This window comes from Schistocerca cancellata, chromosome 6 (genome assembly GCF_023864275.1).
Source record: "Schistocerca cancellata isolate TAMUIC-IGC-003103 chromosome 6, iqSchCanc2.1, whole genome shotgun sequence".
Taxonomy (NCBI): domain Eukaryota; kingdom Metazoa; phylum Arthropoda; class Insecta; order Orthoptera; family Acrididae; genus Schistocerca; species Schistocerca cancellata.
In genome coordinates, this window is record NC_064631.1 from 388,416,762 (window position 1) to 388,560,940 (window position 144,179).

Below are 144,179 nucleotides of genomic sequence, written 5' to 3' on the forward strand. Positions count from 1 at the left end.
AAAATGTTCAACGAACGAGCGGACATCGACGAGAACGTATGATGTTCACCAAATAATATTTCTTACAAGGGAACCTCCCCATCGCACACCCCTCAGATTTAGTTATAAGTTGGCACAGTGGCTAGGCCTTGAAAAACTGAACACAGGTCAATCGGAAAAACAGGAAGACGTTGTGTGGAACTAAAAAAAAAAATAAGCAAAATATACAAACTGAGTAGTCCATGTGCAAGATACGCAAAATCAAGGAAAGTGTGAACTGCGGAGCCCCGTGGTCCGTGGTTAGCGTGAGCAGCTGCGGTACGAGAGGTATTTGGTTCAGTTCCTCCCTCGAGTGAAAAGTTTAATTTCTTTATTTTCGCAAAGTTATGATCTGTCCGTTCGTTCATTGACGACTCTGTTCACAGTAATAAGTTTTTTAGTCTGTGTTTTGCGACCGCATCGCAAAACCGTGCGATTAGCAGACGAAAGAACGTGCCTCTCCAATCGCAACCGAAAACATTTGATCGCAAGGTCATAGGTCAACCGATTCAAAAAGATGGTTCAAATGGCTCTGAGCACTGTGGGACTTAACATCTGTGGTCATCAGTCCCGTAGAACTTAGAACTACTTAAACCTAACTAACCTAAGGACATCACACACATCCAAGCCCGAGGCAGGATTCGAACCTGCGACCGTAGCAGTCCCGCGGTTCCGGACTGAGCGCCTAGAACCGCTAGACCACCGCGGCCGGCGCAACCTAATCCTCCACAGGAAAACAGGTCTGATATATTCTATACGACACTGGTGACGGCATGTGCGTTACCTGACAGGGATATGTTGTCGACCCACCTAACTTGTACACTTGGCGAATGGGTGAAAAGATTCTTCTACCTTTCGCGATTTAGGTTTTCTTGTGGATGTGATAATCACTCACAAAAATGTGATGAAAACATAAGAGTTTGTCATACAAACTGCAACAAATGAATGCAACAGTTTCACAGTCGCACAGTTTTCCCTGTGCTCTGTCAAAACATATGTTTTTAACGTTTTCAAATTTTTCCGTGTGTAGACTGTCAAATCCTGCATATGTGCAAGCAAATCTGAACATGTCCTGGAAATTTGGAGAGCGAAGTTGATTATGTCTGAGTACCTGAACTTTCATAATTGACACACGATCACGTAAACAATACTGCTCTGTGTACCTGTGCAACTTCGCAAAATAATTGTCTGAAAATAAAAAATTAAATTTTTGACTAAAGGGAAGACTTGAACCAAGGACCTTTCGCTCCGCAGCTGATCACGCTAACCACGGGACCACGGGGCGCCTGATATCATACTCTCCTTGATATTGCACATGGATTACTCAGTTTATGTATTTTGCTCATTTTTTCATAGTTCCACACAACTTCTTCCTGTTTTCTCAATTGATCAGTGTTCAGTTTTTCAAGACCTATCCACTGTGCCAACTTATAACTAAATCTGAGGGGGGTGCGATGGGGAGGTTCCCTTGTTAGCGAGTAAAATGTTAAAGTTTTCGGTAAAAAATTTATTATTTTAAATGGAAATCGAATTATTTATTCCGTTTGTCTTACAAATTCTGTGTCATTTACACATCAGTAAAACATCTTAAGTTAAAATAATACATGAAACAAATGAAACTAATGATTAAGAAGAAAAGACAATGAAACATTATTAAGCTACCGTCACATATTTCTCTGTGAATTTTAAAGAGTATGTTCAAAGGAAGAATGATATGCATCGTGACACTTCGGTATACGCTGCATCACAAATTAATTCACTCACTCACGCAGAAGTTCTTCATTGTCTCATGTCCTCCACATTCGTAGGCACCTCTTTATACGACCTCATAAGAAAAAGTCTAATGGCGTCAGATCAGACGATGAATACTGTGAATAAAACTGCTTCTTCTCACCCACCAGTTTGGATACAGGCGGTTTATTGCGTCTCCTGTCACTGAACATTTATAGGAGGCAGGACACCTATCACATTGAAACCACATCATTTGTCGACATCATAATGGTATATTTTATTACAAGGAGGATAAAACATTTAACAAAAAATGTGTGTACCTTAACTCGTTCAACGTATCTAAAATGCTATAACAATTTTGTCACAGCTGTGGGCCAAGAAGCATTATGAGCTACTGAAATAGGCTACTAAGTCGTAACCGGTACAGACAATGAATAAAATTGGTACGAGTGTTGGCTATAGCACTTATAGTTAAGTTCAATAGGCCAAAGACACGGCAAACATGAACACATAAATGTTGCTCATAAAACGAAATCAAAGGACATTCAAAGCAGTGGTGTTTGTGACTAAGCACCAAGTCTGACTCATATTCGACGCCTCGAGTATTTCCACCCTCTTTCATCAGCAGAGACTGGCAGTGTACCGAACTGGTATGAAGGACGCCTCGCAGTACTCCTCGCCCTGCTGCGCCTGCCTCTACCATTGTGCTCTTGAGCTGTCGACATCACAGAAAAGCGTCTGTAGCTTCCGTGTGCCGGAGGGAAATGCCAGTAGCTGTGTGCACGTGAACCGTAATTCACCTAACCATCAGGTAATGTTAGTGTTTCTAGTGCGCAGTCGTGGCAGTCATAATTCTCCCAGCCGTGTGACGTGCGGTGAACAGAGATGGAGGACGAAGGTGACTGTGAACGGTATGGCCGTTCGTATGTCCATTACTAGCAACGAAGCTGCGGATTAGTGCACCATACATTAGCTTGTACATACAGGTATGTACGCTTCTGGAGCCCGCCATCCACACCTTGGGCAATACGGAATTTGACCCTGGCGTCTGCGGGGTTACACGAGGTACTCCGGATAATCCAACGAGGCAATAGCCTGAGATTCTCCTAGTGCTTGCATGGCTTTCTAAAGAAGTTCCCTGTGTCTAGTTGACGCATTCTCGCAGGTCAGCAAATAAATGCTCGGACGCCTTGGGTCTTGCCGAGACAACTTTTGACAAGGCGGGTAGCGCATGAGTTAACGCTACGGAATGAACATTCCTTCACATTTATCACAGAGTCCACATCCATCTCAGCTGCATTTATGTTTCTTATGATATCATTATCGATGTTCTAAACTCTTTTCTTGGAACTTATTATATCTCGTTTTCTTTCCTTCTGTGTGTTTGTGTAAGTACCGATTTCCGAATAACGGTGTGAACTCCGTTTTGTATTGTCCCATCGAATCAAGAAAACGTTCACTGCCAAAAGAATGAAGTAATTACATCCCAATGATACATTTACAATTTGCAATGTGTTGTCATTAACCTTACCCAAAACCATGTATGAATCGTAACTCGGTCCGCAAAGAACAGTATGAAGTTTCTAGCCTTAACTATGTTAATTTAAGAGTTGTTATATACATTCTCTCAACACATTCAACCGTAGAACACTCCTGCTACTACAATCAACGACTTGGAAGAGACACGTTTAAAAATGTATTACTCTTATAAACCTAATAATATAAGGGAAACTAAAGGGAGCCTGTTATAAGTCGTAGAATTTCTTCCTTCCCAACGGACTCATTTTTCACGAAAATGGAAAACAATCTACAGCATGATACGTTTGTAAATTAAGACGAGTTACTGATGAGTATAACGCTCTGACTGTTTTGAAAATTTACTATGTGTGTGTGTGTGTGTGTGTGTGTGTGTGTGTGTGTGTGTGTGTACACATAAGGATATGCCACATCTCCACCTAAACCACTGGACCGAATTCAGACGAACTTGATACCGTCAGGTAACAATTGCTCTCGGGATAGGAAGCACATACATATTATATAGTTCAGGAGATATGACGTCATACACAAAGAGATGTGTTGAAACTGCCGTATCATGCTGAACTTTCAAATTTATTGCTTCTGTGCTGCTGACTCGATTGGCATAAATTTCGCAGACGGTATCCATATACGCCGCTAGATGCACCTACAAAATTATGTCATGCTACAACACAGCTTTCATGAGTTATGACGTCATAAATACTGAGCTGCTTGAAAACTACCGCATTGTAGATGGTTTTAAATGCATTACTTCTTTGCTGCTAACTCTACTCGCAACACCTATCGCAGACTATATCCATGGATGTCGTTGGATGTACCTAATCATATACATCATCGTACAACACGTACGAGTAGTACAAGAGATATAACGTCATAAAACGACGGCCGTCTATATAGTTATGAAGGAGCGTTTCCACAAGTGACGTTTACAAAATCGCATTGTAAACACTCGAAGCAGCTGTGATTATACGTTCGTATATTATTCACATTTCCTTGTACACATGTTTCATACTTTCAAAGGTATTTTCACAAACAAGTGGAAATGCAATTTTTCCGACATTAGCTACGAACACAGTGCATTTATTGTTACTGTTTGTAGCAGAAAATTGGCAAAATGAATACCCGCGCCATGTCCTGTATGTCATCTACTTATAGATAAATGCTATGTTGGAGAGATGGAATCATTTGGAGTAGAGAATGAAAGTACCTCGTCAGACTTTGCACTGGCTAACATAGTGATAGGATTCTAGAGCATATTATCATGGGAAGAAACTTGTAGGGCCAACTTCATCGCATACATCGTTCCTTATTGTTTTTTCTTTTTTATGGTGCGAAATCCACATTTATCTAGAAGTACTTCAGTTTAGTCTAAATTCTGATCATCTGTTACGTATGATGTCGTGTACTTTTTTACAACTGAGAATAAATACTTCAACATTACAGTCATTACGATCTCTTCCATATGTCATGAACTTCATCTGTGTTGCCTGTATACACGATTTGCTTTGTTACTGTCCATGACTCGGAACCACATACAAGATTAGCTACACCCAGAAGTTTATAGAATCCCTTTTTGTTTTCCCTTTCAGATTTTTTTATCAAAATTCATCCAATTGTTCTGCAGACGGCTAGATACTTATTAACCTTCTTCTCAATCTCCTTGTCATAGTTAAAACTGATGTAACATCCTAAATATTTGAAGTGGAATAGTTCTTCTAAAGATATCTCAAGACATTGATCAAATGGCTCTGAGCACTATGGGACTTAACATCTGTGGTCATCAGTCCCCTAGAACTTAGAACTACTTAAACCTAACTAACCTAAGGACATCACACACATCAATGCCCGAGGCAGGATTCGAAACTGCGACCGTAGCGGTCGTGCGGTTCCAGACTGTAGCGCTTTTAACCGCTCGGCCACTCCGGCCGGCAAAGATTTCTCATTTATTATTATAATTTTCGATCTGAGTGAGTTGCTCCCTTTGAAAGCTATTATCTTTGTTTTATTTACATATGCAGTTCAGTTGTAGTGTACTGGTTTTGGCCCAGTCTACGTTTTGCTCTTTGTCATTATCTTCTATATTCTGCACAAATATTTGGTCATCAGCGTAAAACAGAGTATTTATTTGGACCCAGTTTTACTAACTGTATTTCATCTTTTCATTTCCAAACTAGATCGACAATATACAAGTTAGAGTGCACGATGGGCTACATCCTTGTCGAACTCCTTGACCTACTAAAGTTTCATCCGACTTTTTCGGAGAACTGATAACTATAATCCGCACGACCGCTAAGGTCGCAGGTTCGAATCCTGCCTCGGGCATGGATGTGTGTGATATCCTTAGGTTAGTTAGGTTTAAGTACTTCTAAGTTCTAGGGGACTGATGACCTCAGATGTTAAGTCCCATAGTGCTCAGAGCCATTTGAACCACTTGATAAGTATAATCATATACACATACAGATTCCTTAAGGTATTAATAATGTGTTCAGAAAAATATTTTATTTGCAATATTTTCGACAACAGGGGCCTTCTTACATTACGGAAGTTCTTCTCGTAGTCAGAAAATCCTAAACGCTTCTCTAAGCTGAATTCGGACGTTTTTCAATAATTTGTCTTATTCTATATTATCGTTACACGAAAGTCCGTTTCCGAAGTCTGTGTGTTAGTCTCTCGTACCTAGAGAATGCAACATAGCTGAACTTACTTCTGTATTAAAACGACTCTCAAAAGGACAATCAGGTTTCTAACAAAGTTTATACACAATTTCAAAGCATTTATAAACTGGTCAAGAAGGCTTTCGCGAAGTCCTTCGATAAAAAGTTCTCGATAAACTTGTCGGGTCAAATTCCGATAAAAAGGACGCTTTGGATGACTACCTCCATCATCGTCGTCAGGACCCCTGTCAGTCGTCTAATTGGTGAGGCCCCCACTTTCATGCCCGAGCAACGACATCTGATTGGCTGATATACGTCATAGTGAATGGCGCGGACTGAAGCGGCGCCCTCTACGTGCATACATAGGATGTCCTAGGAGGAGAGATCAATAATCAGGTGTGACAGGAACGATCACTCAAAGCGAAAACGTCCAGTAAACATGGTTTCTAAAAGACATACCTTAAGAGCTAGGAGCTTTTATTTATTAGATAGCGCAGATGACCAAGTGATCGTATCTCTTTAGGTACATCTTTTGGAACGAATGTGTACTGGACATTTTTCCTTGTTTCGGTCCATACCACCAGTTCTTAAAATATAGACCGCAAATTTCTTGAAGCGTTTTGTTTTACAGTATCGAAGATGATGAAGTAGTCTTAGCTCTTAGTGTGGATTTTATAGTCAATATGTCACTATAGGGCATTCCTGCTGGCACACCTTGTATAACGTTTGCACGCTCTGTCCTGCGTCGCTAGCAGCAGCGTCAACGATTTTATTGGACGGTAACCTTCGTCAAGTGTTGTTTGTACTGTTGTCAGGTCTCCAGCCGGGTGCAGTCGTTTCGTAGTAAGATATTTCGACATCATACCTGCTGTCATCTTCAGGTAATATCAGTAGAATGTATATCTTTGCTACATCTTGCCTGTTTTACACTCCAATGCTCCCCCACCCCTTCCTCCACCGCTGGTCGCACGCGGCGATGGGCGGAGTGGGAGGGGGCGTGGTGGGCGGCGTCGCCGGATGCTGGGCGCGAACTCTGGTCCCTCAATACTCCTGTGGCCTGCTTGGGGCGCGGAAGTCGTTCTCGGCCGACTCTGTGATTTTAGCTGTTAGTGACATTCGGGTAAGGGGTGAGAAAGAAGAGAAAGTGGGAGAATATAAGGTCTACCTGTCAGGAGTCAAAGCAGGAATAGCACAATGGGGTGTAGGGCTTTACATCAGGAAAGAAATGGAACCCAGCATAGTTGCAATAAGGTATGTAAACGAAGGACTGATGTGGATAGATTTGACAGTGTCTAGCAAGAAAATTAGAATTGTGTCAGTATATTCGCATTGTGAAGGGACAGATCAAGATAAGATGGATAGTTTCTATGAGGCACTCAGTGAAGTAGTTGTTAGAGTAAAGGACAAGGACAGTGTTCTGCTCATGGGTGATTTTAACGCCAGGATTGGAAATCGAACAGAAGGGTATGAAAAGGTTATGGGTAAATTTGGAGAGGATATGGAGGCCAACAGGAACGGGAAACAACTCTTGGATTTCTGTGCCAGTATGGGCTTACTAATCACAAACTCCTTTTTTAAACATAAGAACATTCACCGGTATAGTTGGGAAGGCAGGGGAGCCAGATCTGTCATTGACTATATAATAACAGATCAGGAATTCAGGAAGGCTGTGAGGGACACACGTGTATTCAGGGGATTCTTTGATGACACTGATCATTATTTAATCTGCAGTGAAATTGGGATTGTGAGCCGAAAGTGCAGGAGGTCAGGTCCATTTGTGGGAGGATAAGAGTGGAGAAACTTCAGGATAAGGAAATCAGGCACAAGTACATAACAGCGATCTCAGAAAGGTACCAGTTAGTTGAATTCAGTCAATTACAGTCATTGGAAAAGGAATGGACAAGGTACAGGGACACAGTACTAGAAGTGGCTGAAGAATGTCTTGGAACAGTAGTGTGTAAAAGTAGGATGAAGCAAACAGCTTGGTGGAATGATACAGTCAAGGCAGCCTGTAAAAGGAAAAAGAAGGCGTATCAAAAATGGCTACATACCAGAACCCAGGTAGACAGAGAAAGTTATGTTGAAGAAAGAAACAAAGCCAAACAGATAATTGCAGCATCCAAGAAGAAATCGTGGGAAGACTTTGGAAACAGGTTGGAGACTATGGGTCAAGCTGCTGGAAAACCATTCTGGAGTGTAATTCACAGTCTTCGAAAGGGAGTTAAGAAGGAAATGACAAGTATTTTGGACAGGTCAGGAAAACTGCTGGTGAATCCTGTGGATGCCTTGGGCAGATGGAGGGAATATTTTGAAGAGTTGCTCAATGTAGGTGAAAATGCGATCTGTAATGTTTCAGATTTCGAGGTAGAATGGGATAGGAATGATGATGGAAATAGGATCACATTTGAGGAAGTGGAAAAAATGGTCAATAGAGTGCAGTGCAATAAAGCGGCTGGGGTGGATGAAATTAAGTCGCAACTCATCAAATACAGTGGAATGTCAGGTCTTAAATGGCTACAAAGGATAATTGAAATGGCCTGGGAGTCGGGACAGGTTCCATCAGACTGGACAAAAGCAGTAATCACACCAATCTTTAAACATGGAAACAGAAAAGATTGTAACAACTACAGAGGTATCTCTTTAATCAGCATTGTGGATAAAATCTTCTCAGGTATTGTTGAAAGGAAAGTGCGAGTATTAGTTGAGGACCAATTGGATGAAAATCAGTGTGGGTTTAGGCCTCTTAGAGGTTGTCAGGACCAGAGCTTTAGCTTACGGCAAATAATGGAGAAGTGTTATGAGTGAAACAGGGAACTATGTCTATGCTTTATAGATCTAGAAAAGGCATATGACCGGGTTCCTAGGAGGAAGTTATTGTCTGTTCTACAAGATTATGGAATAGGAGGCAAACTTTTGCAAGCAATTAAAGGTATTTACATGGATAGTCAGGCAGCAGTTAGAGTTGACGGTAAATTGAGTTCATGGTTCAGAGTAGTTTCAGGAGTAAGACAAGGCTGCAACCTGTCTCCACTGTTGATCATATTATTTATGGATCATATGTTGAAAACAATAGACTGGCTGGGTGAGATTAAGATATGTGAACACAAAATAAGCAGTCTTGCATATGCGGATGACTTAGTTGTGATGGCAGATTCGATTGAAAGTTTGCAAAGTAATATTTCAGAGCTAGATCAGAAATGTAAGGACTATGGTATGAAGATTAGCATCTCCAAAACGAAAGTAATGTCAGTGGGAAAGAAATATAAACGGATTGAATGCCAAGTAGGAGGAACAAAGTTAGAACAGGTGGACGGTTTCAAGTACTTAGTATGCATATTCTCACAGGATGGCAACATAGTGAAAGAACTGGAAGCGAGGTGTAGCAAAGCTAATGCAGTGAGCGCTCAGCTACGATCTACTCTCTTCTGCAAGAAGGAAGTCAGTACCAAGGCTAAGTTATCTGTGCACCGTTCAATCTTTCGACCAACTTTGTTGTATGGGAGCGAAAGCTGGGTGGATTCAGGTTACCTTATCAACAAGGTTGAGGTTACGGATATGAAGGTAGCTAGGATGATTGCAGGTACTAGTAGATGGGAACAATGGCAGGAGGGTGTCCACAATGAGGAAATCAAAGAAAAACTGGGAATGAACTCTATAGATGTAGCAGTCAGGGCGAACAGGCTTAGATGGTGGGGTCATGTTACACGCATGGGAGAAGCAAGGTTACCCAAGAGGCTCATGGATTCAGCAGTAGAGGGTAGGAGGAGTCGGGGCAGACCGAGGAGGAGGTACCTGGATTCGGTTAAGAATGATTTTGAAGTAATAGGTTTAACATCAGAAGAGGCACCAATGTTAGCACTGAATAGGGGATCATGGAGGAACTGTATAAGGGGGCTATGCTCCAGACTGAACGCTGAAAGGCATAATCAGTCCTAAATGATGATGATGATGATGATGAGTGCTGGGTAACAGGTCTTGCTGATTTATATCTCCATGCTACCAGATGCCATCATCCTTCACAGCGTGAGGCTGTGCTATGTACACTGGTACACAAGACCCAGCCTTAACAGATGAAGAAAGCCTAACAAGGAATTTAACCATTTTAAGCATATTTTTAAAGAGAAACGGATATGACGAGAGACAAATCCGACTTGCATTCTGACAGAAAGTACAAGCCTATCAGACAGAAAACGACGAGAAGTATAAGACAGTGGGATATCTGCCATACCCCAGCAATCGAGCAAAATTGGTTAACATTTTATGCATTTACCGTCCACCTCTGAAAATGCGTGGCCTATGAGATACGGTGAAAGATGACTTGTGCCCCAGTAAACCAGGTGTTTAGGATGTTCCATGTAAATATGGCGTATATTGGGGAGACTGTACGAAAGAAAGATGCAAAGAGCACTCGAAACACACCGAAGTTAAGGAACCAACAAAATCTGTGGTTGGAGTACATTGTATGACTGCAGCAGACAACATGAAATATGAAGAAATGGAAGTGTTAAGACAGACCTTGTCGTTTTCGAACTGTGTTCTGAAGGAGGCTATTGAAACACGAGTGGCTGATAAATAAACACTGGGTTTACTTTAAGCAAAGCTTGGGACCCAGCGCTTAGCCAACTAAAATCACATCGTTTATAGGGAGCGACTTCTGCGTCTGACGCAGGCCACAGGAATACTGACCGACCAGGGGTTGCGCCCAGTATCCGGCGGCGGTGTCCCGCCCCAGCAATACATCCGTCGCGACGTTCGATTGGCGGTGGAGGAAGGGCTGAAGGGCAATATGAGTATAAAGGGGGTAGGACGTAACAAAGACGCTCATTCTACAGGCTTCACCTGAAAGTGACGGTGAGGTACGCTGTGGAAATATCGTGTTACGAAAACGGTTGCGCCTGGCTGGACATCCGATAACGGTGCAGTGAGTTTCTTCGCCGGGAAAGCCAAAGTCACATACGATAAATCTTCCTCTATGGACTTCCTTTATCAAGAAAGGCAACTTTCCAGCCATCTCTATCTCCACCGTATATTTTAAGTTTGGATGCATGCCGTTAATACGATCAATGCCTCACTGCCAGGTGGCCAAATTAAATACGTATCGCCAACGTGTCTGAAAAAGCAGTATGTACGGAGGGGGTCACTATTCAGCTCTCACCGAGCGAGGTGGCGCAGTGGTTAGCACACTGCACTCGCATTCGGGAGGACGACGGTTCAATCCCGTCTCCGGCCATCCTGATTTAGGTTTTCCGTGATTTCCCTAAATAGCTTCAGGCAAATGCCGGGATGGTTCCTTTGAAAGGGCACGGCCGATTTCCTTCCCCATCCTTCCCTCCCCCGAGCTTGCGCTCCGTCTCTAATGACCTCGTTGTCGACGGGACGTTAAACACTAATATCCTCCTCCTCCTCCACTATTCAGCTCTCGTTCTCAAAATTCTCCACGAAAAAATTCGTTATGGCAGATGATAATGGCGAACCCATGGCTGTACCTTGAGTCATTTACTAATAACTCACTTCCCAATAAAAGGTGGTCATCAGGGTGTATCAGAATACTTCTAAGATTTCAAGAAAGAAATGAGAGGACAGTAGTCTTAACGTTTATACTACTGGTGCTTTTGTAAAAAATGGAGACAACATCGACCATTATTTCACTTGGGCCTGTCCTTATCCGTTTTCTGACATCCACAAGTATTTGAAAATTTTAAAGTACATGCCATTATCGTGATATCATCATCAAGCAATCCACCCAATGAGATGCGTCTCTTGGATTTACTACTGGTAGCCTCGCCAGTTCCACGACAGTCGGACAACCCCTCACGACGACGGTAGTCATCGAAAGCTTGGAACTATATCCGAATTTGATGCGGCAAGTTTACCGAGAATTTTATATCCTTTTCGTAACCTCACATACTTAACGTCAAACACTGGATTCACTAATTTAGTTTAACCAGCAGCTTGTAGCTGATTTATTCATGGGTGCTCGATTCCTTAAAGAATCGGGTTGCATTTTCCAGCTAAGGGGATGTCGCAAGAAGAGCAGCGACGTAGGGGAGGCGCGGTGCCTGGAACGACTAAGTACTAATCGCCGAGAACAACCTTCTGACTGATGCACTGGCCGCATCCCACTAGAGCTCCTTTTCTCTACGAGCCAAGAGAGGCGTCTCTCTACATTTCATGAGACGTCTTGGCCAGCAAGCCAGTTTCACGACTAGTACAACGGAATGTGAGGATCCACATCATCGAGCACCATCTCCTTCATGTGCGCAACCAAATTACAGGCGCAACTCTGAATACTGAGAGTAGGTCTAGTGCTAGAATACCGTTATTTGACACATCGACGCTTAAAAGAGTGTTTCATACACTGACACGTAGCCCTACAACCTCACGTGCGAATACAGAAGAACTATCCCTCACTGTATAGTTATGGCCGATAGAGCTGTGACAGGAATGATTACCCAGTGTGAAATGGTATTTCTGCTACTCTTTTCATTATTCCTCAGAGTTCATCTACAGAAAGCTGCTTGGAAACATAACGCACTTGTATGTTCTGCTTCAGTAAAACAGTTTCATAGTAGATTCCTGAACATTCCACAAGTTTCATTAACATTGATTGGACTGCAGTGTCAATTGGCCTTAACCAAATGCAAGGGATTATTGTTCTGTCTATAGTAATGTGGATAGTAATGTGTCCTCTCTCGACCCTTTACCGGCCAGTGTGGCACGAGCTGTGACTGGCTGCTGAGTGATCTTTATAAGAGTGATTGCCTGTACTTCCAGCATGCTACAATGTGAAGGAATCAAGTGGCGTACCGGTTAAGTCACTGCACTCGTAACCGAGGAGTATGGTAATCAAAACCCCATCTGGATATCCTAATGTAGATTTCTTGGGGGTTTGATAAAGCAGTTCACGTAACCGTTGAATGTTTCCAAAGGCGTGGTTGCCTTGTTGCGTGTAATTTTCGACTCCCGTCGCTTGCCAAGTAACTTCCACAATTCAGCATGACTGGCGCACGACATATCGTTAACGACATGCCTGATATACTTCTTGCGAAGCCTGCCCCTGCAGTTCTTTCTTTCCACCCTCCATTCAGTAAAACCTGTCAACACCAGTCGTGTAATATTTAACCAACCAAATGTATCTTGCACGACGTCTTCATTCCTTAGTCGATCAGTCCGTCTGATCTTCAACCGTACAATACATCACCACATTTTGAAAGGTTTTAAGAGTTTTACTTCCATCTTACTCACTGCCTACGTTTCGCAGACACACAGCACTATTATCCAAATACATTTCCATCATGGTCCAATTCGAGCTCGTCCCGCGCCTCCTGACGTGAATGTCGAAAGATCGTCTGCATGTCCAACTTCTCCACTTTACCTTGTAGTGTTCTTGTCATGATGATCTGCAACCAGTGCAAAATAAAGCGCTAAGTAATATATTTTAGAGAGCTCCGCGGTACTAAGTAAGTCGTCACTAGAAGTCGTGCAATGATAGGAATGCCCTCAGGAGGCCATAGTACGAGGTGCCAACCAATCGACTATCAACCACCTCTAGGATGATGAAATAGCAGCCTTCGTATTCCTACTGCGATCTCAATAAGCATATGTGATATTTTTGTAAGGGTAAAACTGATTTTTATGCTTCTTACAATAATTTGGAGAATTGGTTTGTGGTGAACACAGCTGTCTATCTTAACTTTGATGTCGAAGTTGGCGACTGCATTAAAATTACGTATTTTAGATATGAGCCTGATTTGATGTGTTATGACACTTAAGTGGCTTAAAACTCATTTTACCAAATGTAATACATTAGTAATTTTAATGATAATTAATTTTGAGGGTTTCCAAGAAAAGCTCGAAGGGTAGTACGAAGAGTGTTCAAGTTGAAGTATTCAGATTTGGACATTTCCCCAGCAATGGAGCAGATAGAAATATATCGTTCGGGCAGAGAAATTAGAGGCATTGGCTGCGAGTGGGCGTTGATTTGAATCAGTGGGGAAAGTTGAAAATTTGTTCTGAGCCAGGATTCAGACACAGGTCTCCTGGTTACTAGGTAGATTCTCTGATCACTGACAGTGAGCCATCCAGACCCAGTGGTCATAGTAACTTCACGGACTACCCAGTCACTCCTATCGTTGAACCCAAATTCTCAGCACATCCACACACCAATTATGTAGGCCCCTTGCACATTATCCATATTATTCGTGCCATTTCTTCGGTTCCCGTAAGAGTTCAAGCCTGGTGTGCATAATGCCTGAAGAGATCATTAGCCGTCTCATAGATGTATGTGATGTCTGTCCGAAAGAACATATATATAGTTTGGCTTAAAATAATCAGGCGCTCTATTTGCATGCGTTACGTAAATGTCAACACTGTATGGCACACTAATCTGTAATGGTTGTAACGACAGCGAGGAGTGTTTTGATACTAGAAATGGCAACGTTTTCATTACAAGACCAGCGAACAGTTAGTCGTTTTTTGCACTTGAGTGGTGCGTAATACATTGACATTCACTACTAGCTGAGACCAACGTATTGTATGGCATCAAGAATGTCAAGAATGTGCCTTCGTGGCCAGAACAGATTAAATAAGCCCGAACATCTTGACAAAAAATCGAAACCACTTTGACCTCGTACGAGCCGATCTGACGTGGTGACACAAGTGGAGACAATCACTTAGGAGGATCTCACATTGACATTACTTCAGCAGTTCAGTTGGACGTGTCCATACAGTCCTGCACGATAAGCTGACAACGCGGGAATTGTCCTCCATGTGAGCAACACGACTGGTGACGGACGGTGTCAAGGTTGTACGCTTGCCAGTTTGCAGGCGATGTTGACACGTGACGACGTCGTCAATGGGAATTTATTGCGACAATGGATATTTGGCTTTTTAAAACTTCGAAAGACACAAAACATGGACAGACATTCTCCAGTCGTGCTGCTACTACAAAAGCAGTTTTCCCGTGGTCGAAACAGACTAACAAAGAGGTCTTCATAGCGGCCATGGAATCAGAAGCGTGGACGGCTTTAGAAAGACAGTGTTGGGTAACTACTGAAGCGACAAAATTGAGACTATTTTGTGAGAAAGTAAATCGGTTTTCTAAAACGTTAACTAACCCCGTAATTCCATTAAGTGCCTTACGTATGAAACATATTGGACACACCGTTCACATCTGCGAGAAACACATGTGTAGCGTCGCAACTGCGACGAGTGGGATTTGAGATGGGAGTTGTGCAGTCATGGGACTCCGTACATCTTCTTTAGCATCACAAATTTCAACGAAATTGAAACAAATTATAATAAAATAGACATAATTTTCTTTAGTCAGCAAGGAAGATTAAGATAACCAAGAAAAACATATTCTTACAACATCAACAGAACAATCTCAAATATAGCAGAAATTCTGTCAGGCTATACAACGGGCCATCAGGAACATACTTTTCAAATGTTTGACACTCCGCCACAAAAAAAAAAAAAAAAAAAAAAAAAAATGACAGTGAAACTGGAGCACATTTACACAGGATCAGAAATATACCGAGGTCACAAAAGTCATGGGATATCGATATGTATACTTACATACCGATAGCGGCAGTATCTCAAACAGAAAATATAAAAGGGCTGTGCTTTGGCGGATCTCCTATTTGTAATCATGAGATTCATTTAAATAATTTTCAGGCGTGATTACGGTATCACGACGGAAATTAACAGACCCTGAACGCGGAATGGTAGTTGAGGTAGACTCTTGGGACATTCCGTTTTGGAAATTGTTAACAAGTTCAATTTTTCGAGATCCACAGTTCAAGAGTGCGCCAAGAATACCAAATTTCAGGCTTTATCTCTCAACATGGGCAGCGCAGTGGCCGACGACCTCCAGTTAACAATCGAGAGCAGCTGCATTTCCGTAAAGTTTTCAGTGCTAACAGACCAGCAACATTGCGTGAAATAACTGCATAAATTAATATGGGATGTAAGGCGAACGTGTTCTTTACGACAGTCCCGCGAAATCTGCCGTTAATCGATTACAGCAGCAAACGACAGACGCGAGTTCCTTTGCTAACAGCACGGCATCGCTTGCAGTGCCTGTCCTGGGCTCGTGACTGTATCTGTTGGATCCCAGAGGACTGGAAATCTGCGGCCTGGTATTATAAGTCTTTATTTCAGTTGGTGAGTGCTGATGGTAGGAATCGAATGGGGCGCAGACTCCACGAAGCCGTGGGCCCAAGTTGTCAACAAGGCATTGTCCAAACTGGAGCTGCCTTCATGGTGGTGTGGGCTGTGTGTACATGGAATGCACTGGGTCCTCTGGTCAAACCGATCCGATCATCGACTGGAAATGATTATGTCCGGCTACTCTGAGACCATTTGTAGCCATTATTGGAATTCTTGTTCCCAAACATCGATGCAGTTTTTGGACATGACAATGTGCCGTGCCACAAGTATTGACGATTGGTTTGACGAATACGCTGAACAACTCAAGCGCTTGATTTCGCCACCCAGATCACCCTACATGAATCCCACGAACATTTATGGGACGAAATCGGGAGGTCAATTCGTGCACAAAATCCTGCTCTGGCAACATTTTCGTCATTATGGACGGCTGTAAAGGCAGCATAGCTCTGTATTTCTGCAGGGGACTTCCAGCGACTTGTTGAGCCCGTGTGCCACGTCGAATTCTGCATTACTCCAAGTAAAATGAGCTCCGACAGAATATTAGGAGGTCTCCCATAACCTTTGTCACTTCACTGTATAGCCCCTAACTATTGCTTTTTCTGCTATTACTACTGACACCCGAGGAATAAGACACCAGTTACCAACTACACTACCACCTCACCCACATTTATATAAGAAATGGATTCGCAGTTGCGAACATGGAAAAGCATCAGATGTCTCGTGGAATGAGAACAATGAATATCTGTGCCGGATCGGGACTCGAACTCGGTTTTCATGCTAATCGAGAGCTGTCACCTCACCATTTCGCTATCCGAGCGCGACTTACGTCCAGACCCCAACTTCCATTCGTTGCCAACCATGTGTCTACAACCTGTACTCCTACTTCGATTATGTAGGTTCACGTACAGTAGTGACATTTTACGTGAAAGTCTTTCGCCCGCATGTCCGAAAGAAGAAACGCAGGCACTACAATATCATATTTATCCGTCGACACCGGGCAAGCGATTTTCAATTAAAATATTTCCCCTTTACCGGAATATAAATAGTGAATGTACGAGTACAGGTTGCAGACAAATGGTTGGTGGCATATGAAATTTGTGTCTGGCCGTGAGCTGTTCTCGGATAGCCAAATGGTAACCGGGTCGAAGTCCCAACCAGAGAGAGATTTTCATTGTTGTCATTCCACCATACAGCTGATGTTTCTCCATATTCGCTACTGCGAATACATCGCTCGTATTTCATAACGGCTGTAGTCGCCGCAGTGCTTCTTCCTTCGGACATGCATGCATGTCCAAAGATACATTACATCGTAATTCGGACCAACACAGGCATTGCGATATCGTATCGTATCACAATTACCCAAATTTATGCCTGAACAGCTTCTGATGCAATACGTATATGACGGATTATTAGATACATGACAAATCATTTGTGAGGTATCGGTTCAGCTGTTTAGCATACCCGGAAAACGCTGCGCATCCGATCGCTGGAGACCTACAGGGAACGGAAGATCCCCACATCATGCAAATTTTAGAGAAACACTATTGTGGAATGGAAAACTTCTTGTTAAATGAAAATACTGTGGGTGTAGCATTTCTGCGTGAAAGTGTGGGTACGACACCTAACACGGGTACGTTAATAACGGGAGCCATCAAATTACAAAAGGAAACTAGGGTCACTATAAAGATTTGGTTTGTTGCTGTAACACATCGAAGAAAATGACTACCTACTATTTGGAACATATAAACATGCAATAAGTGCAAAACACATTGCAAATACCAACTACAGCCTTGGTACAGATGGATGATCACATAAAAGGAAAGTATGAGACTGTACCACAGATTCAGAAAAGGACAGCAGAAATAGTCGTTGATTTAAACAAAGATTTCCGGAAGAGGAAGAACGAACATCAATGTTTTCACCAAGTTGCATGGTGCACGCAAGTAGCAGACTGTAAATGTCACATATGCAATGAGACCGAGATAAAAATTAAGTAGCATCCCATTCCACTTGCCTTGATGGCAACATTGGTGGCTAATGTACAACACTCTTAAGCGGTGCTGCAGTACCGGCTGGAAATTCTTCAGTCACGCCATAGATGTTCCTGTAATAGGTGCGACGGCGCACCGCCGCCTGCGCCCGTCCACAGCTCGGTAGCGGCCGCGCTCGCTTCTGTCACGTTACCCTGCCCGCCCCCCCCCCCCCCGCCGCCCCCCCCCGCCGCCCACTCCCTCTATCTCGGCACGAGCGCGATATAAGAGGCGAGGAATGGACCGTGACGTTCGACACAGCACACACGCGATCTTGTCTTTTAGCCCCACCGATTATTTGCTGTTCTACTCTTACAAGGCCTCTGCACCACTTGACACAGGAAGTATAAGGTATCGTGAGACTCAGATGTTGGCGTTTGAACAATGACAAGACACGGATTTAGGGAAGTGGACCTTACTGGATGTTTACTGAAAGTCAAGGGCAACTTTTAAAAACGTTTATTTGACGTCAATGGCTAAACGTGAATCAAACATTACTGCACAGTTGTACGGAGTTTTATCATATTACCAGGTTCTTAGCCAAACCAATAGTTGTCGAAAGATCTTCTACACAGGTAAATTCTCATTTCAATTTTATGTAGAATACCAGTTAATAAAAATTATAACTTCGTAAAATAAAATCTTCATATACTCTTAACTGTCTTACTAGACTTTTACAAATCACACTGTGTTTTGAGGAACTACGCTCAAACACACTAGATTTACAATTAGGCAGAAAAATTATAAGGCTTTTCTTGTCATTATCCAGCATATACATGGATTTAAAAACTATTTAAAATATACATTCAACCTTTAACTTAAACCTGATAATTCAAAGCAATTTACTTCTTGATCACTACCCACTCATTTCACCGGTCTGTTTCTCAAAACTTCAGACAACGTCTCTCTTTCACTCTGACATTACATGAGGAGAACAGTAATGTTGAACACAATTTATCAAATTACCAATCGTCAGTTTCAGTAGAACAAGAGTGCTACTTCCTTGACAGTAGTTCCACCTGTATAAAATACATGTTTGACCACCAGTTGCTTTTATTTTAAACCCTAGTATCTACCGGTTTCAATCACAGACTATCTTCACAGATTAGGATTAAAACAATAAGAGCCACAACATCGCACCTGTCATTATCTGAATAATGGCCAAGTCTCATGTGTAGAGAGAGTCACGAATTCAAGTATGAGACACAGGAGTTTTGGGAGCAAACATACTAATAACAAGGATAAACAGAGCAGTGACACGGTTGTTCTTATCAGAATCGACAGCAAACCAACACCGACAACGATAGTTCAGGTATACATGCCGACGTCGTAAGCTGTACAGGTAAAGAAAGTGTATGCGGATATAGAAAGGGTAATGCAGTATGCGAAGGGGGACGAATAACTAATAATCATGGGGGGGACTGTGATGCAGTTGCAGGGGAAGGAGTAGAAGAAAAGGTTACAGGAGAATATGGGCTTGGGACAAGGAATGAGAGAGCAGAAAGACTAATTGAGTACTGTTACAAGTTTCAGCTAGTAATAGAGAATACTCTGTTCAAGGATCACAAGAGGACGAGGTATACTTGGAAAAGACCGAGTGCTTAGGGAAGATTTCAGTTAGATTACATCATGCTCAGACTGATATTCCGAAATCAAATACTGGATTGTAAGGCGTACCCAGGAGCAGATATAGACTCAGATCACAATATAGCAGTGATGAAGAGTAGGCTGAAGCTTAAGACATTAGTCAGGTAGAATTAGTATACAAAAAAGTGGGTTACTGAAGGTACGACCAGACACGGTTGAAATTCTCTACTGGTATAGATACAGCAATAACGAATAGCTCAATAGGCAGTACAGTTGAAGAGGAATGTACATCTCTAAAAAGGGCCTTCACAGAAGTTGGAAAGGAAAACATAGGTACAAGAAGGTAACTGCAAAGAAAAAAGAATAACAGAAGAAATACTTCAATTGATCGATGAAAGGAGGGAGTACAAAAACGTTCTGGGAAACTCAGCAATAGAGAAATACAAGTCGCTGAGGAATGAAATAAATAGGAAGTGCAGGGAAGCTAATACGAAAACGTTTGCAGAAAAAATGTGAAGACATCAGAAAAGAAATGATTGTCGAAAGGACAGATTCAGCATACCGAATATTCAGAACAACCTTCGGTAACATTAAAAGCAGGGGTGATAACATTAAGAGTGCAACGGGACTTGCAATGTTAAATGCAGAGGAGAGAGCGCATAGGTGGAAAGAATACATTGAAAGCCTCTATGAGGGGGAAGATTTGTCTGATGTGATAGAAGAAGAAACAGGAGTCGATTTAGAAGAGATAGGGGATCCAGTAATCAGAATTTAAAACAGCTTTGGAGGACTTAAGATCAAATAAGGCAGAAGGGATAGATAACACTCCATCAGAATTTCTAAAATCATTGGGGGAAGTGGCAACAGAACGAGTATTCACGTTGATGTGTAGACTGTATGAGTCTGGCAACATACCATGTGACTTTCGGAAAAGCATCATCCACACAATTTCGAATACGGCAAGAGCTGACAAGTGCGAGAATTATTGTACAATCAGTTTAACAGCTCATTCATCCACGTTACTTACAAGAATAATATACAGAAGAATGGAAAGGAAAATAGAGGATGCGCTAGATGACGATCAGTTTGTCTTTAGGAAAGGTAAAGGCGCGAGAGGGGCAATTCTGACGTTGCTGTTAATAATGGAAGTAAGACTAAAGAAACATCAGGGCAAGTTCATAGGATTTGTCGACCTGGAAAAAGCATTCGACGATGTAAAATGATGCAACGTGTTCGAAATTCTGAAAAAAGTTTGGGTAAGCTATAGGGAGAAACGGGTCAGGTACAATATGTACAACAGCCAAGACGGAATAATAAAAGTAGACGGCCAAGAAGGAATTGCTCGTATCAAAAAGGGTGTAAGAGAAGGCTATTCCCTTTCGCCTTTACTTTGCAATCTGTACATCGAGGAAGCAATGATGGAAATAAAAGAATGGCTCAGGAGTGGAATTAAAATTCAAGGTAAAAGGATATCAATGATACGATTCGCTGATGACTTTGCTGTGTTGAGTGAAGACGAATTACATGATCTAATAAACGGAATGAACAGTCTAATGAGTTCAAAAAATGGTTCAGATGGCTCTGAGCACTATGGGGCTTAACTTCTGAGGTCATCAGTCCCCTAGAACTTAGAACTACTTAAACCTAACTAACCTAAGGACATGACACACATCCAAGCCCGAGGCAGGATTCGAACCTGCGACCGTGGCGATCACGCGGTTCCGTACTCTAGCGCCTAGAAACGCTCGGCCGACTAGGCCGGCATCTAATGAGTGAAAAGTATGAACTGAGAGTAAATAGAAGAAAGACGAAGGTAATGAGATGTAGTAGAACATCGAGAAACTTAACATCAGGATTGATAGTCACGAAGTAGATGAAGTTAACGAATTCTGCTACCTAGGCAGTAAAATAACCAATGACGAAAGGAGCAAGAAGGACATCAAAAGCAGACTATCAATGGCAAAAAATGCATTCCTGAACAATAGAAGTCTACTAATATCAGATATCGGCGTTAATTTGGGGAAGAAATTTCTGATAATGTACGTCTGGAGTACAGCATTGTTTGGTAGTGAAACGTGGACTGTGGGAAAACCGGAATATAAGAGAATCGAAGCATTAGAGATCTGCTACTGACGAATGTTGAAAATTAGGTGGACCGGTAAGGTGAGAAATGAGGAGGTTCTGCGCAGAATCGGAGAGGAAAGGAACATGTGGAAAACACTGATAAGGAGGAGGGACAGGATGATAGGACTTCAATTAAGACAGCCGGCCGTGGTGGCCGAGCTGTTCTAGGTGCTTCAGTCTTGAACCGCGCGACTGCTACGGTCGCAGGTTCGAATCCTGCCTCGGGTATGGATGTGTGTGATGTCCTTAGTTAGGTTTAAGTAGTTCTAAGTTCTAGGGGACTGATGACCTCAGATGTTAAGTCCCATAGTGCTGAGAGCCATTTGAACCATTTTTGAATGACAGCATTTAATGTATGCAACAATGTTTCACTGTTTGTCGGAGATAGGTCGTTTCAGGAAGCAGGAAATCATGAAGGATGTACGTGAAATGTTTGGACAGCGGATTTGGAGAAAAATGTGATTAACAATGTGGAAGGTGATCGCCGTGGTAGTACCAGGCAGTTGGTCCGCCAGTACAGGGTGCGTCAGACAGCCAGAACTGTTACAACCGTTACTATTTATAGCGTGTGCAAGGCTTACTAGCGACAGACTTTTCGCATCGGGAGCAGTTTTGTCACTGGTTTCTTCACCAGGCAGTCACGATTCCTAGATTAGTGTCATCCACGACATTCACAGATGAGGCCATCTTCACGTGGAGTGGTATCTTCGACTTCCATAACACTCAGCTGTGGGATAGTATGCAGAGCCCCATGGTATGGTTACAGCGAATCATCAGTATTGGTGCAGCCGGAATGTGTGGGCCGTGATAATTGATGACCGTATTTTGGGACCGATGATCCTCTCACGTCGCCTACAGGCCGGAAAAATCTTCGTTTCATGCGAGTGCTGGAAGAAGTGCTATTAATGTTCGAAGGGTTATGTGGCTGCTACATGATGGTGCTCCAGCCCACTTCGCCATTAACGTCAGGACGTATCCCAATCGTGTCTTACCTGGTCGATGGATCGGACGGAGTTGCATGGCCCGCTCGTTCACCGCCTGCGATTTATGGTTATGGGGCCATCTCAAAAGTATCATGTATGCAGAGCCCATTCCAGACGTGGAGAAACTGGAGCAGCTTATTCATACTGCCTTTGACATTGTTCGGTTTCAGCCTGGCCGACGTGAACATGTGAGACAGAAAATTCGTTGAGGCACATGGAAACTATTTTCAACACGTACTGTAACTGTGGCTGCATGGTACGGCACGTATTATACAGCAGTCTCTGTAATAAAATATGATTGAATAAATTGTCTCTAGCATGCAAAACAGCATTTTCGGATGTAAGTTCTTCCGACCTTTTTTTGTTCTGTATCCTCACATCGATCAATCTTTAGAACTGTACACAGTGGAAAAATCACCCTAAATAGACCAGCTGCCTAGCTTTTGTTTCTGAAACCCAGCCGAAGAACTACGGCTCGACCCCGACGTAGGGAGGTCCGTAACTCGACACGGCTCAGCGTTTATGTATCAGAAGTAGACCTTAGTGTAAACTAAGTTATCAGTTTGTGAACACTGCCTCAGTGATATTGTTGTTGTCGTGGTCTTCAGTCCTGAGACTGGTTTGATGCAGCTCTCCATGCTACTCTATCCTGTGCAAGCATCTTTATCTCCCAGTACCTACTGCAACCTACATCCTTCTGAATCTGCTTAGTGTATTCATTTCTTGGTCTCTCTCTTCGATTTGTTCCCTCCCCCCCCCCCCCAGCTGCCCTCCAGTACTAAATTGGTGATCCCTTGATGCCTCAGGACATGTCCTACCAACCGATCCCTTCTTCTGGTCAAGTTGTGCCACAAACTCCTCTTCTCTCTAATTCAATTCAATACCTCCTCATTAGTTATGTTATCTACCCATCTAATCTTCAGCATTCTTCTGTAGCACCACATTTCGATATCTTCTATTCTCTTCTTGTCTAAACTATTTATCGTCAATGTTTCACTTCCATACATGATTACACTCCATTAAGTGATATTACATCAAACGAAATTAATGTACAAGGTGTTACAAAATATTCCCGACAAAATTCGTAGGAATACAGAGGTTGTCATTAACAAATTGAGGATAAAACCACGTCTCTGGAAGCAAGGACGCCACAGAGCATCGCATTCAAAGGAGACTAGGTGTGCCTACGCGGCAGCTAGCTCCGTCTCCTCCACTAGTGATCGTGACGATCAGTCGTAATCAATGAATAACAAATAACATTACGGGACCTTTCGCCAATGGTTCGTCAGTGGAGAAAGTCACGTGTGCTGCCATGGGAGTGGCATAGCGGCAGGCGCCAGCGCATATAACTTCCCATGTTGGATGACGTTTCCGGACAGAGGTTTATATCCTCCATTTCTTTCTCACGGTACTCTCTAAACCCCCTAGAAGATTCAGTAGAAAGCACCAACCAAGTGTGAAGAGAAGAAAGAAAATCTACAGAGGGCATATTGACAACGGACCTTCAGTATTAGAAGGCAAAATTTCCCGAACGTCCTTTCGTGGTGCGGTGGATGAGAGTCGTTTGAAAGAGACGACACGCTACTGTGTTAGCAGCCCGACAATTAGTCTGCGGTGGGTGCACGCTTGGCGCGGCACGGCGCTGCCCCCCGAACAGCAGACAAACGGCGCGATTTAATTTGAGCAGCGGCGCGCCGCGCCGGCAGCCGGCAGCCGGGCTCGCGGCCGGCGTTTTATCTGCGAAATTGCGCGGCTGCGCGCCGTACAAAGGGCGTGCAGCGGTGCCGGCACCAGCGGCGGCGGCGGCGGCGGCAGCGGTAGCGGGCCAAGCAGGCGCGTAGGCGGAGGAGCCGCGCCGCGCGCCGCGCGCCGGGATATTAAACCCGGCAGGGCGAGGCACCGCTGCACCCAGCCGGTGCGGCGCGGGGGCGGCGGCGGCGGCGCGCCTAATGAAAACCCTGCCGGCGCGTCCTCGCAGCCAGCAGGCAGCAGTCAGCCTCACACGTGACTCCCGTGATTAGCGTAATGTTCGACCTACTTTCCAAACGGAATAAATTTCAGGAGTTCGGCATTGCTGGTTAGATGTATGGTTCAGTTGCCTTACGGGAAATTTCCATCTGATCAAAACTATCTAGAAATTTAATAGTGGCCCTCTTCCTTAAGCCAACTCTCCCTCAACAGCGAAAACCAGTTAAGGTAGTCGCCGGCCGCGGTGGTCCAGCGGTTCTGGCGCTGCAGTCCGGAACCGCGGGTCTGCTGCGGTCGCAGGTTCGAATCCTGCCTCGGGCATGGGTGTTTGTGGTGTCCTTAGGTTAGTTAGGTTTAAGTAGTTCTAAGTTCTAGGGGACTTATGACCTAAGATGTTGAGTCCCATAGTGCTCAGAGCCATTTGAAGCCAGTTAAGGTAGTCATGATAAACACTGGGAAGTGGAATGAAATCGACACTCTCATTCATCTAAGCGGTTCCGTTCTGCTAAGGTCGGAACTCCAGGCAGGCCAGCCCACTTTAGCAGTGTGATTCTCTATAAATCACTGTATTACAGATGCCGCTGTATCGCGGGGATCATTGTCATCCTGATAAAAACATCGTCTCCGAAATGCTTCTCTATTGTACATTGCATAAAGGTAAAAAATGTGTTCATGTTTCTCTCCTGCCGCGCGGGATTAGCCGAGCGGTCTAAGGTGCTGCAGTCATGGACTGTGCGGCTAGTCCCGGCGGAGGTTCGAGTCCTCCCTCGGGCATGGATGTGCGTGTTTCTCCTTAGGATAATTTAGGTTAAGTAGTGTGTAAGCTTAGGGACTGGTGACCTTAGCAGTTAAGTCCCATAAGATCTCACACCCATTTGAAAATTTTTTTGTTCTTCTCCATTTATTGTTTTCCTAACCACAATAAGATGACGTGACCAGACATCCCCCTTTGACAGGGACAGTTTCGCTTTTTGAGTCCAATACCCTTGACCCCATCCGGTTCTACCGAGATGCCTAAATGTTCAAGTTCCTATAAATCGAATTAAATTCTCGGTTATGTGAGGTTCACCATATAATTTTTTATACCTCTAACATGTATCTGCACTTTATTTCAATATCGTCTCTCTAAACTCACATACCGTGATTACAACATGTGTTCACATGGCTGGAGTGGCCGAGCGGTTCTAGGCGATACAGTCTGGAACCGCGCGACCGCTACTGTCGCAGGTTCGAATCCTGCCTCGGGCATGGATGTATGTGATGTCCTTAGGTTAGCTACGTTTAAGTAGTTGTACGTTCTAGGGGACTGATGACCTCAGCAGTTAAGTTCCAAAGTGCTCAGAGCCATTTGAACCGTTTTTCACTTGTGCACAAGTTGGTATTAGTGAGCTGGATTAGTTTAGCTGTAATGCTAACGGTTTCACGTGTATCTCTTTTGTGTGAGTATCGTATGTGGCAGTATTAAAGGCACAAGCACAGCAAGTTCCAGTTTTAGAGGCTGGAGAAATACTTCATGATTTAAATAAGAATGTAGCACAAAAATCAAAAACCAGATTCATTTCACACGTTAAAAGAAGTGCTTTAACGATACTTGAATCCAAAGGATATGTCAACGTTATTAATTTTACTGAAACCGTGTGTGAATTTTATGGTAGCACTGTACAATGCATTGAACACTAGACGGAGCATTCAGTGCCTCTTCAGATACTAACAGCATCTTTTACTCTATATACCTGCATGAGCTGCGGTTTGAAATGATATGAGTCTTTTGCAAATGTTTTACCAAACTACAAAATTTCCTAGAGAATATTAATTTGCTGCTGTTTGTCACACTTCAGCAAATAGAGAAAGAACACATGGACAATACTCTCACTGATCTGCTTGATATAAAAATTTTGTAGCACTTCACATTCAAACATGAAATTGTATGCCTGTCGTCATTTGCGAAATCACTTATACACTCATTGATAATAGTTTTGCATCACCTAGGTTCCCACAACTTCTGAATATAAACATCGACTGTGAGTATTGTAACACAGACACAGTTCCCTTGACTATTCAGGGGTGTCACTAAACCGGGACAAAGATGTAAACAACCATGCATGAGCAGTGCCTATTAGACGGAGGGTTCCAACATCCGATCAGTTCCAGTCATTGCACCAGGAAAGAGGTACTCGGCTCTTGTTGTCTGTAGTTCAACCATGCCTAGACAGTCAATACTGCGGTTCGATCGCGTCCGCATTGTTACTTTGTGCCAGGAAGGGCTCTCAACAAGGGAAGTGTACAGGTGTCGCGGAGTGAACCAAAGCCATGTTGTTAGGGCATGGAGGAGATACAGAGAGACAGGAACTGTCGATGAAATGCCTCTCTCAGGCCGCGCAAGGGCTACTGCTGCAGTGGATGACCGCTACCTACGTATTATGCCTTAGAGTAACCCTGACAGCAATTCAACGATGTTGAATAATGCTTTTCGTGGAGCCGCAGGACGTCGTGTTACAACTCAAACTGTGCGCAATAGGCTGCCTGACACGCAACTTCACTCCCAACGTCCATGGCAAGGTTCACCTTTGCAACTACGACACCGTGCAGCGCGCTATAGACGGGCCCAACAACATGCCGAATGGACCACTCAGTATTGGCATCACGTTATTTCACCGACAAGTGTCGTATATGCCTTCAACGAAACAAACGTTGAAGACGTGTTTGGAGGCAACCGGTCAGGCTTAACGCTTTAGACACACTGTCCAACGAGTGCAGCAAAGTGGAGGTTCCTTGCTGTTTTGGGGGAGCATTATGTGGGGCTGACGTATGCCACTGGTGGTAGTGGAAGGTGCCATAACCTCCGACAGATAGTGCAACCATATCGGCAGCAAATTGGCGAGGCATTCGTCTTCATAAACGACAATTCGTGCCCCCATCGTACACATCTTGTGAATGGCTTCCTTCACGATAAGGACATCACTCGAAAAGAGTGGCCAGCATGTTCTCCAAACATGAACCCTACCGAACATACCTCGCACAAGTTGAAAAGGGATTTTTATGGACGACGTGACCTACCAACCACTCTGTGGGATCTACGCCGAATCGCCGTTGAGGAGTGGGACAAACGGTTCAAATGGCTGTGAGCACTATGGGACTTAACTGCTGAGGTCATCAGTCCCCCAGAACTTAGAACTACTTAAACCTAACTAACCTAAAGACATCATACACATCCATGCCCGAGGCAGGATTCGCAACCTGCGACCGTAGCGGTAGCGCGGTTCCAAACTGTAGCGCCTAAAACCGCTGGGCCACACCGGTCGGCAGGAGTGGGACAATCTGGAACAAGAGTGCCTTGATGCACTTGAGCATAGTATACCACGAGGAACACAGGTGTGCTTCAGTACAAGAGGTCGTGCTACTGGGTATTGGATGATGATAATGATTTTTGGTTTGTGGGGTGCTCAACTGGGCGATTACCAGCGCCCGTACAAATTCGCAACCTTTGCTCAGTCTAAACTCGTCACTTTCATGACTGATGATGGAATGATGATTACAACACAAACACTCAGTCACCTCGAGGCAGGTGAAAATCCCTGAGCCCAGTGGGAATCGAACCCAGGACCCAGCGCTCGGGAAGCGAGAAGGCGACCGCGAGATCACGAGCTGCGGACTGGATATTAGAGGTATCGGCGTGTACAGCAATCTGGACCACCATCCCTGAAGGTCTTGCTGTATGGTGGTACAACATGCAATGTGTGGTTTTCAAGAGCAATGTAAAGTGCGGAAATTACGTTTATGTTTATCTCTATTCCAATTTTCTGTACACGTTCCGAAGTCTCGGAACCGAGGTGATGCAAAACATTTCTGATGTGCGTATATCTTCCTTTGTGTTTTCCACGATCAACAGTTCAGTTGGGCTGCTTGAGAGAGATTTGTATGTCCCTCATGCGTTTGTTACTCGGGTAACATCCAGTGACTAGACGAAATTCGAAGTCACTGAGCACTCCTAACTAACTCGCATTGGTATTACTGCTTATCTATTGACAACACAACACCCCATGGGTGAATCTAGTTGTGAAATCAGCTTTGCATAATTGTGTCTGGATACATTGGAACCTACATTGTAAGTCCAAAATGTAACGACAAGCAGGTAGGAGAGGTCGACAAGTTTAAATTCTTGGGATTACAACTTCACAATAAATTCCTTTGGCAGGTTATGCCACATAACTGCAGAAGCGACTAAGCACAATTTCACTGCAGTGTGTATGCTTTCAGCAATAGGTGATATGAAAATCGAAAATAACTTGCCTACTTGGTTTAAATTCATCCCATAATGTCATATGATATTATAATCTGTCTTTGTTTCACGATCTGCTGTGGGATTCGAAATATGTCATGAACTTTTAGATATACGAGTATAATTGCTCTGATTTTTCCGTCTGTGCTTAGACACCAGTGTGCTTTGAGAAGTGCGGAAAATAACAACTCTGTCTTAAGTAGCAAATATAAACTAAACCTAATCAGCGTTCAAAAAGTAATGAACACGTCGGCAGTTGTAGGAATCAGGAATTTTTCTCTCTCTGGCAGTGACTTAAAAAAGCTTTTAAATTTCGAAAAGTTGTGAGCTTCATGTTTAGAGTTATAGAGACATTTACTTAGTTTTTCAAATAGGACATTTCACGTGTAAAATGGGATATTGCAGCTGATATCAGTTTCGGTATCTATTCCTCACAAAAGCGTGTGGCGCGTCTCAGGGATGTTTCGCAAATGTGCAGCGATCTTCTAAGAGTCTGTGTTCAAGTGTGGTGGTATAGACAGCAAAATTAAATCATACCACTCTGCAGCGATCTTTTTGAAAGAATATTTAAAGACACATCAAACTGGTTTTACTTCTCCTGAAGCAGCTCATGTTCAATGAGAAGGGAAGGATGTAATATATTCCACAAAAGTGTCTTAGAGATGATTTCACAAGTCTGCCGCGATCTTTTATTTAGACTCCAGGTTCGAGTGTGGTCGTGGTGGTATTCCTTGCAATGAAACTTGTATACACTTCGCAAATTGTTTAAATATTATTGTCCCATCAGCAAAGCCCTCTCTTTCTCTCTATGTCTCTCCATCTCTATCTCTCTCTCTCTCTCTTTGTGAGTTGTACATTCAGTTCCTGTGGCATCTTCCAGATATATATGTGACCGGTGACAATATTCCGAAAGGGACCGATGGCCCTAGTAGTCTGGTCCCTTCTATCACACAAACCAACCAATATTCCGCATATTCTTTAGACACGAGATATAATAACTCCTGAAGCAGTCTGTTTTCAACGAGAACGGGTTCCGTGTGCTGGAATAGCAAGGAGGAAGGCTGTCGATATTTTCAAAGTGGTAGGAGGTGCTAGTGTTGCAGCTTTGCGGGTACCACTTGCCCGTCGATGCAAGCCCAGCATTTGGCCTCTTCCATGGACGCAGAAACTCTGGGTCAGGGAGTGCGTGCGCCAGAGTTGATAAACGTCTTGCCTCATGCACTTCAGAAGTTTTACTGGACTTTTATTGAATGATCTACTACACTTACAGCACACGCGTTTATCAGCGTGAATTGCAAAGTGTATCTTAGTGCCATCCTGCTGCATCTTTATTATTTGATGAATTGTATTCGTCTTCTTCATACATTCTCGAAATATGATGGTTTTCCCAGAATCGTACAGATGGCTATGGACATAGTCTTCAGTTGGATGATTACAGCTAATATACCAGTTAAACTCCTCCTTCTCCAACACAGATATCTCATCAATTGAACACACAGTACACATAGTAAACAATTACGTCCATCCTCCTATTCAGCAGCCCAGCACAGACTGAGTCATATTCCCACTAATTTCCAGATGTGGTAAGGGAGGAAAGGGGGGGGGGGAGCAGAGGAGGGAGGATGGGAGAGTTGCTAAGGTGGAGTTGAGTTATTGGGGGTAACCCTATTGACCTGTTTTCTCGCCAAAATTGTCAGTGGGGAGTTTCTGTATATATGGCCGCCATCTTGGATCCGCCATACTGAATAAATTTGGCAACATAGATGGGGCCATAGTGGGCTTGTTCCACTAGTTTTATCAGCTCAATAGCTTTTCATCTATACTATCCAGGGTGGCGGTGTTGATGTGGTGGAGTTGCCCACATAGACCGACAGATCTCATCTGGAATAGTCCGGGAGCAGTATATCGGAAGTCTATGTGACTTACTTCCACCAACATGACAAGGCAACCGACAGACAGAAATTAATTATGGTTCGATATCTTCGTCTATCTGCCAACAGTACCACCCTGTTTGGTATCAGAGGAAGTGACTGCCTAGCCTGTGTGAAGCCCCTAGGGATGTCACAGATGCCTCTGTAACGGTTACTTGGTGAGTGTAATGTGATTGCAGGAAAAAAATTGTCCACTATGGTAAATTTAATTGAATAGTGAATCAGTTTGATATCAATGACATCCCGCCGTGCAGTTGTGAGCGAAGGCGAGAGTACCACAGATATGATTGGCGAGATTGAGCAGTAATGAGGCATTTTTTCTTTGCAGCGAGATGTTTCAACTATATACCAATCTTCCACCTAAACAGGGTAAGATAACCTTTGTAATAAAACCTGCTGTATTTCCAAATTTATATCGTGATTTTTGTGTTAACCTGATATTTACAACTTCTTTGCTGCTACTGGCCTATATTGAGATACCTCATTAGTAGGAATCTGACTCGTAACAGAGTTCGAAGGAGAGAAGGCATCCTGTGACAGAGACCGAGCATGATTTTAGCCCTCCATCATGAGCCAAAAATGATTTTGATATTGTAGGTTTCTGATGTATGATGTGACAGATATTAAAGTGAAAACAACAGGTTTTTTTACCTGATGAGGCAACACTTACAGGAACTACCCTATGCCATACTATTGTACAGGATCTTCCCGACAAGTTGCGATACTTTAGCATGTGAAAATGCATGTATGCCACAGTTTCCTCTGATTACGAAAATAACTAGCATAAAACGGAGGAAACTACCGTCCATGTGAGAAATTCGAGATACATGGATAACAAAATCTCGAACTAGGTAAAGTGTTTTTTTTAAATGGGGGAGAGTCTGTGTCAGGTGTGGAGCTGCAGTTAGAACTACACTTCCAAACAGCACGTGCTTGTTTCATGGTATGCCGCAGCCAGGGGCAGGAATTTTCATGATGCTTCGCCTACTGGAAGCCGCAGCTTAGTTGCAATATAAAGGCTCCGGATGGTTGTCACTTGCCTGTAGCCATGGGGAAAGTCCCAGCGGAAGAGCTCGCAGTGTCCTCTCGGTGGCTGCATAGGGAATTATCCAGTATGCTGGTTGAGCAGCAACAAAAGCGGATGTGAGTGTTTCATGTATTTTATTCATGGAAATTTGAGAAGATTCAATATGATGCCTGTTTGTGCTGGTTGATGGTTGGGTGGTCAAGGTGACATTCTCTCTGGCCTCTGAGCATCTGGTACAGCTGGCATGTGAATACCGGGAGATGGGCGCCGAACTGCCAGTGTGGCTGACGCGGGTGTGGGCCTCTAGTCCTCTCCTGGGCAGCGCTGCTTCTAGTTCCACCTACGCTGGGGTCGGAGGACAGTATTCACTCCATGATCACGAATGTGGTTTCCTTTTTTGCCAGATATGTTCAGTGGAATCATTACAGTGAAGGACGTGCCTGTGTTCTCAAGTTTCGGTGGTTATGAGATGTCGGATATATTTAGCACGAGAATCTATTTGAAGTGAAAATTTAATTACTTGATTTCGAAAATGTATGCTTGTTATTTGCTAACTTCATTATAAGGTGATGGCGAGTGTTTTAAGCAATCAGTTTCAGCTAGATCTTCCAGAATGTTTTTTCCTAACTTGTCTCCTGTAAATTGTTTAACAATTAATCTGTTAGGGTAATGTAAATGGACTGTTTCCCGCCATTTGTATCATTGTAAGAGTGGGCTGTTTTTCCCATCAAAATAAAGAGAACCACTGCTTAATATCCCCCCCCCCCCCAACTGACTAATTAATTAAATTTATGTTTAAATAAATATATCGCTTGAATTATACCGCGCACTTTATGTAATGAGATATTAAAGTGTGGCGTCGTTCTGCCACCAGTTCCAGATAGGGAAGGGGAATGGGAAAGTGAAGGAGGGGAGGAGAGGAACCCTCTCTCCCACAACCTCATTAAATAAAGACTACCCAAATAGAATTGAAGAATATATTGTTATATATATTGACACGTATCTGAATTTCGTGTTTTGAGATTCTTCTCCATTAACAGGTCAGCAAAGACTTGTTCTAGTGACATTGGTTTGAATTTCATGTTGTGGGATCTTTCTATGCATACAACGAGGGTTACTATCGTCTTTCTTCGAATGACCCTCAATCTATATTCTGTATTCATCACATTGTTCAATTCATTCGACAGCTGTAATTCATTTTCACTTTCACTAACGATAGCAGTATCACCATTGAAACACATTAACGATATTTTTAAGCGACTAATCTTCCTTTATTTCCGTCATTTCTTGTTTCATGTTCAGGGAGAGCAGTAATGGGGAAAGACTGCATCTCCCCCTTACAATTTTCATAATCCGAGCACTTTGTTTTTGGTCTTTTATTCTTACTGTTTCTTCTTGATTGTCATTCATATCGTGCAATACCACTATTTACCTGAAGCTTGGTCTTACTTTTTTATAGCATCTTGCAATTTTTAAATTGTTGAGTGCTTTCTCCAGGACGACAAATCCTATCAAAGTATTTTCACTTGTTGTCAGCTTTGCGTCCATTATCAGCAGCAGCATCAGTCTTGCCTCTAAGGTGCCCTTACCTTTCCTAAAGCCAAACTGATAATCTTCTAATACTTCTTCTTCTTCTTCTCCATTCTTCGTATATTCTTCTTGTTAGTAAACTGGTTGTTGCATTGGAGGCTAAAGTGGTTGTACGGTAGTTTTCGCATTATCTGTCCTTGCTATCTTCGCGTCTGTGCGAATAATATTATTACATCAATTCGTGTGTCTCTTGATTCGGGAATGACGCTATTATTTGATCGTATATCTTTAACAACTACTTCTGTCTGTGATTCTGATAGTTGATCCCTTCTGTCTTTCATATGGACTCTCATTTCCCCTTTTATTACTTCGTTAGGCAGTTCCTCCTCTTCATAGTGGCCTTTGATGTTTTTTTTGCACCTGGCCATCGTCTCTTCTGAATATGTTATCTTGCTTGCTTTTAATTTGACGGATAGTTGGGGTCAGCTTGAGCGTCGCCTTTAAGCTGTGACATGTCACTGTCGTCATTTGTTAAGGAGCTCTGAGATTTCAGGGATTAAACCATATTTTAAGTTGTCTTAAAAATGAGTGAAAATAGTGATTGCAATTTATATGAACTCTGAAATATAAACAAATTTTCATTTGGATATAAATTTTTTACCCAGTGTGCTAATTTCTTCCACTGTTCAAATATGATTTTGTGACTTGCACTCGTTTAAAACATTTGTCCTTTGTTTTATTTTCTTGTTTTATTCCTTTGTTCCATTGTTTTATTTTATTTGTTCATGATCTTTCGGTGTAATTTTTACAAAATGATACCTAAGTTAATATTTAGTAGTCGTATATTGTGGAGTACAATGAAATAGCTACAAAATGTAACAATCATTTGTTGTCTAAAAAAAATTACTTTCGCTGATGTATATGTGATATTAAAATGAATTTGGTAATGTTTCATCTCAACGTTCTTCCAGCGGTATCGTCGAGATTATATATGATGATCCTTCATGCCCGGTACGTTATTTCAGACGTTGAGATTCAGTCTCCATGTTATTGTTATGTCGTATTATTTTTGTCAGCAGTCCTCTTTCGAATACGTCATAAATGGAACTGGAGTTCATGAATGGGCAGTAATGGAACGTTTTCATTCTTTAGAGAGGTATGTGGTGAATTCATTACATGTAGGGTTTCTGTATGAGAGGGGCTTGTGGTGATAGGGGAAGATGACGAATCTTATTTTGGTAGCGAGACGAGTGGAAGGGGCTACGATGTTGTTGGTATTTGGGTTTTCAGGTCTGTTATTTTGGGTGGGAATTGAGCTGATACTTTATTATGTGTGGTTGCCGATTACAGTAAGTATGCTTCTGTTTTACTCATAGAGGAGGGTTCCGCTAAACGGTCTACTGTTATGTCAGGTGGATTCGCTCCCTATAACCTGTAGGGCAGTAAGGACTACAATCACCTAATTGTGAACCACCACCTTGAATTTAAAGTCTCTGAGACTGGAGCCTGTACTAATACTACTTAACCTGCACGTAAAGGTTTAGTATTTGCGCCTGTTATGTCTTCACTTTTCAATGCCACCTCGTTCTGTCTTCCTAGGACATTTCTTCCTCTTGGCTAGTACAGTATGGTCTGATGAGCAATCCTCTCAACAATTATCCATCGTATGTGATGTTTCCATTACGTTTTATTTTCGTTAGTCTTTTCATCGGTTTTATAATATCTGGTTCGTTCCTAATATCTTAATTTCTGAAACGTCCCCTTAGAAAAATTTATGAATTACAGTGCTGATAAACCTCTTGAGTCATTTGATTTTCAAACAGCTGAGCAGAACTGAACGTACTCACACATTTCTCTCTTTACTTATTCTGATCAACACTAAACTGAAAAACAATATTTTTAGCGCAACGCAATACGACTTTCAATAATCTCTACAAAAGAATGGCCCTGACTAACAATAACTTATACCTTTCATGAATCACTTACCTTACAAAAATCTTCGTTACTCGAACTACTGCAATAGAGAGCGCCAATACTGCCATCTAAATAAAAGATTCTAACTACTGAAGGTACTAACTACTGATAGGCATAGTTAGCAAATGAAAGATTTTGTTAGAGAACAAACAATGTATTTACCTTAATAATGTTCAAAAGTCATCATATATATATGAATTCATGAAATCCAGTAGTACAAATTTACCCTTTCTGATGGACACACGTCCAGATCCTCCACTCTCAAAATTCTGCCATCTCTCTCCCTACATCCACACCGCTGGCGGCTCACCTCCAACTGCGCAACGCTATGCACTGTTCACTGCCCAACACTATAATCATAAATATTCCAACAATGCAAACCAGCTACAGACTTCACACAGCACAGTCAGTGATTTTCATATAGAACGCTACGTGGCGTTACCAACATAAAAACCTAAACAGCCTACTTTCATAACCCCCATGCTGCCCACAAACATTTAACAAATTGTTTTGGCCAGTGGCCAATAATGATTTGATAAAATTTTTCATAATCACAATAACAAAGATATCAAATGCATACACTTATTGATACACTGTTGGTCAAATGCAAAAATTGTTCTCATAAAGAAAGCACTGATCATTCATCACAGTAGAAACTGCATTGCACAAAGTCTGATCAGAAAAAGAAAATGCACATCGAAGTATTGGATTTCCATGCAGTCTTGAAGAAGTAGTGTTGTCCTTCCAATGGAAAGACAATGCTGACTCTCGACATGTAGACAGGTAATGGGCCACAACAGAGCAAACCCACAGCAGAATCATCGAAGTTTTGAAGAATATTGGTAGGTAGGTCATCAGAGAGCAGACCCACTGTAGACTGATGACCTTAGATGTTAAGTCCCATAGTGCTCAGAGCCAGACTCACTGTAGTCCTGTTAGAGGTTATGTTTTTGGTGGGCCACCAGAGGTGCGGACCCACTGCAGTCCTTGTAGAAATAATTGTATTGGTGGGCCATCATATGTGCAGACCCACTGCAGTCCTTGTACAAATGGCCAGCAGCCATCTGTTGCGACTGTGCAGGTACACAATCACCATCAAAGAGTCTTGTGGACAATATAGCAAGCCCATAAACCGCCACTTGTGCACTCACAAAGTTTTTGGAATTGTCCTTAGAACTAGCAATGTTGTTAACCAGTCCCTTGCTGAATTATTAATACATGTGCAAACACTAACAGTCCCAACTTCTCACATATTGTGTATATACGATGACCAACAGAAATGTGTACTCTGAAATGAATGCTTACAAATTACTTAATTTGATGAACTGGTGTCAATTAAAATTTTATAATATGAGAATGCAATTACGAAGGTACAGAAAACATCATCAAAACCATAATAGCACAGATAACATTTGTAGTAATACAAGCTTTACAAAAGAATAAAAATAAACATGTACATCAGTTTTACAGGAATTATGACTTAAGTAAATAAATAAAGTAATGAGAATAGTTTTCGAAACATTAATTTCACACATGAGCATTAAAACAGAACAGTATAAATAATGTCTAAACATCTTTACAAAGAAAAAAACATATTATTAGAAAAATTCTACAACATAACTCTTATCAGATAAACACATAAAGACAGGAAGAACACAAATACACAAGAGTACACAAAAACATAGTGGAATAACACAAAAGGAGAGGGCAGGGTTTGTTTTACTGCAGTATTTTGCGAAAAAAACTGTCTTTACCTCTTGGAGATCTCCTTTCATTCATCATTATTCCCAAAAAGTCCTACCTAGACCTGCTTTCTGTATTCTATTCATATCCTCTTCCAAAATAATTATTCTTCATTGTACAGTACCTTTTTTTACAAACTTTTATCTTATAACTTCTCAATGCATTTCTTCCAATTCATTGCAATTCATTCTCTTATATAGCCTACCCCTCTTAAGCTAACTGAAATCTACTAAGCTCAGATGCATAAGCTAAGCGATGAGGCAATGATGCAGCACACAACAATTAACACAAACAGCAATGACAAAAAAATGCCAGTTGCCAAAGCAAACAGCAGTATATCTAAATTAGCAATCAAATTCAACATAAGAACTAATATGAGCCATGTGCATCCAGAAGAAAAATAAATCAGTGGTAAAACTGGCTTAACAGAGTAATACAAAGTGAAATTCAGTAGTACTACGCCTGGCAAACAGCAGCAGCAAATACAATAACTTAATCTAAACATGACAAACCGACAAAAAGAAAAAATAGTACACTAAAAACAACAATGCAGATAAGGGATATGTCTATTCACATCTTAATGACCATGTCATTAAAGTGGTGCACCACAACAAGTTATTCTACAAAAAAAATTACCAAGTACTTGAAAAGAAAATTATGTATGCAGTTACTGTTATTAGTCCCTTCTTATTGTTCTTTCCTTTCCAAGTGCTCCTTTTTCGAAGAATGTGGATCATAAAATTATTATTTAATAGATATGTTGACAGAAAGTGTTCACATTAGCCAATGGATTTAATTTTATTTTATAAAACCAATGCTGCAACACAGCTGGAAACCAGATATCGAATGAAATAAGCAACTATGTACAAAGCAAAGCATAAAAACATCATTCAATAGCCATGTGGTATTCCATAAGTCAGTAGAAATTCTCTCTCAACTCACGTAGAAAGACACTTGTCATAATAACGTGTGCAGATGTAAGAATATTTCCCATCAATTCATAAGCATTTCAGTAAGTAGCTCAAAGTAGGAGCTCCACAGTATAAACAGTTTCCAAGTAATAGCGTGTCATATTTGCGATGCTTTCTGCTACAGAATGTCAATAGCGAGGTTAACGGCCTTTTTTTTTCTCCACCAAAAGGCTTTCTCTCCAGGCGACTGGCGCAGCTGGGCATCCACAACACATTACGTCAAGGTCACTTAATTTCCTTACCAAAACATTAATGATAGCAGTCGCCGCAACAGTGACAGTTTGATACCAATAAAATTTCACAGGTCGAAAAATTACAGTAAAAATGTGTAGAAATGAAATCTCATGAATAACAATGTTGTGATACATTCACACATGGACACACAAAACATAGCTCTTAAAGTATGATTCTTTGTTTCCAACATCCTTTTTCACAAACCAGTGTCCCTAACTTCTATTCATTATTCATATACATATAAACACGTAATCACATTTCTCATATATGGTAGCATCAGATAATTGATCTTATACATACCTCAACAGCATAATACTCATTGTCATCATAATAATAACATCGTAAAACCTCACCCAAATCTCAAAAACGCCGTAGCTTTCTGCAATAATTTCAAAACCTAAAAAAATTCTCTGCTCATTTCAGTATTGTCATGTACCTCAAATGTACTTTAAAAATCATGATCCCATAACAAATACATCATTCAAAGCTCTCATAGTATCACAATGGTTCCAAAAAAAATGAACAGTTCACAAAGTACACACAAAAAACAATTTCATCGGTCTGAAGTTATCCAACTGTGTAATTACATAAACATGTGTCACTGATGTGGTAAAAAAATGTTTGTTTCTCTCAGTTAAATGATCAGATTGCAGTATAATTATGTGTTAGAGAAATATGGTAACGATGTGCAAAGTTGTACAACCAAATGCCATGTTAGCTAGGGCCCCTAGTGCTTCCCACACATATGGCACACAAAGTGTACCCCCCTGAGGACTAGTGTAATTATATCCTCAGGTGTTACAGATTACAAAAATGGAATGAAATGTATCACGGAAATCCTTTGTGTCTTTGGATTTCAAAAATCTTTAAAAATAAATGTTGTAAGTACAAAATTAATCACTCAAATACGTGTACTGCAGCGCTAAACTGTGCGTCTTGTTGTAAGACAATCTCTGTCATTACTTAAGGGTAAAGAATCTGCCATGTGTCGTAATTAAGCAAAGTTCTTTAGAAGTCAATGTACTTACATCGTAATAAACAAAAGCGAAATGCTATGCGTATTGATATCATAATTATTACGTACAATAGCATGATCAAGAAAGTACTATACCGTAACATATTGCTGTGCTACGAAAAAGGCTGACTCATAGTAGCAATACCACAAAAGTTACTACTAAAACATGTTTTACTTTCCAGAAGAATTCAGAAAAACTGTGCAGATATAAAACAGATACAGAAAACAATAATATAAATTGTGTCAATCATTAGTAGCGTCGTGATATAATCATGTAGCTGTCAAATAAACTAACCACTGTGTCATCTGTTATCTCTCAGAAAGTACTTTAAATCCAGAATGTATTTTTAAGTAAATCAAAACGTTTCATTAAAATCTCATTAGCAGTAGCGGTATATGATCGATGTCTGTGAGCCTTATAGTCGTTTCGTAAGCATGCAACTGACAAGCAAGAATGTACACACACAATAAAACTGTGTCCTCCGTTCACTATAACAACTCATTCGTAATTACTGTCTAACTTTGATCCCTAGATTCGAAACTGGACAGTTAACGGCAAGACATTGTTAGATGTTAACAGTTTCTTAGTGTGACAAAGCGTACTAGTAATGTGAAGTAAAAAACGTTATAGCAAAGAGCAAAGACGAAGTTAAAAAGCCGATTATCTTTCAATAAACAGTTTTACATGTGAAATGTGGTGCAAACCTTTACTCTTCCCAGTACGCAGAGTTTCACTTTAGCACAGTTATCATATTGTGTACATCGGTAAGGAATGCTAAAATTTTTCTCAAGGTTAGTGTCTATGTTATTTTTCTCTGAGCCAGCTGGCGCACGTCGCTGCTGCGGTGCGAGTCATTGTCTGTCTCCTTGTTGGCGCGCGTCGGTATTAGGAGACCTAACTTCTACAATTTCACCTTGTCGAGAGGGCCCTGCCCTGTTTGAATCCCGCCAGTTCTGATGAAATTCAGGTGTGTCGTAACGATTATATTGTCTGTCGTCATGTCAGTAGATTCCATAGTTTCTTCCTTGTCGGTCACATGGTGGAGAATTTCTTCCTGAATTGTAACTGCATGCTGAACTGTTGCGTCTGAAATTATTCTGCCTCCCTTGATAATTATTGTTTTGGTTCCCATATTTTCTGTTTCTATGGTTATCTCTGTCATACTCATTACTATGACAACGCAATCTTTCTCTGTAACTATTATTCTGCCAACAGTTGTCGTACGGGTGGTGTCTCTTTTGGTCACGATTTACGTTGTAAGAATAGCATTGTTGTGTCCAGTTTTTATATATTTCATTGTGGAATTGTGACGGATGTGACCTGTAATTATTGTGTTCCTGTTTTCGCGTCCTGCGATTGTCAGTGTCAATTTACAATTCTTGTAACATTCCCAGAAAAGCTTCAATGTCGTCTTTGCAACTTCCTGCCAAAATAATATGTTGTAAATGTGTATGCGATTGGATTAAGTAAATGCGGATGAGATCTGAGGGGCTGTATGGGTTTGACAGATACTGATTCTTGTGCCACATGTCTTCAAAATATTCGACGAGACTGGAAAATTCAGATTGTTCGCAATGTTTCATCATTATGATGCTATGTTTTACTCGGTCTTTGTAGCTTAGGACCAAATGCTGAGAGGAAGGCATGATAAAATTCTATTTCACTGTGACAATCGTGAATGACCGATCGCATTCTTACAGCTGGTTCATTCTCTAAGTAGCCATACATTAAGTCTAATCTGTGCTCCAATGACCAGTTGGGAGGAAAACAATGAGATAATTGATGAAGCCACGCTTGTGGATGAATGTCGTTGCCAGAGTTCTTAAGTGTTTTGAATTTACATATAATAATGAACAGCTTATATTCAAAGTCATCATGTCGGCGAGTCGCATATCGGTGATTGTAACGTCGTGTCGGCGGTTCTATCTCAAAATTCGGTGCACCTTGCCAATTTCTTTCATAATTTCCGAAATGGCCTGTATTATTATTTTCTGGCTTTTCCGTATTTATACGTCCCTCTTCTCGTGATGGAGGGCAAGTGTCCTCTGAAATATATGCTTGTATTACTTGTGTCAAATGATTTTGTACTTCCGAGATTTCTCTTTTGAGTTGCGTATTAATTTGATTTTTATTTTGTTTAAATTTTTTAATTTTTTCATACTATTCTGTGTCAGTGATGGCTACAGGTCTTGTGTCATTCAGATCATCATCTACCTTTGCAGGTAAGTTAGTGAACTGATCCGAAAGTTCAGCTACTTTCTCCGATAATGAACTGATTTCCTCAGTGTGTTTTTCTGAACCAAGTTTCAAAGCGTCCATTTTTTTTTAAAACGTATGTACTGTGTCCTTCTAGTTTTCTTGAGTTATTGCAAGTTTCGTAACCGAATCGGTTGATGCAATTGAGTCAATTTTAGCTTGCAAGGTGTCGTGATTTTCATGAACAATAGTTTGCAGTTCTTTTATTGCTGCTTCATGATTGTGTAATGCATATTCATGACGCAAAAGAATAGGTTGGAAATGCTCACAAATTTGTGTTTTTACGTCATTACAGACTTTTTGACATTTCGATTCGATTTTAAGTAGCTCAGCAGTTAAATCTTCACGTATTTGTTCAAGCGTGGTGTCTAACTTTTGAAGGTTTTGTTCCGTTCTGTCTAGCTTTTGAAGATTTTGTTCCATTGTGTCTAACTTTTGAAGCTTTTGTCCCATTTGTTTCTGACTTTGTTCAAGCATTGTGTCTAACTTTTCAAGCCTTTGTCCCATTTGTTGTATTAACTATAGTAGCAATGCACTGGTGTCTGAAACATGTTACTAAGTGCTATTCGGCAGTGCATTAGAACTGGCAATATTCGCATTTTGAAAAGCAGAAAATGTGTCTCGACTTAATTGAGAAAACGGTGAGGATGCAAAACTTGATTCTAAAGCATTTGCAAGATTGTGTCTTGTCATTTCGGATTCCTGAGGTGAGCTGTTGCCGACCGATCGATCGATAATGCTTCCCTGTTCATTAACTGCTTCACTGTCTGCACCATTATTTGCCGCCTGGTCCATTTCTCTATGCACAACTACCAAATTACTGCTTTGTATGACTGTTAATTCACTACAGACTGTTGCTTATAAGCTATGCTCGTCGTCACTACCATTTCTCAGTTTACTTTAGAGCCTAGTATTAAGTTTCTCACACGTCATAATTATCACGTATTTCACACGATAACAAGAAAAGCACAGTTTGAAGAGCAAAAATAAGAAAACACATTAACATAGCACTGAAAATAATATCTAATTAATTGCAAGCGCAGCTGTGAAACACGTGATGTAAATACGTATACATGCATGCCACAACTGTTTTACTGTACAACAATGAAAAACTGCAACTACAAATTAAATTCTCCCTGCAATTACGCTCTAGCAATAAACAATAGCTACACTAATTACACAAACTACAAGAAAAAATCAGAAGATTCCAGTTAGTTATCCTCGGCTAAGGGTCAACATATGAAACATCCCCTTAGGATAATTTATATTTTACTGTGCTGGAAAACCTCTACATTATTTTGTTTTCAAACAGCTGAGCAGAACTGAACTTACTCACACATTTCTCTCTTTACTTATTCTGATCAACAGTAAACTGCCACACAATATTTTTAGTGCAACATAGTCTGACTTTCAATAATCCCTACAAAAGAATGGCCCTGACTAACAATAACCTATATCTTTCATGAATCACTTACCTCACAAAAATCTTCGTTACTCGAACTACTGCAATACAGAGGGCGCCAATACTGCCAGCTAAATAAAAGATTCTAACTACTGAAGGTACAAACTACTGACAGGCATAGTTAGCAAATGAAAGATTTTGAGAGATAACAAACAATGTATTTACCTTAATAAGGTTCAAAAGTCATCATATATATATATATATATATATATATATATATATATATATATATATATATATATATATATTGTTCATGATATCCAGTATTACAAACTTACTCTTTCTGATGGATACCCGTCCAGATCCTCTGCTGTCAAAATTCTGCCATATCTCTCCCCACATCCACCACAGCTGGCAGCTCACCTCCAACTGCGCAACGCTATGCACTGTTCACATCCAACTGCCCAACACTACAATAGCAAATATTCCAACAATGCAAACCAGCCACAGACTTCACACAGCACAGTCAGTGATTTTCATATAGAGCCCTACGTGCCTTGTAGTTCCCCTTTGTAGCATTTTCTAGGGATCCCTGAGTCACTTCTGTATAGCAGACATGTAGCCTGCATTTTACAAAGTTTTAATTATGTTTCCTTTTGGTTTTATTTGTTGATCATTTCACAGAGTGATTGATATTTGTTAATCTTTCTTTGTATGTTATTTTCCGTATCTTAGCTTATGTGACATCCCAAAAACATTGAAACTGTAGACTTGCTGAAGTGGTGTATTATTTATTATTATTTTTGTGACTGGGTGGGGTATTTCCCATGATGAACCATGATTTATTTCCTTTTGTTTTCTAAGAGTACATCCTATTTTCCCTAACTGATGTAGTTTGTACACTGACTTCTGTTGCCCAACTTCACCTTCTTTCAAAATCGTTACATCATCTGCATGCATAAGGATATTCTAGTTCATAATTAAATCAATTAGAAAACATTAATTCAAATTTATTCTACTTTAGTACAGCCAGCTTTCAAGCCTTATTCACAGTAAATTGCATAACGTTTACATCACTGGGTTTGGTGAAGCTCAGTCACCAGTAACAAATAAGCAAGTGTGAAATAAGTCTGGTATTAATTGTGAGAACCTGCAATATAAGTAACATCGAACCACAACACCTAGACATCGGAAACAATACTGAGACTTTATCACATTAAATTAAATTTTGCTATGTAATAATACCAAAGAAGAAACATCGATGCAATTTATCACTGCGAAGCCTTTATCTATACAGAACATTAAAATCTTAATGTCGTATATGTTGTATTAGGACTGGCACTGTCCAAATACTTGCATAATCAAACATCTACTACTTTAAGACTTTAATGTTCTGCATAGATAAATACTTCGCGGCGTTCAATTCCAACGATGTAGCTTCTTTGCCATTGATGCCTTACGAGATTTAATTTAGTATGATAAATTCACGGTATTGTTTCCTATGACAAAGGCGCTGTTCTTAGATGTTACTTGTACTTTAGATTCTCACAACTGATAGCAAACTTATTTCATACTTGTTACATTTTATACTGGTGACAGTGCTTCACCGAAACTAGTCATGTAAACTTTTTGTAATTTACCATAACTGTGGGTTGACTGTTATACTGAAGTCAAATAAATTTGAAAAAAAGCATTTAGTGGCACTCCTAAAAACAGTCATGTATAATTACAGTTACATAAACACTAAATAAGGCTGGAGACAGAAAACGGCTCTGTTTAAATCTCTTAACGGAACTGACACCTTCCGTTTTATTATTACCAACCTTTATTACTCTTTGTCTACCCATGTATAAGGTTTTTATAGCTTCAGAAACATGTCTCGCATATTCAGCTTTACTAATTATGTCCCACAGTTTCTTTCTGTTCATACTGTCGTAAGCTTTCCTGAAGTTAATAAAAGCTGTATTTGTCTCTAAACCGAATTCTCATCGTTTGTCTAAATTTTTTATCGTAAATTTCACTGCATGAAAGGCGTTCTCGGAATCCTCTTTGTGCTTCTAATAGGAGAGTTCTGTTATGTTGCTCATGCGATTAGTGATTATTTTTGCAAATATGTATTGAGTTGAGTTTGGGCGGCTGATTCCACAACAGTTTTATATCACTTCCTATATTTACCAAGCATTTAGGATTTTACTAGTGCTAGTATCCATTAAACATTTACAGAAGGATATAACCATTATTTGACTGTATGATATGCTTCCTAACACGATCTAGATCTCAGCCTTACGCCATCTTCCAGTGGTACAAAATCATCTGATTTGTGTGGAACACAAGTTATCTCTAAAGTAAGTAACTACTGTTATGTAAGCATGATCTTTCGTAAGTAAAACTGGGAGCATTAATATTTTAATTGGCTGGCGACTTGCATAAGTTATTAACACGATAAGGCTGTGAAATTAATTATTAAATTGATGTTTGAAACAACTGAAACTCCATCATTGGTCACATAAATTTGGAACTATCTTTTTACTATTATTGTATATCGCTTTCAATCACAGAGTGATCTTCTGAGTGCAAAACTAAGCCGTGTGGACTCATACAAGTATGAACAAAATACAACTTCTAACGCAAATATTTATATTAAGAACACTTAAAAGTTCCATGTTAATACTAGTAGGTCCACATGATTTCCTGTTTTTCGTAGTTTTCAAAAATAGTTGCAGTTCTATTGTGATTGAATACACAGCATTGTTCGGTAATGTTATCTCTTCCTCCTTCAACTTCGATCCTGTTTCCTCCGAACGTCGCTAATTGTATTTAGTTCTGCTGTACCATTCCATGCACTATTTAAAGGTTTCACTAGATTATGGACAAAAGTTTGCCTGCTCTGCTTCAGTTATACAACAATCCCAGACTCTTGCTATGCTAACCTCTGTATGTTGCTTGGCAAGCTTCCGTTTTTGCTTATACTCCTCTTCAGCTTCAGGTGTTTTGTTCTGTAGAAGTTTTTTGTAGGTTCTATCTTTCTCTTCGACGGCCTCTGCGACAATTTCATTCAAAGTTCATTATCTCTTCTTTTTCCTTAAGTTCATATTATCGCCAGTGTCTCATATGCCGCTATTTCTATGCATTCTTTAATACTTTGCCGTTTTTTCTTCTTTATCCAAAACAGTTAGAGCGTAACAGAAATCTCTGTAGGTGACTTTGATACAATTTCCTAAAACTCACCTTAAAGACATCCTCAAGCTTTGGTCATGTTCTTCCACTTAACTGTCATTGTAAGTGTTGTGGTGACTGAACAGTGATCGGAACATGCACACACCAAAAAAAGTTTTGCATCACCTCGGTTCCGAGATTTCCGGTACCTGTACAGTAAATTGGAACAGAGACCAACACAAACATCATTCTCCCCTTTTCATTGCTCATGAAAACAACACATTGCATGTTGTACCACAATACAGCGGGACCTTCAGAGGTGCTGGTCCAGATTGCAGTACACACCGGTACTTCTAAAACCCAGTAGCACATCCTCTTGCATTGATCCATGCCTGTATTCGTCGTGGCATGCTATCCAAATGTTCATCAAGGTTCTCTTGGTTCAGATTGTCCCACTTCTCAACAGCGACTAGGCGTGACTGGTAGGTCACGTCGTCCATAAACAGACCTTTTCTCCCACTTCTCAACAGCGACTCGGCGTGACTGGTAGGTCACGTCGTCCATAAACAGCCCTTTTCAATCTATATCAGGCATGTTCGGTAGGGTTCATGTCTGTAGAACATGCTGGGCACTCTAGTTGAGCGATGTCGTTATCCTGAAGGAAGTCATTCACAAGATTTGCAGGAATAGGGCACGAATGTCTTCCATGAAGACGAATCCCTCGCCAATATGCTGCCGATATGGTTGCACTATCGGTCGGAGGATGGCATTCATGTATCGTACAGCCGTTACTGCACCTTCCACGACCACCAGTGGCGTACGTCAGCCCCACATAATGCTACCGCAAAACAACAAGAGACCTTCACTTTCAATAATTCATAAACAGTCTTAATCGCGTTTATTATTATTATTATACCTCCAACTGGTTTCAACCCGATGTAGGGGTCATGTTCTGGGCGTTTACACCATTGGTCGACTGCTGGTGGCGTCACTCCTGTCTACATGACGGCAGCACCAACAGTCGACCAATGGTGTAAACGTCCAGAACATGACCCCTACGTCGTGTTGAAACCGGTTGACGGTGTAATAATTATAATAAATGCGATTAAGACCTTTTTTGAATTATTGATTAATCATACTAATCGCTGCGTCTCTCCACAACCATGTTGTCCAAAAAAAACCTCCACTTTGCTGCACTCGGTGGACAGTGTGTCTAAGGCGTTCAGCCTGACCGGGTTGCCCCCAAACACGTCTTCGACGATTGTCTGGTTGACGGCATATGCAACACTCATCGGTGAAGAGAACGTAATGCCAGTCACGTGAGGTCCATTCGGCATGTTATTCGGCACATCTGTATCGTGCTGCATGGTGTTGTGGTTGTAAAGATGGACCTCGCCAAGGAACGTCGGGAGTGAAACTGCTTTCATGCAGCCTATTGCGCACAGTTTGAGTCGCAACACGACATCCTGTGGCTGCACAGAAAGCATTATTCAACATGATGGCGTTGCTGTCAGGATTCCTCTGAGCCATAATCCGTATGTAGCGGTCATCCACTGCAGGAGTATCCCCTGGGCGGCCTGAGCGAGGCTAGTCATCGACAGTTCCTGTCTCTCTGTATCTCCTCCACGTCCGAACAACATCGTTGTGGTTCACTAGGAGACGCCTGGACACCTTGCTTGTTGAGAGCCCTTTCTGGCACAAAGTAATAACGCGGACGCGATCGAACCGCGGAATTGACCTTCTAGGCATGTTTGAACTATAGACAACACGAGCCATGTACTTCCTTTGTGGTTGAATGACTGGAACTGATCGGCTGTCGGACCCTATCCGTCTAATAGGCGCTGTTCATTGTATGGTTGATCTTTGGACGGGTTTGTCGACCTCTCTGAACAGTCAAAGGTTCTGTGTCTGTGATACAAAATCCACAGTCAACGTTTATTTTCAGGACTTCTGGGAGCTGGGGTGATACAAAACTTTTTTTGATGTGTGTATATCACTTGCTCGATGTATGTGTACGTCTTGAACATCCTTATATATCCTGTCATTTGCGATTATAATGTCTATTAAGGATCAGAAACCCCACTACATATAATATTACGTATCTCCGAAAATGTGTTAGTGATCTTAAGATGGTCGAAAATTGTAAACAGTCTCAGTTCTTCGCCATTTTTGTTGATATATTGTTCTCAAACTTTGCTCACAGCTCATGAGATATGTATGTTTCCTACTCTTAAATCTCCATAGCTGAGAACCTGATATCTCTTATTTATTTCAATTAGAGCTGTCTTCAGACCATTATAGAAAAGGAGTATTTCTCTTTTCTTCCCTTCTTCAAGTGCATATACACTTCCAAAGTGTAAACATCCTCAGTCAGTTTTCAATTTTAACTAAACAACTTTAAATTAATAAAGGACTAATTGTTTTGCGTTGATGTCTACCTACCTCGACTCCTGGTCTCCGGTCTGTGGGAAAATAAATGTTAATAACTTGCTCTTGCCACATGTTCTTGGAGATACTAACCAACCTAAAATCATGGTGTATTTAATAAGTCTAATGATTAGTCTGCAAAAGAAGTAATGCAATGTTACTCAGTTCACTGTTCTCAGTCACCAATAAAAATATTTAGACTTTCACCTCTAACAGCCTGTTTACCATTGAATTGAAATCAAATCAAGATCTGCTATGTACTTTAAGCTATTTTTGTCTCTGGTACAACAGCTATATCAGTTTGTTTACCTTTAATCTGTGATCTAACTCCATTTATTTATTCCCATTCCCTCATACTTTTCATTTAGTTATTTTTATCCTTCTGTCATACCTAATCATTTACTCTTGACACTGTATCCATGATTCATCCCTTTTTATCGAATGCTGTGATTTACAATGAGATCCTGTGAGGATAAAATCCACTACCTGCGTTAAGAGCACTGCACCAGTTAAGCCTTGTGATGGGACACCGTTTCACAGCTTCCAAGCCAGATGAGCAATATTTCGAATTATCATTTCTATGGAAATATGTAGTCCCCTTCTTACCGCTTTGGTGTTATTTTAAACTCTTTTTCTGTCGCCTGAGCTGTTGGAATCCACTTAAATTCAGGTAGAAAATGTAAGGCACCTTCCTGCCTAACAATCAAACACTGTTGGAATAAAAAAAGCAAGAGTTGGCCAACATAGGCAATGGGAAAGGAAAGAGAAGATGCCTGACATAAGTAAGTGAAAGGAATGTCAGACATGGGTAAAGGCTCGTGTGATCGTCGCCAGGATGCTACTTTTTACCAGAAGACCAATCTCAAATGTGGTGACCCTACCAGGAGCATAGGTCTTTGGATTATTGGAACACACAAACATGCTCACCAATGTTAAGGAGGAAATCCACGAAGAGGGTTGCTGTTGTTACTGAGGGATATTGGGTGGCTGTCAAATCTCTTGCTGGGTAGGGCTGTTTTGTCTTGCAAGCACATCTTGATGTCTTCTCTTCTGCTGTGGAAGAGTACTTGTCAGGACTGTTGTATTTTCCAAGCGTTTATGGGGTAATGGGAAGAATGCATAGGTTGCATTTCGTTAGTAAAATGGGAGTGGGTGATACTTTTTGTGTGGTCTTGAGGTGATTTGGTTTGGGTTGAGAGGTTGAGTCAGTGTTTTTTTTATGTGGAAGACGTTTGGGTTGCGTTTATTTGGTATATGGTATCATTTTGTGAGTTTTAAACTGGTTGTCTGATGCGTATGAACCTTCTTTTGTTAAAGATGTTTTTATTGTGTAAGGTTTAAGATTTCATAATCGGTACTTGTTTTAAAACTGAGCTGTATAGGTCACCTGATGTCGAAACAGCTTTTCGTCAGTTTTCGCGAATTGCTGCTATGTCTGCCGATAATGTATTTTTGTTTGTAGTATTGCTATCGCCTTTTGGATTTCTTTATCGGTACTGGTCTTGAACAATATAGATTAAATTATGTTTTCGGTACCAGTCACATTTGGTTATCTGTCTGGTTCTGTTATTTTGTATATTTTACCATTATCGTGATTTCGCGGTTGTTATTTAGATATTTGTCTGCCCCTACCTTAAAATACAATACGTTTAGCATTTTTAACAAAGAAGTTGATTGATTCTGTACTTGATTTTCATATTTTCGCTCCACGTTTAGGGTTATTAGTCGCCATTTTGGAGTCATGTTTGTGTATTATCTCAGGACTTGATATGGTGTCATTTCTCAAAGGTATCGAACAACCTTGTGTACCCAAAGTTCGTTTTGCTTTTTCTATATGTTAAATTTTTCCTTTCGACAACGATGTCTTTTACGGTTACAACTTTTACTGAAAGTATATCATTTAAACTTTTCCAAACTTCGTATTTATTTCAGTTGTAAATGACTGATATTGTGGTGTTTCTATGATTGCTGCGGATTTTTTTAATTCAATCAGCTGAAGTGTTTTTCCTGCTACATAAGGTTTCTTAGCACTTATCTTTCTTGATTCTACTTTTGAGTGTCCAATTTCTGTTAGTTCTGTTTTTGGAGATATCTGTTTGTCTTCTACTGGACTGCCTACTAAAGACGTTATTGTGTTTTGTATTGATATACTGTTCGACTAAACATATGATCACACAGACTAATATCTCAAATTACATTATTGCACCGTCATAATGACTAGAGAACTACAGGAAATTCACCTTAATGTCCACTTTGAATTGGGGAAACCACACTTCGATATATTAATTCTTTCTGTATGTATTTGGGGTGACATATATTTGCTGCCTCACCCAGTATTGTACAGTGGAAGTACTTAAATGGCTGTTCAGTAATGTTTTATTGAGCTAGTTAATTCGCTAGCTAGATCATTTAAATGATTCATCCATTGAAATGATGTGGAACGAGATGGTAAGTGTTAACATTATTATTACTCATGCAGTTTCATTTAAGAACAAGTTTTGTCGCGGGCTACCAGTTCTGTAGTAAAATTTCGTCCATGAAGTAAAAGGAATTATCCAAGAGAAATGATTTTAGGTCATATTTAAAGTTTACTTTGGTACCTGTCAGACGTTTCTCGTCATTGTAAAAATGACGCATACTTTGTGTTTCTGAACATGGAACTGCTTTCTGAACCACTGACACTTAATAATGGAAAATAAATCCCATATTCTGTACAGCACGGTAGGTATGGACAGCATTATTTCTTACGGTAGTTATGTACATCACTATTTCTCTCTAATTGTGATGGATTTTTTGACGTACTACATTGGTGAATATATGTATTATGATGATTCTGTTAAAATGTATAACTCGTTGCATAGGTGCCTACTTGTTGGCTGTGTTGAACACCCTATATTGTTCAACTCCACTCGCTTTTGTGTAATTAGTGCTTTGTTTCTAAGTGGTGAGTTAAACTAGAAATTTATTCTGTAGGATGTATATGCAAAATACGCTGAAATAACAGGATCTTGATTCATTTGTTTCCAAGCTTAGCAGTTACATAAACAGCAAAAGTAGCTGAACTGTTTGGACATTTCAGTAATACGCTTCTTCCAGTTTAAGTTTTCATCAATATATACAACCAAGTTCATAGCATTCTCAACCGTCTGCTGACCTGTGTTTACGTGCTACGTGGATGGTTGGTATGAGTCTTTGTTGTACAGAACTGCGTACACTGACGGAAGGAAAATTTCAACGCCAAGAAATAGTAGTGCGGCATAAACAGAAGACCACAGGCATGTCTCTACATCTTAAACCTAATGCCTATTCCAGTTTTGCGCCAGTTGCATGGGAGTGTCATTAATAGTGCAATAATAAGGGTCCAAATCATGTTTGTTTTAAATCGTGGTGTGACCATCGTGAGTGTTAGTTACCTTTGAGATAGGACGTAGTGTATTGGTGTTAGTCAAGAATGCATTTAAGTAGCCAAAGAAGCCGTCATCAACATCTCAGTGAATTTGAACGAGGGCGTGTAATAGGGCTACAAGAAGCAGGTTGTTTCTTTTGCGATATTGCAGAATGACTTGGCAGGAATGTAGCCACTGTACATGACTGCTGGCAGTAGTGGTAGCGAAGATATGTGTTCGCAAGAAGAATAGGCTCCGGAAGAACACGTGGCACTCCCAACTGATAGGACAATCGTTTTCCGTGTATGGGTCTGACACGCCGTACTGCATCTGCAGCAGCAGTTTGAGTAGCAGTTGGCACCACAGTGACACAATGAACTGTTACAAATCGATTGCTTCAAGGATACCTCCGGGCCAGACGCACTCTAGCTTACATTCCACTGGCTCCCAACCACAGCCATTTATGACTTCAGTGGTGTCAAGCAAGAGCTCATTGTAGGACAGTGTGAAGGCGTGTCATGTTTTCTGATGAATGTTGGTTCTACCTCGGTGCCAGTGATGGCTGTGTGTCGGTTATAAGCAGATCAGTTGAGAGCCAGCAACCAAACTGCCTGTGTGCTACACGCACTGGACCTACACCTGCAGTTATGGACTGTGATGCGGCTTTGTATGACAGCAAGAGCACTCTCGTCGTTATCCCACGCACTTTGACTGCAAATCTGTAAGTCATTCTGGAGGTTAGACCTGTTGCACTGCCATTCATGAAGAGCGTTCCAGGGGATGTTTCCCACATGAATAGTTCTCGCCGACACATCGCTGTTGTAACCCAACATGCTGTACAGAGTATCGACGTGTTGCCTTGGCCTGGTTGATCACCAGATATGTCTCCAATCGAGCACATACAGGACATCATCATACATCAATTCCAGCATCATCCAAAATCCTCATTTACTGTCTCCGTATTGACCGACCAATTGCAGCAGGTATGGAACTCCATCCCGCAAACTGATGTCCAGCACCTGTAAAATACAATTCATGCACGTTTGCCTGCCTGCATTCACCATCCTGTCGGTTACATAGGGTATTAATGTATCAGCATTTCTCTTTTGCACTGGCTTGCGCCGCACTTATATTAACCTGTGATCTTGGAATGTTAATCACTTAGATGTATGACCTAGACAAAGGCACATTCCAAATTTGATTACACTATATTAAGTATTTTTTGGTGTTGCGATTTCTTCCACCACTGCATGCAGTTTTTCTCAAAAGATAGGGACAATACATTATCAGAGAACAACTTGGCAGTCCCGTGAAAGGTATTATTAACAACCCCTTACGTTACTTTCTCTGTAAAGGGATTTATTACAACTCTACCATCGTCTGCAAAAAGTACCAGTTCTGCTTCATGAATGTTAAATGAAAGGTCATGTACAGTCTTAGACATAAAAACTGACCCGCCGGCCGGTCGCCACAGAGAATAAGCCCGAGTCGTTCACTTAAGGTGGCCAATAAAACTGACCGCCTCTGACAACTCCAAGACCGGCCATCTGCACAAGCTGGCAACACTGTAAAATGCGGAAGTGTTGTCTACTTCCGAGACGACATGGAGGTAGTGAGCTCGAGGTCTTGCGGTAAGCGTCGTGCATTCTAAACTTAGAGTCGCATGTTCGCGTCCAACTGCTTTTATTTTTTTTACCACATTTCGGTCTAAAGTTAAGAGTCTGACTGAACATCGAAGATAATTCGCTTAACATTCTACCCACCCGCAATAACAAGTATTCCAGAAACAATTCCGCAGGACAGCTCGTGGCTGCGACGCGATCATAACAGCTTACGCTCGGGCGTTTCCTCACGCTGCAGCGGCTACCGGCCACCGGCCAGACGCCACCCGCCGCCTGAAATCCGGCGCCGCCCATGTGAAGGCGGCGCCACGCTGTCAGTGTATGTATCAATGCCATTTTCGAATTTGAAGTTCTAGTTATCATCTTGCTGTTAAGAATTGGATTTTGCATACTTGAAAATCATGAACTACAGTTAAACATTGTAAAATTGAGTCGCAAGTGGAAAAAGGTGTATCATCTGCAACACAACGTTTACTTTCGGCATAAGAGAGGGGTGAATGTAGAGGAGGCAGCTAGAAAGATTTGAACTGTGTTTGGAGCGAGTACTTATGGGAAAAATACGCCAGAAAAAGATATTCTTGTTTCAACAAAGATCGTTCTGGCATGAATGATTTTCCACATTAAGGAAGTCTCGACTACTGATATATGTGACAGATTACCATTTTACCATCATGCGACATTTGCATTCAACAGGCAAAGTTCAGAAGTCTGGTGTAGGAGTACTGCACGCTCTAATTCGAAACTACAAAAATGAACGGAGTGACTATTATTGAACGTCATCAGGTCGCTCATTGAGCATTCCTATGGAATACCATTACTCGTGACGTGTTATGATGCCTTTATCGTTAACTTCCTAAGAAGAAATGAAAGGCTGAGCCTCACCAAAAGACGTAGACTAGAGCAAAGAGTAGAGTGTACATAATATTTTACATCTGATAGCTCCAAAAGTGAGTTTTGGGCTACGAATTCTGCCCCAAGGGGTGTGTGCAACACAGCTGGAATTTGGTGTCAACAACTGAGACACCTTTCGGTCGCAGTGTAAGAAAGTCGAGCAACAAAACTACATCACTTGTGCTACTGCATGGTAACTCACTCTGTTGATTTGGGAAACAAATCTATCCAGGAGATTGATAGGAAAGTCGTCTTTCAGACACTTGTATTGATAGGGAAGTCCTCTCTTAAGCACTTGTCCCTCTCGTCATATATTCGTAATATTTTACCTTCCCCGCTCTTGATCGATCAATCGTCAAGGCAATTCATTTCTAGACGAAAATACTCTCATAACTACACTGGTTTAATGACATCGTTAGAACCAGTGGGTTTCTACAGTCGTAGAATTTGCAAACAACTTTAGCATTATCAGATTGTTTTAGATATCGTGAAAGAAAATTCAGCTGCTGATTAATTTCTCTTTGATAATTACTGTTGCGATTAGTAAACTAATGGAAAATGCAATTAAAACATTCACTGTACTAATACAAATTAAATTCAGCTTACTACAGAAACATCACGACGGTAGTCTATCTTAATAAAGCATTAAGTGTCTGTAAGGCGATTGAGCCTATTTTAACTCTAATTAGTAGGATATTACCGACTGCCGTGCGGGATTAGCCGAGCGGTCTAAGGGGGCTGCAGTCACGGACTGTGCGGCTCTTCCCAGCGGAGGTTCGAATCCTCCCTCGGGCATGAGTGTGTGTGTTCGTCCTTAGAGTAATTTAGGTTAAGTAGTGTGTAAGCTTAGGGACTGATGACCTTAGCAGTTAAGTCCCATAAGATTTCACACACATTTGAACATATGACCGACTTTTGACTTCGAAAGGTCTGTATTTACTTCATTTCCTGCATCATTCGCAAGTATTATGAAAATTTGGCATTTCATAGATACAATTATGTATTCAGAACAACAAAAAATATGTCGGCAGAAAACAAAAGTGGCATTATGAAACTGGCAGTACCATAAGGTTTTCGCTCTGACTGTAAGGGTTACTGTAATTAGTGAGACGAATTTTGATCAAGCATTATCATACAATTCCCTTATTGAGTTTGTATCTGCCTGCTTCTATCTCAGCTATGTTGATCAAGCATTATCATACAATTCCCTTATTGAGTTTGTATCTGCCTGCTTCTATCTCAGCTACAAAAGAATTAAAAATCTGGCTTTCAGTGAGTCTCGAAAGGCGAAAGAAAGCAGCTTGTACCTGGTAGCCGAGCATGTTACCTGGGAACTGTTTTTTTCCTAAAGTGGGAAGACATCCTTTTGTGGTTGAATTGTTGGAAAATGTCAGTCAGAAGTGTGCCGTTGGTCTAAGCGTTTTGGTATGTTGAATTTGTACCAATGATTTTTCTACAGTTTTTTTCTGTTCGAAATCGAGAGTTGAAGTCTCCCATTAGTATTTTCACGTCATCTTGGTGAATTTTGCTCATAGTATTTTCGAGTGTGTTTCAGAATATTTAGACATTTCTGGTGTTTTTCTTATTTTCGATGTTGGTGGGGGCATGTGCATTGATAAGTGTATATGTTTTACTGGGTGTCTGAATGAGCATAGTCATAAATCGATTGTTGATGGGTGTGATTTCTTTGACACAGTTGATGATACATCTGTGATCGAGAAAAGCAGTGACGAACATTGGTACGCCTTTCGCTACCTTTTGTTGTATTTTACTCTTGAAGATGCAATGGTTTTCGTAATGCAACGTTTCACCGTCAGTTAGTCGTGGTTCGTGAAGAGCAAGGATGAGAATTTTTTGTTGTCGATATCTATTGTGAGATTTTTTTTTGTCGTGCTTGGATCAATGTATGGTTCTTTAGTTTTCAAACGCATGTTTTCTGCTTGTAGGGAAATTTACCAGAGATCTTCGATATTCTCTGCCGTGCTAACCTGGTCTCCCCAGAATCCGAAAATCCAACTGCCGCCTGTGGACAGCCGGGTTGTGTACCACCGAACTCATTGAGCTAACAGACGGTGACCAGAGTAGCGGTGGTTTTCATCCAGACGTGTCTGGATTTTGAGTTCAGCGGATTGAGTAGCCGTTCAGAATTACGTTAATATTTGGTTTACCCCAAGTATTTGATTTCCTCGGTACCGCCCATACGGGGGAGGGTTTCCCCTATCGGGCCCACGGAATTTTTATTATTATTTATTTATTTTTTTACTCAGACGTTATGTCTGGTCAAAAATAAAAGTGACGTGGACCCTGATCAAGCGTGGCTTCCTTTTAACTGTACGGTATATGTTACATTGCATTTAGGAACTTTCGGGTTATTGAACTTGTATCAATAATTACGGGTTTCTGTAGTTGTATATATACGTTTGGATGTAGCTGTATTGCGTTGATGTACTGTTGGATATTGTGTGGTATGACTCCTGTAGTTGATAGTATAATCGGTATAATGTCAACTTTATCCTGATGCCACATGTCCTTGACTTCCTCAGCCATGTGGATGTATTTTTCAATTTTTTCTCCTGTTTTCTTCTGTATATTTGTTGTATTGGGTATTGATATTTTGGTTACTTGTGTTAATTTCTTCTTTTTATTGGTGAGTATGATGTCAGGTTTGTTATGTGGTGTTGTTTTATCTGTTATAATGGTTCTGTTCCTGTATAATTTGTATTCATCATTCTCCAGTACATTTTGTGGTGCATACTTATATGTGGGAACGTGTTGTTTTATTAGTTTATGTTTTATGGCAAGTTGTTGATGTATTATTTTTGCTACATTGTCACGTCCTCTGGGGTATTCTGTATTTGCTAGTATTGTACATCCACTTGTGATGTGATCTACTGTTTCTATTTGTTGTTTGCAAAATCTGCATTTATCTGTTGTGGTATTGGGATCTTTAATAATATGCTTGCCTTAATATCTGGTGTTTATTGTTTGTCCTGTATTGCAATCATGAATCCTTCCGTCTCACTGTATATATTGCCTTTTCTTAGCCATGTGTTGGATACATATTGATCGATGTGTGGCTGTGTTAGATGATACGGGTGCTTGCCATGTAGTGTTTTCTTTTTCCAATTTACTTTCTTCGTATCTGTTGATGTTATGTGATCTAAAGGGTTGTAGAAGTGGTTATGAAATTGCAATGGTGTAGCCGATGTATTTATATGAGTGATTGCTTTGTGTATTTTGCTAGTTTCTGCACGTTCTATAAAGAATTTTCTTAAATTGTCTACCTGTCCATAATGTAGGTTTTTTATGTCGATAAATCGCCTTCCTTCTTCCTTTCTGTTTAAAGTGAATCTTCCTGTTGCTGAATGTATGTGATGTATTCTATATTTGTGGCATTGTGAACGTGTAAGTGTATTGAGTGCTTCTAGGTCTATGTTACTGCATTTCACTACTCCAAATGAGTAGTTCAATGTTGGTATAGCATAAGTATTTATAGCTTTTGTCTTGTTTCTTGCCATATGTACCATATGGAACTTTAGCCTAGAGTCCTGTTGTCTCAGCTATACTCCAAGTCTTCCAAGCCAAAATGTTAGAATCTGGAAATGCTTCAAGGCCACCATAATCACAATGATTACTCCACACTACAGCTATTGTCAACCATACACTACCTCCAAACAGAGCTTGTACATCACATGTGAAGTTCAGGCGGAATCCTCGAAATACATTTCGACCTCCAATCAGTTGTAGCTTATTAAACTGTCCAGCCAAGTCAATATCAATAGCCATCAAAGAACGATACACAGGAACGCTGCGCCGCCAGCGACGACGCCATGCACGTCGCTGAGGCATTGCTGTGGCACGTTAACACAAGTGAACGTAGCAAGCCAACGCCCAGCGAGTCACCCAGAGATATGCGTCCGGACTCCTCGACGTTCGCAGAGTGAATGACGCTCCGTGCTGCGGGGCAGCTGGAGCCTGCATCGCTTATCGCGACCGCCAGTTGCGGTCACAGTGCGCTATCAGAGTGCTTGCGCAACCAACCGGAAGCGAATTCTTCTGCAACACGGGCCTAGTAATACTAGGGCCCGTGTCGCCCACGCCATTCAAATCGAGCGCCACACGCTCCCCAGCCAATCAGAAGCCGCGCGGCAGCAGCGATTCCGCAACCGGAAGTGAAATATTCTGCAACACGGGTATAGTAATACTAGGACCCGTGTTGCGCTGCAGCAGGGCCAGAGACTAAGTCCGAATCAAGGTCATGCGTAATAAAACGAGTAACGTATTTAACAAAGCAAGTGCTGTCGCCAGTGGACGTGTTCAACAATGACAACAAGCAAAACTAAATTTAATTAATTTTAAATAAAAATACAAAAACTCCATAAGAATAACACAGACCGGAAGTGCCGCGCGGCTTCTGATTGGCTGGGGAGCGTGTGGTGCTCGATTCGAATGGCCTGGGCAACACGGGCCCTAGTATTACTAGGCCCGTGTTGCGGAAGAATTCACTTTCGGTTGGTTGCGCAAGCACTCTGATAGCGCGCTGCGACCGGAACTGGCGGTCGCGATAAGCGCTGCAGGCTCCAGCTGCCCCGCAGCACGGAGCGTCATTCACTCTGCGAACGTCGAGGAGTCCGGACGCATATCTCTGGGTGACTCGCTGGGCGTTGGCTTGCTACGTTCACTTGCCACCACTGAAATAGATGTGCATTGTTCGATTCAGTATTTCCATCAAATAAATATGGGTTATAATTTCGTTACATTGCTGCTAGTAGACATATTTCTCACTTTTTCTTAGGCAGTTGCTATCTGTTACTCCATCATAGGAATTTATGTGCGCAGCATTGTTGCAATACAGACGTTCAAATTATCCGATTTCTGTAATTTCATTTCGATACCAGAACGTTCTAATCGGATTCAGCCAGTCAGGCTTAATGTGGATATCCGAATACGACTCTCATCATTTGATAGACTGGGTAAACCGCATTCTTAATCGGACAGTTGAATCTAGATCACTTATTTATGACAGGGCCTGAATTCTTAAACACTGTGGAAAATAATAATACAATGTGCTTATTACTAATATGTTACTTAAATATAAATATATGAAGGAACGAGATAACAGTTTATTTACAGGAGCAGAGCCCCATCCATCATAGCAGAGCAGCGCGAGATAGTTTTCAGGGCCAAGAGAGGATAAAGCTGTTGCCGTTTGTTCCACGAACACCGAACATCAACCACATGTGGGCAGAGGTAGCAAGGTCTTTGCCATGTGGACCTACAAATGCAAGCGACCTTTGGACGAATATAGAAAACGTATGGTGGGAAGTAAACCATCACGCTACACTGTCACGACTTAATGAAATCAATGCCCCTACGCCTTCGAGAAATCTTACGTATTGATCGTGGGTGGGTTGGTTACTAAAAGTATACTCGTCCACAAAACCCATGTGGACAATTATCTGATAGTCGGTCAAGCTTTGCTTTGTGGCAGCTCTTTAGATACAAGTCCATTTACTTTCAGTCTCCTCCTTACAATTCTTGCAATGCAAGGTAATTGAAAAATCTCATCCACTCGACGCCAACTGAGGAATTGACTGGTGCATGTGTTGTTCAACACACAGTAGTTGTCACCCTCACTGGAATCAATGACTGTTTGTGTGTGTGTGTGTGTGTGTGTGTGTGTGTGTTTTCGTGTTCAAGCACAATCTGAATCAATACTATTAACATTAGAGAGACAACCAACAATAAATATTGCATCAAATATGACTGTAAAGTATCTTAATGCGATGGGAAGTTACAAACTGAATTTTTACCAAACCCACGACCTGCAGATTACGTTAAGTAAGATGTATTAACTCGATGGCATCGTTAGCAGAGACAGTGCACTCTTGTTGTCGAGGCTCGCGACAAGTGCAGCGATTAGCAGTGCCCAATGCCGCCGCGATTGGTTTATGTTGGCTGTGCGTGGACACTGCAGCGGACGCATCGCCATAAACGGAAAGAAATCACCTTGACTCTGACTGCAGTTAGCGGATATCACTGCCTGCGTGTTCTTATAGTAACCAACGTGAGATAACCAACGTGAGACTGTACTCACCGGTGCCATGGAGCAATTAGAACGGGTATCATATCATTAGTCATCACAATATTAACCAGTGATGAAATTTCCACTCTATTTGAATCCCAAGAAAATAGGAAACTTATCACAAAGGAATGTGAGGTGATATCAAAATTTATCCAACATACAAAAATTAACTGCAGGGCTTTCATGTTTGCAGTAGTACCACACAAGGAAGTATTAACTCTTGCAAGCGTATATTTCGTTTCCTCTTCTCATATTAACGCCCTTGTTTTAGTATGAAGTGAGAAAATAAACACGAAACCTAAAGTTCCTGAGAAGCATATCAGTCATTTCCTCTTCTCATACCATAACATTTGTTTTAGTATGAAGTAAAAAAATAAACAGTTAAGGTTGTGAAACATAATATGACACCAGATTTTTATCGAAGGCGCTATCGGAAACGCAAAAAGCAGGGAGCTGTCCATTCTTTTGTCCAACAGTCTGTCTCATCTCATGCACTACTTCCGCTAGGAGATTCTTATTTAAGGACTTGTGGGCATCAAGTTCTTCAGCAGAACAAGCCTTATGTTATTGTGCTAATTACGGTATGGAATAAATGCAACAAAGACCATTTCCCCTAAAGCAGTGGGAATATTTGCAAATGCCTGTATTCAGCAATTACTGCCAGCTGCCACAACACTTCACAGAATCCATGCGGCAGGCAACACAACTGTGCGTGTACTTCAGACTTAATTCAGTAAGACGTCAAGAGATGGATGAAAACGTCAAATTAACGTCGTTTTCCGAATCGTATTCAATCCAGAATTAGGTGTTATTAACGTAGTTGAGCGTTCTAGCAATTACACTTTTGTAATTCTCATATGAGTATTCCGATAGCCAAAAGAACCCGTTAGTGTGAAACTATCGGGAATTGCATTAATATCAAATTGCCAGAACTTGAGAGAATACGTGGACTCTTCTTTTCGCTGGGTGACCTATTACTGTTATTTGGGGTTCTCTCCGTCCTAGGCGTAATGCAAATGGAAGTTCAGAGGCGTTTTCCGCTATTCTTGACAAACATCAGCAACTTGTAATCACTGCGAGTTACAACTGCTTGATGATATGGCTCAGGTTACCAGTAGTTGTGGTGGTGTTATGCTGTCCAAATGTTTACAGTAACGTTAATGGTGGCCCACATAATTTAGCGCTGACTACCTACTTAAGTAAAGATAGTGTTGTGGCGTCGTAGTTTCTCTTTATTTGGCCTCAGCTTGAGTAATCTGATTTAACGAACATAGAACTCCATTCGCGGGCTGCTAATGATACAGTATGACTACAGAGACCATCGTGCGGGTGTTACATTAATTCTGCAATGAACTGCTTAACAAATATTACCCTCAGCTATGCAGTTGGGATGACTCATTACACAGGTACTCTATGTTGCACTTGGTTAAGGGATCAGTTCCTTGCAATCCTGCTTCTACTGTTCGAAAATACTTGTATACTTAATAAATGATTCAAATGGCTCTGAGCACTATGGGACTTAACTTCTGAGGTCATCAGTCCACTAGAACTTTGAACTACTTAAACCTAACTAACCTAAAGACATCACACACATCCATGCCCAAGACAGGATACGAATCTGCGACCGTAGCAATCGCACGGTTCCAGACTGTAGCGCCTAGGCCAGCCGGGGTGGCCAAGCGGGTTTAGGCGCTACAGTCTGGAGCCGCGCGCCCGCTACGATCGCAGGTTCGAATCCTGCTTCGGGCATGGATGTGTGTGATGTCCTTAGGTTAGCTAGGTTTAAATAGTTTAAGTTCTAGGGGACCGATAACCTCAGAAGTTAAGTCCCATAGTGCTCAGAGCCATTTTGTAGCGCCTAGAAACGCTTGGCCACCCTGGCCGGCATACTTGTATACTGACCATTCGTTATTTGACTAAATATGAACTACAGACTGATTCGCATATATATGACACGGGTTAGCACCGCCACAAAGCAATGACTATGGGTTGGATGCCGTTGAAGTCCCGTTACACTGATGGCAAGAAGAATGTTCGCAAATCACCTCTATTGCTTCAAAAAGTAATTCCATCTTAAATATCGAAGGTGCGACGTCCACACTGTCACAGCGCGTTGAAATACAGTTAAGACGGCAGATGAATATTTGTGACCGACTGGGCTTCGAAAGGACCTTCTGCTTACTAGACAGACATGCTTCTCACTGCAGCATTATTTGTTTAAAAAATTTTGAGAAGACTTTCAGCACCAGGTAGGCGGAGGCAAAGAGGGCAGTGGTTGAAGATCCGAGGCCTGGCCTCAATGCCTCCCCCATACCTGTCACTGAGCAGCTGCATTATTCCCATGTATTCCATGTTTGCACCCATATGTACCTTTAAATTGTGGAACAAAATTAAAGTAGTAATTGAGGTAAAATAAATTATAGATTGCCGCCCCCAGTGGCGTGCGTTCCTTGTGGAACATAACTTATAACAGTGAAAAGGGTGGCGGAAAAATACATAACAAACATTGATTCAGAAATATATTCAAAATTTAAGTTATTATGCCCTTAACCACAGTCCGAGTTGGAGTCTCTCTTCAGTTTAAACTAACCAGTGCGCACCTATTGCACTATTGTGCGAACCGAGATGCAGTATTTTGGATTCAAAATTTTGTAAATTCGTTGTAAGTACTTACCAGACCAAGCTGCTGAGGTCATCGGTCCCTAAGCTCACACACTACTTAATCTAACTTAAACTAACTTAAACTATGGACAACACACACACCCATGCCGGAGGGAAGACTCGAACCTCCGAGGTGGGCGCTGTCGTGACACAGCAGCCAACCTCTCTTTAGCACCTATCTACACACGCTCCTCGTGAGACGCGTATTCCCATCTGTGCCGCCTACCACATGCGCGGTCCCTCCTCCCCCCCCCCCCCCCCCGCCGTTATTCCACTCGCTCGCTGCCACACTGTATTCCCGTTAGGGTTCGGACGATGTTGTGCGTCTAGCTCAGAAAATCTTCGATGACCCGTCGAGACCCTAATAATTATACAGGATGTTTGAGGAGGTATAGTAAATATTGTAGGAGGTGGTGGTATAGACAAATTGCAGAAACAACGCCATATAACCCCCTGTATATGGTTATATGTGTGGTGTCTGTTCTTTCGGCAATGTCCGAAAGAAAAGACACTATGAATCCGGGTTCGAACCTGGTCAGGCACAAATTTTCATCTGACGCCGTTGTTCTGTTTTAATGCTCATGACAGCCTGGACATCTGTCCTTCAATCTTTAATTGATTAACAAGGCTGTCTACTTCGACACTCATTCACTCACACACACACTCACACACACACACACACACACACACACACACACACACACACACACATACATACACAGTTTTATCTTAAGTCCTATTCGGAAAATGTTTGGCAACTCAGTGATAGTGCCAGACTGGAGCTGCAAATACCTACTCATTTCACTTGATATAGTTGTAATTTTCTGAACAATTCCTGTTTAATAAGTGACAGCGACAGTGTCTCTCATCTTCTACTTTGTCGAAAACCTGCTTCTCTCTGCCCTAGCCTATACTATAGCAATGAGTGATTGCTCACATTCTTGATACCTCACTGGGCGTGCTACTGCAACTGTAGCCAAAGATTCAAATCCCGCTAGAAAAGTATGTTTCAAGTCAGATGGTTTTGCTCCTCCCGTACTGTCATTGAAAACGAACACAATGAATTTATGTATAGGTATCCTATGAAACCCTTGAGTTCATACTGTGGTGCTGTGAAGATGAAAAAAGTTGTTTTTCACAATTACAACATGACGGATGGAATTTGTCAGATTCCACTAAATACGATTGCAGTATTAACTGTTGATTCACAGGCGCTTTTCTGTCGCTTATTGTAACTGTTATTTGAATGTTAGAGCTGGAAAAGTAGAAACATCAAACTTTTTCCATATGGAATGTTCGATTCACCCTAAGTCTTCACGTTTCGAACAAAGGCAGAATATCCGTCAGGAAAGCTGACAACAATAAGCCAGGCCATGCCTGTCTTCTGGTGGATGTGCCATTGACAGTGATCTCAATAACAATATTGTACAGCAAATATACATTGCCAACTCAACCACTGGAGAAGCTCCAAAACTGTGAATCACGTCTGGTGAATACGCTTTCAAGGTTTCGGTCCGATTAAGTCAGTAAAAAACAAATAATTGCCGCAGTTATTAATTTATGACATTTAGTTTGTATTCAGTGCATCGATGTATTACAAGTAATTGCACTCTAGCCCCTAAATCTAGTTACAAAATGCGAATAAGACTCACTGACATATAATGCGGATCTTGCGGCCCTTGCCACCCTCAACTTTGAAACGAAGCTACTGGCTGAGGAAGTCAAGGACATGTGGCATCAGGATAAAGTTGACATTATACCGATTATACTATCAACTACAGGAGTCATACCACACAATATCCACCAGTACATCAACGCAATACAGCTACATCCAAACGTATATATACAACTACAGACATCCGTAATTATTGATACATGTTCAATAACCCGAAAGTTCCTAAATGCAATGTAACATATACCGTACAGTTAAAAGGAAGTCACGCTTGAACAAGGTCCGCGTCACTTTTATTTTTGACCAGACATAACGTCTGAGAAAAAAAAAATAATAATAAAAATCCCGTGGCCCGATAGGGGAAACCCTCCCCCATATGGGCGGTACCGAGGAAATCAAATACTTGGGGTGAACCAAATATTAACATAATTCTGATCGGCTACTCAATCCGTTGAACTCAAAATCCAGAAACGTCTGGATGAAAACCACCGCTACTCTGGTCACCGTCTGTTAGCTCAATGAGTTCGGTGGTACACAACCCGGCTGTCCACAGGCGGCAGTTGGATTTTCGGATTCTGGGGAGACCAGGTTAGCACGGCAGAGAATATCGAAGGTCTCTGGTAAATTACCCTACAAGCAGAAAACATGCGTTTGAAAACTAAACAACCATACATTGATCCAAGCACGACAAAAAAATCTCACAAAAGATATCGACAACAAAAAATTCTCATCCTTGCTCTTCACGAACCACGACTAACTGACGGTGAAACGTTGCATTACGAAAACCATTGCATCTTCAAGAGTAAAATACAACAAAAGGTAGCGAAAGGCGTACCAATGTTCGTCACTGCTTTTCTCGATCACAGATGTAACATCAACTGTGTCAAAGAAATCACACCCATCAGCAATCGATTTATGACTATGCTCATTCAGACACCCAGTAAAAAATATACACTCATCAATGCACATGCCCCCACCAACATCGAAAATAAGAAAAACACTAGAAATGTCTAAATATTCAGAAACACACTCGAAAATACTATGAGCAAAATTCACCAAGATGACGTGAAAATACTAATGGGAGACTTCAACGCTCGATTTCGAACAGAAAAAAAACCGTAGAAAAATCATTGGTACAAATTCAACATACCAAAACGCTTAGACCAACGGCACACTTCTGACTGACATTTTCCAACAATTCAACCACAAAAGGATGTCTTCCCACTTTAGGAAAAAAATAGTTCCCAGGTAACATGCTCGGCTACCAGGTACAAGCTGCTTTCTTTCTCCTTTCGAGACTCGCTGAAAGCCAGATTTTTAATTCTTTTGTAGCTGAGATAGAAGCAGGCAGATACAAACTCAATAAGGGAATTGTATGATAATGCTTGATCAAAATTCGTCTCGCTAATTACAGTAACCCTTACAGTCAGAGCGAAAACCTTATGGTACTGCCAATTTCATAATGCCACTTTTGTTTTCTGCCGACATATTTTTTGTTGTTGTGAATACATAATTGTATCTATGAAATGCTAAATTTTCATAATACTTGCGAATGATACAGGAAATGAAGTAAATACAGACCCTTCGAAGTCAAAAGTCGGTCATATGTTCAAATGTGTGTGAAATCTTATGGGACTTAACTGCTAAGGTCATCAGTCCCTAAGCTTACACACTACTTAACCTAAATTACCCTAAGGACAAACACACACACTCATGCCCGAGGACCAGCCGCACAGTCCGTGACTGCAGCGCCGAGACCGCTCGGCTAATCCCGCACGGCAGTCGGTAATATCCTACTAATTAGAGTTAATATAGGCTCAATCGCCTTACAGACACTTAATGCTTTATTAAGATAGACTACCGTCGTGATGTTTCTGTAGTAAGCTGAATTTAATTTGTATTAGTACAGTGAATGTTTTAATTGCATTTTCCATTAGTTTACTAATCGCAACAGTAATTATCAAAGAGAAATTAATCAGCAGCTGAATTTTCTTTCACGATATCTAAAACAATCTGACAATGCTAAAGTTGTTTGCAAATTCTACGACCGTAGAAACCCACTGGTTCTAACGATGTCATTAAACCAGTGTAGTTATAAGAGTATTTTCGTCTAGAAATGAATTGCCTTGACGATTGATCGATCAAGAGCGGGGAAGGTAAAATATTACGAATATATGACGAGAGGGACAAGTGCTTAAGAGAGGACTTCCCTATCAATACAAGTGTCTGAAAGACGACTTTCCTATCAATCTCCTGGATAGATTTGTTTCCCAAATCAACAGAGTGAGTTACCATGCAGTAGCACAAGTGATGTAGTTTTGTTGCTCGACTTTCTTACACTGCGACCGAAAGGTGTCTCAGTTGTTGACACCAAATTTCAGCTCTATTGCACACACCGCTTGGGGCAGAGCTCGTAAACCAAGCGAGGTGGTGCAGTGGTTACACACTGGACTCGCATTCGGGAGGACGACGGTTCAATCCCGCGTCCGGCCATCCTGATGTAGGTTTTCCGTGATTTCCCTAAATCATTCCAGGCAAATGCCGGGATTGTTCTTCTGAAAGGGCACGGCCGACTTCCGTCCCGAATCCGATGAGACCGATGACCACGCTGTCTGGTCTCCTTCCCCAAACAACCAACCAACCAGAATTCGTAGCCCAAAACACACTTTTGGAGCTATCAGATGTAAAATATTATGTTCACACTACTCTTTGCTCTAGTCTACGTCTTTTGGTGGGGCTCAGCCTTTCATTTCTTATTAGGAAGTTAACGATAAAGGCATCATAACACGTCACCAGTAACAGTACTGCATAGGAATATACTATGAGCGACCTGATGACGTTCAATAATAGTCACTCCGTTGATTTTTTTGTTTCGAATTAAAGCTTGCAGTGCTCCTACACCAGACTTCTGAACTTTGCCTGTTGAATGCAAATGTCGCATGATGGTAAAATGGTAATCTATCACATATATCAGTAGTCGAGACTTCCTTAATGTGGAAAATCATTCATGCCATAACGATCTTTGTTGAAACAAGAATATCTTTTTGTGGCGTATTTTTCCCAAAAGCACTCGCTGCAAACACAGTTCAAATCTTTCTAGCTGCCTCCTCTACATTCACCCCTCTGTTATACCAAAAGTAAATGTGTGTTGCAGATGTTACACCTTTTTCCACTTGCGACTCAATTTTACAATGCTTAACTGTATTTCATGATTTTCAAGTATGCAAAATCCAATTCTTAACAGCAAGATGATAACTAGAACTTCAAATTCGAAAATGGCATTGATACATACACTGACAACGTGGCGCCGCCTTCACATGGGCGGCGCCGGATTTCAGGCGGCCAGCGGCGTCTGGCCGGTGGCCGGTTGCCGCTGCAACGTGAGGAAACGCCCGAGCGTAAGCTGTTATGATCGCGACGCAGCCACGAGCTGTCCTGCGGAATTGTTTCTGGAATACTTGTTATTGCGCGTGGTTAGAATGTTAAGCGAATTGTCTTCGATGTTGAATCAGACTCATAACTTTAGCCCGAAATGTGTTAAAAAAAATAAAAGCAGTTGCACGCGAACGTGCGACTCTAAGTTTAGAATGCACGACCCTTACTGCAAGACCACGAGCTCGCTACCTCCATATCATCTCGGAGGTAGACAACACTTCCTCCTAACACTTCCGCATCTTACAGTGTTTCCAGATTGTGCAGATGGCCGGACTTAGAGTTGTCAGGGGTGGTCAGTTTTATTGGCCACCTTAAGTGAACGACTCGGACTTTGTCTCTGTGGTGGCCGGCCGGCGGTCAGTTTTTATGTCTAAGACTGTACATCTAGAAAGAATAGTAGTTGATCCAAAATTGGAACCTGTGTGATTTCCTCTGCGATTTGATTCCAGTCACTAAATTTTTACTGTCCTTAAAACACTGAATTTTTTATCACAATTTCTTCCATGCTGTTATCGAAGTATGACTGACGGCAGCTGCATGTGAAGTTATCTATTCCATAAAAATTACGTTATTGTAAAAGAGTAACATATCTTGCATCAATAGCCTTGGAGAGATCGCAAAAATTGCTATATGGCGATACTTAATTATTTATTAATATGTAATGAGTGAAAGAAACACTCGAGAAACACTCCTGGAACTTGACCAGGTATGGGAATTTTTCTACACATCACTCATGGAGGCTGAAGATGACGTAATATATCTCCGAAACTGGTTGCTCAATAAAATAACAACTTCGAATTTTAGACTGCTGAAAGGTGTTTCGATTCGACATTCTAAACTGTTTGTAGATGTGAACATGGTCTCCAAGGATAGACGTATACTTTGGTTTGTACATAGTGCCCTCCAGAATGGCGAGTTCACCCAGGGAATGCCCTGCGGCCTATTGTTGCAGAGTGTTTCCTATATGACGTTTCTCGCAGTACACACCAAGAGCCATCTGTCCAATGAAGCGTGAAAGGCGATTAACCTGAAAAGGCCACCTGTCGTCACGCTGGACGTTCAGCTGCGGTACTGGCGTGCAAATTCCATCCTTCGTCGACGAAGAATAGCAGTCAGCATGAAAGCACGATCCAGGCGTCTACTGCGGAGGCTCATAGGTAGCAGTGTTCGCTGAACGGTCGTTGATGAGCACTGTTGGGAGTCCCTCGGTTCATCTGGGCAGTCAGTTGCTCAAATTTGCACGACTATTCGCCCTTATTCATCTCCATCTTTCATCCGTGACAAGTGGAGCACCACAGTTACCTGGGTACCGGTTGTGGATAGTGCCATTTGGCTTGCATGGTGTACTTTAATCATGGCAGCAGGCGAACAATTACAAACGTAGCCGTTTCAGAAATGCTTTCACTCTTGGCCCCAAAGCCAGTACTCATGTCCTTTTGGTCTTCAGATAAATCGGTCCGTTTCTACACTGCACTGCACGCTTATGTATCAGTCAGCTGCTAGTGTTGTCATATGACGGCTGCGACTGGTTACTGCTCTCCAAACACATTAATGTGACTAGACCGTGTTAATTTCCACTCCTTCTTTACGTAAATTTCCCTTCTTCTTCTAAAAGATAAATGTTTATGGTTAGGTTTATCATGACAAACATGTTTTTCTATATGAAGATGGTAACTTTTCTTTCGGATATGTCCGAAAGAATGGATACCATCTTCATATAGATAAGGCATACCGGTCAATGATCTTGTTCAGTGCAGATGCACCCACATTGCCCGAATTCTTATGGGAATCGGTAGACTGACTGCCGCGAGTAATGAGTATAGTGGACAGGGGCACTACAAGTGTAATGTGTGGATAGTACGTTGGAGATGAGGGTCTGACGGGAAACGTGCCGGAGATCAGTCCCCGCAGTCGCACCGTCATCTGTGTCCTCGGTGGCTCAGATTGATGGAGCATCTGCCTTGTAAGAAGGGAATTCCGGGTACGAGTTCCGGTCGGGGCACACTTTTACAACTCTCCCTGTCAGCAGCTAAAAGTCTGAATTTCATTGTAATTTCAACATGTTTTTGTGTTGGATTTTCTGGATACTTTTTAAGGAAAGATAATTTCAAATTCTGACAAAAATTTAATACGGAATATATTGAACTATTCATTAACGTCTTTTTTTGTATATACACACCCCATTTACCACCTCTTTTATGTTCTTGGGACATTGTGCTCTTCCCTCGGTAATGTGCCTCACTACTTTGTGTGACCATGCTGCAAACCTGTAAAGCGCTCCATTGTTTATTTTTATTAATTGTGATCAGGTAATCGATTAACAACTGGGTGCACATAAATTTTCCCGGCTGAGGCCTACCTATAAAAATGTTATCAGTCAGTTTCTGATGTGTTGCTGCACACGAGTTGGAAAATCAAATACTGAAATCAGATTCAAACATCCAAATGACGATTCTAGCTTAATGAAACTTTGATGTACACTGTGAAGTCGTACATAACAAATTACAGATGGCAACTATCATTTTAAAACGTTCCTCAAGTGCTTATACATTATTTCAGTCCAATGTGGGCGGGCCGATGTGGCCGTGCGGTCCTAGCGCTTCAGTCTGGAACCGCGTGACCGCTATGGTCGCAAGTTCGAATCCTGCTTCGGGCATGGATGTGTGTGCTGTCCTTAAGTTAGTTATGTTTAAGTAGTTGTAAGTTCTTGGGGACAGATGACCTCAGAAGTTAAGTCCCATAGTGCTCAGAGCCAGAGTCAGTCCAATGTATCTTGTTTGTGCACGTTGCGATTATCTGTTGTTGAGGAGTAGTAGTAGTAGTAGCAGTAGCAGCAGCAGCAGTAGTAGCTGTAGCGTCTTTGCGATATGAAACGGTAACGAGTGTTCAGTAAACGAAGGTCCATAATATCCGATTAAGAGCAAGCTAATGTGTACAGTGTTCAGATAAGATCTATTTGTAGCAACTAAGAAATAGTGAAAAGTAGCGTAGATTACTGTAATACAGTAGAATTCCTGATTTTTACATATGGTAAATATTATAGTTTCAAATTGTCAGGTTTTGTCATTATATTCTCTGCAATATTCTGCCGACGAAGATATAAAATACGTCATGTTCTGTAGCTTTTCAACAAAATATTTCATTTTTGTATACGTTTTGCGTAATAAAAAAAGTAGGTGAAGAAGACAACATACTTTAAGTACTGAGATTGTGAAATATGTAATTATATTTTCTGTAGCAATGTTTATCACTACATCCCAGAAAGCTAAGAAATTGGCAGTTGATGGCAGGTGCTGAAAATTGTAAAACAGTCATTGGTTCCAAATCAGTGATTTGTACATTCTGGGTTTCTGCTGTTCTTACTTTTGCGATTTTAGCACGGTGAGTTAAAACGCACAAGTGTTGTACTATACGAAAAAGCTAAATTACTGAAACATTTCAGAAATCTGAATAAAGACTCAGAAAATTATTACAGATCTGATGAAACGCCTGGGCGCTCTCTGTCCAGCAAGAGATTTACACTATACTACGAGTTATTTTTAAAAGTGCTTGGAGTGAAAAATATTCATCTACCACTAACAGCACCGACACTGTGATGGCCATAATAAGACAAGCTATTTCAGATGTATTCAAATATTAACGAAGCACGCATGTCCTAACCAACGGCTGCTTTACGTATGACATTTGCCATCTTCCCTCTGTTTCTCGCAGTGGACGAGTCTGTGTAGGAAGGTGCCACGAACATGTTTGGTCCAACTCCACAGATGAGAGCTCGCTCAATGTGCGAGCAGCCGCGAATTCACACCCGTGGCGGCTCATTTTCACCTCGCGTTTCACCGCCCTGTATTGTGGTGTCGCGACGAGCGACGGCCCTTAAATGGCATTAAATTAAAAGGGCCGACTGCGGAGCTTTTACAGGCGGGATTTCCAGCCACCTAGTGGCCGACTTCCTCCGTTTTTCTCTCCTCGGCTCTTCTTTGAAGTGTGCAGGACGGGGCAATAAGGCGAGCTGACTACTGGCAGACGTGGCGGTGGAGGCGGGGGCGGGGGCGGGCAGGGCTGCCGGCTTCCCCCGGATTTGCCGGCTGTGTTAGGGGCGCCAACGGCTGGCTGCTGCAGAAACAGCCGGCGCGCGCGGTCGCTTTGTGCGCGGTAATTGTTCTGCTTGCACTGAGAGCGGGAAAGAGATATCACAGGCGGAGGGCGTGTCGGAGAGAGAAGAGACGGGCAGCAGTGGCGGCGACGGAAGGGCGAAGGACAGAGAGACGCGGAGGAACGAGTGGGAATGAGAGAGAGAGAGAGAGAGAGAGAGAGAGAGAGACGCGGAGCTGTCGCTTTAAATTACGCCCGCCGGCGGTGGCTCCTCTGTAGGCAGCGGCGGCACCAGATTGCAGCAGACAATTCACTCGTCCCGTGCCGCGCTGCGCCGCGCCGAGGTGCCTCGGGTATCGCCGCCGCTGGCTGCTCTTCTCTCAGCCTGCTGCCTTCGCCGACTGGCAATTTCAATTAAACCTTCACTCACAGTGTGGAGCCACTCGTCAGTTGTTTGCTTTATCCTTTTAGCGCTCCTCTAGCCGCCCTGCACTGGATACGGTATTCTTTTTCAACTGCGCGCTAGAACCGATTACCGATAGCGGCGTCGAGAGATTTACAGCCGACGGGCAGCATGCATTCGCACAGTTGTAAATCTGTGCGGGAGATTTCCAGCAGCGGAGCACGGGCGCGGGTTATATGGGGGAAGGAACTGAAAAAGAGAGATGAAGTGGACAAAGGAAAAAAGAGAGAGGGAGGATGGAGGAAGTGAGGAAGGGGAGAATTAGGGAAACAATGAGAATGAAAAGGAGCGAGAGAGCAAGAGGTACAGTAAAGGTAGGAACAAAGGACAACATTTTCACTAACGATATTTTTCCTTGTTAGGACGTGATTTGGTACAATGACATCCGCAACTGACAGGCATTATAATTAATTTAGAGAGATCTGCTTCAGTTGTACGTATATTTATTTTAAGCACTACTGGTTTCGCGATTTTAAAATCCCAGCTTCAGTTGTATGAAACTGTGACATGCAAAGAAGAGGAGGGAAGAAATATAATGCAACATACGTGTGAAAACCAAAAGAGCAAATTGCCGAAACAAGGCAACTTACTTACTGTATTGGGTAACACATAACATGACGTCGGGCCAGTTTCCAATTAGATAGTGACATTGATTCAAATATTGTTCCTCCACAGGTACTGCAGGTAATTGTACCTGTGAAGCCTCAGGTATAGTCCCTTAATCGATTACCTATTACTGAAAAATGTTGGCGGACATCTAGTAACAGACTCTTTCACTATAACCTAAACTGTTGCCATGTAAGTCTATAAAAACAGCACAACATCCCACATTATGCCATAGATACAACAAGTTCGTTCAGAAATGGTGTTTAAGGATTTATGTAAGATATCCATATTTCTAATATTGAAACTAATTAGTCATCATTACATGTTTTGCTACCATGAACTGGGGATCTAAGACAAAGATGATGATAGGACAATAGGGTTATGGAAGGACCTCTTTATTTGGAAAACTCCAAAAGTGCGTCATTTATTTACGAAGGAAGTTGTGATGCAATATTAAAATTCAATTAGACGACGGTTTTCAAAAATGAAGCTCGTCCATCTAATAACAGATGACAAAAAAACATGTTATACACATTCAACTCTAGCTCAAGCGCGTCATCTAAATTAATTTTATTAAATTATTAATCACAATATTGAATTCTCCATAACTTCGGAAGTATTACAGACCCGAATAATATAAGAAGGATTTTGGAATCTTCTCAAACTTTCCCTTAAGAAGAAACATTTTACACATCATTTCCAATTCCTTTGAAATTTCCTGAAAATTACATGTATTTTATTTCGCTAAGATTGCAGAAAGAGTTTTTGGGAGAATAGTGAAATCACTTGTGCTTGTATTACGTAATAAGCATTCCAGTTAATTTAATGAACAAGAAAAAAGCTCTTTCGAATTTAAACAAATATAAATAAAAATGGCATTGGCCATAAAGTAGTTCAATTGACGATGAATTACGTATAATTCATTTCGTTATTGTGCCCGCACATACCTTAATTCTTGGGCTGTGTCATTTCCATAAACAAGCATTTCAGAGACGCCGTATGGCAGCTTACCGTGAATTGAGATTAGAAAACGTGTGCGAGGTAACCCAGTGTAATCAGATATGACCCAGTTAGCCTGTTATTATATGTAAGTGTTTCTGTCAGAGAAGTAATTACAGATTGTTAGGTGGCCTTCGCAGAGGACACAGTTGATACTTGGCAGGCAGTCAGTATTGAAGTTAGAATGTCATATCTGTAACACACTAGTGTGTCATTGTAAGAGTTGCAGTGTACTTGATTATATTTCTCTGACATGCAAAATACTGTCGCTAACAGTTGTAAGCTTATCAGTATGTGAAAGAAAAATGAGTGTGTTGCTTTCGAAAACTTTCTGGTCGTGTGACGTTTGCTTTCGATTCGTATTCAGTTACTGAGCAAACTGACTGTTTGCCCTGCGTTGAGCGTGTGAAAGGTGTCGCAAAATAAAACTTTTGAAGTTCATGAAACATAAAATTCGAAATAAAGAGATCGAATGTAATTAAATACCAAAAGAAACTAACTCTGTGCTCTATGAACGTAATATAATTAAAATTCAGTATTGGAATATCCACAAAATTCTCCACTCGGAAGAAATTAACTGTATGAAATTATCAACAGTGTTCACTAGCAATTACTTTGCTTGCTAGCACGACACTAGACAATCCCTACTACATACGGTTTGCTCAAGAATGCAAGGTGAGATCTGCCAAAAAATAAAATTGACTTATTTCTCACACAGCGTGCTGCTTTCTGTGCCTGGAAGACTGACGTTCTCGAAAGAAAATAGAAATCAGCAGGTGCAGCAGCTGAAGATACATATCCACTGTAAAGCTGTCTCGCAGAAACAGTGTACTACTTCGTGTGGCGTAAGGCGCAATGCACACACGACAAACTGTACAAAACTTTAGAACGAATTTTTGAGATGCGTTTTACTCTGCAGAAAATCGTTCTGGAGATATCAAACTCTGATATTGAGAAAAGAGCACAACGTAAGAAGACTCCAGCGACTATAAAATTCTTTTATCACTAAATTTAGAGATATACCTCTAAATTTCCTTCAAAATCTTCTCATTCAGAATAAAGAACAAGAAAGTATTATAAAAGAGTGTTCATCTCCATAATAAAGTAATCAAGGTTATTTCTTCCATATTCACAAATAATAAATCTCATTCTACTAAAAAGTCAACTGCTCACAACTACGTAAGAGAGTCACAGTACTGCACAACAGACTTACTAGCAGGTCGGCCACGAATAAAAATAAATACAGACTCAAGAATCTTATTCACCGCTCATGTAGTGCGCTTATTCACTTTTGTCTCAATATAGTAAAAATGAATTGTTTATAATAGCAGCTAGAAACTTTATACTATCCCTTGCCCCACAGAAAAAGGTTTCATATGAACTGTCTTCGCTGTGGTAAGGCAAGGAGAGCAAAATTTAAAAAGAAAGAAAAATTTCACAAAGAGGTGAGTACAGTAAAGTACAATTATAAATAACATTAGAAGAGTTACAAAACGTATAAAAGAATGTTCTGATTGGTGTTTTCTTATGAATATTGTCTTTGCACATTGAGGAACCATAAACACTACTTGCTGAGTTCTGTAGATTGTAGGTGAATGTAGCATCATTCAAAACCGTTGAAGATCGGCGTTAATGTCTCATAACATGAATATTGACGCTAGTAAGTGAATAAAAGTGAAGGTAAAGTGTTGTAAACTTAGTCCCGACGAAGGTACTGTTAATGTCTCATGTCACTAATCTTGTGACCATGCCACTACCACAATTTCGATACATTTCTTGAAGCATGGTCACTGATGAGGTAGCTTTTCCTGTAATACTGAACCCATAGGTGAGCAATGCCGAGGAATATGAAGAATATTTTCAGGTCTAGGAGCAGCCAGTAAGGCATTGGTAGTAATTGTAGAATCCAACAGGAGCAGATTCAGGGACACAGTTTTCCACTGATAACTCATATGTTCAGCTGAAGTCTCGTTGACAGGTTCAATGTACCGTTTCCTTTAAGAATGAAAGAAATTTTGTGGGCTCCAGGGAACTACATTGAATTTGTAAATTGTAAAATACGTATTACAAAATCTGAACTGCACATGCAGTTTAATCTCTTTTAGAAGTGACCTCATTCCTAGCAAATCTTTGAAATGGTACACGAGCACTCCATGAAAATGTAAGATGAATCTTATACACAAAACATGAATGTTCATAGTTACACTAATCAGTGTGATTACCAAACGTCTAATTACAGAAATAATTATATAATATTCTGTGTCAGATACAAGTAAAATTAAGAAGAGGAACAGTTAGCAAAACATCAATATCTTCAAATGGTGACAAATGACCATGAAAATGTACAATAAAATCTAAGGAGCAGACAAGAATAGATCTTATGTTACAAGAAATGCTTAATTACTCAAAACTAATAACATGTAAGATATAGCAGCAGTAGCAATAAATACACATATGAGAAACATATACACCTCACGTAAGAGGAAGAAGGTATAGAGATGAGAAATAAAGGAAAAATAAACAAATGTGTCATGGTTCATGCAAAGGAAAAGGAGAGGGAATTAAACGCACTTTAAGGTCAAAGTTCAGACAATCTGTGTGATATGAGCCGTGGCAGCGCCGTCAGAGTAGTGCTTGTGGTTATCGATGGGCGTCTGTGGTTTAATCTCCCGATCAGAGACGTTAGTCTTAGGGTCCTTGATAGGACGACAATTTAAGTGTGCGCGGCATGTCGGTTGCTCCCCCTCCCTTCCTCTGTCCTTTTCCCAGGCTTCCCCCCCCCCCTTCCATCCTGTTTTCTTTCCCGTCTGCCCTCTCTCTGCCTCCCTTCTCTCCCCCAAGTCCTTTTTGCATTCCCCTCCTCCGCCTTTCCCCACTCTCTCTCGCATCTGCCCTGCCCACCCTTCTCTCCCTCCATCGGTTCCCCTCCCCCATTCGTTTTTCCTCTCCTCCCCACTTTTTTCCCCCCTGATCTGTCCAGTTCCCCCCATCTGCCCCTAGCTGTGGTGTGTCACCTTCCTGACAACTTTTTAGTGCAGTGTTTTAAGTGAAAGTTACATGTGTGCGTCTTTTCTGAAGTGTTGCAAACAGCAATCATACACTCACTGGGTGTGAGTTTTTTTGTATCTCTTGCAAACAGAACCCAGACTGTCGCTGAGTCTTTTTAATTGTCTGTCTACTAGTTTACCTGTCTGCTTCCTGTGTATTTTATTAGCATTGCCAACCCTTTGTTTTATGTTTTAACTTAGCAATTTTCTGCCGTTTGACCCTTTTAGGGCACCGTTTTTATCGCCTGCTTTTATTGTTTATTCTCTACTTCTTGTGTTTTAAAAATTCTGTAGGCTGAAGAGCGGCATACTAAGTTGCTGCCAGCCCGCCCCCTTCGGGGGAATCGAAACGCAATAAAGGAAAAAAAAGTCAATTGCTCTTGAGTCCTAGATGTATGGTTCTAAAGTGGTGTGAGATTAATCTGCGAGGTGGCAGGTCAGGTGGCTACTGGCAGAATGAGCGAGATAACGAGTGGACGGTGCAGTGAGGGGCGTGTTGCCGCTGCAGTTGTGTGGAGCTGGCGTGGTCGCTGCATACGAGTCCAATGAGAGTACTGTACTCACGTTTAAGGGGCAAATTTGCACTGATGTTCACAAACAATAGCGACAGTTTGTTGGTTTGCTGGCTAAAAGGCTATTTAAAAGCATTAGTGTGCCCTAGAGGCGGGTTACAGTAGAAGTATGGACACAGTTACGCTGTTATAATTCTAGTACGTTTAAGGGGCTGAGCCTGTTGCTTCTAGTTAACTGAGCAGGTGTTTGTACACTAGTTGCAGACTTACAGAGTGCATGAGGAATACGAGTAACGGACTTAAACTGTTCGGACTACTGATGATCCGGAACGTCTAACATGTCTGTGTTACGGGTATCATACATTAGTCTAACCACAAAGGCCAAGACGTGGACTATTATAAAGAAAAAGGAAAGCAAATTCACCGAAGGACATAACAATTGTAGAACTAATACCAGTATTGTGGTGCATAAGTACCTGCCACCCACACATTAAGTAGTCTTGTTTATCACTTGTTTGTCACTGGATTCACAAGGATTAAGTCTGTTGTTTAATTGGTTGTATGGAGTGACTGTTTGAATCAGACTTTTGTGAAACTGAGTTGTACTTATTTGTCTTAAGGAGAACGATTGAAAATCTAGGAATTCTTTGTACACATTGTTTATTGTCAACACTATTTTACTGTTTGCAATCAGAGCTCTAATTTAATAATGTGTTTTTATACTGGTGATTAGAATTTGTTTGGAGTTTTCTAAACTGGCCATCTGCATTTAAGTGTTTTAAATTTTAAAGAGACAAACAAATCAGTTTCTAAGCTATGTTTATAAAGTGGTTTGGTGCCTTATCACTCCTCTCCACTCCTCCTATTTCAGCAGTGTCACACACTACTCGAAAGTAACAATAAGTTTTCTAACTTATATACTGTATACATGTTATACTTTCACGCTCTTGTCATATCTTTTATATCAATATACCTGCTACAACTTCACACATAAAATTTCCTTCAAATATTTTGTTATTGTAACATGAAGAAATAATAAAATCATCCAACCTGGCTGTACTCGTTCATAATGCTATGCTTCAACCATAGCTTATATGAAATTTCGTTTGACCTGCCTACTCACATATTTTACAACTTTCTTCCTATACCCATTTTTCAGAATTCTCTTTTCATATCACTTACCTCATATATAGCCTCTGACAATAAGTACTTATCCTAAGTGAGCACTCATAGAACTACAGTGAAGTGATATATTCACAAAAATTGTTTATCAGATAACCAATACAGACAAATTCAATATCATACACACAAAAACACGGCAAATATTTCATCACAATGTCAATGCAGCAAAAATCCTACACATATGCAGCGAAAACTCATCATGTGTAAATCTGTAAACAAAATGGAGAACTTATTCTAAGGCTAAGATGAACCACAAAAGTTTCACCATTAAACAATGCAGTAACTGAAGCCAAGTGTGTTATCACAAAAGTGGAAGATCATCACAAAATGATAATAATAAGTTTCAAAATTTGTTACAGCTCCAATAAATGCATAATAAATGAGTTAACAAGAGTCAATAGCTTCGTTAAGCAGTAATCATACTATGCAATGAGATAGTTATTTCACATTAACTACCTATGCAACTACAAGAAAATTAGTCAGTAACTGTTAAAATGCAAAAAGGAAGAAAGTGTTATTGATTAATAGCATATTGTTCACAAAAAACTAATCTTACCACCAAATACATCTACATTTTCATTAATGGTATTCTCATTCATGTTCTCCATTCCTACTTGCTTGGTGTCATCACAAGAAACTGTCACTCAACGTGGCATCCTATGAGTATATGCAACTATGCCTCATATATCTAAATTATATACATAATAGTAAAATCAATTTTATTACATAATCTGCACTGAACAAACATGATACATAGTTACACTAGAAGAATGTGCATGCTTCAACAGAATGTTGCTCTTGCATGAACTATGCAGAAAATTTAAAATGAAGTAGAATAAAATATCACATCAGAAATGTGTGCCATATAAGTTGTATCTGCTGACCTGAAACAAACCTCATATAAAAAATAAATGTGATGCCTTTTACCATACTGCTGTTAACATATCAGAGCTTTTGTGCTACTAAACTATACTGTTCATCACTTTCCTTTTACTACACGAAACCTAATGAAAAATGAAATGAAAGAAGTGTGTGGCATCATTGGCTGGAAAGCTCCATCCAGGGAAGCTCGGCTGCCAAGTGTAAGTGTTATTTCATTCGACACCACATTATGCGACTTGCATGCCGGTGATGGGGTTGAAATTATGATAAGGACAACACAACACCCAGTCCCCAAGCGGAGAAAATCTCCAACCTGGCCGGGAATTGGACCCAGGCCCGCTTGCATGGGAGGTGAGCACATTGCCACCCAGCTAAGCAGGCAGACAGCTAGTGAAATATATCCATGCAAATACAGGGACTTAAACATAGGCCCTAACTATTATTTATTTCTTAATATACACTATAATTCCTAACCATTGCATCTTCCTATTAATTATCATTATCATCAATAATCATATATACCTCCAGCAAATTAAACTCTACTGTTCATCATAATAACCTCATACCTATGCTATCCTCATATCTCCCTTCTCTGTTTCAGTACTCGATAATTATTCATTATATGAGAAGCACTCCAGTTGTGCTTCATAAATAATGCTACTGAGCCCACTAACTTTCATTACTGCACAACTGACCATGAAAGGGATCCCCACAAAATACATATTACCTCAGTCACTGATTATTTCATTCAGGCAGCTCAATCTCGATCTTAACAACCTCTAATTATTTCTTGATCTGTTAGAAAATCCTTCATATACATGTAATTCATCAATACCACTACCAACTGCAGAACTGCCTTTCTATATGGACAACTATAATCTCAATAATCTGTAAGTCTCACCAGATCTGACACTAAATCTTTCATTTTATAAGTCAAGATTGCTACTGCTGTAAGCTAAAATGGTGTTAAAATCAGTATATTTGTTTTGCCAACTTGTGTTTCACTTTCAAAAATTTCCTTTCGTTTTTCATTGTGATCGATTAACATCATGTGAACGAAGTTTAGCGTTTTAGGAGCTGTGTATTCTGCGTAATGTGATTCATTGTCTATAGCCTCATTGGCTATAATCGAAGGCAATCAAGTAAGAGCCGTTGAAGAAATAAATGGAAATTCCATTCTAGACAAAATATTGGTACCTTTCTTTATGTTGGTAACATCAAATAGTTTTGCTACACAATGATTCATTAATTTTTTATTGGATTTTCTATCATAAGTTGGATAATTTGTACCATCAGTTCCAATAATACTGAAATTCATGTAAAATTGAGCATGATTTGGATGAACCGAACCATCTCCGATATTTATATTAATCTCCGTGTTCTTGTTGGGGAGATTAAAATTATTTTTAGTCTTCTCATTCACAAGGAAAGAGTAAAACTGATAATTTTCGACTTTGTTCATGATTTATTTAAGAATAAAAAGTATTAAGAAAATTCTAAAATAACTGTTACAGTAGCACCAATAACATCAATCAAATTATCATTTTCGTCAGTTAAAGTATCTTATAAGTCCTTAATTTGATCAAAAATAGTAATCCTTACAGGATAATTTGATTAATGAATTATTGGTCCACCAAATTCTGCACTAGGCTTGAATGAGGCAATAATATTAGTTTCTCTGTGAAAATGATCAGTATCCCTCACAAACATTCCATCGACAAGATCGAAATTTATATTGATTAATTCAAATAGAATAATTTTAGGAACATATTTAGCAACTATCATCTCTTTAGCTTCAAAAATTTGGCTACTAAATCCAAGCACAGTTCCATTGCTGTCTTTTATGTCCATATACAATTTTACATCACTTCCAATAACAATTCCGTTTAAAATTTCATCTGCTTTAATATGAATATTTGGCTTCTTCGAATGAATACATTTTTCAAACTATACTGACGTGCAGGAATTTCTATCTTCTTTCCATCACAATAAAGTTTATTATATTTCGATGTAATCTGCGGAGTTATGAAAGTTGGTTAAAAGCCAACTAATGAAATACTACTAAAGCTGTCCCATGTGGGAACAGTTAACCCTTTTTGAGAACAGATAACTTATCATTTAACTGAAATAGGTGACAGCCAAAGCTCTTTTAGACTGTGTCAATCTACTCATTTACTGTTTAAGAATTTTATTAATGAATAATGAGCAAAAGTGATTGGGAACCAAACATAAGACTTCCAGAAAAAAAGAAGTTGTAAAATAAACATGGTAAACTTTTACCAAATTCTGTTAGATGTGCAATAATTGGACGAAGTGGATGTGAAAAAGCAACATTAATGATTGATAGTTATATTTTCGCTCCAGGATGGGTGCATTGGGAAAAAAAAATTAATTGTTTGTACATTTACTCAAAACATTTAGATCAACCAAAATACTTTGAATTTATAAAACAATGTAAAAGAATTGAAGATGAAATTAATGAAAAAATTGTTAGTTTTATCGAAAATAAATGTTAAGAAATTTCAGTTGTTGTATTTGATAGCCTCATTCTGGAAAACTTAGATAATGTTAGAGAATATTTCACTAGAGGAAGACATAAAGGAATAGATTGTTTTTACTTTGCTCAGACTTACTCTAAGATAACAAACAACTAGTAAGAGATAACTTAAATTTGTAAAATATCTGAAGACAAGGTGACACAGATTTAAATCTTATTTATCATGAATTTGTTAGAGGAGATTTCACGTTTGATGAATTTAAAGAAATGTGCAGCAAATATTGGAATAATAAGGCTGGATTTTTCACAATAGATATACCTAGAAAAACAATGATGGAAAGTTCAGAAATAAATTACAAAACTGCATAACAACACAAACTTAAAAATATTTGAATGGCTCTGAACATTATGCGACTTAACTTCTGAGGTCATCAGTCGCGTAGAACCTAGAACAAATTAAACCTAACTAACCTGAGGACATCACACACATCCATGCCTGAGGTAGGATTCGAACCTACGACCATACCAGTCGCTTGGTTTCAAACTGTAGCACCTAGAACTGCATGGCCACCCTGGCTGGCAAAATAATTTATTTCATACATTTTTCATCTTAATAAATTTTTGCAAAATGTGATCCAGAATTCGTTAAAAAAGCTAGACAGAACAGGAGAGGAAAATAACAGTTAAAAGAAGAATTTAAAGAAGGGGAAAAACGAAAAAGAACACGGTATGAAAAACTTAAAAAAGGTCAACCAGTTATCAATGCCATTGAACAAGCAAAATAAGAATTGAAAGGAATAAGTGACAATGTTTTAAAAGCAATTAAAGAAAACAGAGAAGTTGAAAAACAATTGATTCCATATCAATCATATAGAAAATTTTGGAGATTTATCACCAATTAAACCATTAAAAGATTGGTCTGATGATATTCCAGGAAAATATGACTACACGCAAAGATTCATTGAATAAATACGCAAAAGAGAAAAATTCTATAAAGGATAGTGAAGTTAATAATATAAATATAAGTGAAAGAATGCTAAAATATGTAAACCTTAGTGAAGCTACTACTTTTGGATTAAGACCTGTTGGTACATTTAAATATATAGGAAGATTATCAGTACCATTTGGAAGAAATAAATTAAAAATTGGGAAAAGACATATGAAGGAACTGTTGGATTAATGAGTCCTGTAACAGAAAAAGAAATTACTATAGATGATATAGGAGGAAAGTTTGATGGAGTAGATTTATGAAATTATGCAGTTATATTACATAATTCAGGAGTATTGTATTCTGGCAATAATCCGAGTAAAATAAGGTCACATAAAGGTGATAAACATAAATATGTGATAAAAACAATTGTTGATTACTATTTTCCAAACTTAAGAAGACCAGCTATAGATTCTAGTTCACCTGAGCGCAGTTCAGCTCTCACTGAGAAAAAAGGCAAAGCCTTAGTTAAAAAAAATATACAGAAAAACAAATTGAATAAATTTGGATGGATGATGTTCAGCAATTAATTGATAGATTAGCAGTTATTCATGGTGAAGAAGTAGCTGAAAAGAAACAAAATTATCATAATGACAAGGTAGGAATAATGCAAATGCTGACAAATAAATTTAGTGATTTCATTGTCAACAATCCAAAAGGTGTTCCTTATTTAATTAGAATTCTGAATATTCTTCCACATACATCTTAGAAATGTGATAAATGTGGAAAAGGATTAATAAACACTTTAATTAACAAATTACCATTTGAAATGCATCTTCTAGGTTATAGATTTTGTGGTCCAGGTACAAACTTAGAAGGGAGATTAGCCAAAGGAGATATATGTATAAATCCATTAGATGAAGCTTGTAAACAACATGATATTGCTTATTGTGATCATAAAGATTTAGAAAAAAGATGTGAAGCCGATAAAGAACTTCAGTTAGCTGCCAAAGAAAGAATGCTTGCAAGTGATGCTTCAGCAGGAGAAAAAGTTGCAGCAACAGCAGTTAGGGGAATAATGTATGGAAAACGAAATTTACGAATGGGACACAGTCTGGAGACTGCTTCATCTCTCACTGGCTTAGGTATGGATAACAATTGATTAGGAGTACAAAAATATAAATATTTATTAAAGATTAATTAAAGAGAGGACTTATTTATTAAGAAAAGTTTTAATTATTATTGAAAATTTTATCTCAATAAATGGAACTGAACAAGAAGCGTAAAAAATGCGAAGTGGAGAAGTCAATTGATAACTTTTACTCAAATAAATAAGCAAAGCTTGTAAAGAATATAGTACAATCCTTTATAGAAACGCATATAATAATAAATAAGAACGTTTTGAACAGTTTGTATCTAATTATAAGAGTCCTATGGTAATGTTTAGGGATATGACGGATTTTCTTCATTTTTACAAACAGCGACAACAACAACAAGTGTTGAATAGAGAGCAACATTTTGAAAAATGAATTCGCTGTCAAGAAATTAAAGATCTTGGATGTTTTTACTTAACTGATTCGTCTAAAAACATGCTCACAAGTAGATGCAAGATTTTTCAACTAGAAAATAGGCCAGAAAGAAAAATAGTGTGTAAGAGTGGAAAAGAAGTAGTTAAAAGCGATCTCAAAAAACATTTACAGACAAATAGTCACATCAAAATGAATTTTCTCTTTTTTTGCAAAGCTAATGTTTCTTATTCCTTAATAAATGGAAGTCTCTCTGCGAGATTTCACAGTCATGATTATTGCAGAAGGAATAATTTACGAGTACACAACAGATTTAAAAAATATGATTTTATTTATTTCATTGTTTCAAATAATTTATAAGATGGCCCATTTTTTCAAAAGCTATTGAAAAAATTTCTATAACAAAAGATAATAAAATGGATGCATCGCTGAGAGATTTCACAGTTGCTCAACTTTGTGATTACTTCAAGAATCACTATTTTCAGGGATATAGCAGAATTAAAAAAGATGGTCTTATCAACTTCATCTTTTCAAATAATTTACCAGGTCCTACAAGGACTCTCGAAAATTTGAAAGTAAGTGAACTCAAAGCTATAGCTAAAAGTCTTGGCATTAGAGGATACACTACATGAAAGAAATTTGAATTAATTAATGCTATTGGATTACAAGAGTTTAAATTTCACCCAGATGTATTCCAAAAGACTAGATCAAGACCAAAGCATGTGCCTAATATAAATTATTTTTAGAGATTTGATGATGAAATTATTTAAATGCCTTGTCTTCCAAGAAAGGAAAAAGTAGTGAGGTTGGATCAAATTTAACCATTAAGTAAGAAAATATTTGAGCAAGTAAAGGAAGCGGCGCCATCTAAAAAGCATATATGTGAGGTTAAAGAAATTAAAGCGAAATTTAATGAACAATTTAAAGTGTGGTCTGTTGAATGTAAAATTGTCTTTAACGATGCTAACATTGCAAAACTCAATACTATTACTGAGAAAACAGAATATATAACGACAGCACTCAATTCTATGGTAGATGTAGCTAAAAGGAGAACTAATTTCAGGAAAGGGGATAAGCTGAATATAACAGTCAATAACCCAAAATGTTTTATCCTATTTCTACAGGTTATAACGCATCGAATAATACTGGAGAATCGGTTAAAGCTTTGTGCAATAAAATGAGGGACATCTTAACATCTGATGAGACTGTTGATATAGCAGAAACATCGTTCAATGTTCAGATGATAGTAATTCCTAGATACCAAGGTGGTAATGGCAAAAAATAATTAATCTATCTGAAGACAAAAAGACTAAGAGATGTATCACAAGAATTATAAATGATGATAATTTGTGCTGTCCTAGAGCTGTAATTTATTTTAATATTTTGGGAAGAGAACTAACTACAAACGAGATTAAGAAAATCAGATGCAGAAAGAGTTAACTAATATTTTATGTAATCTGTTGGATGAATACAATGAAGAAGGCTTCACTTTAGATGACATTAAAAATGTTGAAGAATTGTTGAATATCCAAATAAATGTTGTATGTGCTGAAAATATCAATGCAGTTATCTATAGAGGTCCCGAGAAAGAAAAAAAGATTTATCTGTATGAAGATCACAGTCATTTTGATGTAATTAGCAGTATGACTGCTTTCTTCAGATCTTCATATTTCTGTGATAAATGCAAGAAAGCTTATCACAACAAGGATACTTATAGATGTAAAACAGAGCGAAAAGTGTGCATATTATGCAAAAGTCCAGGACATGAAAGTGAAGAAAATAAGACTTATTGTGAGAAATGCAGTAGATACTGTCATAATGAAGAATGTTTGAACAATCACCAAGACATTTCTGATACAGCTTACAAGTGTGAAGTAGTAGTTTTCCATAAACTTTTGATTTGATAGAACTTATACAATAAGCCAGAAAATGAAAACTACAGAGGACCAATTACTGACACTGAATATTACTGTGCTGACACTATGAAGCCAAAAGATAGAGAAGCATTTCTCAAATGTCACAGCTCTAGAGTTAAATAAAACTATGTGTTCAACATGAAGAATGAAATTAACAAGTACTATAATGCTGGTGTAGATATATTAAGAAGAAGTTGCTTGAAACTAATAAACGATTTCTAGAGATAGCTAACATTGATCCATTTTGTTATTTAACTATCGCAGGAGTTTTCATGGCTATTTACCGATCTAAATATTTACCTGAAAATACAATCGCTGTATTGGATAAATAACAGGAGGAAAATTACAGTAAACAATCGATAGCTTGGTTGAATAGTTTAAATAATAGCAACATTCAACATGCTCTTAATGGTGGAAAAGTAAGAGATCCTAGAACAAAAGTAGAGGTGTTTGATAAAGAAAGTAATACTATTCATCAATACCATGGCTGTTGTTGGCATGGATGTAAAAAATGTTTCCAAAGTGAAACGATTAACAATTAAAATAAGGAAAAAAGGATGATCTTTATTAAAAGACTTTAACAAGAAGTGCAAAAATAATTAACGCTGGATACAATTTTCTGAAAATGTTGGAAAATGATTGGCTGAACTCAGCTGAGTGTAAAAGGCTTAAGAAATTAAAGCAATTGCCTGAAATTGTTGAAACATTGAATCCAGGAAGTGATTTTTATTTTGGAAGAACAAATGCATTAAAATTAAGAGCTGAAGCAGATGGTATTAGCACAAAAATAAAATACATCTATGCAGGATTGTATCACCCTGTTCTTTCTGTACACATGCAGATCGATAAAAATGAAGAACTATTGTTCCTTTGTGTGTCAAATGTGCAGAAGAACAAGTAAGCAAATGGAATCACAGTGATGAAGAAAGAAGTTTTATTGGAACTTGGACGACTGATGAAGTGAAGAAAGCTGTAGAAAAAGGATATAAAGTTCTAGATGTGTATGAAGTTTGGGATTTTAAAAATAAAAGCAATATGCTGTTTAAAATTGTGTAAACGACTTTCTCAAGATAAAATTAGAAACTAGTTCACATAATTTTGAAAGTGATGAGGAAAATATCAAAACAGTTAAAGAGAAGATGGGTATTGACTTGGATCGTAACAGAATAAATGGAAATCCTGCTAAATGAGCTGTTGCAAAGATATGTCGTAATTCATTATGGGGGAAATTCAATGTGTAACAGATTTACAACGGTTTTACGAGATATTGCAGGATGACCGATTAGATAATTTAGATGTAATTTTTATTACAGAGCAGATGGTTGAGATGAGGTACAATTTCAAGGATTATTATGTGGAAAATAGTGCAGCTACAGATATCTTCATAGCTGCATTCACTACATCAAATGCAAGACTCATATTGTATGATATGTTAGATAAATCAGGAAAATCTGTTATATGTTTTGATAGTGATTCTGTTGTATATATATTGATAATGGTAGAAATAGTGTGGAGACAAGTTGCATGTTAGGTGAATGGACAGATGAAGTAGGAAATAATTCGATTACAGATCGGGCTTCAACAGGTCCAAAAAATTACTATTATGAGAAAAATGATAAGAAATAAATAAATCATATCAAAAAAATAAAAAAATCATACCAAATTTCTTATACAAATAGTATAAATCATTTAGTTGCATTTTGTTGTATTCTATATTGTATAACTTTTTGGTTATAGAGTGATAAACTTTTAACAGTAATGAATAGGCTTTAATGTAAATTTGTAGGAAAATCATTAATTGGCAAATTAGAATCCACTATTTGCTTTACTGTCATACAAAAGAGAAAATAGGAGCTTTCTATTTTCTGCCATATTTCTGTACCAGTTTCGTCATAGCTATCAAAGTACTTTTTGTATTCTTCTCCATAAATTCTCTTTAATACACTAACACATTTAGTATCATCCTGACTTCTCATGTTTTCTATAATTAATGGTCATTTAAAATATTCTTTGCAAATATTACACTCAACTTGTTTTTCTCTTGGGTTATTACTTCTTCCGACAAAGGTGTCAAATTGAAATTCATTCCACACATTAGTCATATTTATAAAGATTAAAAATTTAAAAGATCATTAAGATTTTGTTTTATATAAATAGACACAATGCTGTAGAAGTTCAATAATGCATGCAACAGTATCTCTCAGTGAATTAATAAATTCTTTCTACGATTTATTATCGTTATCCATTGACTTCTTAATTTTAACATATGTCTCTGATGTATGGCCCTTTAAAACTGTGACCTAGGGATAGAGGCTCCGATTAGTAATCAGTTCATCAATGGTTTCAGATTCGTAACCCACCATTAATTCAATTTTGATCAATAATCAGCATTGATGGCTGAAGATTTCTGGTATAAGTCACTCTCATTCTGCAAATGGCTTTGTCAAAGAGGGTAGAGGAGTGAACAGAGGTTCAGGGAAAACTCTTTTCCTTGGGATGGGAAACTACAGTAGTGGGACAAGGCCAGTGTCACCCCTCTCTGCACTGTTGCCAAATTCATTCAGGAGGGTGGACAGAAGATAGCAGCAATAGATATGGCCACATCCCAATGACATCATTGGGGAAATTCAAATTTTGACAGGAAAACAGGTCAATTGTGCTACCACCAGTAACCCAACCCCATTCCCTCCCCCCTCTCCCCTTCACAAGAAAATAGTGGGAAGTTCAAATTTTGGAACATAAAAGGCTGTCTCTACTAACCTAAGAAACTGGCAGGAAAAGAGGTCACTTGGGCTATCTCCACAAACATAAATCAGCTGACTGCCACCTCTTCCTTGGAATTTGTGAAGAAAGGCCACAGCCTGTGCTGGGCTCTGGATAGGATGGATGTAAGTCTTTCTTTTGCAGGCAGTATTTATTTAAACAATTTGAGTTGTCATAGACAGTAGCTCCATCCAGTGTGTTAACCATGAAGTCCGGAGTCCAACTGATTCAGTACACAGTACTGCCACACAGAGGGTGCCATCATCCTATGGCAGTCTTGGCGGAAAAGGCGGGAAAATGACCTAGTCTGCGTCCAGCTGCTGGAGAGATGAAGAAGTGTACTTTATTTATTTTGGAACAATTTATTTAGGGTCTGGTTTCACATAGTTTATTTATTACACTGATACAAAACACTCCCCTTGGCATGATTTTGGTTACACTATATAGTGTACAGAACTGCAAACTACTCGTTTTTCAGCGAAATAATGCAGTGTACTGATATAAATGGTCAAAATAATGCAAATATAATACTCTGCGAACATTCTCACTAATCTTAAACTTTCGAAATAATGCATTGCACACCCTGCAGAACTGCAAACTACTCGTAGATCACTGAAATAATGGATGTAAAACGCTCTGCAGACATACTCACTAATTTTAAATTGTCGAAATAATGTATTGCACAGCCCACAGACCTGCAAACCACTCGTAAATCACCGAAATAATGCATTGCACTCTCTACAGACATGCAAATGACCTGTAAATTGTCAAAATAACGCTTGTAAAATGCTATGCAAACACACTGTCTAATTATAAACTTTCGAAAGAAGTCATTGCACAGCCCACAGATTTGTTCACAAAATAATGCAACAGACACGTGCACTACGATTAAAATTGGAAAGATAATGATGTATAATGCTGTGCCAACACTCTCACAATGCTTAAACAGCCGAAAATAATGCAGTGCACAAAAACTCATTCCATGTAAAAACAAACTTTGAACTTTCATTAAGAAATTCCACTATGACGTATCAGAGGTACAATGTGCCCATATGCTGACACTGATGAAACCCCATATGCAGTTTGCAGGGCCAGCTGGAGAGACAAATGCAGGTACGTGAGCCACTGCTCTCACGATGCTGCTACCTTCTGACAGCAAGTGAGAGTCAGATCTTTTTTCAGGTATGCAGTTAGCATTCTTCAAGTATTATACTAATTTCTCATGTCCATGTAAGTAACAGCCAAGTCTCACTCTAGACACACTACACAAATCTTTTGTAGTGCTCCCAGAATAGCACTGGATGCATTGTTCCTAGCGATCCTAATGGGACATGAGAGATGCATGTAGCATGTAGCACGTTTTTACTGTGGCTGATGTATACCTTTCAGAGCTTCGGGTCCAGCGCCAAGCCAGAGAAGTATGTATAGCGACTCACCTGTGCAGGCACAATTTAAAGGCTGATGGTGTTATACCGATGTCACGTGTCTATGTAAATATGAGCCAAATCTACCTCTTGGAAATCGTAAAGTGTCGTAGAAATAGTGAACGTTTACTTCTGTTGTTGTTCTAGAAGTTTTCGTGATGTCTCAGCTTGTTTGCATGTAAATTCTTATCCTAACAGGACCTGTTCGCGAATATAGCCCAGAATAGAACCGATTGCAATCTTCCTGGTGGTCCTAACGAGGCATCACAAGCTACCCTTCCTGGAAATCGTAATGTCCTGCTTTCATCATACATCATCAGAAACAGTAAACTTTCTCACCACTAAAAGCCTTCATCAGTATATGTGCACACTTGAGAATATACTGTTAATCATAAAAGCATTTCTGATGTTTCGAAAGAGAGCACTGTCTAAGCACAGACGGGAAAATCAGAGCAATTATGCAAACAGAATTCGAAGCACTGTCTTGCAGAAGAGAAAAATGGTGGAATTATCTGTGGTGTCATGGCGTGTAACTTCACATGTCAGACGCCGCTTCTATGCGTTTATCTGTATCTTTGTAAGAGGTATTCATCGTTACTCACGATCATTTTATACAAGACTGATGCGGGCATAGTATAATTTCTGAACCATGATGGGATGTGAACAGTGGACGCTCTACATCTCTGGAAAGCTATATTCAGCATGTATCACACAGAGCCAATGTTTTATGGAAGTAGTTTTTTCATTTTACAGTTTGTTACCATAGCTTATCGTAGAGAACTTGCAAGAACGATATATGTCATGAACTGCAAATATATTTTGTACATTAGAATACTGACAGCACTGCATTCCACATGACTAAGAGGTCAGAAACTGAAGTGATCTAACGTTATAGCCCATTTTCAGTACAGAAACATGCAAGCCTTAGGAGTGTGTGTGTTTAAGTTCTCTCTTACCAGTACCCTCGTGGCACTGATCCCAGACACTAGAACAATACTTTACATTTGATAGCATAGTTGATTTACATAAAATGCTTCGAACTCCATTTACCTGGAGCTCCACCGTGTATAAACACCACCCATTTCTTGTTGTTGTTAACCGTCTGCTATTACATCACAACACTTTCAAAACTACTATTATACATCTATAAGGGGAGCTAACCTCATCGTCATGGGCGCATCTGGAGAAATCTTGTGCACTTGGATGGGGGCAGACTCGGCAAGCTTCATTGATTGATGAGACACTGAATGTAATGGTCTACTCCTGGTCAGTTGCATATTAAATCGTTAATGGTGCTACGTACAGGGCAGTTTGATCAAAGACTTTGCAAGGGGGTCTTTCAGTTTCTAATTTTATCCTGAGACTACTAGAATGCCCTGTGACTCCCATTTGTATAGAGACAGGTCGTAAATTACACACTATGCTCAAGGTGTTAGGAATATGTAGTTCACTGTCTCGTATACTTCGATGATGTATATGTTTGAGAATTAACAATGAATGGAGTTACTGCATAGTCATCTATCTACATTCTCAATGGTACTCGCAAAGTAGAGGATGGGCGGTTTAGCGATGATACTGAAATTCGGAAGCATGCTGTCACATTATTGGTCTATGGTGAAATTAATGTAAAATTTCCTAAAATTGTTCACACCATAAAATGTGGTCTATTATTACAATATATCGACAGTCTCTTTCCTGTCCCATGTATCCACTGGTACGCTGTTTATTACCACATAATGATTGACTGACATCGCTGTTTGAGATTGAGAAAGAGTCTTGGTCGTGCGGCAACGCCTTTTGGGGACGGCTAGCACTGAAACAGTGATCATGTACGTGACTGCAATATGAGAAATCTATCGAAATGGAACATGGAGTCATCAGCTATCCCATAACTGTGACAGATGAGCTTAAATGTAGAGGTCTTCAATCCACCTTGGAGTTCAATTTGGAAACGTTGTGCAACAGTGCAAAACTCTTCCAATTTCCTTATGTTGTAACTGTCTTTTTTTAAAAAACACCCAGTGTGTGTTTTTCAGCACCATAAGATTTACACTGTGTGGCGTCTAGTGTTCTGTGAGAGGCAATGGTTGAGACTGAGTTCACATCAGGTTAGAACCTGACTCTGACCTCGAATTTGTGTCGCAAGAAACAAAATGTATGGCAGTGTACAAAGCATATTAAAGCATAAAATAAAAGCAATCTTTAAAACTATGGCACAGGGTCACAGGGAAAGTCTCTTGCAACTTATAGCATAGCCTGTGGGATTCAGTCATACTCCTACAGTACAGGCAATGAAAATTTAAACTGAACTGTGCAGTGGATCAATACTTATATATTTAATAGGATCGCTACATGTGCTCGATGCCAGCATACAAATGGTGTTTGTTTTCGATATTCTGGGAGACGGAGATGTGATAAAAATCTTATCGAGTTATCTATTGGATGAAGTTAGTGGAGCTTTTATAGCTCGTAATTTTTCTTTGTTGGATGGTAAAGGATAACGACGACAGAATGTTGGGTTGATGAACGTGAATGGGCCCTGGGGGATGCGAATATGCTTTTGACTGCAGTATCTGTATGTAGTTAGGAGACACACCTCAATGCAATAGCAAAACCCTTGTCCTTCTCCCAGTTCCCATACTGTCTTTTATACTACCTTGAGTTGCAGGAGCAGGCTTCGTTTTGACCTGACCTTACGCATCGTACACTGTTGGCAGAGCTATGACATATTCCTAATTCCACTGAATTATCAAAAGAAGGCTTGTTGTACTTACTCAAATCACTCTGTTTCTACACGGGTTGCAGAAGGTGGTAGATATAGTTCTCTCCGACCTCTGCTCAGTGCCAACATGAACTGGAACAGTCACATGTTCAAAGCTGCAGGGATGGTAAGAGTTCCAAGAGGCATAGGGACTGCCTAAAAAGCCGTTTTGGAATTTTACTGTAGCAGATAATTTCAGAAAGGTGCCTCCTTGTGAGATATGAGAGTGCCAGAAATATGATTCATGTGTGGCTGTAATCATTAAAAGACTTCTCCATAGGATCCAATGGATGTATGCAGTTGAATGGAAAGACTTGATTCTAAATCATAGACATAATTTTTACCAGAGAGAATAAAACTAGAGATCTCAAACGCCTGTGTACATTTCTTACAACCTCAATCAGCACATCATCTACTGTTTGTGATCCTTCTCAATCAGCCTTCGCCTACAACCCAATGGATATACCGCAGAACCTCTGACATAGCATCGAGACAAAAGGCGTTACAAATACTGGAGAAATATCTAGTGCCGGTAGGAAGGAGTTGCAAATACCGGTTTCATACCACATTCCTTAGCCGAATCTCTTTCTAATTTCGGTGATTTTGTCGCATTGTTGCATCGTCGGTGACGTGTAACCGCACATTCGGTCTGATAATATACACTCCAGTGATCACTGTCGGTGCTCAGTGTCGCAGTATTTGTCTGGTAAAACCACTTCATTCGAAGGTAATGCTATACCTCGATTTATAAAGCCAGTATAGCTCTTAACCTGGATACATGTGTGCATCTGTAGAACGAAGACCGATCATGCTTTTTTAACAACTGGTGGTCTGTAAGACGATTACGAGTCTCTTTCCAAGATACAGTGGTACAACTCGCAGGAAAACGTTATCAGACATGTCCTCCCATCGCTGATTTTCGGCCAACGATATTTCGTATTGCCAGCAATCTGTTATTGGCGATGTATTATACTTAGTAGCAGGGGATGCATGATAGATTCACTTTGAGCGTCATTTTTATAAAGTATGTGTATGTGTTCCAACATGTGTAAAGGAAATGACTATGTCCATTCACAAGGAAGGTATGGATTTGGCGTGGAATGCTGTGCTAGCAAAGGGAAAAGCATGTCAAGTCATAAGAATGGTACAGATGTCTCTATTTCCTGGGCCACAGCCATTAGCAGGGTGTATTTCTGATACTTCGCTCATTGTCGAATGGCGTCCAATTGAGACCGCAGTTGTAATATTTAATTGTAAGTATAGCGATAAAATTTGTTTGTGGCCGGTTTCCCAGGACGTTTCTGTCTAGGCGTGCATGGCGTATGGCGGCGCTGGCCCTGTGGCGTGAATGATTCACGTATCCCACAAACGGCAGAAGCTGTCTGAATGGAAAGACCTGTCGGGATCCAGTAATGTAGCTGACATAACCGTGTCGTCCCCTAGGTGGCCGAATAGCGAACTAATACTTAATATGTGCTGGACAGCTTTCATGATCGCGTGGCAATTTGAGAAGATTCAATATGGTCTTGTGTTTGTGCTGGACCATTATTCCCTCCCACGTACATTGTCCCGTGGACTGCTTCTGCACATTTCGCACCCTTATTTAGTTGAGAGAACATCGATTGTGGTGTGTGCATCTAGCAGGTGAAAGACAGGTGGAAGATACATTTACTGGTTATCTAGACATGAGAAACTCCTTACTTGACTTTGTAAATTATAGGGATGATTTGGAATCTGTTACATCAGCAACATTAGTATTTCCTCTATTTCACACAAAGGTCTTCACAGACGGGATAAGTTTCTAGTTACTCAGTGGTCTACATCAGACTCCAATTCACTAAAGTTTCATATTTCTAGAAAAATAATGGCCAGTCTGTATCTTCGGACTTATACTGTACAAATGATACTGATATGCAAGCGATATATCTATGTGGTTGATATCGAGAAATATCGCGTAAATGGTATAATATTCTGGCAAAGAATGTGAAAATGCATGTGTTCTTATAATTCCTTAGTCTGGAGGTCGATGTAGAGAGCAAGTACGCAAGCAGTTCGTGGCCAGGGAAAGCGATGCATTTGTGCCGAGGGAGACCGATCCAGCCTTTGTACAATTGTCTTTGCGGTAAATGTACACGTGTCTGGTCGCTAATCTATGCAGGATGTAGAAGTGATGTTTTTGTACTGCACACGATACGAATTGAGTGTTTACTACATGGAGACGGTGTGTGGTGATATATAGCCAGGTTTGAGATCGGTTTCACGCTGAAATATTCAAGCTTCCATCATCAATGGCAGAGCAGTGTAATTGATGAAATGTCTTCTGGTATTTGACGATCTGTAGACCACTTCTGCAAGGTTTAACTGTCAGTGCAATATGGTGATCTGTACAAAACAGTTTTGTCGATGGAAGTCTCATGTGCTCCCACAGTGGCAGCATCAGTAATTTGGCAGCTAAATTCAGTAAGAGCCAAACAGAATGCTTCATTCATTCACAACACATCCTTTGTGCTGGGACATCTGGGACATAGAAGCCTCTACAACTGTTTCTAGGAAGATGGTTGCGAGGTAAATGCAGTGAGATGCTGTCCTTCATCCGCCATTGGGGCATTGGGACATATCCAGCAGATGTAGGACACTGAAAATTCCCACCAGTTTTCTCTTCTGTAGAACAGTGCTTCGAATTCTGTTTACGTAATTGTTCTGATTTTCCTTTCTGTGCTTAGACAGTCCTGTCTTTCCAAACAACAAGAATGCTTTTATGAAGAACAGTAGTTTTAAAAGCCTGGACATACATGATGAAGGCTTTTAGCGATAATAAAATTTACCGTTTCTGAGACATATGTTGAAATCAGGACATCAATATTTCCAGGAAGGGTAGCATGTGATGCCTCATTAGGACCCTTGGGAAGATGACAATCGATGTTATTCTGGGCTATTTTCGCAAACAGGTCCTCTTAGGATAAGAATTTACACGCAGAGAAGCTGAGACGTCGAGAAAGCTTCTATTACAACAACAACAAAAGCAACTGTTCACTATTTCTACGACACTTTATGATTTCTGAGAGGTAGACTTGGCTCATATTTACATAGAGATGTGACATCTGTATTACACTGACAGCCTTTTAGCTGTTCCTGCGCAGGTGAGTCGCTACGCATAAGTCTCTCACTGGGTGCTGGACACATAACTCTGAAAGTTATACATCAGCCACAGTAAAAACGTATACAGCTAGATGCATCTCTCATATCCAATTAGGATAGCTAGGAACGATGCGTCCAGTGCTATTCTGGGAAGCACGGCAAAAGATTTCTATAGTGTGTCCAGAGTGAGACTTGGCTGTAATTTACGTAGACATGAGACGTCAGTATAATACCTGAGGAATCCTAACTGCATTCTCAAAAAGAGACACCACTTTCACCTGCTGTCAGCAGGCAGCAACGTCGTGAGAGCAGTGGCTTGTGCCCCAGTATTCGTCTCTCTGGCAGTGGCTCTCATCTGGCTGGCCCTGCAAATGGCATGTGTGGGGTCGTCAGCGTCGGCTTATGAGCGCTTTGGACCTCTGATATGGTGTAGTGGATATTCTTAATTATAGTCTGAAAGAGGTTTCCACGTGCAATGAGTGTTTGTGAACTACATTATTTGTGGCTGTTTAAGCAATGTGAGAGTGTTGGCAGAGCATTACACAGCATTATTTTGTCAATTTTACGTGTAGTGAACGTGTCTGTTGCATTATTTTGTGTGCATGTCTCTGGGCTGTGCAATGCCTTATTTCGAAAGTTTATAATTAGAAAGTGTGTTTCTAAAGCGTTTTACAAGCGTTATTTTGACCATTTGTTGGCTGTTTGCGTGTCTGTAGACAGTGGAATGTATTATTTCGGTGATTTAAGAGTAGTTTACAGGTCTGTGGGCTGTGCAATACATTATGTTGACAGTTTACAATTAGTGAGTGTGTCTGCAGAGCGTTTTACATGCATTATTCCAGTGATCTACGAGTAGTTTGCAGGTCTGCAGGGTGTGAAATGCATTATTTTGAAAGTTTAGAGTTAATGGGCATGTCTGCAGAGTATTGTATTTGTATTATTTTGACAATTTACATCAGTGTACTGCTTTATATCTCTGATTTACAAGGAGTTTTCAGGTCTGTAGGCTACATAGTGGGACCCAAAGCATGTGATGTGGAGTATTTTGTATCAATGTAATAAATAAACTATGTGATATCCGTCCCTAAATAAATTGTTCCAAAATAAACAAATTACACTCTTTCATCTCTCCAGCCACTGGTCACAGACTGGTTCAATTTCCCACCTTTTCTCCCAAGACCACCATGGGACAATGGCACCCTCTGGTGGCAGTACTGTGTACTATGTCAGTTGTACTCTGGGCCTTATGGTGAACACACTGGATGGAGCTACTGCATATGACAACTCAAATTGTTTACATAAAGACTGAATGCAAAATAAAGACTTACATCCCTCCCATCCAGAGTCCAGCACAGGCTGAGCCCTTTCCCCACCAATTCCAAGGAAAAGGCAACGGTCAGATGACTTAGGTTGGTGGAGGTGACCTATTTTCCCGCCATATTCTCAGATTATTGGAGGTAGCCCAAGTGAGCTTTTTTCAGCAAAAATTTGGACTTCCCATCATTTTCGTTGGGGGGGGGGAGGGGGAAGGATAGTTGGTTAGGTTGGTGGAGGTAGTCCCACTGGCCTATTTTCCCGCCAAAATTTGACCTTCGCACCATGATGTCATTGCAAAGTTGCCATATCTATCACCACCATCTTGGATCCAACATTGTGAATAAATTTCTCAACAATGCAGTATGGGGTGACACCAGCCTTGTCCCAGTACTAATTGCCCCTAAAGGAGGAGGAATTAGCAATAATCAACTGCACAGAAAATGTAATGAAAACTGCTGCATTAAAGACACATAACATATTTCCACAGTACATCTAGCCTATCATTAAAAAGTCCGCCCCAGTAGCTGAGTGGTCAGCGTGACGGATTGCCGTCCTCCGGGCCCGGGTTCGATTCCCGGCTGGGTCGGAGATTTTCTCCGCTCAGGGACTGGGTGTTGTGTTGTGTTCATCATCATTTCATCCCCATCCGGCGTGCAGGTCGCCCAATGTGGCGCCGAATGTAATAAGACCTGCGCCAAGGCGGCCGGACCTGCCCCGCGAGGGGCCTCCCGGCCATTGACGCCAAACGCTCATCATCATCATCATTAAAAAAAGTGTTATGCTGATCTCCCCATTGTCAAAAGATTCCAGAACAGTCCTAAATTTGGATTTCGGAGAGGGGACTGCCAAGAGGATGTGACCATATGAAAAAGATTGAATAACGAACGAAAGGACAATGTTTTATGAGTCAGGACATGGTATGTCAAAACTTTGAATGTAGTAGGGAAGTTACAAAATCTAAAAATGGAAATACCAAGTTTCACATATAGTTATTAAATGGCAACTTCTTTGGCTTAAGTCAAGACTGTCATGTTTTACTTTTAAGTCCTTTGACTAATATTTCTGTACATGACTTGTTGTTTTTTTGTCACTGTGCCTTCATATTTTTATCTCATTACGATTTTTGATTGTATATTATCTTGGCACTTACAGTTTCCTGGGGTAACATAATGTCAAAGCGTATATGACTGGTGATACATCGTGATAATTTTCGTGAGTATGTTGATCGATTTAACGTGTTTTCTGTTTTTGTTCTTTCGTTTACCATTTTCATATTTTCCACATTGTGCACTGTACAGCTGCCGTTGATAAAGGTTCAGAACCGAAAGCTGTAGCAAAATAAAACAACATTATTGCAGATACCATAGTATTATGATTTTTTTAAACCATGACACATATCTCGTAGGTGGAGTTGCATCTTAATATAGCAACTTACCGAATCTAGCCAATGCGCGAGAAAATGAAACTCATCTGGTATAAGTACATCGAACAGTGGATTTTAAATGGTTTCAGCGTTGAGATTATTGGAAAAGCTTCCTTTGGTCACACGATGAGTATTAAAGTATAATGGGGACCCCTACACGTTCTGGTCGCCAGGTGACACAAAAAATGAACGTAACATTCCCGAGACGATGGGTCATCAGAAACTATGCTTCTTGAGCACCAGTTCTCTTTACCTCTTTAGAGTTTAACCTGTTGGTATTGTTGAAAGGTAAAGAGGAAAGAAAACAAGAAAAGCCGGATCATTGACATTTTGAGTAGTTCTGCCCCTATAAGCGGACGTAAAGTAACATCAAATGGGGATGTCAAGAGAATGAGAGAGTGCATCAATATCAGAGGTGGAGTTTATGAAAATCAGCTTTGAACTGAGTTAAACATGCTGCATATCTCCTACCACTAAATTGACCATGTCGTATGGAGTCTTCTATTTAAATTAGTCTCTGCTATAACTGCCTAAAGTATTTATTATTCCTCCTCAAACCCTCTGTACATTTATGGAGAACGTCATCTGGTACTGGATGTGATCAGATGTGTCATCGACGAATTCTAGATCAGGGCCACAGCATGTGATGCTTAACTGTGATTTCGCTGCTGGCTACGTACGAAGCAATGCCGCACATCCTGTTCTGCAGAAAGGCCCGGCGGTCCGGCAGCACATATAAGGGCTTCAGTGACGAAGAAGTATTAATACTGTTGTTGTTACACGGTGTGTTGCAAATTGTCTCATCTACATTATTCTACTGTTCTGTTACAAAATACACTCTGGTGTTAACACATTCTCTGAACTTCACCTTCTTCAGATTTAAACATTTATTCTTCTGCTTACCGTTCTCTTCAGTTTTATCAAGCATTATACACTCCTGGAAATTGAAATAAGAACACCGTGAATTCATTGTCCCAGGAAGGGGAAACTTTATTGACACATTCCTGGGGTCAGATACATCACATGATCACACTGACAGAACCACAGGCACATAGACACAGGCAACAGAGCATGCACAATGTCGGCACTAGTACAGTGTATATCCACCTTTCGCAGCAATGCAGGCTGCTATTCTCCCATGGAGACGATCGTAGAGATGCTGGATGTAGTCCTGTGGAACGGCTTGCCATGCCATTTCCACCTGGCGCCTCAGGTGGACCAGCGTTCGTGCTGGACGTGCAGACCGCGTGAGACGACGCTTCATCCAGACCCAAACATGCTCAATGGGGGACAGATCCGGAGATCTTGCTGGCCAGGGTAGTTGACTTACACCTTCTAGAGCACGTTGGGTGGCACGGGATACATGCGGACGTGCATTGTCCTGTTGGAACAGCAAGTTCCCTTGCCGGTCTAGGAATGGTAGAACGATGGGTTCGATGACGGTTTGGATGTACCGTGCACTATTCAGTGTCCCCTCGACGATCACCAGTGGTGTACGGCCAGTGTAGGAGATCGCTCCCCATACCATGATGCCAGGTGTTGGCCCTGTGTGCCTCGGTCGTATGCAGTCCTGATTGTGGCGCTCACCTGCACGGCGCCAAACACGCATACGACCATCATTGGCACCAAGGCAGAAGCGACTCTCATCGCTGAAGACGACACGTCTCCATTCGTCCCTCCATTCACGCCTGTCGCGACACCACTGGAGGCGGGCTGCACGATGTTGGGGCGTGAGCGGAAGACGGCCTAACGGTGTGCGGGACCGTAGCCCAGCTTCATGGAGACGGTTGCGAATGGTCCTCGCCGATACCCCAGGAGCAACAGTGTCCCTAATTTTCTGGGAAGTGGCGGTGCGGTCCCCTACGGCACTGCGTAGGATCCTACGGTCTTGGCGTGCATCCGTGCGTCGCTGCGGTCCGGTCCCAGGTCGACGGGCACGTGCACCTTCCGCCGACCACTGGCGACAACATCGATGTACTGTGGAGACCTCACGCCCCACGTGTTGAGCAATTCGGCGGTACGTCCACCCGGCCTCCCGCATGCCCACTATACGTCCTCGCTCAAAGTCCGTCAACTGCACATACGGTTCACGTCCACGCTGTCGCGGCATGCTACCAGTGTTAAAGACTGCGATGGAGCTCCGTATGCCACGGCAAACTGGCTGACACTGACGGCGACGGTGCACAAATGCTGCGCAGCTAGCGCCATTCGACGGCCAACACCGCGGTTCCTGGTGTGTCCGCTGTGCCGTGCGTGTGATCATTGCTTGTACAGCCCTCTCGCAGTGTCCGGAGCAAGTATGGTGGGTCTGACACACCGGTGTCAATGTGTTCTTTTTTCCATTTCCAGGTGTGTATATCCGAATAATAGTTCGTAAGTTTCCAAAAGGGTCGTTGTTTCTAATAAGAAAACATTTAAACTCACTACTGCAGAAGTATGATGTAAGACCAATTCCACATTCGACTTTGGATGAATGCCGTTCTTTAAGTGCCTTCTAAATACTTTATAGTAAAACGTTGCGAGAGCCTGCCCAGTATGTGCTCCATTCATGTGCTCTGGTCATTTTTTGTGGATATGGATTATAGCTTGCAGTTATTTTGGCATATTATGATTCGAGATTAGATTACGACATGTACCATGTTCCTTCATACCACGTCATATCAGCGCACATCTTAAAAGTGATTTTCTAGAACTCAAGACGAAATTCCTTGCAATCATTAGGTGACAATGTTACAGTTACGTAGATGCAATGCGATTATGGTGCCTGCAACAGAAACTGTTTATCGCAAGTGTTGTCATATTAGTAACAGTGAGATAAACCTTTAGCATTTCGAGTTGTACCATTTCACTGATGTAAATAATGAATCATTAAGAGTTTATTACTGGTTACTACAACCACTTTAGTAAAGTGTATTTAATTAGTGGACCGCTGAATTTCTTTGTATTAAGGGGAAATGATAACTACAGTAAACGTGCATCAGGACTGATCTATTTTCATATAATGTTGAGAATGAAGCACACCTATAGGAACATTTTGCTTCCCAAATTATGCTTTTTCTACGTGCCAAGCGCATGTAGAATCTTTTATTTTCGAGTATGTTCAGTTACCTGTCACAAATAATCTGATTTTTATTAACTAAATCATATGTTAGAGGTCCCCGAAGATGCACTAAGACCAAAAGAATACAAATATGTGTGGCAGACTCTTAGAATCTATCTTTCATTTTGATGGAGGTGCAATACACATGCATAAAAACTACACGAAAATGGTTTCCTCAACAACAGAAGCGGTAGCAAGTAGTAAAATTTTATGTCACGGTTGCAGATATTAAATGAAACAAAATTTAATTATGTAAGTTTAGTATTACGATATTTTAAGTAGGTTGCTTACGGTTTTGTAATGGGTTTTGGCTTTTCATGGAATCGTCACATCTCCATAAGAAAGCAAGCGCTACAGCCCATAAGGAATCCAGAACGTCAAAGTTACTACATGTAAGTCAATAATATGTAATATACTAATAGGTTTGTTTTTCTTTTCTTTTCAGCGATCTTATTATGAACAAAAAGATGGGAACTAGTTGTAAAATTGCACAAAGTCGCCGATCAACAGGTTAAAGGCATTACTGTGAAAGCCAACAATGGCCACTGAAATATCTCCACAAAATTCTTCCTGTCGAGCCTGGTAACGAGCTCAGCAAATCATGACGCAAAGAAATAGAATAAACTGGTAGAATCAAGTCGCATGAACGCCACATATCGCTATGTGATAATGTTTCATTTCAGGTTATTTTGTTTTGAGTACTGGATATGTATACTTGGGAAGAAAGCTTTGCCTTTTCTCGCTGGCAAGGTGCGCTCCTGGTGTGGTTTCAAGCTGCTGCTTGTCAGCAGAAGACGATCAGTGAATCTCAGTAGGAGGTGCGGGCATACCACTGGAATTAGTCTCATATCAAAGATGTCGGCGCACTACCTGCTTCGTAGGCCTACTTATGTTGGCAGAGCCGCCATCTGTTCTCACTTACAGGCAGACGACACGAAGTCGCCTCTACCGACCCACGGCCAGCTCCAAGGATTTTACTACCCCGCAAGGAAATTTCAAGCGCTGCCCACGTATTTGCCCCCCCCCCCCCCCCCCGTTTTATTACATCCATACATATCAAGGCGTAGTCATCCATTTTCACAACGTTGTTCATCAACGTCGCCTTATTATCACATATCACACTCACTCATACTGTCTGACATGAATACATCTTTAAAACTAGTCAGGTATTGGGTACCAATCTGTGAGCAGGGGTGAAACGTTTACAGTGTAATACGTACATTTTGAGTTACAGCTCCATAATTAATTGTGACAACGAAAATTATATTTTGTCAATCGCGCATAGTACATAACCAAAATCCATTCACTGTTTCAAAGTCCCTGATCAACGGCGAGCGTTAGGAGTGAAGGGAGGAGCACCATGACCGCCGCGTGGAGAGTAACGAGCGGGAAGTATAGGTGGGAAGGCTTCTCGCAGTACTTCCAACACTCTCGGTCTGCTTTTCATGCCGGTTGCTTGCTGTGGTAGAAGTGACGTTAGGGATAGGCAAGTTTCGTCAAAGTGGGTATTTACATAGCCATTTATCTTCACGTGAGGTACAAATACGTCGCACACCACAGAGACGAAGAAAGAAACGCACCCCTGTGGGCTGCGCTCTGAACGACTGTCGCAGCACTCAGTAGTGGTAAATCACATAATCTGGCAGAAGTTGCAAAGGACACGAAACGTCCTAAATTATTTGAAAGATCACCGAGAAGAAATATGGATCTCAGAGAATAGATAAAAGTAAACAGACTATAGTATGCTAAGTAACACCTACAACACTCAGTTTGTACAGGCAGGTGCCACTTGGTAAACTGTTTCTCCGTTGGACAAAACAAATATATAGACCTACCCCACAACAAACAGATGAAAATACGCTGAAGAGCCAAAGAAACTGGTACACCTGGCTAATATCGTGTAGAGTCCGAGCGAGCACGCAGAAGTACCGCAACACGACGTGGCATAGACTCGACTAATGTCTGAAGTAGTGCTGGGGAGGGAATTGATACCATGATCCATAAGGGGGTGGAAATTTCTTTTGAACGCCACGTGAAAGAGGTCCCAGATACACTCAATAATGTTCATATCTGGGGAGTTTGGAGGCCAGTGGGAGAGTTTGAACTCAGAAGAGTGTTCCTGGAGCCACTCTGTAGCAATTCTGGACGTATGGGGTGTCGCATTGTCCTGCTGGAATTGCCCAAGTCCTTCGGAATGCACAATGGACACGAATGGATCCAAGTGATCAGACAGGATGCTTACGTACGTATCACCTGGCAGAGTCGTATCTAGACTTATCAGGGATCCAATATCACTCCAACTGCAGACGCCCCACAACATTACAGAGCGTCCATCAGCTTGAGCAGTCCCCTGCTGACATGTAGGATCTATGGATTCATAAGGTTGTCTCCATAGCCGTACACGTCCAACCGCTCGATATAACTTAATCGAGACTGGTCCGACCAAGCAGCATGTTCCCAGTCATCAACAGTCCAATGTCGGAGTTGACAGGCCCAGGCGAGGCGTAAAGCGTTGTGTCATGCATTCTTCAAGGTAAACGAGTGTGCCTTCGGCTCCGAAAGTCCATATCGATCATGTTTCTTTGAGTGATTCGCACGCTGACACTTATTGATGACCAGCACCGAAATCTGCAGCAGTTAGCGAAAAGTTTACACCTCCGTCACGTTGAACGATACTCTTCTGCTGTTGTTGCTCACGTTCTTGGATGATATTTTTCAGGCCGCAGCGATGTCGGCGATTTCCTGATTTTGCGGATTCCTGATATTCACCGTACTCTCGTGAAACGGTCGTACGGGAGAATCCTCAGTTCATCACTAACTTGGAGATGCTGTGTCACATGGATCGTGCGGCGACTATGACACCGATTCAAACTCACTAACCTCTTGATACCCTGCCACAGTGGCAGGAGTAAACGATCTGACAGCTGCTCCCGACACTTGTTGCCTGAGACAGACGTTGCCAACTGCAGCGACGTATTCTCCCTGTTTACATGTCTGTAGTTGAATGCCCATGCTTATGCCAGTTTCTCTAGCGCTTCCGTGTGCATAACACACACGAATAAATGTTGTTGTTGTTGTGGTCTTCAGACCTGAGACTGGTTTGACGCAGCTCTCCAAGCTGTGCAAGCTTCTTCATCTCCCAGCATCTACTGCAACCTACTTCCTTCTGAATCTGCTTAGTGTATTCATTCTTGGTCTCCCTCTACGATTTTTACCCCCCACGCTGCCCTCCAATAACAAATTTGTGATTCCTTGATGCCTCAGAATATGTCCCACCAACCGAGACCTTCTTCTAGTCAAGTTGTGTCACAAACTCCTGTTATCCCCAATTCTATTCAATACCTCCTCCTTAGCTGTGTGATCTACCCATCTAATCTTCAGCATTCTTCTACAGCACCACATTTCGAAGGCTTCTATTCTCTTCTTGTCAAAACTATTCATCGTCCATGTTTCACTTCCATGCATGAGTACACTCCATAGAAATACATTGATAAACGACTTCCTGACACTTAAATCTATACTCGATGTTAACAAATTTCTCCTCTTCAGAAACGCTTTCCTTGCCATTGCCAGTCTACATTTTATATCCTCTCTACTTCGACCATCATCAGTTATTTTGCTCCCTAAATAGCAAAACTCCTTTACTACTTTAAGTGTTTCATTTCCTAATCTAATTCCCTCAGCATCACACGACTTAATACAACTATATTCCGTTATTCTCGTTTTGCTTTTGTTGATGTTCATCTTATATCCTCCTTTCAAGACACAGTCCATTCCGTTCAACTGCTTTTCCTAGTCCTTTGCTGTCTCTTGACATAATGACAACGTCATCGCCGAACCTCGAAGTTTTTATTTCCTGTCCATGGATTTTAATACCTCCTCCGAAATTTTCTTTTGTTATCTTTACTGCTAGCTCAATATACAGATTGAATAACATCGGGGAGAGGCTACAACTCTGTCTCACTCCCTTCCCAACCACTTCTTCCCTTTCATATCCTTCGACTCCTATAGCTGCCATCTGGTTTTTGTACAAATTGTAAATAGCCTGTCGCTCCCTGTATTTTACCCCTGCCATCTTCAGAATTTGAAAGAGAGTATTCCGGTCAACATTGTCAAAACCTTTCTTGAATGTGCCAAGCGCATGTAGAATCTTTTATTTTCGAGTATGTTCAGTTACCTGTCACAAATAATCCGATTTTTATTAACTAAATGATATGTTAGAGGTCCCCGAAGATGTACTAAGACCAAAAGAATACAAATATGTGTGGCAGACTCTTAGAATCTATCTTTCATTTTGATGGAGGTGCAATACACATGCATAAAAACTACTCGAAAATGGTTTCCTCAACAACAGAAGCGGTAGCAGGTAGTAAAATTTTATGTCACGGTTGCAGATATTAAATGAAGTAAAATTTAATTATTTAAGTTTAGTATTACGATATTTTGACTAGATTGCTTATTGTTTTGTAATGGGTTTTGGCTTTTCATGGAATCGTCACATCTCCATAAGAAAGCCAGCGCTACAGCCCATAAGGAATCCAGAACGTCAAAGTTACTACATGTAAGTCAGTAATATGTAATATACTAATAGGTTTGTTTTTCTTTTCTTTTCAGCGATCTTATTATGAACAAAAAGATGGGAACTAGTTGTAAAATTGCACAAAGTCGCCGATCAACAGGTTAAAGGCATTACTGTGAAATTCTACAAATGCTAGAAACGTAGGTTTGCCTTTCCTTAATCTATTTCCTAAGGTCAGTATTACCTCACGTGCTCCAACATTTCTACGGAATTCAAACTGATCTTCCCCGAGGTCGGCTTCTACCAGTTTTTCCATTCGTCTTTAAAGAATTCGTGTTAGTATTTTGCAGCCGTGGCTTATTAAACTGATAGTCCGGTAATTTTCATATCTGTGAACACCTGATTTATTTGAGATTGGAATTATTATATTCTTCTTGAAGTCTGAGGATATTTCACCTGTCTCATACATCTTGCTCACCAGATGGTAGAGTTTTGTTACGCCTGGCTCTCCCAAGGCTGTCAGTAATTCTAATGGAATGTTGCCTACTCCCGGCCTTGTTTCGACATAGGTCTTTCAGTGCTCTGTCAAACTCTTCACGGAGTATCGTATCTCCCATTTCATCTTCATCAACATCCTCTTCCGTTTCCATAATATTGTCCTCAATTACATCGCCCTTCTATAGACCCTCTATATACTCCTTCGAGCTTTCTGCTTTCCCTTCTTTGTTTGGAACTGGGTTTCCCTCTGATCTCTTGATATTCATAAAAGTGGTTCTCTTTTCTCCAAGGTCTCTTTAATTTTCCTGTAGGCAGTATCTATCTTACCCCTAGTGAAATAAGCCCCTACATCCCTACATTTGTCCTCTAGCCATACCTGCTTAGCCATTTTGCACTTCCTGTCGATCTCATTTTTGAGATGTTTGTATGCCTTTTTGCCTGCTTCATTTAGTGCATTCTTATATTTTAACCTTTCATCAATTAAATTCAATATTTCTTGTGTTACCCAAGGATTTCTATTAAGTCTCGTCTTCTTACCTACTTGATCGTCTGGTGCCTTCACTACTTCATCTCTCAAAGCTACCCATTCTTCTTCTACAGTATTTCTTTCTCCCATTCCTGTCAATTGTTTTCTTAAGCTCTCCCTGAAACTCTGTGCAACCTCTGGTTTAGTCAGTTTATCCAGGTCCCATCTCCTTAAATTTCCACCTTTTTGCAGTTTCTTCAGTTTTAATCTTCAGTTCATAACCAATAGATTGTGGTCAGAGTCCACATGTACCCCTGGAAATGTCTTACAATATAGAACGTGGTTCCTTAATCTCTGTCTTACCATTACATAATCTGCCTGATACCTTGTAGTATCTCCAGGCTTCTTCCATGTATACAACCTTCTTTCATGATTCTTTAAACCAAGTTATGCTCTGTGCAAAATTCTACCAGGCGGCTTCCTCTTTCTTTTCTTAGCCCCAATCCATATTCACCTACTACATTTCGTTCTCTTCCTTTTCTTACTACCGAATTCCAGTCACACATGACTATTGAATTTTCGTCTCCCTTCACTATCTGAATAATTTCTTTTATCTCATCATACATTTTAAATTTTTTCGTCATCTGCAGAGCTAGTTGGCATATAAACTTGTACTACTGTAGTAGGCGTGGGCTTCGTATCTATCTTGGCCACAATAATGGGTTCACTATGCTGTTTGCAATAGCTTACCCGCAGTCCTGTTTTTTTGGTTCAAATGGCTCTAAGCACTATGGGACTGAACTGCTGAGGTCATCAGTTCCCTATAACGTAGAACTACTTAAACCTAACTAAGATAAGGACATCACACACATCCATGCCCGAGACAGGATTCGAACGTGCGGCCATAACGGTCGCGCTTACCAGACTGTAGCGCATAGAACCACTCACCCACTCCGGCCGGCTCCTGTTTTTTTATTCGTTATTAAACCTACTCCTGCATTACCCCTATTTGGTTTTGTATTTATAACCCAGTATTCACCAGACCAAATTTTTTGTTCCTCCTGCCACCGAATTTCACTAATTCCCACTATATCTAACTTTAACCTATCCATTTCCCTTTTTAATTTTTCTAACCTACCTGCCCGATTAAGGGATCTGACATTCCACGCCCCGATCCGTAGAATGTCAGTTTTCTTTCTCCTGATAACTACGTCCTCTTGAGTAGTCCCCGCCCGGATATCCGAATGGGGGACTATTTTACCTCCGGAATATTTTACCCAAGAGGACGCCATCATCATTTAACCATACAGTAAAGCTGCATTTCCTTGGGAAAAATTACGGCTGTAGTTTCCCCCTGCTTGCAGCCGTTCGCAGTACCAGCACAGCAAGGCCGTTTCGGTTAGTGTTCCGAGGCCAGATCAGTCAATCATCCAGACTGTTGGCCCTGCAAGTACTGAAAAGGCTGCTGCCCTACTTCAAGAACAACACGTTTGTCTGGCCTCTCAACAGATACCGCTCCGTTGTGGTTGCTCCTACGATACGGCTATCTGTATCCCTGAGGCACGCAAGCCTCCAAACCAACGGCAAGGTCCATGGTTCATGGGGGGAGGACACGAATAAATGAAAAATAAAATTTTTGATGAATATACGTGTACACACTGATCTTATGTTACAGACATTTTTCTTGCTTCGCTATCAGCGAACTCCAGTATGACTTCCTTGGAATCCAACTTCCCAGCTGGCGCATGCTCTGTCGATACCGTTACCCGACTACACAGTTGTGATTGCCCCATTGCTGACTTCAGGTACGTTTTAATCAGTTCAAGGTTCTAAGAAAAACCTGTCTCTCTATATGACTTTCAAAGTTACAGTTTGAGACAAATTTAAGTTCATATTTAAAACTACAAATCAGGTTTCCTTTGACTGCCCACGACTGAAACCGTCGAACAGTTTCGAACACTCGTCACATCGGACGACATCTCTGTAATTTTGCTTATGTCACACAAAATATCAGGAAGTATCACTTTTAAGATATTGATATCTGTCAGTGAGTGCACATTTTATAACATCTAGTACTGTAATGCTTCATTCTGTTTCGCACTACATTTCTGTATCTTTAATTTTCTCATATTCTCCCTCATAATGGAACTCTTTCTTCTTCCTTCTGTTCCGAATCTGCGTTGGACCACCCAAGGTTAGGCTTTCTATATAGACTTTGGTGACGATTCCTTAACATGTAGTGGGAAATCTTGGAATCTGCGGACCTCTCGATAGACAGTGATATACTCTGTTGTCTTTTTGAGTAAGCCAATAGCTTTTGATATATCTGTGGTAATACGTCGTGCGTTTTTGCTGACTAGATCAATGCGGAGTAATATATCACAGCCTCATGTGCATCCATTCTGACCGTAGTATCGTATTCACATATTTAAAACAGTGCATCACATACCTGTCCTGTGTCACGCTTAAGAGTTCCGACTGCATCAATCCTACTTTCCCATCTTATTGCACTCAAAGGCTTCAGCGTTAGGGCAGACACATCACCAGTGAAGATTCCTCAGCGTTGCGTAGAAGCAGGAAAGAAATTATAAATTTTCTCACGAAACAAAAGAATAAAACTGCGTATATTTATGTCTTTGAAGCATCATTCTGTTTATCATTCTTCAGCACTGAGAAAGAAAAGGGAATGAGGGAAAACTTGAAAGAATCTACAGACAAAGCAGAAAAAAAACAATCTAGAGGAGAGTGTCAAGAAGAAGAACTCGAAAATAGTATTCATGGTAGAACCAAATAAGACGGAGTGGTGGGTGAAAGATGACATGCATTTTTCCACGTGCAAACGCCACTTAATCACATTGTGTGGTTTCAAAAGACATGGCATGAGACGCGCACCCTCGTATTTCACTTATTCTCTGTTTATTATAGAGAGTTTTTCTCAGCGATACTGGTAAAGGTGTTTAAAAGTTGCTGTATAGGAACTGTTAGGATATCGTATGCTGATACTTAACTTCATTTGTTTATTAAGTTTTTTGTTTCTGTAGAAAGTTTCAAGCTGACGTAAGTATGTTTCAGGTGTTGTGTAGGCCTAATTGTGTTTGTAGATCACGGCAAAGTATGTGGATGAGTGAAACTTCCTGGAAGATTCAAACTGCGTGTCCGACCGAGATTCGAACTCGGGACCTTTGCCTTTCGCGATCAAGTGCTCTACTAACTGAGCTACTCAAGCACGACTCACGCGCCGCCCTCACAGCTTTACTTCTGCCGGTATCTCGTCTCCTACCTCCCAAACTTTACAGAAGCTGTCCTGTGAAGACCCGAGTTCGAGTCTCGGTCCGTCATGCAGTTTTAATCTGCCAAGAAGTTTCTATTTTTGTTAGTTTGAAATATGCATCCAAGGTGGCTAACTCCAGTGCTTCATTTGTCATCTGTTTCACAATATTGTAAATAATTTCCAGGAAGACTGAATGATTAATATTTCCAACTTATTCTAACACTTGTTCATTTAGTAAAATGCTAAATCGAATTAAAATATAAGATTTTGTCGCACTCATAAACATGCCGCCCCCGGGGTGGTACGTTTCGCCCGAATATCAAAAATAAAACGCAGTAACCGCCACCCAGCTAATGTGGGAAAGTCGGTTGCCTTCGCTAAAATTTTGAAAGTATTCAGTCGAACGAGTCACCTCCGGCAACGAGCTTGGTTCGAAGTGGATGCTCAATATCAGCTCCAGGCTAGTAACAACCTACTGCTTGTAAATGTGCTTTTTGCACACAAAGAGTGTGAAGTTTCTGCTGTTACATTTTTTTTGTTTGTAAAATAAACTATATAATCGGAAAAATCAGCAGTGATCTAATGCATGAGGAAGCAGAAGGCAATAGAAACCATTGCGTTAAAGACACACAGCATGTATCCCAGGACACGTGGAATGTAACTGAAACTGTGTCATGATGATCTCTCCGTTAACAGAAGATTCCGGAGTAGTCCCGCCTTCGGATCTCAGGGAGAGGACTGCCAAGCGGGAGGTGACCATGCGAAAAGGCGTGAATAACCAACGAAAGCATAGCGTTCTACGAAGCGGGGGGGAAATGTCAGAAGATTGAAAGTGGTAGGGAAGCTAGAAAATCTTAAAAGGGAAATGCAGAAGGTCAGACTAGATATAGTAGGTGTTAGTGAAGTGAAATGGAAAGAAGACAATGATTTCTGTTGTGATGAGAATAACGTAATATCAACGGCAGTGGAAAATTGTATAACGGGAGTAGGAATCGTTGTGAATGGGAAAGCAGGGGCAAGTATTACTGTGAATAGTTTAGTGATATGGTTGTTCTCATGAGAATCGACAGCAAACCCACAGCAACGAAGATAATTCAAGTATAAGTGCCGACGTCTCAAGGTGCATATGAAGAGATAGAGAACGTATACGAGGATATTGAAAGGTTAATACAATACGTAAAGGGAGACGAAAATAGTCATGGCGGACTGGAATGCAGTTGTAAGGGAAGGAGTTGAAGAAGTCGTTTCAAAAGAATATGGGCTTGAGACAAGATATGAGAGAGGAGAAAGAGTTGTGTAATAAAGTGCAACTAGTCACAGCGAATACTCTGTTCAAGAACCACAAGAGAAGGAGGGTATTATTGGAAAAGGCCGGGTGATACGGGAAGATTTCAGTTGGATTACGTCATCGTTAGACAGTTATCCCGAAATCAAATACTGGATTGTAAGGCGCGCCCAGGAGCACACATAGACTCATATCACAATATAGCAGTGATGAAGAGTAGGCTGAAGCTTAAGACATTAGTCAGGAAGAATCATTACGCAAAGAAGTGGGATACGGAAGTATTAAGGAATGACGAGATACGCTTTAAGTTCTCGAAGGCTGTAGATACAGCAGTAAGGAGTAGCTTAGTAGGCACTCCAGGTGAAGAGGAATGGACATCTCTAAAAAGGGCAATCACAGAAGTTGGAAGGAAAAACATAGGTACAAAGAAGGTCACTGCGAAGAAGCCATGGGTAACAGAAGAAATATACTTCAGTTGATCGATGAAAGAAGAACGTACAAACATGTATAGGGATATTCGGGATTACATTAAAACAAGTCGCTGAGGAATGAAATAAATTGGAAGAGCACGGAAGCTAAGACGAAATGGTTGCATGAAAAATGTGAAGAAGTCGAACAAGATAACATTGTTGGAAGGGCTGACTCAGCGTATAGAAAAGTCAAAACAACCTTCGGCGAAATTAAAAGCAAGGGTGGTAACGTTAAGAGTGCAACGGGAATTCCATTATTAAATGCAGAGGACACAGCGGATATGAGTAAAGAGTACATTGTAGGCCTCTATAAGGTGTAAGATTTGTCTTATATGATATAAGAAGAAACAGGAGTCGATTTAGAAGAGACAGGCGATCTAGTATTAGAATCGGAATTTAAGAGAACTGCAGGTAAGGCGGAAGGGACGGATAACTTTCCATCACAATTTCTAAAATCGTTGGAGGAAGTGACAACAAAATTGCTATACTCGTTGGTGTGTAGAATGATGAGTCTGGCGACATACTATCTGACTTACGGAAAAATATCATCAACCGAAGTCTGAAGACGGAAAGAGCTAACAAATGCGGGAGTATCGCACAATCAGCTTAATAGCTCATACATCCATGTTGATAACAAATATAACATACAGGTGAATGGAAAATAAAATTGAGGATAGGATATCTCGACCTGGGAAAAGCGTTTGATAATGTAAGATGGTGCAAGATGTTCGAAAATCCTAGAAAAAAAGGGATACGCTATAGGAGGAGACTGGTAATTGGATGACCGAGAACGAAGCCTAAGATTAAAACAGGTGTAAGACAGGGATGTAGTCTTTCGCCTCTACTGTTCAATCTGTACATCGAAGAATCAATGATAGAATCAAAAGAAAGTTTCAGGAGTGGAATCAAAATTGAAGGTAAAAAGATATCAATGATACGATTCACTGATTACATTGCTACCCTGAGTGAAAGTGAAGAAGAATACTTGATTTGCTGAATTGTATGAACAATCTAATAAGTATAGAATATGGAGTGAGAGTAAATCTAAGAATGAAGAAAGTAATGAGAAGTAGCAGGAATGAGAACAGCGTGGAACTTAACATCACGATTGATGGTCACGAGGTAGATGAAGTTAAGGAATTCTGCTACCTTGGCGGCAGAATAACAGGTGATGGTCGGATAAACGAGGACATGGAAAGGAGACTAGGGCTCGTAAAAAGGGCATTCTTGGCCAAGAGAAGTCTACTAGTATCAAACATCGGCCCTAATTTGATGAAGAAATTTCTGAGAATGTACATTTGGAGCAAAGTATTGTACGGCAGTGAAACATGGATCTAGGAAAACCGGGACAGAAGAGAATCGAAGCATTTGAGATGTGGTGTTGTAGACGAATGTTGAAAATTGGGTGGTCTGATGAGGTGAGGAATGCAAAGGCTCTGCGCTGAATAGGGGAGGAAAGGGATATGTGGAAAACACTGACAATTAGGAGGGGCAGGACTATATGACATCATGAAATTACGTCCAAGGCACTAGAGGGAGCTGTGGTGGGAAAAATCTGTAGAGGAAGACAAGGATTGGAACACATCTAGCAAATAATTGAGGATGTCGATTGCAAGTATGGATGAAGAGGTTTGTATAGGAGAGGAATTCGTGGAGGCCCACATGAAACTAGTCAGAAGATTAGTGACACAAAAAAAGTCGTTTGTCACATTAGCAAGTATATTCCGTCATCCCTTCATGGAAATTCATTTTGGAAAGTTGGCACATGAAGATTTGAAATAATATCTGTTACTGATTGACACCAGCTTGTTGATTTTGGAAAAATGTAGATATCGCAGTTGCGGTAGTGTAATTCAAATAGTGAGCAGGTCCATAGTTACTCATATTGTCATAGATCTTGTGTTGCTCAATTCATAACGATTTGTCGTCTACTTTTGTCTCTTTAATTCACGAGCTTCTGACTTAGATTTCAAGATCACTCACTGTTCTACAAATTTCCCACAAATAACTTACGCAACCTTGAAGAGGTTGAAAAATCAGCCAACCAGTGGCAAAAATATATTGATTAGCCCTTGACCTAGGTTTCGATGTTTGTAAAATTAGCTTCTTCAGAAATAATGGGCCTAGTTAGGGCACATGCAGGCATATTAGATTAGAGGAAGCCAACAGGCTCTTGTCACATACAGAATTGACAAAACTAGAATCATCCCAAATCATGGTTTTAGATAGCAGCCATATTATATATATCCTACTTCAGAATGAATGCTTGTTGTGAAGTTGGTCTTAGTCTTTGGCATGATGTAAACGTAACTCATGCAAATATTTTATTCTGCGACACCTATTACAATTTTAAGTTGACAAGAGTTGTAAGGTGTCAGGCAAATCCAACACTTTCCATGAAAACCCTGACATGATAAGCAAATCCGGCAGTATGTCACATAGCTCCGAATAAATCCTGACATACAATTAACGAAAGTAATATGATCAACGAATGAGCAAATGGAATACCACAGACTAACACAAGAACGCCTAAATGAGTGTCATACCTTCCCACCGTAAAATAGACGCAGTTCCGAGGGAACAAACGAGAACAGAAGCCGAGAGCAGAACCGTGTTAAGCTAGAAGGCCCTACGATAAGGGACAGACACCCACATCGCCTGCCGACTACCAGGACCACCCCCCAGCCCATGTTAAAAGCTAGAGCCCTCCAGAAGAACAGTATAGATCTTACGATAACACTAAAAGAGCCACACTAGCTGCAAGTTTCAGCGTGGGACTTTTTCGCGTCTCTGTTACGTTGCAAACGTTAAAAACATTGCCCCACCACGAAAAGTATAGCGTTTCTCATTGGATAGAGAGAATTTTCTAGACAGAGCTTAAGGTTAACATTGAGACCCTGATTGGTCAGTTGAAAACACAGCCAGATAGCTTTTTTTTAAACCAACTTCGGTAAATTGTAGTAAGGAGAAGTTAGGAGAGAGTTGCTACCGAGACAGAGAGGTGTGGAACTACGCCGCCCGCCACCCCTTGACGCTGCCTAACCAACGACAAGGTAATGAACGCATGCGATGCCGCATAAAAGCGCATAAAGCTTCACTCAGACCTGCAGAAGTCTCATCTGCTACACCCCCTTTTTGCGTAATACTAATGTCGATTGTCAATTAAAGCTCAAGGTATTCACATTTGCTACAGAAGTTAAAATCTGAAATGCGATGAATTTTCTGTTATATAATTATTGAGAAGCCACATCAGCCAATGTAATTTACAAGTTAAATAAGTAATTAAAGATAATTCAGGGTCACTGTAGACCATTTTGATAGTTTTTTCTTTTATGAAACTTAACTTAAGTCTAGATTATAGATGTGATATGGCATAGGTCATCCTTTGATCCATTGTAGAACTTGGAAACCCATTCAGGGAATATTCGTTCACATTTTTGTTGAATGCATCTGGTTTTTATCATCCTGTATTAAACCATTTCCTTTTATCAATAGTGAAATTTATAAACAATGTTTTGTGAGTAGAATAAAATTTCCAGTGGTAAACTTAACTGCGTTTTTGACGTTATTTTACCAGATACTTAAAAATTGGAAAGCCTTGAACCCCTTCCACTAAATTTAGTTAGTATTAAGATTCTTTTACAGGGAGTGCAGTGGAGCTGACACTGAAATCATTAAGTATTTTACTATATCTTCGCTAGTCTCACTGAACTCTTCTGAACTCTACATGTCATGTGTGGTCTTGCGTCTCCTTACCTGCAACAGGTCCCAGGTTCAAACTAGTCAATTCCCTAATAAAAAAAAAAATAAAAAAAACCACGCTCACAAAGAAATCATGCAGAATGTACTAATGAGTATTCATTCTAAAGTACGATATATGTAATCTAGCTGCTTTCTGAAGCCATGGCTTGGGATTTGTACATGACAAGAACGTGTTGGCTTCTCCTAATCTAATGTACCATCATATGATGCAACAAGTCCCACTATTTCTGCAGTAGATATTTTTACAAATATGGAAACCTAGATCATGGGCTAATAAACCTTTGCTTGCAACTGGGTGGCTGATTTTTCAGCCTCTTCTGATCTACACAGTTGCTATTTTGCAGCCATGTTTAAGATTTTGAAATACAATTTTTTTATTCCTAAGTTGCTTTTCTCACTGTGACAGTGTTTTTGTTATGCATAGTGCCGGAACTGAGCGGTTAGTTATTTAAAAATTCAGAGAATGGAACGACCATTGAATTCGCTCATCTAGCATGGTTATAAAGTTGTTTATTGTCCAGGGACTGTTGTTTCGATTTCTTCTCGGACTATAATTTGGGTTTGTGTTGTTTCATGTTATTACGGCTAACAACCTTACACTAACTACCAGCCACAAATTTGAAGTGCATTAACTGTAGATGATAACTGACCTTAAATAAAACATCTATTCTGATAAATGTCGATAAACCCCACACACCAAATGTCATACAGATTTGACAGTTTTGACGCTACGGTATCCGATGAAATTAAGATCTGAGTCCAGCTGTCCAGATACAGGGCACCGATAACAATGACATAAGATACACACAACGGCCGTTCATAATGCAGGACTTTGACTTCTGCATTAAAAAGTCGTTTTTAATGACACTTAAATAAAAAATTAGAAATTTCGCGTATTCTCCTAACTGTTAATTTATTTTCGGATAGCGCGTCAATACAAATTTGAATACATTATTTTGCTTCTTTAAACCGACATAAGCCAGTTATCGACCTTTAGGCGCACTGCTGACGAAACTATCTTTCGAACAGAAACATTTACAGGCCACCCACTGCACGAAACCGACAGAAGCAGCGACAAAATTAATTAAAAATGATGCACAGGCATTTTGGCGACACTGATCCCGCCATTGTCGCCTCGGGTATCGCGCGGCGAGCTATATTTGGCGAGCGGTGACAGCGCACGCAATTAACTGGTCTGCACGGACAGTTTATGGCCGGCCAAGGGCCAGCACTCGCACTAAAGCGCTCACCGAGCACCAAGTATTTGTGCGTGCGCTCGTGTGCGTTTGTGTGTGGCTAGGTATATTCGCGTGCAGCAGGATATGGGCAGCAGGGCGGCCGAGATCGGTCTGATCCCTGGGATACACGGGGTCACGGTACGTGTATCCGTCCCAGAACGCAAGTCCTGATAATAACGCCTCGATGCGACCTAGCATAATTGCACGCGGCGAATAATTGCGACGGTTCAATTGATTGCGCCCGCACCGCCCCAATTACTGGAGTTTGTTTAAGCTGGCGCACATGAATGGCGGAGCTGCTGCCATTCAGTGGCGGTGCGTTGCAGGCGCAGCCACCACCGTTGCTGTATAAGCCGTACCTCGTAGCGTGTGGACCACAATATGGTTCCAGAAGTTTAGCTCCCTGCCTAAAAAGAGATGTGGAAATTCGCAGCCCGATCGAAGTGATGGACTATCGGAAGAATGAGATAGTGGGGTAGAAAGTAATGTGGTCACAAATGTGAGGAAATACATGGGATACCTTATAAGGTGGTGTCGGATCTCCTTTCGTCCGGCGAAGTGCAGCACCTCGACGTGGCATGGACTCAACGAGTCGTTGGAAGTCCGCTGCAGAAATATTGAGCCATGCTGCCCCTACATCAGTCCATAGTTGCGAAAGTGTTCCTGCTGCAGGATTTTGTGCACGAACTCATCACTCGATTATGTACCATAACAGTTGGATGGCATTAATGTTGAGCGATCTGGACGGCCATATCATTCGCTCCAGTTACCCACAATGTTCTTCAAAGCAGTCGTGAACAGTTGCCCGCTGACATGGCCCATTGTCGTCCATAAAATGGCACTGTTTTTTCCTTCACGCTGTGGATTTCGGAATACTAAAATCTTTGACAATGTCCTAAACGGGACGTCCATGCGTCTAGTTCCAAATACCATTTTCAGAGTCCATTAATTCCCTTCGTGCGACCATCATCACGTCGGAAACCTCTTCAAATGAATCACCCGAGTACAAATGACAGCTTCGCCAATGAACTGCCAATGCACACCTTGCGACCGCTATACTATCGCCATCTTTAAATGTACATATGGCTGTCCCGTGACCTTTGTCACCTCAGTCAAGTGTAAAAACTTTTCCTGACATAATTGCATATTTCACCGCTAGTCTGGGTTGTCCATACTGAAATTATTGCAGATAGCAGGGGCTATCTCACTACATTTGGGAGAAGGGACCAAACAGCTAGGTCATCAGCCCTATCGGATTAGGGACGGATGGGAAAGAAAGTCGGCCGTGCCCTTTCAAAGGAACCATCCCGGGATTTACTTGAAGCGATTTAGGGAACTCACGGAAAACCTAAATCAAGATGGCCGGGCACGTTTTTGAACCATCGTCCTCCCGAATGCGAGTCCAGTGCGTTAACCACTAAGTCACCTTTTTTGGAGAGACATGTCTCTTTTTATTTCGTAATGGGTGATGGAAAGGTATTTTTTGATGTGGTATGACTCCACGCTTAAAGTAATTAGCGTTAACGTTATCACTTCCTTCGTTCAAAGTCTTATATAACTAACTTTTTCCAGGTTCTCATCGATTCATTATCATGCGACGATTCTTTCGATGGCTATTGCCTCCAATGTGTCGTAAACCGGATTCATAACGAGTGGAGTTATGATCACACCACTATTTTCTATACTCATTCATTTCATCGACTGTGTAGTGCAATTTTAATATAGCCTGTTGTCTCGTCTGTTACGCATCCTCCACTAACAGCTCGAAGCAACCGTGTTTCAAAAGTATGAAGTATAGAAGTTTTCATTTTCGTAAATGAGAAAGGTAAAGGGCATACTACAAAGATGAAACAGCCGTTGTTTTCCAATGTAATATTATAAAAACTGTAAATTTTAAATTTTTGGTGAAACATTTATTTCTTGTTACATTTATTTTTAGTAAGTCTGCGATCAGATAACGTAATAAGCCTGGCGGCATTCGAGAGGGCTGTGTTCTTAAGCTCCGCCCAAACATCCGGACATACATTGAAAGGTGGCTACACTGTATGAAAGGTGGCTACACTGAGCCACAGCGCCAAAAATCGCGCCAGAGAGAGTATTGTTCCGCCGCCTCCACTGGCAGTGCGTGTTGAGAGGTAGCGGCAGACAGTTCTTGCCGAGAGTTCTTGCCGAGACGTTGTGGTGGACACTGCTTGTAGCGGAAGTTAGAGTGAGATGCGGTAGTGGAGAGTGTTGTTCCATGTTTATGCAGTTATTTGATGGGAGAGATAGCAGATGTTGTTCCAATGGAGATATTGTAATGATCTGAGTGCTTTTCGTCAATATAAATTAAGGTAACTAACCACTGTTCTTTATTTTCTTATTATTTGTGTGTCCTGAATAATGCTTCATTACAGGTTCAGTCAACAAAGCATCTGGCGTGTGTTCTTGTATTAGAGTGTAATTCTGGGTTTCTTGCACAATTATAGTATTTATAATTTTCTTTTATCACGTCAGTAAATGGTATTTAAAATTTCTTGTCTTGTTGAAGAAGAACCGTGCCAGATGCGCGTTGAGTCACACTCCCACACACAGAACAGCTACACTTGTGCTTGTTGGCTTCGTAGATTTTATAGTTGCTGGGGACTTAATTAATTAATTGTGTTAACGAAAATTTTCTTTCATTCTTGTTGTCATTCTAAGCAGTCAGATAGCGTAACAATTACTAGTCACGGCCAGCCGTTTACGAGACTTGCGTAATCGGACATACAGCTACTAAAAGTATTTGCATTTCATTTTATTAAGCCCCCATGCACGTGGCGACCGCTGCTTCGGATCGTCCCTTGGAATTCTTCTGATTGTAAAAATAGTAGACAGTAGTATTGTTGTAGTCATTTGTAGTTTAGTAATTGTAGTCTATATTGCATGTGTAGATTTGGTAATTGGCATTCTTCTAACGGTATTTTTCAAAACTTAATTTTTATTGCCTTGTATACGCGTTTGACGATTTGGTGCAATTATTTCAATTGTTCGATTAATCGTGTTTGAGGGAAATATTTCGTGTGAATGGTATTGTTGAAGATGAGGAGTCATTGTGTGTAATTTTCGTACAGTGACGAATTTTTTTTGTTTTGTAAATGATTACACGATCGATGAAAAAGGCAAAAATGATGGATAGTGAGAATGGCGAAATTGTTAACATGGCGAACTCGCCAACAGAGGAAAACAGTGTGATGAATAATGGAGTTGAAAACAATTTAATAAGTCGGGAAGACAGTCCGGAACCAGTTCAAGGTTTTTCTCAATCACAAAATTCACAGAATACGAGAGTAACGATAGAAGATTCTGGAATAGTATCGAACACAGATGGCTTTACAGCCATGCAGAAGGAAGCTGGTTTTGTGGGAAATGTGAGGGGTGAAAAGAATTTTGAAACAGTTACTATGGAGCAGTTGATGAGTGCTATATTAAACGTGGGATCACAGTTACGATCTGAATTAAAAACAGATATGGAAACACAAATAGGAACTATTAAAACTGATATGGGAACAATGGGAACAAAGTTAGACTCACTGGGATTGCGGTTAGAATCAGAATTAAAAACAGTGGCAACACGTTTAGAAACAGAGATGGAAACAATGGAAACACGGTTAGACTCACGAATAGGGACATGTTTCAAAAATATGAAAGATGAATTAAAGAAAGAAATCAGAGAAGAAGTACAACCGATTTTGAATTCTCACAATAATAGATTAAGTGCAGTAGAGATTAGACAAAGGGAACAGGATAGAGAACAGGAAGAAAGAGATCGTGCGATAGTACAGAAATTTTCAGAGTTAAATTTACAACGTGCGAAAGATAAGGAAGAAATATTTGAGAGAATCGAGGAATCCGTACCAAATGACAGATTAAATAACCTAACACAACAGTATGAACAGTTAACTAATAAATGTGTTAATACTGAAACCCGAGTCGCGACACTTACGGAAGACGTAAATAAACAGAAAGAACAAATTGGTGACTTATCGGAAAGAGTGGAGGAGATTTCAGATAAATTGACAAATCTTAGTTTAAATGGGGACAGAGATTCAGATGACACAGCTCCATTGCCATTTTCAGAAACCGAAGAGTACCAGAGCATAAATAAACATGTTGAAAATCAGGGAAAATTTAATGAACGCGTGAAAAGGGAATTTGAGGCATTAAAAAAGCAAGTCAAACAAATTGAAGGCGAAATCGTAGGAAAAGACGGCAAAAGAAATTTAGAATCACAGATACCAGAGGGGTTTGAAGAAAATAATTTGTTTCATTTACGGGATGCAACAAGAGAGCGCCAGGCGCGCGAACTTGACAATAATCGGCATTGGGACTGGGACAGACGCGGTAGGTCTTTGTCGCCACGAGGCAAAAACTTTGACTATAAACACTTTTTGACTGTTCGGAAATTTAAGATCTTTCGCAAATCTAAGAATGACATACATCCATGTTCATGGTTATATCAATTTACGTACGCACTTCCGCCAGATGTGCCACAAAGTCACAAACTAAAATTAATGTGCAGCTATTAAAGTCCTCAGGGGATTCACTACTCTTAAGTGAATATGTGCCGTAGCGTGCACAGGGCCTCGAGCTGTAGTGGTGCTATTTCTCTTTTAGTTTTCTGTACCGCTGCCTACTCTTTCACTATTCTTTGCATCTATCAAAACAACTCTTCGACTATCAATCTATCTAGTGAGTAAGTAAACAATAACCGGATATGACTATGTACCTAAATGTGATTTCGGAAATTACCATGTGGAGTTACTGTATCTTCAGCAGCATTCATTCGTAGCTTAAATGAAATTTTACCAATTCATCTTCGTAACAATATTACTTCATATGTTGACGATATTCTTATTGCTAAACGTTCTTGGAGTGAGCACAACAAAATTTTGGATTCATTATTACGTATTTTTGCACGAGTTGGCATTACAGTGAACTTGGAAGATCTGAATTTGGTCGTTCTCCGGTGAAATTTCTCGGTCACATTATTTCTACAGAAGGTATTCTTCCTGATCCAGAAAAATTAGACGCTATTCGTAATTATGCTGTTCCTACCACAAAACGTGACGTTCGTAGTTTCCTTGGTGTCTGTAATTTTCTTCGAAGCTTTGTTAAATTGGACGATTTGGCCACACCTCGTTTTTGCGATCTATCTGGAAAGTTCTTTTTAAACGAAAATCGGTCGACAACTCTGTTTGGTTAGTTTGTATTCCTGATGAGTGGGTTAATAAGCTGATTTGGTATACGCATTTCAGTTATGCACACTTTGGTCCCAGAAAATGCTTTCATAAATTACGAGAAAATTGCTACTTCAATAATATGGAAAAACGTATTCGACTTGTTCTTGCCAAATGCAAATTATGTCAAAAGGCTAAACCGCCGACAGTATCTCACAGAGCACCGTTGTTTCCTATCATTCCAGCGAAATTAAAGGACATGGCTGCAGTTGATTTGTTCGGTCCAGTGGTTCGATCTACTAATGGTTTTGCGTACATTTTCGTAGCAGTGGAGTTGACATCAAAATATGTATGTTTTACACCGTTACGCAAAGCAACAGCTCGTTCAGTATCTAATGCTTTCATTAACCATTTTCTTAAAGAAGTGGGTCATGTTGATAAGGTTATATCAGATAATGGATCACAGTTTCGTTCTAAAATTTGGCTTCGTACTCTACAGCGTCGTAAAATTAAACCAATTTTCATTTCACTTTTTCACCCGCAATCTAACGCTTCAGAGAGATGGATGAAGGAAATCAATAAATTGTGTCGCCTTTATTGTCATCAGAATCACAGAACTTGGGATCAGTATCTTCATATTTTTCAAAACATTCTGAATGAACTCCCTAATGATTCAACTTCTTTACCACCTATACTGATATTAAAAAACAAAGCACCGACAAATCGCATTTCTGAAATCGTTCCTTTTCCGCCTACACGGAAACTGCGGCATTCTGAAGTTGTGAACCTGGCTCTGCAAAATATTGCATCTGCGGCTGCTAGAAGGGAGAAATCAGCTAAGCGTCCTGGTCGTTCAAAAATCTTGTCAGTTGGTCAGAAGGTGTTAATTAAGGCTCATCGTCTGTCTCACAAAGGAAAAGGCTTGTGTCGGAAATTTTTTCTGCTTTATAACGGTCCATATAGAATTCGCAAAATTATTCATGATAACACTGTCGAAGTAGAAACTCTTAAATCACGACGCTCTAAGGGAATACATCATATATCTAACGTTAAAATTTTTGTGGAATGATATACTTTTGAAAAATTTTTGTAGAATGACATACTTTTGAGAAACTAACAGCTACATGTAAACATGCGGAGAGTACAAGGACACCGCGCTGTGTTTTGGCGGCGGCACATACTCAAAGCAACAGTCAAGTCTGCGCGCCGCACAAGGCAGTCGTTGACAGCAAACAATCACTTCCTACGTCACGCGCCTACAGCTGATCGAGCGCTCAGTGCGAATGCACTGACAGCCGTAAATAAATACACAGTCTAATTTCTCCGACTAAATTCAGTATAAAGCTATAGTGACTTGATGAATTCTGTTATTAACATTCAGTATTTTTCAGGATACGGTTCTATAAAATATTTAAGAACTTCAGGTAAATTCTGTGCGTGTCCGACGTTAAGACGACTTGCTATCGAGAAAATTTCAGGAAAAAGTCATTTCGAAGAAGAAAGTAATAAACTAAAAAAGGTAACTATTAATTGAGTTTATTTTTCAGGTAACATATTTCCACTTAGGTACGTACTTTAGACGTAATTTGCTGCTCGCGATTACGTGATTCATACTTTGTGCTAATTACATGTTCTATGAAATTACTTGTGAAGCGACGTGCTTGCGTATGTTAACTGATTTTGACAATTTTTATTAATGAACTGAGTTGTAACTTGTGTATATTATGCATCGCTTGGCTGCTATGCTTTTTCACTGATGTCATATTTTTAGTTATGTGCCTGCTGTGCTTATTTATTTAAATTATAATTGTCACCTGATAAATTGTGCTGATGTGGTTAGGTATGTAAGTTATACTTTGTGATTTATCTGCTTGCGCCTTCATGTTTACTTATTTGCTTGCGCCTTCATGTTTATTTATTAGATTACATATGAACATTTATTGCTTACGGTTATACGATGCTGATGACCTGTTTATTACGTAAGATATGTTTGCTGCTATGCGTATGGATTGCATATTTATACATTTCTGTTTGTTGTCACAACTACTCTTTAATTTTGTATATAGAAATGCTATTATACAGTGTACAAACATAGAGTTTAGGTTACACTATGGTACTAGTTACAGATTGTTCGCTTGGCAGAGCCTCGTTGTAAGATTTGTGCTGCATCCACTTGTTGACATTCTGTTCTCTACTGGTATATTTACTCGCTGTTGCTTGTTTTGCTTACGCTCAGTGCTTTATATTTTAACATAAGAAAATGAACTGCAGTAATTCGACGAGCGACTTTAGTACAAGAAACATCAGAGAAGTCACATGAGCTGGAGGTTTTATGAAAGCTGTATAAACGTATGCCAATAGGAAGGAAGCTAACGACATGACATACCAACACAGTTATTACACTGCATTTTTCGTGAGCAATTGAAATAGGAAGTGACACTTGACACGAGAAATACTCCACATGTTTGCTTCTGTTTGCCATAATTCTTGAAGTGGTGTACACACTGTGAAATATTAGCATCATTCACACTCCGTAATCGTACTTAATTACTGAGAGTTATTCGAACTAAGTCTGTTAGAGGTCATGTATGCATTCTTTGTTTATAATTCATAATGAGTAGAAGATTTTGGTCAGATGGATTACACAGAGGTTGTGTGTTGACAGTGTGTCTTCGGATTGTATGGGATGAGGAGGTTTGCATTAGGATTTTATCTGTACTTGTTCGACGAAACTGACTTGAGGAAAGAGTTGTTATGGAAGTGAAATGATATTGGTAATATTGGAGTTTTTGTGGACAAGAGGTAAGGTAAATGATACTGGCAATAAGGTTTATATGTCGACGTATTGAAGAGGTATTATTGAGGTATTGAGGTTATATGAAGTTGATTGGAGCTTTGGTGGATAAGAGGTAAAGTAAGTGAGGTGCATATTTTTTTGTTGTTGGTCTATATGGAACAAGGAGGATGAAGATAGCAGACTAGAACACTAAAATGGAAGGAATATTGTCTACACACACTTTGTTAAATCACTAAGCAGTATGTACTTTTTTTTTTGAAGAGAGGAAGCATTGCATATCTTGGCACACTGACAGTTGTTCAGCAACCATACATTTTGATCTGGCTTGGCAAACATTGGTCTTGACATGATGACTATGACGTTGACTTAACTATTATTGACTGTTATACATTGCTGTCACTACTACTTGATACACATGATGAACATGAAATTTGACAGAAGTGGATTCAGACAGTTAACACTATTCAATTACACAGTAGTACTTAATGTGGATGAAAGATGAGTGAATGTGTTTTGTGTGTTTTCCTTTACTAATCCTACCCACCTATCTCCTAAATATTATTTTATTGTTTGTAGTGGCTTGCACTGACACCAATAAATATTATAGGTTTACTGATGTTTATGTACTTGTAATAGTAATATGACAATTATCTGATATCATTTGTGTGTTTGTTATGATTTGTATGTTTAGTGTAAGAGCATTGTAAAAGCATTTGTATGTGCATTCAAACTATTGTTCATGCTTGAACTGTCTGATTAGTAATAGTGAAATTACGGACTGTTACTTGTACTTTTTCTACATGATTGGTGCCACTAGGACATGTTTAATTTCTGCTAATGAACTGTGTGATAAGTGATAGTTGTTTGATGTCATTTGTCGGTGTCTGCACCTACTCAACAATGCTGGGTGCCATTGATGAATTGCTTCTACTGAGAAATGTGACTTGTTGCTGTGTGCACCTGTTCCACAATGCAGGGTGCCATTGATGAACTGCTTCTACTGAGAAATGTGACTTGTTGCTGTGTGTACCTCTTCAACATTGCTGGGTACCACAGATGGAACTGCTTCTACTGAAATGATGTTACTTCTTGCTGTCTGCACCTACTCAACATTGCTGGGTGCCATTGATGAACTGCTTCTACTGAGAAATGTGACTTGTTGCTGTGTGTACCTCTTCAACATTGCTGGGTACCACAAATGGAACTGCTTCTACTGAAATGATGTTACTTCTTGCTGTCTGCACCTACTCCACAATGCTGGGTGCCACAGATGGAGCTACTTCTATGGAAATGATGTCACCTGTTGCTGTTTGCAAATGTTCAACATTACTGGGTGCCACTGATGGAACTGCTTCTACTGACATAATGTCACTTGATGGAGTCTGAACCTACTCCACAATGCTGGGTGCCACTGATGAACTGCTTCTACTGACATAATGTCACTTGATGGTGTCTGCACCTACTCAACGTTGCTGGGTGCCATTGATGGACTGCTTCTACTGAAATGATGTCACCTGTTGGGGTCTGCACCTACTCAACATTGCTGGGTGCCACTGATGGACTGCTTCTAATGAAATGATGTCACCTGTTGGAGACTGCACCTGTTCCACAATGCTGGGTGCCACTGATGGACTGCTTCTACTGAGTTGATGTCACTTATTGCTGTCAGCACCTATTCAACAGTGCTGGGTGCTACTTCTGGAACTGTGAACTACTTGTTGTGAATATTTGTATTAACTGATTTTTTGTGTATTACTGTTTGTGAAAAGTTATAAGACTCTTACCTGCTCATATTCGTCATTGCTGACGTTATCGATTGAATTGTTTAACCACATGATATTTCTGTAAACTATTATGTAAAGTCACATGTATGAAAGAATTTGTATTGCTTAGTGTATTTTATATATTAGGCTATTGAAAGGTCAGTGCAAAGCCAAAATTTTATCTAGTTATATGATATTTACGTATTAATATTATCTTTTATTTTTGTCTGTGTTTTTTTTGACTAATTTGGTGGTATTTTCACCACCAATGCTGGCAAAAATACCATCAAATTCTAGCCCGTGGAGGAAGGGCATATGAAAGGTGGCTACACTGTATGAAAGGTGGCTACACTGAGCCACAGCGCCAAAAATCGCGCCAGAGAGAGTATTGTTCCGCCGCCTCCACTGGCAGTGCGTGTTGAGAGGTAGCGGCAGACAGTTCTTGCCGAGAGTTCTTGCCGAGACGTTGTGGTGGACACTGCTTGTAGCGGAAGTTAGAGTGAGATGCGGTAGTGGAGAGTGTTGTTCCATGTTTATGCAGTTATTTGATGGGAGAGATAGCAGATGTTGTTCCAATGGAGATATTGTAATGATCTGAGTGCTTTTCGTCAATATAAATTAAGGTAACTAACCACTGTTCTTTATTTTCTTATTATTTGTGTGTCCTGAATAATGCTTCATTACAGGTTCAGTCAACAAAGCATCTGGCGTGTGTTCTTGTATTAGAGTGTAATTCTGGGTTTCTTGCACAATTATAGTATTTATAATTTTCTTTTATCACGTCAGTAAATGGTATTTAAAATTTCTTGTCTTGTTGAAGAAGAACCGTGCCAGATGCGCGTTGAGTCACACTCCCACACACAGAACAGCTACACTTGTGCTTGTTGGCTTCGTAGATTTTATAGTTGCTGGGGACTTAATTAATTAATTGTGTTAACGAAAATTTTCTTTCATTCTTGTTGTCATTCTAAGCAGTCAGATAGCGTAACAATTACTAGTCACGGCCAGCCGTTTACGAGACTTGCGTAATCGGACATACAGCTACTAAAAGTATTTGCATTTCATTTTATTAAGCCCCCATGCAACATCTGCCATAATTTACCTAAACCGATTATTGTAAATGATAGATAGTTCCCTTGAGAAACACAAAGAGCTAGGCAGCTACGGTGAGGGATCATCTAATAACCGCTTTCGTCAACCCATCGACAATTTTTGTATATAAATCAAACTCGTCCACAGAATTTCTTCATTGTCTACGTTTTGCTTGGCAAAAATTGAATACATGGAAAATGGTATACAGTTTAGCAAAGTGTTTAGTAGTTTTAGACCAATCTCGAGACTCTGTAATAATTTTTAGTTTAGTCTGTAGTGTAACGGCATTTTAAACATATTTTATAATATTTACCGTTTTGCTCTCATTTAAGAATATTTGCAGCTGCATTTTAGTTGCAGAGAAATTCATCACCTACATGAGCTGTAATCAACCTCCATTCGCTGAAGTACAGGCATTGTACATTGTGTTTGCGGAGAAACTCAGCATTTAGATGTGCTGTACTCAGTCTTACTAATACGCATACTTACATTGTACAGAGCACATATGTTAGTGACTTTCGGTGGCTGAGCATAGGATATATAACTGACTGGTTGCTCTGCAACAACAATGGATCTAAAGATAATCTAAGATGGAAATGCGACTATAGAGTGAAACACAAAGTATCAAACAAAGAAAAATCCATAGGATAAACGCTTCTGTCGGAGCACAAACACAGCGAATATGTTTGTCCTTAGATGAGTCAGAATGACCAGCTGCCCCAGTCCCTAGTCGGCCTACCTCATCAAAAATTTTGGCATACGAACGTGTCCACGCTCTCTTAACGTAGAACATTCTGAATCCATTTACCCAGTCTCTCTTTGCATCACGTCTTCACGCTGTCTCCTCTCACACTTACACTATCTCCTTCTGTCTATCGTTTCCACTGCAACTGTTCTCGCCATACTTCGGCAGTTCGAAAATTCAGAGTCTCCAGCTTATATTTTCCTCTATGCCCCGTCCAATATGCTCACTCCCTTGCTGGTACGTGTTAAAGTTCGCCGGCCTCGGACGGTCAATCCCCCCCCCCCCCCCCCCCCGCAAACCTATGTATGGTCTGCAGTTTAATTTCCACTATCTCCTTTCTCTGCTACTCCCACTGCTTCTGTCTCCATCCATCTGTCCTTGTCCTTCAGTGCCTCTCTCACTGACCATCAGCGTCTCCTCTCTCTTTGACTACCACTGCTACTTTCTTCGTTCACCTCTCTTTCTCTGTCACCGACACTTTCTCGCTTCTACCGCCACTGCCTCTCCTATTCCCTGTCAGCATACAAAAGTGCGAATATGTTCACATGCCAAAATTTTCGGTGAGGAAGGTGGATTAAGGATTAAAGCAGCTGGCTCCCCAATTTCCGGTCACATTGATTTAAAGAGGAACAAATTCGCGTTTAATGTGCTACTACAGCTGCATTTCTCCGCGGGTTCCCTTATTTTCCCTACGACAGCAGGGTGTACTGGTTATATTAAGCCAATTCAATAGTCCAGAGAGGTTTTGAGTGTTTATATGCATACTTCGATACATTTATTTATCATGACTCACACGATCAACAAGCAAGAACAGGTAATATAAGGTTAACACAAAATCGTTTGCTTTACATTATTTTTGGATTACTGATCGATCGAAATTAAACGCCTGGCTTATGATTTGTATCTGAAAAGGGTAAAATTGTTATTAGAAGTATTTCTCTGAATTCGCAGTCTACAAAGTCGTACATAAGTCCGGCAGTCAAGTTCTTTAGCCCAGTTTTTGGTGACCACAATGGGCATGTTTGTGCTCAAAAGACAGAGGCAGCTCATCCTAAAGTTTTATTCGTGAAAAAAAAAGCAGGCTATAAACATAGTCGCGTGTCCTGTGAACCCTTGCGATGACCCTAGAACACTTTCGATGTGTGCAACTACGTCAGTTAAAACTACTTTTACGCCTCATACCGGAAATTATGTACGTATTTTACGTCTGGAAGTACAATACCGTTGAACCTCTGTATATCGCGGTGAGGAATAACATCTTAAATGATCTTCGACGATCTGCCACGAACGCAATTTATAGAAGTGCCCCGGGTTTTCCTCAGGAAGCGTCAATGAACAAGTAGTGCTTTCACCAGACACCTAAGCTCCACCCTAGGCTCCGCCAGATGTAAAAGAACCAACCTATTTGCTCAATTTATGAGGGCAGAAGTAAGTGTGAAAAGTTTAAATTTTAACCCTGTACTGTAGCATAACTACATTATTCCAGTTTATCCGAAAGGGTTAAATGGTCACTGTGCCAATGGCTACAACGGCTATTCAAGACACCTGCCCCCGTAACTCTGTGATCAACAAAACCTGGGATATGACCTCCAGAAAAATCGTATTTTCGTACCCTACATTTGGAACTTACTGGTACCCTGCACTGTTGTCCAAGGACCGATAGTTATTGCTGCACGTACGTGTCGTCTGGAGAGATTTCCTTTATCACAATGAGGTAATTATGTATGTGAATAGTGATTTCGAATAAAAGGTGGTAGTCGTGTTCACTTTGAACTTCAGCCACACAAAAACCAGTTAAACCTTTTCGTTTAACTGACTGCTGCAAGATAATCGATAGAGCATAGCAGTAGCGAGGCTGTTGATTTTCCGTTTCTAGCACTGAAAACATTCTTCTTTGTCCCTGACAGCTGTGATTCCCTTGCAGTAATGAAAACACGATACAGATTTCCAGAGATTTTACTCCAAAATAATATTCCTAACAAAGTCTACAGTCGAAAATACTTTTCTAATTCATTACTGTTCAGACGAGATCGAAATGAAACGAACCTTTGTCTCTACCTATTTACTCAGTTGAAGTCGTCATGCAGTGTTTTTTAGGTGCGCGGTATTCAATGAAGCTAACTCAGTCTGGGAAGAAACCCATGCTACACTTATGTAGCAGATTTCAGGGAGAAAAGGAGAACTTCTGTGTCTGACAGAATAAGGAACGGGGGAGCTGGTGAGTAAGACCGTGGCCGCCTTCCTCTCGGGAAATCACTTTGCAGTCGGCAGCACCAGCTGCACCTTGTGGCCATCTCGCCACAACAAGCGACCTATCACTGTGCATCCACATGTTCTCCGATGGCGAGTAGAGAAGCGGTACTGCTGAAAACTTGTTTATTATAAGTAGAAAACCGTATGCTTCGGGCAGGCATAATTGTCCGTCCATGTTATATTTTAACGCCCTTCACCGCTATTTTCTATCTGTGTGTTAAAAGTTACCTCTAGAAATACTGTATGGACCTCGATATGGTTTTCACTAATAGACAGTCTCACTCATGACGAAGTATTGTGTACAAAATGTATCATCGTTCTGCCAGAGAATTCGTCCTACCGTAGATAGAAATGCCCATGGGAAGCCGGAATGGACCAAGAGTAAAATTTAAAATGTATGTGTGAAGATTTCGAACTGTAATCTTAATGGTATGCTCGGCATGAGACAATCTTGTGTATTTGTTATAAAGATTAACTACACAATTTCGATGAAATGCATATGGGCTTTGCCGGCAAGTGTGATTCAGTACCCGCAGAGTCAAAAGCGTATGTAAATCATATCCTTGTAATGTCCATAACGAGCTTAGATAGAATGGAGTTTCTGAATGCATTAATGTATATTTGAATAAATAAACAAACTGAAAAGCTGTCGTGAGAAGATTCGTTGATCTCTGTTGTTTCACAACTAGTTTCATGTGTTTAAAGTTACATTCGTAGGTGCCAAACAAATAACCTGAAGAAGATGAAAAAACCTGTTTGTTACCCTACATAGGATAAACTATATGAAAAGTGATCTGTCTATGTACGGCATACCATCTCCCTCAATAAAATTTTTCTACTTTGTTCACTAAAGATATTTGCATTTGCAAAGTGACTGTCAATGTTCTTATGAATGTACGGAAAATTATGTACTTTTTAATAGTATTCATGTTTTAATTTCTCTGTATACCTTATGATTTTATTTAAAAAGTAGTGTGAACTGATAACACTTAAATGTCTAATTTATTTATCATAGTAATTGTTACCCCCACCTCCCCCCCCCCCCATATCCCTGAGCCTTGCCGTTGGTGGGGAGGTTTGCGTGCCTCAGGGATACAGATAGCCATACCGTAGGTGCAACCACAACGGACGGGTATCTGTTGAGAGGCCAGACAAACGTGTGGTTCCTGAAAAGGAGCAGCAGCTGTAACACTAACTAAACCTGGTACTGCGAACGGCTGAAAGCAAGTGGAAACTACAGCTGTAATTTTACCGAGGGCATGCAGCTTTACTGTATGGTGACATGACGATGGCGTCCTCTTGGGTAAAATATTTCGGAGGTAAAATAGTCCCCCATGTGGATCTCCGAGCGGGGACTACTCAAGAGGACGTCGTTATCAGGAGAAAGAAAACTGGCGTTCTACGGATCGGAGCGTGGAATGTCAGATCCCCTAATCGGGAAGGTAGATTAAAAAATTTAAAAAGGGAAATGGATAGGTTAAAGTTAGATATAGTGGGAATTAGTGAAGTTCAGTGAAAGAAGGAACAAGACTTTTGGTCAGGTGAATACGGGGTTATAAATACAAAATTAAATAGGGGTAATGCAGGAGTAGGTTTAATAATGAATAAAAAATAGGAGTGCGTGTAAGCTACTACAGACACCATAGTGAACGGATTATTGTGGACAAGATAGATACGAAGCCCACGCCTACCACAGCAGTACAAGTTTATATGTCAACTAGCACTGCAGATAACGAAGAGATTGATGAAATGTATGATGCGATAAAAGAAATTATTCAGATAGTGAAGGGAGACGAAAATTTAATAGTCATGGGTGACTGGAATTCGATGGTAGGAAAAGGAAGGGAAGGAAACGTAGTAGGTGATTGCTGATTTGGGGTAACAAATGAAAGAGGAAGCCGCCTGGTAGAATTTTGCACAGAGCATAACTTAGTCATAGCTAACAGTTGGTTCAAGAATATTGAAAGAAGGTTGTATACGCGGAAGAAGCCTGGAAATACTAGAAGGTATCAGATAGATTTTATAATGGTAACACAGAGATTAAGGTACCACGTCTTAAATTGAAAGACACATCCAGGAGCAGATGTGGACTCTGACTACAATTGATTGGTTATGAACTTTAGACTAAAACTGAAAAAACTGCAAAAAGGTGGGAATTTAAGGAGATGGGATCTGGATAAACTGACTAAACCAGAGTTTCAAAGACAGCATAAGGGAACAACTGACAGGAATGGGGGAAATAAATACAGTAGAAGGTAGCTTTGAGGGATTAAGTAGTGCAGGCAGCTGAGGATCAAGTCGGCAAAAAGACGAGGGCAAGTAGAAATCCTTGGGTAACAGAAGAAATATTGAATTTAATTTATGAAAGGAGAAAATATAAAACTGCAGTAAATGAAGCAGGCAAAAGGGAATACAAACGTCTCAAAGATAAGATCGACAGGAAGTGCAAAAAGGCTAAGCAGGAATGGCTAGAGGACAAATGTAAGGATGTAGAGGCTTATCTCACTAGGGGTAAGATAGATACTGCCCACAGGAGAATTGAAGAGACCTTTGGAGGAATATCAAGAGCTCAGATGGAAACCCAGTTCTAAGCAAAGAAGGGAAGGCAGAACGGTGGAAGGAGTATATGGAGGGTCTATACAAGGATGATGTACGTGAGGACGGTATTATGGAAATGGAAGAGGATGTAGATGAAGATGAAATGGGAGATATGATACTTCGTGAAGAGTTAGACAGGGCACTGACAGACCTAAGCCGAAACAAGGCCCCGGGAGTAGACAAGATTCCATTAGAACTACTGACAGCCATGGGAGAGCCAGTTCTGACAAAACTCTACCATCTGGTGAGCAAGATGTATGAGACAGGCGAAATACCCTCACACTTCAAGAAGAATATAATAATTCCAATCCCAAAGAAATCAGGTGTTGACAGATTTGAAAATTACCGAACTATCAGTTTAATAAGTCATTGCTGCAAAATGCTAACGCAAATTCTTTACAGACGAATGTAAAAACTGGTAGAAGCCGATCTCGGGGAAGATCAGTTCGGATTCCGTAGAAATATTGGAACGCGTGAGGTCATACTGACCTTACGACTTGTCTTGGAAGATAGACTAAGGAAAGGCAAACCTACGTTTCTATCATTTGTAGGCTTAAAGAAAGCTTTTGACGATGTTGGCTGGAATACTCTTTTTCAAATTCTGAGGGTGGCAGGGGTAGAGGGATTTGAAAGGGAAGCAGCGGTTGGGAAGGGAGTGAGACAGAGTTGTACAGATGTTATTCAATCTGTATATTGAGCAAGCAGTAAAGGAAACAAAAGGAAAATTCGGAGTAGGTATTAAAATCCATGGCGAAAAAATAAAAAACATTGTGAGGTTTGTCGATGACATTGTAATTCTGTCAGAGACACCAAAGGACTTGGAAGAGTAGTTTAACGAAATGGACAGTGTATTTTAAGGTTGATATAAGATGAACTCCAACGAAAGCAAAACAAGGATAATGGAATGTAGTCGAATTAAGTCGGTTGATGCTGAGGGAATTGGATTAGGAAATGAGACACTTAAAGCAATAAAGGAATTTTGCTATTTGGGGAACAAAATAACTGATGATGGTCGAAGTAGAGAGGATATAAAATATAGTCTGGGAATGACAAAGAAAGCGTTCTGAAGAAGAGAAATTTGTTATCTTCGAGTATAGATTGAAGTGTCTGGAAGTCGTTTCTGAAAGTATTAGTATGGAGAGTAGCCATGTATGGAAGTAAAACATGGACGATAAATAGTTTGGACAAGAAGAGAATAGAAGCTTTCAAATTGTGGTGCTAGATAAGAATTCTGAAGATTAGATGGTTAGATCACATGACTAATGAGGAGATATTGAATAGAATTGGAAAGAAGGGGATTTTGTGGCACAACTTTGACTAGAAGAAGGGCTAGGTTGGTAGGACATGTTCTGAGGCATCAAGGGATCATCTATTTAGTATCTGAGGGCAGCGTGGAGGGTAAAAATCGTAGAACGAGATCAAGAGATGAATACACTTAGCAGATTCAGAAGGATATAGGTAGCAGTAGGTACTGGGAGATGAAGAGGCTTGCACAGGATAGAGTAGCATGGAGAGTTGCATCAAACCAGTCTCAGGACTGAAGACCACAACAGCAACAATTATTATGGAAAACATTGTGATACCTTGTGCCATTAATTCTGTAAATATATATTTATGTATTTTCGCTGTAGAGTTAATTATACAATGTAAACATTTATTTTAGGTGGCTTAATATAGTACAAACTCTGGAAACGAAGTAACACAGCAGAAACGTACCTGCTTGCAGCAAATGATCTGATTTGATTTTTTTTATCTATGCATCCAAGTATCGAACTATCACAGATAAACTTCTTGCAGGATATCCTAATTCAAAGAGCTCTTTCACTGTTGAAGTGGCAGAACGCCACATGTTTCTAGTCGAACGAGCACATATCTGCCTCGATAATTTGTTACTCTTGCCCTAATGAGAATAAATATGATTCTAGATTTTCCTTTTAGTCGATCTTTTACGGTTGATTGACTAATGAAGTTATTGGTATGAATATTTCTACTTATTGGAAAATCAAGTGTTAGTTATTAGCAATCCCACCATGTGTAGCTTGAAGTACGATCCTTGGTCCGGCTTCATTTCCTGCGGCCGGCACGTTTACTTGTCCTGATCCCTTAACGCTGACACTGAATTACAAGCTATGACCGGCACACCCTGTTCCGCCGGCCAGTGGCACGGCTCTGATCTAAACGGCGGTATCAGGCCACGATATTTGTTACGCAATGGTGTGCAACAGATATGGACATACGTTACAGTTATATAATGTATCACTACAAGTAGTTCGACGAAAATTGGAACTTACATAGCATACATACTAGCGTTTGGATGCAGCTACAAAATTGTGGGGCAGCTATAAAGGAGGTTATCAATAAGGGGGCAGTATGTGTCCCGGAAATTGATATCTCTTAATGTGCACTATTAGTTGAATGTCTCCTCCTGGATTAATTCACAAAGGCGTAAATTTCAGTTTCTTCACATATTTTGTGAAATTAAATATTTTTTTATGAATGAAAATGTACAGTTTATATAATCCTGACACCCCTAATTATTCCAAAAGCACTTTGAACTCTGAGGTGCATGTTACAATCTTTTCCTGAGCCTTTGAAGGACGTCTTCGTAAAACACTTGGTTGACAGTTTGTCCTGGAGTAACAGATTCGTTATGCATGATACCCTTGCTGTTTTCGTAGGCATTTGGAGCTCAAGGTATCCCTATGCGAGGTTCATCTTCAAAGTGTTCTCAACCTTGCAGAAAAGATTTCTACCACCGAAAAACTTGTGCTCTTGATAAGGAAGGTTCCCCAAGGACCTGTTTCAACTTTTCGAAGGTCACACTCTAGGATTCTCCAAGTTTAACGCAAAGCTTGTTGGATAAAGTTGCTCTAAATCATACTGTTCCATTATCGTAACACACAACAAAAGCAAACCTGCACTAATGGTGCTCTCAGTCATCACTGTGATGGCTGTACGGAGCTGAAGCTCGGGTTGAACATCGGGAAGGAATGAAAACACCGGTCTTCGCAAATAGAGCAACTCAGCATTGTGTGCTACTGATTGTACTGAATATCGTGCAAATAGCTTTCAAGGTCGTAAAGGGCTAAACATTACATTATATGATGTTTTCAACTATTGCCTGTTGACTATTTTTACTTGTAATTTCATAGTGTTTCACTTTATTGTATATCAGGCTCGCAGTGTTGTCAGTGTCATTACTTTTCTTACCCATCTCGTATCACCGTTAAATCTACCGGAACTTAAATTTCTTAATGATTTTAATTATTTGACATTGCTTCACCACAACACTGTGGAGTAAAATGAGTTTTTATTGTCCTATTACGTAAAGTGCTTATATATTTGTTACATCATGCATTTGCTTCAGTTCTAGATCCATTAGAAAATGGCTTAAATATAATATATGAAACGAGTCGTGGAGAAAATATTTGCAACTGCAACGGCTGGCTCCTCATGACAGGCAACAGCACACTCTAACACGAAGGAACTGAAACCCAGGTAATAGTTTAAGGATAGAAAAGCTTCAAAATTCACATTTATTTACGAAAAACACACTATATATATATATGCCTTCAGAAGGGTTTTAATCAGAACAGAGGAAATTCGCTAAGATTGAAGATAATTAGAATGGTTTTGGTGGTCATACATAATTAATACATACGTCTCTGTCTAGGTAAAATGATAAGCGAGAACACGTAACTGACAAGGTACACGTACAAAAAGAGCAGTTGCAGTTAAGCTTTCAAGCAAGGCAGAAAATTTCACTGAGTAGTAGCCCTACGCAATTCAGTTATGACTAAAACACATAATGTAGGTTGGAATAAATACTCTTTACTAAACCACAATTAGATTTCATATTGACATCCAGAACCTGATACAGTATCATGACAATGCCACTGGGTACAGTGCCACTCACTGGTGTTACCACGTCACTCCATAAAATCGCACCCCAAGCGGGTGCCAGCAAGAAGTTTACCAATTAACACAAACATGTGGTCTCAAAGAAGACACACTAACGACGATTTGCCACTCTCAAGCCAACGCACACAGCAGAACAAACAAATACGAATTATTCGCTAAACAAGACATAATTTCTCTTTAAACAATAACACCACAGGACCAGAACGTCTATAGGCAGTATGTTACATTGTACTCTCCCCACCGCCAATTACCTTTTTAACTGCTTTTCAAACAACAGAATGAGGCCAAGAGCCCCAGAGCATGACCTTCGTCAGCGTCTTTAGCGCCTGACAACATTCGACACGTCGTTTAGCGACATGCGTTGTCCATCCCAAATCTGCCCAACGAAACCTCGCCACCAGGCGCTACGGCTCCAGCTCTCCTCCTTCCATCAGGTGCCGCGCCGAGCCTCCACACCTCAACCAAGAGAACCAAAGATACGTCACTAGTGCGGAGACTATCGATACCGGTGCCAGAGGTAGTTAGGCCTGCAAACAGAGCCGCCACGGTTCAGCAACTCGTAATATTGTAGCTGTTCTCGTGTCAATTTGTCTCACTGAGATATCTTTGCAATAACTGATGTGATAATACAGCAGCCACCTCGTGCAACTGAAGCATTGATAGAAACAATGATCCGTGCGAAACTTGACAGTCCTTTATGGGCGCTATGCACATGGCATCAGTCGCTGCTAGTGCACTCTGTGGCACGTGTATCTGAGAGATTGAAGGGCATTCTCACTTCTGATTCGGTATTATGCCACTTCGTGTCCGTAGGGAATAAGATCTTTACTGCGATTTGACTTCATACATCATCATCATCATTTAAGACTGATAATGCCTTTCAGCGTTCAGTCTGGAGCATAGCCCCCTTATAAAATACCTCGATGATCCCCTATTCAGTGCTAACATTGGTGCCTCTTCTGATGTTAAACCTATTACTTCAAAATCATTCTTAACCGAATCCAGGTACCTTCTCCTTGGTCTGCCCCGACTCCTCCTACCCTCTACTGCTGAACCCATGAGTCTCTTGGGTAACCTTGCTTCTCCCATGCGTGTAACATGACCCCACCATCTAAGCCTGTTCGCCCTGACTGCTACATCTATAGAGTTCATTCCCTTTTTCTTTGATTTCCTCATTGTGGACACCATCCTGCCATTGTTCCCATCTACTAGTACCTGCAATCATCCTAGCTACTTTCATATCCGTAACCTCAACCTTGTTGATAAGGTAACCTGAATCCACCCAGCTTTCGCTCCCATAAAACAAAGTTGGTCGATAGATTGAACGGTGCACAGATACCTTAGTCTTCGTACTGACTTCCTTCTTGCAGAAGAGAGTAGATCGTAGCTGAGCGCTCACTGCATTAGCTTTGCTACACCTCGCTTCCAGCTCTTTCACTATGTTGCCATCCTGTGAGAATATGCATCCTAAGTACTTGAAACCGTCCACCTGTTCTAACTTTGTTCCTCCTATTTGGCACTCAATCCGTTTATATTTCTTTCCCACTGACATTACTTTCGTTTTGGAGATGCTAATCTTCATACCATGTAAGTAGGCTATTTATATTTTCTTTATGTAAGTAGGCTGTTTATGTTTTCTTATTGACAACGTTACGTAGCGCTCTATATGAAAATCACTGGCTGTGCTGTGTGCAGTCTGTGGCCAGTTTGCATTGTTGTCAGCCATTGTAGTGTTGGGCAGCTGGATGTGAACAGCGCGTAGCGTTGCGCAGTTGGAGGTGAGCCGCCAGCAGTGGTGGATGTGGGAAATGAGATGGCGGATTTTTGAGTACAGAATGGATATTATGAACTGCTATGTATATTATGACTATTAAGGTAAATACATTGTTTGTTCTCCATTAAAATCTTTCATTTGCTAACTATCCCTATCAGTAGTTAGTGCCTTCCGTAGTTTGAATCTTTTATTTAGCTGGCAGTAGTGGCGCTCGCTGTATTGCAGTAGTTCGAGTAAGGAAGATTTTTGGTGAGGTAAGTGATTTGTGAAATGTATAGGTTAATGTTAGTCAGGGCCATTCTTTTGTAGGGATTTTTGAAAGTCAGATTGCGTTGCGCTAAAAATATTGTGTCAGTTTAAGCACAGTCTCGTATACAATTCTTCTAAGGGGACGTTACAACCATAGTCCTTGAATTTCTGATCTAGCTCTGAAATATTACTTTGCAAACTTTCAATCGAATTTGCCATCACAACTAAGTCATCCACATATGCAAGACTGCTTATTTTTTTGTTCATACATCTTAATCTCACCCAGCCAGTCTATTGTTTTCAACATATGATCCATAAATAATATGAACAACAGTGGAGACAGGTTGCAGCCTTGTCTTACCCCTGAAACTACTCTGAACCATGAACTCAATTTACCATCAACTCTAACTGCTGCCTGACTATCCATGTAAAGACCTTTAATTGCTTGCAAAAGTTTGCCTCCTATTCCATAATCTCGTAGAACAGACAATAACTTCCTCCTAGGAACCCGGTCATATGCCTTTTCTAGATCTATAAAGCATAGATACAATTCCCTGTTCCACTCATAACACTTCTCCATTATTTGCCATAAGCTAAAGATCTGGTCCTGACAGCCTCTAAGAGGCCTAAACCCACACTGGTTTTCATCCAATTGGTGCTCAACTAATACTCGCACTTTACTTTCAACAATACCTGAGAAGATTTTACCCACAACGCTGATTAAAGAGATACCTCTGTAGTTGTTACAATCTTTTCTGTTTCCATGTTTAAAGATTGGTGTGATTACTGCTTTTGTCCAGTCTGATGGAACCTGTCCCGACTCCCAGGCCATTTCAATTATCCTGTGTAGCCATTTAAGACCTGACATTCCACTGTATTTGATGAGTTCCGACTTAATTTTATCCACCCCAGCTGCTTTATTGCACTGCAATCTATTGACCATTATCTCCACTTCCTCAAATGTGAGCCTATTTCCATCATCATTCCTATCTCATTCTACGTCGAAATCTGAAACATTACTGATCGTATTTTCACCTACAATGAGCAACTCTTCAAAGTATTCCCTCCATCTGCCCAAGGCATCCACAGGATTCACCAGCAGTTTTCCTGACCTGTCCAAAACACTTGTAATTTCCTTCTTACCTCCCTTTCGAAGACTGCTAATTACACTCCAGAATGGTTTTCCAGCAGCTTGACCCATAGTCTCCAATCTGTTTCCAAAGTCTTCCCAACATACAACATACTACCTGATGAAATCGAGGACAGTAGTTAATGGTCTTGTTTGCATGCTCTAGGGAAGGAAATACGGTAAGCTTTGCCTGCCTTCAAAGGAACAGGGTGCCGACTTAAACGACTGCAGTAAAAGCACGGCGATGGTGGGCCGACAAAGCGCGTTTTTCTGGGGAACAGTGAGGAGACATTTCCAGACAGCCGCGAGCCGCAGTCGCATTGTGCAAAACACATTAGGTTGGCGCCGGATGGGCGACTGGCGTGCAGGTATATGGGCCAGCGCTGAGAAGTCGCCGACAGCACTTTGTAGGAGGGGAATAAAGCTGAGGATGGTCCCTTGATAGGGAGAAAGCCACCAAAAGTTATGTAAACGTTCTATGGATTTCCGTGGGACAGGGAAACTGGCATAAAGACGTCCAAGCTCTGTTTCAAAACATGTTTAAGCACAACACTTTTGGCGAGTTTATGGCCATTCTTTGGAAACTTTGAAATGGATTCAATAGGGGAGATAACAAGCTGTTTATGGAGGGCTGTGCTTCCACCCTGTATTGTGTTAGCAAAAGACACGGCAAACATGTGAGAAAGAGGCAGGAAAGTAGAATCGTTTTTTTGTTTTCTGCCAATCAACTTTAAAGTCTCTGGTTGGTCAAATCGGTTTGCAGATCAAAGACCATTCTCTGAGCTTAGAATGCCGGGCTTCAGCTCGTGATTGGCTTGTGCGAAAGTGGGGGAAGTCAAAGAGGACAAAGGAGCATTTGGAGCAGAGCTGAGGAGGAAGTGATGAGAAAAGGAGAGGGATGTCTTGTACAAGTCTCTTGTACTGGCGCTTCGCTAGTAAAGAAGTGCAGGTCTCTACCTAAATGGTGAGACTTGTGTCCTTTGCAAGTGTGCGACTTAGAGCCTGTGCCAGTCACCTTCTGAACCGTCAGAAGTACTCTTTATATCATCACGGTCACAACCAGTGATGTGTGCATGTACTTATTTGTCTTGAGACGGCCGTCTAAACATCTGATGTAGTCCTATATGCACAGTTGTGAGTCCAATTGGTTTGGCAGACCAGCAAACGGGTCTACCTGCACAATGGAATCCATCAGGGTTTCAGAGGCTCATAGGGAACTACCAACGTTCTGAATTAACTGAAAGCGAGACCGCGTACTTGCATTTTTCAGTAACACGCATTTAATAACAGGTAGCGGCCAAACATGACTTCAGTCGCCGAACGCATCGTGTTGTGCCACCTTGACCAGCAGGAGGTTAAAGTATTCACTGCTGTGACATAGGGTTACAATATATTTTTCTCAGCACCCTGTTCTTTCGAACCATATTTTTCTTTTTTTGTATGGTAGAATATAGATGCTTTGTAATGACATAGTTTGGTACCATAACATGGATTGACGTGTATGAAGTCAGACAGAGTGATTAGTGTTCTGGTTAGCGTCGTGTGTCGATCCCCAGCAGATCAGTTTGTCCACCATAGATCCCATGTTAGTGTGGCATTTGTTAAATAAAGATGTTAGTATGATGTTTCTTTAATAATTTTCCTGTCTTGTCATGTTTCAGACGAATAAATCGAGTTTAATTAGACTACAAATTCTCCATGAGTTATAATTAACAGTTCCTTCCCATTTTATTATTGCAGTCTATCTGATACATAAGGAATAGCATTTCACTTGGTGACCACTGCTTGGATCATTTACTGCATCTTCTTTCATATTTACAATACTATTCACTTATTCACCAGGCATAACCATCAGTATTACGTGGCTGAACATAAAATTGCATGAAAGTTGTATTAGTATCTAAATTAACAATGTGACAAAGAAAATGCTCGAACCAGATAAAATTAAAATTAAGATATAGTGCAATGACCAATGTGTGGAAAACAGAGCCGTCTGCGGTGGCCGAGCGACTCTAGGCGCTCAGTCCGGAACCGCGCGACTGCTACGGTAGCAGGTTCGAATCCTGTCTCGAGCAT